Raw genomic sequence first — 135,341 nt, 5'->3', positions numbered from 1 at the left:
GGCCGTGAGCGCCATGTGCAACGACTACCGCGCGAGCGCGACGTTGGATTTAGAGGAAGCGGAGGCGGATTTGAGGGAGGGAAGGGTGTTGCAGACGCCGCTTGTTGTGCTCTGGGGGAAGCACGGGGTGATTGAGAAGTGTTTTGATGCGGTGGGTGAGTGGAGGAAGGTTGCTGGGGAGGGGGTTCAGGTTGAGGGGAGGAGTGTGGAGAGTGGGCATTATATTCCAGAGCAGGCGCCTGATGAGGTTGTTAAGACGATTGAGGAGTTTTTTGTGTGACTTCATACATGCCGTTGAGGTTTGGGAGAAAGGTTTTCGTGATGTGGGACTATGGGATGAGCTCTCTGGATTTAGGTAATGGAATTGCGTACATGTTTTGACCTTCACTCTGGCATTCACAGCAAAACATTACGTATAATGAACCCATGTCTTGATGTGGATGAGTTTGGGGTAATAAGGAAAGGTGCGTATTCATGTGAAGGCAGAGCCATGTAATAGTTGAGGTCATGCCGAAACAGGAGATGAAGAGGAGCAAAAAGGAAGGCAAAATTGCCTCGAGTACGATAATGACCAGAATTCCCGGCGACCAGTACGGCGTGCCTGGGCTTTGTGTCACAACTTATCGTGGCGACAGTGATAGTATTGATGGCGATGGTAGTAGGAGGCTTGGCAGGCAGTGGCACAAACTCCCATGTACATCAGCTAGACAGTCAAGTTAATCGTACTCAAAGCCTTCTTGTCTTTGGTTCAACAAAGCCTCGTTTCCAGAAGGAAGACATCTGCCAGTTCACAGCAACTTCACATACATCTAAGTAGATTATGAATGAGATCTGCTAGGGCCATTCCATGCCTTTATACCTCCACATGAGACTCGTGAGGAGGCGCCTGTTACCACCATCCATCCTACGAGACAACTCTTCAATGCTCATTCACGACTGAACCACATGGAACGTAAACAAGGTTCACAAGTGTGATTATTAGAATTGATCTGTATACGTTGGATGTAATGTAATAATCCCCTAGTACCTGATGTAGGTAAACCGAGAAAACCATATTTCCCCAAACCCCACCCCTATTGTATCCTAATGCTTCGCATCGCTTTGTGCTTCGCAAACCACCCAAAGGTTGTTAAACAAAAGAAAAATCAATCCAACTCCCCTCGCAATGCCATGGTTGTGTGTGGTTGTTATATACAGCTCCGGCAGACTGTGTCCGCCCGGAGATTAGTGTGTAGGTAGGTAGTTGATCGGTCGAGGTATTGTAGATTCGTGTGGCTGGCCCTAGTCTAATACATGACACTCTGCCGCCAGCGCTCGATAGACTGCATCTGCCCATTGTGGCCGGGTTGCATAGGCATCTGCATCTGCTGCATCGGCATAGGCGCCATACCTTGCTGCATACCCATGGGCTGCATCTGCATCGGCACACCCATGCCTCCGCCGTAGGGGTTCATGCCGTTTATGCCTCCCATGTTATTCATTCCGCCCACACCGCCAGCAGTGTAGCCACCGTATCCGCCCAGGTTCGGCTGGCTCATCTGAGCCATACCTGGATTTCCGTACACTGGATGCTGCTGCTGCATGGGCTGCTGGAAGGGCCCTCCGTAGTTGCTCAAGGCCATGCTGGAACGGTTCCATCCGCCAGGTCCCATATTGACACCTAGGCCGGCATTGACAGGTGGGAGTCCAGGCTGCGCAAGAAGCCCTCGAGCAGCTGGCCCGCTACCGGTCCCTCCGTTGGCGTCGTTGAAGGCGCCGTTCTTATAGCCGCCACTCCGCTGATTGTTCGGCCCGGTCAGGGTCTGCGGCATCTGGGCGCGGACTGCAGCCATCTTGGCCTCCTGTTCTCGAACCTTGCGCCTCTCCTGCTCGAGGCGGCGCTGCTCGTCCAGGGCAGGGTTGTAGGCAATCGGGTGGGAGTTGAGGACGTCAGCCAGACTGTGCTTCTTACGGAGCGTAGGTGCTTCAGCTTCAGCCTGGACCGGGCCGCCGCTGAGCATCATTTCCTGTTCGCGTGCCTCACGCTCGGCTTGCAGTCTCTTCCTACGCTGGCCAAGCGTCTCCTCTCCCTCCTCTGGCTGGGCCTCCTTCTCCTTGCCCTTGTCTCCAGGTTTCTTCTCATCATTATCGCCAAATTGTGCCAGGATCTCTGCAGAGAACGCTCTACTGACGGGACGGGCGTTGGGTAGGTTGTTGTGTTCGGCTTCGTCCTTGGCCCGGAGGCGTCGCATACGCTCACCTAGGGTCTCTCCCGCGGCAGCTTCGTCCTCTGACTCCTCCTCGGGCCTCAAGTGCTCGGCGGAAGGCATCTGGTTAAGACGCATCTGGCTCAGACCGGCGTTGAGGGTAAAGTTGCTCCTCTGCTTGGCCAATGTCCTCGGGGGCTCTTGGCCGTGGAGACGGGCACGACGGGCACTGAGAGGCTCATTCTCTTCCAGGTCACGACGCTCCATCAGACCCATAGGTCGATTCTTCTCGGCCACATGCGGGTTGCCGGCGTACAAGACGCCAAGCGGAACCTCGTCTTCGTCGGAGCTGTGGTCCTCCTCCTTGGCACCGTCGACTTCCCAAGCAAGGGCAATCTTCTTCTTCTCACGGTGCCTCTTCTGCGTCTCGGCAACTGCGTCCAGCTCAATGAGCGTAGCATGCATGCCGTTCTGCCCAACGTTCCGGTTCGGGTTCTGGGTGCGCATCTTGGCGTGGTACTTGCGCAACTGCAGCTCGGCGAGGAGGGTGGTGGGAGGCCCATCGAGAACTCCCGCAAACTCGTCAACTTCCTCTTCTTCCTCTTCCTCATCCGAGCCCTCGCCTTCGGCCTTTTCTCTATCCTCACCGTCGACGTGATCAGACAGAGCCTGGTTCTCTTCTCTGCTACCAGCCATTGAATTCTTCCTGGATCCATGGTCGGATTTCTTGCTGAATGGCATGAGGCCGCCCTTCTTCTTTTGCGAGGCAGCCCGAACGTGCTCTTCGGGAAGCAAGACGGTGGCGGTAGACTTGCGGTTCTTCTTCTTATCGGGGCCGTACGTCTCATTGCCCAGCTTTCCTGCAAAAGCATGGTCGGTGAAGGCACTGACAGGGGCATTGGCAGACGCATCAAGAATGCTGTCGAGCGTCGCCATCGCGGAGCCTCCCTTGACCTCGATCTGCGGTGTTGTGGACGGTAAATCGAAAAAGGCGCTCGCGCGGAGTTGTGGTGGCAGGTTGGAAGCCCTTGGCATTTTGGACTTGCGGCGTTGCGTTGGCGGGGGATCCTCTGGCATGTGTTCGGGTTCTTCACCACCACCGACAGCAGCAGCACCATCACTCGACAGTAAGGGGTCGCCCTGTTCGGATGGCACGTGGGAATCGACCGCGGCAGGTTCTTTGAGCGATGCGTCACCCGAGCGCTGTCCCTCGATGTCGTCTCCGAAAGATGACATGCCATGGCCGGCAAGCGGATCGGGCAGCCACATCTTGGACTCGCGAACCTGAGACGCTTCGGGGTCCTGGGGCAGATACTTTGCCTGGCCGAAGCCAGGGTGGCCCATGGCCTGCAGCACCTTGGAGTGCCTCGCGTTCCGGACCTCAGTCTTGGGCTTCCTAGACAGCTTGGGCGGCAAGTTGAGCATGGCGGGCACGCGAGCGGGATAGTAGAGCATTTCTTGACCGGTGAGCTCGTCAAAGTAGGACTGTGGCCGGATGGTATTCCTATTGTTTCGTGGCATACGCGGCGGCGGTGCTTCGTATTGAGGCTCTGGGATATCTGGCATCGGCATAGTGTGCGGGACGGGCATGGGCGCGTCGCCGTATTCGCTCTGCTCACGCGAGTCGTACTCGCTCCGCTCGAGATCTTCCGGCTGGCAGTGCACGCCGTCAAAGTCCCCAAAGGCATTGGTGTGGTCAAACGTCGAGGTCGATCTCGGCGTAGGCGGTCTATCATCAGAGTCTCGCCTGCCGCTGTCTCCGCCAAAGTCTAGACCAAGGCCTCCAGACTGCTGGTCCATCTCGCCAAGCAAGTTGAAGACACTGCCGCGGTTCTCTTCGTTGGTATTGGGACGACGGATAGTCGCGTCATCGTCGGCTGTCACGGGGATAGGGGCGTGATCGGCTTCGTCGAGAACACGTCCTGTAAGGGCAACGGGTTCCGACTCCGCAATCTCAGCAAGGGAAGGCTTTCCGGAGCGGGCACTCCTGGTAGACCCCTTGCCAGATCCGTGTCGCGACAAGATGGCATCCACATCGATTTCGGGGCGGCCGCGGGAGTTGTTGGAGCCGGAGCGCAGGCGGCCGGTCAAAGAGTGATTGGGAGACATGACGTAGCCGCTGGGAGAGTAGCCGCCGAGGCGGGCGTTGTTGTTGAGTTCGACGATGGAAGCGACGGGAGGGATGACGCGAAGGGGGCCGGGTTGGGCCGAGGATTCGTCGATGGGGGAGTGAGATGCGGCGAGATTGGCGGCAAGGATTGAAGAACGGCGAGAGTCGGAACGCTTCAACTCTCCATGCAAATCGCGGATGGCGTCCTCGATGGAGCTGGTCATGGACAGGCGCTCGGCCGACTTCTCGAGAGCAGCGACGTTTGTGGTGTAGGCGCCGGAGCGGCAGTTGAGGTCGGGAACGGGGTGTTTGAGGGTAAAGGTGCCCGAGTCGGATGTTGTACGAATGATTGGTTGGGCGACAGGTCGAACGAGTGTAGATGCCGAAGAGGCGTGGTTATGTTGCTGCTGTTGCAAACTGTCCTGGATCTGGGAGATGAGGCTGCTGTTGGATCGAAGGGACGAGGTGGAGATGTGACGAGCGAGAGCAGCAGGGGCGGAGAGGACAGTCGAGGAGGGTGAACAGGGGGCAAAGGAACTGGAGGTGGTGGTAGAAGTCGAGGTTGCCGGGCTCGTGATGGTGCCAGTTGCAGCAGCAAAGGATCTCGTATTGTGGTCGCTCGTATTCAGGTTGTCTGCGGTGGTGGTATTGATATTTTTCGTACGAAGGGCCAAGGGGGCAGACGCAGACGCAGAGGCCATGACTCTGCCCGTGGGCATTGGCTGCTTCTCCTGGATGGCTGCTGTTGGCGCAGCCGCTGGCGCTGGCTGGGGGCCCTGTAGCTGGAGGGACGTGCTGGCGCCATCCCTGACGCTACCGGCAGCCGTGTTCTTATCGGATCCCGTATTCTTATCGTTGCCGACCTTAGGTAAGACGTTCTTATCGGTGCCCGTATCGTTCTCGCTGCTCTCTTTTGGGCCGTCGTTGTCGGTGGTCCCTGTAATAGTCGCTATAGTGGCACCCGTAGCAGTATTCGTAGACGCTGCAGCAGTGGCAGCGGCAGCGGTAGTGCACCTGTCCTCCAGCTCCATTTCCATCTCTTCGTCTTCGTGCGCCATGCCCCGTCCCCGTCCCCTGTTCACCTGCAGCGGATCTAGCGACAGCGGCGTCGACCCGGCACGGCGCTGGCGCGGGCTCCTAGACGAAATTGCGAATGGCGGCACCTCGTCATTTTCGTACTTTTCGCACTCCTCATCTGGGTCTCCAACATTCCTTGATTCTGCTTCTATGCTGTGACCGTCACCGTCCTCCTTTTGACTTTTTCTCGAGTGCGACCCTGACCGCCATGGCCGAGACTCTATTTCCGTCGTGTCGCGTGCGCCCGAGACATTTCTCTCCTCGTCTGCGTCTGCCGCTGCCACCATTCCTGTCGTTGCCAAAGTCGTCCCCGTCGCTGCATGCGATAGTGGTGTCTCTTCGTGTAAGCTTAATCCTGAATATGCTTCTCTCGACCTCGATCTCGTCCTAGTCTTCTGTGTATGCGTTGCCATCGTCGTTGCTGTCGGTGGTGACGTTGACCTCTGCTGGTCGCGGAATTTCGAGCTACTCGTCGTCTTGGCCTCTCCTACCGCGCTACTACTACCGCCAAAGCTCAAGTCGAAATCGCGATCGGGAAACAGGTCGCTGTCCATGGACAGAGGCGTGAAGCTCTTGTCGGCAAGAGACAAAAAATTGGCGGGACTGGGCGTTGCTGTGGCGGATACGGACGGCTGCGATGACGAGGATGCGAGGTCTTTTGTGAAGTCTCGGTCTTGTGCTCTTGTTTTCGTTCTCGTTCCCATTCCCATACCGCCTGCTGCTGCATCTGCGTCGCTGTAGTCTGAGCCCATGGACGACGTCGAGGACCTGCGCACCGAGGCGTAGGCTGCGTGCGCCATTGCCGCGATGGAGACTCAAAACGAGTTTTGGGCGCAGCAAAAACAAAATTATAAGCACGGTAAAACGTCGTCAATGTCTGCTTGGTTTGCGACTTTCCCGGTTCCGTCGAGTCTGGGGTGCGTTTGTTTGGCGGGCGGTGATGATAGGATGGCGTTTCCGAGTCGCGGTCCCTGCGTAGGCGGTGCACCTTTGTCCAACTCTGTCGTCTGGAGTGAGAAGTGGTTGCTGACCTGTTGATCAACGGTGATCGAGAATTCACTTGGATGCGCCGACGATGGGATGAAATCGTGGCGCTTGGTGCTCTTGTTCACTCTTGTTGTTTGCTCTCTGCTGTAGGTATGTGGTCTGTGATATGGCCCTGCTATTGGTGGTTTTTGGTGATACAACAATTTAACTCTTTTGTTTCGTTGTGCAGCGGTGGAATTGCTGCTGCTGTCTTTGCTGTTGTGGCTACTGCTGGTATTGCCTTTCTTCTTCTCGTTGCTTCAATCTGCAAACCTGGTGACAGTGACGTAGCGCGCGAAACATGGAGGATCTGCTGCAAGTGTCGAGGGTTGCTTCGTCGTAGCATCCGGTGCCAAAGAAGGCGGTTCGTCGGGAATGCGCCGGTGCAAGGACCGCAAGTTTCCAAACCCGAGTGTTTCTTTCGTCGCAGAGTGCTGAGGTGCTGTGTTGATGGATGGTGGGTTGAAGGTAAGGTACCGGTGGCTGCGCCGAGGGGGTATAAGCCGAATAAGAGACGAATAGACAGAAACCAAAAAGGATTGTAGAAGACTCTGCTCCGTAGGCACAGACAAGTTATTGGAAGCCAAGATATCGTCCTGCTACAACCTGCGCCTCCTTTGCAAGAGAGAGAAAGATGGATAGAGTGTGAGAGTATGTAAGAGAGCGAGGATGAATGAGTGAGAGCAGAGTGAGAGAAAGATGAGTAAGTTGCGAGTGAGCTGCACTGCAATGTCCGAGGACGAGTGACGACGATGGGGGACGGATGAGATGGGACGGATTCGGAGAGGGTGGGAAAGGGTGTGTAGATATTGAGCCATGCTATGGATGGATAATGGAAACACTGCTGTGTAGTCCCACAAAGAGCGAATGCTGGCTGGGTGTGGATGAGATGGGCACCACACTTGTCACTCACTGGGCATATTCACCTGCTCACTCACTCACTCATTCACACCCACTGCGGTGGACTGGGGATGGGATGGGGAACTCTGAACGGGGACGGATACAGCAAGGCAAAAGATAGCGCACGCGCGCGCTCGCCGGGCAGGTTCAAGGGTGGATGGACTACGGAGTAAGGTACTGGGCAGCGAACAGGATGTTCCCAAGGTCTGGAACCACCCAATTCAAGGAACAAGGAACATGGCAGCACCAGGTCTAGCAGATCATGGTTCCTCTCTCTATCTCTCCTCCCGTCCCGTCTATGTTTCTCTGTACCTATCTGTCTCTCACTCTTTCATCTTCTCATTCTTCACCTGAGATCCTAAGTAGGAAAGATGAACAAGATAGACGCACACGCCCCTCCGTTCAAACTTCAACCCCATGCGTGGCCCCAAAAGATAAGGTCTAACTGCCTCTGACTTGGCTCTCTCTCTTTTTTTCAATAACAACCCCAGGCCACGCGGTGTGATACGGTGTACACGTGTAAAGCACTCCGTAAAAGTGAGATAGTTTCCGGGGTTGCAAAAAAAAAAAGAAGATGGTATCCGCAGAGAGACACGGACGGCCATCTCATCAAACGCACGCGCGCATGTCTGGGATCAAGCAAACAAATCGGCCGGGGTGGTTGGCCGACAGCTACTGCGTAGACACACTTTTGACAACGAGCCTTTCGAGGTTGAAGATACGTACTCATGATTGACAGCTGGTCAAACTACTGCGTAGAACAACAAAGCAACTCCGCCTCCAGGATTAAGGATCCCGCCTTTATTTTTCCCCCTCTATTCATCGTCTTCAGCTGGTCCGGTTTGAACAAGTCCCAGTTCCAGACCACGTCCAATCCGAATTCAGAAATTGTTTGTGAACACTCTAGAGTCTAGTGCCGTAGTATCTTACTGGATGCCGGTGTAGGGGGGTGTGAATTTGTCCCCATAAGGAAATACGAGAAACTCTTGTACTGCGTAATGAGTGAACCCCAACTTACAGTAGGTAAACTGAAAACCCGCAGCTGTATATCCCGGTGTAATTTTCCAACATGGTATTCCTTTTGGTGGTCCGCGGGGCCTTGGTTTTTCTCTGGTCAAATAGCGACGGGCTAGTATGTAAGCGGCCTGTTTTCGATGTGGAGGTCGCGGGATTGGATGAGAGAGGATGTGCCCGCCGCCGCCGCCGCCGCCTTTTACTGCAGTATCCGTACCTAGTAGGCACTGGGTTCTGCGCTTGTTCCCCAGAGGAAGCCGATTTTGAGATAGACGGCCCACGGACGGTATCAAACAGAGGAACAAAGATGAAGCCTGCGGGGATGAACAAAGCAATGGCAACATCGCCAACTGGACTGCGGCATCTTGCCTGCTAGACCTTTCCCAAATTCCTCCCCCAGGTCCCCTTCCCCCTGAAACTTTAAACAAAACCAAAAAGCTCGGGCTAAGAGACGTTGACAGGTGAGCTTCCGACAAGGCCACTCCCTGAAGAGATTCCCCCTCGTGGGCAATGAGAAAAAGCTTCGCGGTCTGCAGGTGAAAGCCGATGAGGAGAGCATATTAAAGCTGACGCATTCTCGTCATCAAAGTGACAAAGTCTCCGTGTCTCTAAACTCTGCGATCCTTCTGCTCAACTAGAACTTTCTATCCGTACATGCGCGGTTTTTCCCCCTTTGCTGGACAACGCTGCCATGGTGACTCCCTTCCTTTCGCCGCCGCTTCAGACAAACCCATCCTCCGTGTCTCTCGGCGTTGCTTGGGAGCAATCCGTAAAATCGGGTACTGCCCCTCGTCTTTCCCGGGCGACGAATAAAAATCACATCAGGGAAAAAAACGTCCGAGTCGCAGAAGAAGAAACGATAAGAGGGTTCTTCCCCGTCAGGGGCACGCAGCAACGAGGCACACGACACACAGCGCAAACAGGGATATTGCCCTGGGCAGAACGGCAGAGTACGAAAAAGGAAACAGTCCATAGAAAACCTTGGGTACGGAGGTACAGAGCAATTCGTACCTGCAAAACGTGGATCACTCTTGTTCACCCCCACCACCACTGACTGGCTCCGTAAGGATGACGATGATGTCGTTCCTGGATCTTTCTTTTCTTTTTCTTTTTTCCCGCCTTTTTTTGCGGTCCCGCTCGCGCTATTGAAGACCAAAGGTTCAGGGGTTGATGGACGGCCTTGACGGCTCATACTCTGCCCCATCGCGTTGCCTGGGCAGAAGAAGAAGGGCTGTGCCTGATCATCGGATTACCGAATGGGTTGCTAGACGCGCGGAAAATGAGGCGGCAACACATCACTGTGAGAAAAACTTATGAAAACAAACTTCGTGAGATGAGATGACAAGAGTCAAGTGAAATAGGTTTGGGGCCAATTTCGAATTGGTCCATATAGAGCAATCTTTCATTCTATTGGCTTGTGAAAAAGTCAAATGAGACGAAAACTACACCAATCCACATGGAAGGATGAGAGAGAGAAGAGTGGCTTTGCGTTATCTGTGCCCTCGATATCGTGGCTGATCATCGCGAATGTGAGAGATGAGCTAGCAGCAGCCAGGGGATGTGATTGAGTGAGTGAGTCTACATACTGTATCCGTAGTTCGCATGAGATGAGACGCAATGTGACGGACTTATCAGCGAGAAAGAAACACACCGAGACCTGCGTCAGTTCAGGGAAATTAACCCTCCAAAAGTTTGAAGCGATACAAAGCCCCTCGAGCAAATCATTAACCTTGGTCTCATCTTCCTTATCGCAAGGAAATAGCCCCCAATAGGCAATGGTCGGTCAGTGTCACAACGCAGCGGTAGCCCCCCGCGCTTGCGCTTACTTCCTTAGTCTCCGGCCTGCCATCGCATCCCAAGAGAGGCCGGCCGACGCCACATGCTGCTGTCCGGAAACTCCAAGGTTCAGACTTTGGAGCACTCCCCTCCAACATGAACGTCCACTGCTAACGGCGGTCTGGGGCTGAGAAGCATGGGCTGAACAACGCATGCGGACCCAAACCAAGTTCACGTTGACGACCAGGCTGTCAGTCTTCCTTTTCGTCTCTGGGCACTCGAATGTCTCGGCTGTTCAGTCTGGCGTGCGTGCGTGCGGCATCTACGTAAAGCAAAGAGGTCGCAGAATCGCAAGGAAAAGCCGAGCCGGCTGGTTCCTCCGGAGCATCATGTTTCCCAGGCCCCCGGAAAACCTTGGCCTACATCACGGCAACGGGCATGAAGAGTAGAGATGGGACTCGGAGGGCTCCAGACGAGTCCCCCGAGCTCCCCAAGCTTCCCAAGTCCCGGTAGCCGAGAGTTCTCCAAGGAATAGCGGATATCATACGCGCGTAATTGGGTCTCACTTACTCACATCTCTCTACTCGCCCGTCAAGACATCTCCATGATTCATCTAGAGCATCCGCATGATGCGTCTCTTCCTCCGCAGAATCCGAGAGAGGCCCTCAAACCCACATATCGACTTCCCGAAACCTCACAAGACACACCAAGGAGTGGGAAACATAGGGCCCCAGGCCCCCAATTCTATGCCTGTGAGAATCGTCCGCTTCCCACTTTCCCAGCTCCCAAGTTCCCAGCAAGTGCAGACAGAACCCGACATGAGGGAAAATATCCTCCGATGCGTGCCGAACGCCGAAAAAAAGGCATGGCAAGGGGGAGGGGGGAACTAAACATGCCAAACTAAGGCAACATATGCTCAAGTGGGCAAAAGGCACGTCCGAACCGCATACCCGCCCCCCGTTCCATCCGTCTGAGCGTATTTCTTAGTCCCATGCCCGTCTACAGATACGCTGGACAAATCGTCATCTTGCATTGAGGTCTCCAGATTATAGGGTAGCGTTTTTCGCTCTCCCATCCTGTTGGAGACTTGGAGTTGACAATAGCGACAGTTAGTCCCAAGAAACCATTTACAGTAGCGCCCATTCCGGCCCTCCCGTCTTGCCCGTCGTCTTTGCACAGGCGATATCTCGGCCGTGCTCACCTTGGACAGCTCACCGCAACATCGTGAACCGAGATCTCGATCTTCCCATGCTCGTATAGTCAACCAAAGACTCTCAAAACCTAGGGTGGGAATTCCCAATCGCAGAAAGTTTCGAACGCTGACACTCGGGTACTTTTTCTGAGCCCACCCATGTAAGCCGGACCTAAACATAAGGTCACCATTATGGCAAAAAAAAAAAACCTGGTCTCGTCTAGACTACCACCCCTCGTGATCCAACCATAACCCCCAATACTACCCCTCAGACTCGAGTCGAGAGAATTAAGCCAGCCAGCCAACACACCTCCCGGGCGCACCTCATGCAGCCACGCAGCCACGCAGCCACGATCACGCTGGCACCAGCAGTTTGCAGCCTGTAGGTTCGCAGCGGGGATGGCGTCGTGGCGACCACAACCAACCCAGACACACGCCGCGTGGCTTTGCGCCTCTCTCTCTCCGCATGTTCCCATCTCTTTCTGTGTCTCTACTCCACAAAGAAACGCTTCCACAAGGTGTAAAACCAATTGAGGAATGCAAAGAGTGAAGAACGCCCCCGGATCTACGCGCCTGCCTACCTTTCATTCTCTAAGCTCGCCTAGAAACATATCCAAGCCGTCAACAATTGTCTATCCAATTGGATGCACAGAGAGGCAAAGCCCCGAGACTCTGTCGATGCTCGGCTGTAGCCATACAAAAGCCCGTCATACGGTCGAGTAAGTACACTCACATCACCCGCGCCGCAAGTCGGAAACCACATCAATTTCGTCGGCCAAGGACACCATCACCCGCCGGTCCGCCTGCTTTCGGCAACGGCACGCTCTCAGCATTGGCAGCCAGAGAACCGACGAACCGCAAAGCGACAGTGACTCATGAGCTTGTCTGAATGCCGTTTGATGTTTTGAACCCATTCTTGTGTCTTCGGGACCGGTAATCCCACCCCGGGTCCCGGATCTTTTGACAAGATGGAATCCGTCCTTCTTTAGAGTGAACTTGCTCGGCACTTTATGAGGCGACACAGTTACGCTGTCTTGCTTCCCCGCGAACACGTTGAAAAATTTTCCATAATACACTTCGAAGCCTCCAGTCGACTACTGAATGGGGAGCACTCCGGATGCAATCGCTAGAGTCGGGAGGAAACACAAGCCTTGCTTTACCTACAGGGTTAAGGAGACCAACCTCTCACACCGCAAACCTTTGGCCTTCGCTCCGTGCCAAACCAACACCGGACCTGACCAACCGCTCCCACCAGTCCGTGCCCTCCGCCACGACGGCCCTCTCTTCGGAAGGGAAATTTCAATGCGGTTCCTCTTAGGCTCCTGACTTCTCTCAAACTCTCTTCACCTTTCTCTCACGAGCAGCCGCGGCCGTGAGCGGATCGGGATCGGTAGACATGTCATTGATTCAACTTCACTCATCCAAGTAGTAGCACTTACTAAACACCCCTGCCATCCCGTTCGTCCAAGAATGTACCGATGCTGCTTTCAGTAGAGCAGTTCGCAAGCAGCATGATAAGGCCCGTCGTCCAAACAATGTCCAATTTGATTACCTACTCCATACTGCGTACACCTTTGAGGTAATTAACCCACAAACTCTATTCCATCCAAATCCAGATGGGGGAGGGAACCCGGAGACCTGACTCGCAAACTGAAGAAAAAAAGATGAAAGTCCAACCGACCCGGCGTCCTGGAAACCTTGAACCCGGAACCATACCCATTGCCCCGGATTCTCCAAAGGTTGAACCATGTTTTTCCAACGGTCAGGTCTTTTTTGGTGAAACCCCCATCTCGCCGCATGAATCCGTCAAAATCCGGTACGAACAACTCTCTTGATCTTCTTTACAACAGCCCAAGTAGCTTCAAGGTCACAACACCTGATAAAATCACGCAACGATGGCGACTGTAAAAAAGAAGGTCCAAGTCCGTGCGCGCAAGAAAGGAGTCAATAGCGCGATGTGTGATCCCGTAGCCCGCAGGCCACGGAAGGCCGCCGCAAAGATAAGCGACGGGATCGTGGCGGCGACGGCCCATCAAGACCGAGACCAAGGAACCGGGGCGACTCTGCGATTCTCGCGCCCAGAGCCTTTGCAGGTTTTTCGCGTGCCCCAACTCGCGATGCCTCTAATCTGGTATTCGGACTTGGCTATCATGAGCTTGTGATAACGCCAGGTGGAGGGTGCAAGCCTTCCTACTTTCAATATCACGTTTTCTCATTTCTCTCGCTATCGCAATCCACGAGTGGTCGAATAAAATTAGGAGATTGGAATCCACCCGAGCCCAGAGGTGTGTCTAATTTCACAGTCTGATAACGTCTCTCTGATTGTCGTGACAGATAACCGACAGAACAAGGCCTTTCATGTACGTCCCGTACTTCGTAAATGAGTCCGTACATCGTCATGCAGGTCCCGCCCGTCTCATCACATTTGACAATCTCGGCAGGCAGTAATCCTACGGCACAGGAACCGTAAACGACCAAACGTCACCTCCGACGCATGGCCACGAAATGAGACGCGGCCGTATCAAGATATCAACTTCATCCGCGCTGAGCTCCCCCGTTCGGGGGATGACAAGATGTCTGGTTCTCTGGTCTTGTTTCGATTCGTCGTATCAGTATCCGTAGATCATGCCATATAGCGCCCGTTCAGAAAAGAAAGAAGGAGCGTGTCTCCTGTCTCGTGCTTATCTCCTTATGCATGCGTCGGGCCAAGATTTCCAACTCCTATTAGGTATAATACTAGAATACGCCGATGGCTGCAGGAACGCAATTTCCTCAACGTCTTTGCATGATGCTTGTCTCATCTGCACTGCTGCATCGCGTAAAGCGTTGGAAATGATGCAGTCTGTCAAGACCGAAGGGTAACGCCGGCCGCATATGTACGAAGCAGAAGCAACACCAGAAGCAGCAGCAGCAGTAGTAGCACATACGACCTAGCTTTCTTGCAGCCGCTCATCTCCCTGGTCTATCATCGTCATTCTCATGAAATATTCTCCCTGACTTGATCAAGTTACCGATAACGCCTCTCATCAACCCAGAGCATCGCTGGCCGGCCATTACGAGACGCTCGCCCGTGGTATTCTGGGTGCTTCTCAGGCTATGACGATGTTCTCATTGTGATGCTCCTATCCTGTTGCCTCTGTCCAAGCATTTGTAGCGTTAGAGTGGTTAGTCGTTGGCTTGCCAAGTCACTTTTGCTTTTGTTTCCCATCTTGTGTGTCCGGGGACCAGAGTCGCGGTGCCATGAAATGAGCCTGCTTTCTGGTTCAGAACGTCTTCAAAGCAACGTAGACTTGATAACGCCAGTAATAAAAACAAGTGATAGGAGCCTGTTGGCAAGATTGAGAAGCTGTACATCACAAACAATCGGTTTTCCTTTGTGGATTTCCTACTACAAACAAGGCCGAGAGATAGGCTCATAAGGTAGGAAGAACCCAAGGATGAGAGACTGGTGCTATGGGCCAAATCCGCCTTCCTCGAGAATCCTCTTGGGCTTTTCTGTAACCATAAGTAGTCTGCGTCCATACCATAGAGCTGTCTGACTGTGTACACGGCCAAGCAAGATTCCGGAGCAACCACTGTGACACATAGGAGGCTGTTAGCAATCTTCTAGTCTCGGGGTAGAATCTCCGTAAGCGTTATAAACCCGAAATCGGCGGCGTGATGGGTTGTGCACCCAAGGGAAGCCGGTTGGTTGAAGTGGTATCCTCCTCCCAGGCTACTACTGGATACGCATCAATATGCTGCTTGACGGTGCTAGCTCACTGGACATTGTTACTTCAAACACTACAAACCTCTGGTAACTTATCACACCTCGTACAAGGTAGGCCCTGACTTATTCCTTTGCCCGCTAAGTGTGGATGGCATGTAGCACTGCAGACCAGCAGTGGGGGAGTTGCGAGCACAACATACGAAGCCTCGCTACTGTTCATGGTAAGCGCCATTGAGGAATATATTGGGCTCGTGTTTTTGAATGCGACACTGACATGAAGATGGCCCTTAGATTGGCAGCGTGATGTGACAGCCGGTTGAGAAGTGGACAATGCAGAAGAAAGATTAGCATGTCTGAAAGACGACTGTGATATGCAAGATATCAGTGTCATAATTCATCATGACGAGTAGGGCGCCGGCTACAAGGCCTTTGTCCACGCGTGGACATGTATTGTCTATTGCAACTATCAGCTCTTGTCGATGTAGCAGGATGTGATTGACGATATAAAGCTGTCGTCTCGAGTACTTCAATGTAGCATTCTAATCTTCTCCACTCGTCCGTTTGGGAATACCTCAAACCGCCTGTCTGGCGACTTGTCTGAGGCGCACCATCAAGAGATACAAAGGCGTAAGAGCCCTTCTCCTTCTTCACTTATCTCGCTATATTAATTCGTGAGCTCTTCATCTCACAAGACTTTGCGTAGACGTCTTGGGTATGAGCCCTCGAGACGTTTCGCATAGTTGATCGCCTGGATCTTCCTAACATGACGGTAGAACTCGCGACCAGAAACGTTCCTTGCGACATCGTAAACCATGCGATGCTCTGGCCTATCACGGTGCTGTGAACAATGTTGCTCGAGCACTCAAATTACACTTCTGAAGACAAGTTGGCCCGATATCCAACTAAGACGGTAGATATAAGGCACTATCAACTCTACTCCCCTCTCCTTTCATCTTAAAATCCTCCAACCAAGGTTCGATAACTTTCATCCGAGATGATGGCGCTGGCAATATGATCCGACTTAATAGGTCCCTCAAACATCTCCAGTTGTGTCGGATAGAAACCCAAGTGCCGCTTCCTCGACGAGTCAGGACGGCCTGTACCCGTCGGCGGGCGGACCAAGTGGAGTCGTAAACGCGGAGACAAAGTCTATCCTAGCCGACCGGTCGGTCCCGGGTGCAGCCGGCAGCACATCCTATTGAGCCGTTCCGGCGTCACATGGGACTTCCGGGGCTGGGAAGAGGGGAGAGAGGTCGAACCCCCGGACGGAAGGCCAGGTCCCAGAGTAGGAATGCCCAGGCCCGCGACTCAGCGTGGAGCGGGCACCAAGCCGGTTGGCTGCACCACCCCTTCCGGATGGACACCGATTCTGACTAGTCTCAACAGAAAGGTCTCTGAGCGGTGTGTGTCAGATGCATCAGAGTCTTTTAGCGGCCGCATCGAAGCATCGAGTCGGCCAATAACGTCGGATTTGAGTCCCTGATTATCACGAGAACTGACTTCTCTGCATGTGGCTTGCAGCTGGAGGGTGGTATCATGGCGAGCGCGCGTGGCGGGAAAAAGCAGCAATCAGGCACGTGTGCAATTGCACCGCTCTAGGTGCTCGGGAAAGAAGCTGAAAGTGCGGGCAGCAATGAAGTCGTCGTGAGTTCTCACCGATCAAGACGGCCGGGGTTCATGCCTTGGCTCAGGTGAAGTTGGACTCGAGTGGAATCTCTGCGGCTGCCCTTTCTATAGCTTCATGCGTCGCAATGGGGTTCCTGCGGACGAACTCAGCTAACGGTGCGTTGTCTGTTACTGGGTTCATCCATTGCCCAGGTAGCGTTCTTTAGCGGCAAGATAGCCTCATGCCGCTATCGGTGAACTCTGGAATTCTTGTCATCATCGGAAAGACCAGACTGTCGTTTGCATGACGGTGGTAACACCAAAAAGTTTCACGTATGGGGGAGCAGAGATAACGAAACAAGGGCATTGCAAGTAGGTTGCCGTGGGGAGACTCCAAGGTCTAGACAGCGGTGTGGGGGTTCAGCCATTCATGGGGGCCGGCGATCGTCGGTGAGCATGCTTGCTTGCCCCGGATACTGGTACGGAGTACGGATATCTAGTGGTGGACTGTTGGTTTTGATTCAGATCATCAGATGAGGCGCGTGTCGAGTGCCGGCCGAGATATGTAGGTGAGAAGAAGCGACCCCCGTGGGCCGTGCGGAAACGGACAAGAAGTGACTGTTAGGAACGTGATGTGACGCTGACCGACGTTGAAGGTTGTCGTTGCCCAGCTCCTCGCTCAACGTCTTGGGCTCGCCTTCGTGGGTAGAATGTGGGATGCTTTCAGTCTTGGACCGATGAGCTGGCACAGCTGGCAAGCTCTGGACAATGCGTATCTTTGGACAATGGACGGGTCGATTGCGAACTTTGGTGGCTCAATAGGCCCAACTGCCTGATCCCGAAGCGGCAGTCGTCCGATGTTTCCAAGTTCCCAAGAAAACATGGCGTCAGTTGAGGTGTCGGGTAGTGCCTGGTAGTGCAGCGCGACGACAACGAGTGACGCTCAGCGGGAGGCTTCCCCGAAAGGAGCCATCCCTGGTGAGGTCCATAACATATTGAAATGGCATGCCCGGAAGCATCGTGAGTTGGGCTGCGGGCATTGCAAAATGCTTCGGTCAGGGTTTGTAGCTAATCTCAGGGCTTGACTCGCAAATAGAACCTCAGCCACGTCAGCGCCTCATTACCTCATCTTAACAATACGGTATCCCCGGGCTGCGAGATTACCCCAGGTCTTCAGAGAAATGACGTCCCCTACAGTGGACAGAGTGAGCATTCCTGGGGAGCTGCCCCGTACTCTGGCGATGAGGGCGTCGTGAGTGTGACAAGAGACAACATAAGCCTTGCCCTTCTGTTGTCTTTTCAAGGTGGGAGGCGGAAGACGGAGCGACAGTACGGATATAATTGTTGAATGGAACGCTGGGATGCTAGCGCCAGTGCAGGGGTACTTGATCGGTGAGAAGCTTCCGAGAGAACCAAGCCAAGAGGTACCTCACCCAACGCGATCCGATGCAAAGGTAAACAGAAGGGGCAGCTGGACGCTGCTGAGCCAGTGGTGAGTGGCCTTGTGACAGAGCTCTCGAATCCATCGTGTGCTATCGAGGGCTGGTAATGAGTCGCAGAGTCGCAGAGAAGAGGGCACGAAAGTCTAAGTTTTTAAAAGTTCGGCTGGCAGAAGCTTTAGCGGGCTGTGAAGCGGCCTAGTTTGATGGGCATGGCCGCATTGGGGACAGATCCGGGGGCGAACAGACGCCATTTCCGTCAAGTCTGACACGCTGTTGTCTCTAGGGGCTCCTCTCCTCTCCATGTTATTGTATTGGCTTTGATTGTGGTGAAGGTCGAGATCGCGGTCGAGGTCGAGGCCGTGAGACAGAAGGCGGCGAAAGTTTGAGGATGCTGGCGCTAATGACCAACGTCTTTTGTCGTTGACGGGCTCTCGCTGCGCAAGCCAAGCATTCCTCATGGCTCTGGTGTGGTTTGTGATGGTCTGGTGCCAGACAGTCGTCTGCTGTGCTCAGCGGTGCCCACTGCCCGCACCTATTAGTGCTCACCTAGTTCTGCATGATGCCGCTGTGTGTTTGCTGTCGGTGCTCGATAGTCGATAGTCGACACTTGAGTGCTCGTGGGTCCCCCAAGGGGAGAGCGAGGCTGGCCCGGGTTCCAGGCTAGGATAGCATGCACAATAACGGGTCATGGACATGGCTGTGATTCTCGGGTCGAGCTCGTCGTACTAAGCGGGACATCTATGGATACATATATCCGTACGGAGTAGAGTCAGACTCTGAGAGTCCGAATTAGCCAAGAGAGACAATGAATGATGTCAGGGACCTTGGTAGACCGGTAGGTACGGATACGGATATCTTGTGGCGTACGTACGGCGTACGGCGTAGGTACTGGATTGTGATACTCTGAACTGTACGAATATCCGTATTGGCGGTAGAGGAGACGCAGGAAGACGTAAAAACTGTGCGGTAAGTCAGCTGGAGCGTGGCTCGGGGCTCTGTTACCTGCCCTGCCCTGGAGCGATCGCCTCCCAAGTCAGATCAGGTGGCCTTGGTGCCCACCTTATTATGTTAAGGGTACGAGAGGAAATGCGGGCAAAGGGGGGAAACGAGAGAAATGGGTGCTCTGGAGGTGGTCTCTGGAGACTGGAGACGGACAGAAGACTGGAGATTTCGGGGAATGGGAAACACAATTGCGTACTGTGGCAAGTAGTATTAAAACACGCGACCAAAAAGGACCCTTGTGGGCATCCATCCGAGCAGATTTAGTTGAGCCGCCGATACGGTCAAGGTACAAAACGGTATGGGCAATCGAGAGAATAATGGTGAGGTGTCGTGGATATTCAGGGGCGCAAATGCTCAATGGGCGGAGGGAGCGGCGGGATCAGCATGTACCTGCAAGGTGTGGCTGGCTCCGGCTGTGACTGTGTTTGTCTCCGGTTGCTCACCTTTCTCCAGACTGGAGAGGCAGAAGTTGGAGAGAGACACTGGAGGTTGTGCGTGCACACTGCAACAGCGGGGAGAGCGGGCGGGGGCATTGTGCGACATCGGGCGTGTTTCTGACAAAGTCGAGTCTGGACTTTTTTTTTTTTTTTTTTTTGAATGTTTTAATGATTTACGCAGTTCAGAGTATTAGGTCAGAAAGTCTGACTCTTTCCTTCTTGATCGATTCTTGCCCTCTTGCTTCCTTCAATTTCGTATTTTCGAGAGAGGAAGGCATGTCCCAGCATGTCAAGACTCAGAAAGCAGGTGCGAAATAAGGTAGAGGAAAGAGCGGGAGGTGTAGGAAGGAACGACACCGACATCATTCATTCCATAGCATCGGTGACTGCCCTCGTTCCTGCCCCGCGAGAACACCCACAAATAAATACTCTTGGTAAGGTACTTCGTACAAAGTACATCACTCAGGTTCCTGGCACAGTGTCTGGGGCTATGGGGTACGTAGCTGTCATCCCACTCTGTAACCTGTCCCAACCCCACTACACCCTCGCATCCGCCCTGTCCGCGCCGTGGTCGTCAGTCTGCTGGGGGCGCTGGCCCTGCTTTAATCGCCATTAAAAGTACCTGCTTGGGTTCTGGAACGAGGTATCTTGGCCATTCGCTGGGTGGATGACAGGTAGTCGATACGAGTCGATACTTGTCAGACTCGATCTCCGACAGCCAAATATGCTCCCTCAAACACACAGCTTCGCACATGTTCGCATGACTACTCGGTATTCAGCAAGTATCGGAGACATGTCTATTCTTACTGTGTTACCTACACCTACCCAGTACACAGGAGTCACTCTATCCTGCTTTTGCGGCTTGCCCTCTTCCCCGTTCCCTGTCGTCGTTGCCGCTCCCGACTATCGCTGCCCTCCACTGCGTAGGTACGCAGTATTGTATTCGCTGCTTCCAGCCATATACGCCCTGTGACCGGTCACCGCCGCATGCCCCTTTGCATTCTCTCCGTCTTTTCCCACGATTGACATACAAGGGCTCAACCGAACAAGACGTGCCCGTACCTTACCTCGTCACCTCCAACTCTTGTCCTCTGACAAAACTCACGATCTACCCGTCTTACTACCTCCCTCCTCCTTTTCCCATCCCTCTCTTCTCTTCCCCTCCCCAACACCTACGCGCCGCACGGGCAGCGACAGCAACATCTCATCGCGGCATCGCCCAACCACAGACCAGCCTCTCCCACCACATCTACGGTCTACTGCGCTCAACCGACACCGGGGCCACCTCTGCGTCACTCTTTCGTCCCATCACTCTCACTCTGCCCCTCGTCTCACTGAAAAAGGGTTCTCCAACACAACCTCCCCAACCAAGTTTTTCCATCCGGCCTGTTGTTCACTGCCCTATCCAACTCCTCTCGTTCGGATCGACGCCTCGAAATTATCCTTTCGCCAATCCTTCCCCAACTATCCATCTACCGCCCTCCGCCATGGCTCAATCCACCGAGCCGCGGAGGCGGTTCGCCCCCGTTCCTATCGAGACCACCTTTGAGTCTGTACGTAAGACTTCCGAGCAACAACCGCAATCTCAGCAACACCAGCATCAAACAGGCCCAGCGCCTGAGCTGACCCCCGAACACACCCCGCGAACGCCCTCTCCCAACCCTTTTGAGCAGCGGATGCAGCAGCCGCCGCCGCCGCAATTGCATTCTCTGCAAAGCCAGCCGGCACCGAGACGCCGCTTCGCTCCCCAACTTATCGAGACCTCTAGGCGCGCCCGTAGGGAGGGCGACGCTGGTCCTGCCACTCGCCCGACCGACAAGACCGACATCACACCCTACACCAATCACATCTACCTCCAACGGAACAAGTCGAGACGCAAGTTGAATGATGGCGCCGCTTCGCCCGCTTCCCAGACTCAACAGATTCAGAGGCAACCTAAGGGCGCACGAAGAGAGTCGGAAGACGAGAATGCAGGCACCTACATGTTGGAATGGGCTGCCATGGAGGCTGAACGCCAGATGCAAGAGGCTGCTCTGGCAGCGTTCCCCAACAGTCGCCCGCGTGAGGGAGGCGCCGCTCATTTCTATTTCAGAGAGAGTTCGGGAGACGACAGCACACCGGAGAGCGTCTCCCCACAGCAGACCGGCACTCAGGCCAAGGCAAGGGGCCGCCATGGCCATGCTCCCCGCCGCAAGTCTTCAGAAGTTGGGTACTGGCAAAAGGAGATGCAGAAGCATGCCCAGGATTTAGCTGTTGCCAGAGGCGAGCACGCGCCTGTCTTTGACGATGACGACGACGAAAGCACCAAGAACGATTCTGAACTCGACAGGATGGAACTTGACACCCCGCCGGATCCCATGTGGTTGACTAACAAGAGAAACCACACAACCGACACCAGCTCCAAGGGACCATTGGAACCGATTGGCGAGAGTTTCATGCCGCTGATCGCGCCTGACCCGATCGCTACCCAAGATACGCGCCGTCCGGAGCTTCCTCCCCCAGAGCCGGTGAGTAAGCCAATTGGCGAAACTGGCATGCCATACATCCTGCCAGATGCGGCTAGCAAGCCTGGCCAAGTGCCTATCGCCGCACCTGCGCAGGTCGTCCCCGAGACTGGCTTCCGAAAGCCCCAAGGCGGATTTGGCCGCCCGTTCGGCAACTTCGGACTCCCTGCGGAGACAAGCGAGTTTCGCAAGATGCGCAAGGCGGCGTCCCCGCCGATGCTGGGCAAAGACTTGGTTTTCCGAAAATGCCCCTCGCCGAAGCAGACCAAACTTGAGCCGGACCACCCCTTCACCGAAGGCCCGACCGTCGAGGAGAGAAACAGGGATGCCACGGGCGAAGCCGGCTTGTGGAGGGGCTACTGCTTCCGGGGCAGCGAAAGCGATCAGGCCATTGTACCACCACATCTTCAGGGCCCCAGAATGCTGCATACACCGCTTCCAGCCGCCACCCCTGCAGACCCATTCGCTGCAGCCTTTAGCAAGAGCTCATTGACGGATGAGCCTGGATCGGACTATGCGTCTGCGACTCTGACACCAAACACAGCTGAGCACCGCGTTCGATCGGGCGAGGCCAAGGGTCTTCACATGCTCGCTGGCCTGGAGGACCGCCTCAAGCGCGAAAAAGCATTAGAGGAGAAGATTGCATCGGAATTCGACGACATTTTTGTCACGCAAGTCTACAACTACTTGTCTCTGGGATACCCCGCCATGGCAAGGTCCTTTGACGAGGAGCTCGCCAAGATTGCTCAAGTCAGTGTCGAAGAGCTTGAAGCTGATGACGCAAAGCAGATGGCAAGTGGCCATTTGATGGAACCGGCTGAAGCTGAGTTGGCAGAGGAGAAAAGATGCCCAAGATGGAAGGCGCTAAAATCCTACATCTACGAGTGGGCTAGACAACACCCGGATCTGGACAGCCTGGATTCCCTCGCATGGGGTGTACGAGAGAGACGAGGCAGTTGGGCCATTTAGACGGTCGACACAACAGTACGAGAGAAAAAAAGAAGCAAATGTGCAGTTTTTGACATTTCGACATTTCGACATTGGAGACGAGGAGTCAATGGGCAACACAGCATGGTCGAACCGAGCAGAAGAATAGCATACTGGGTGATTTGATAGAGGCAGTGCGATTTCAAAGAGGCGTTTCACATTGTCCCCCACCTTTCTCAACAGGGAGACTTTTTTGGTAGCAACCGGCATGATTTGGTGGTTTGGTACAGGACAAAACACGAGGTGTCGAGGGCCTAGAACCATAAGAGAGCTGCAAGCTCACATTCTAGATGTCGCCTGTGGGGCCAAAGCAGGTGGAGAGGAACAGCATTCGGACACAAACGGCAATGGGCCGCAGCAACGTTGTGGGTCACGTCGATGAGAGGATGCAGAGTGCGGATGCTCCCAACGCGGAGACTTTGAGGCATCAGTGAGGATGACAGAATGTACACGAACCCTGTCCTCAGGGACGCTGGTACAGCAGCAAGCAATGGGGTTTCGATAGGTACATTGGAATGTGAATCCGACGGCAAAAGCCGTTCAGTTTGACTCAGCATATTGATACTGGCCTCCAATGTGAATGATGATCCAAAGCGTGCCCGAGTAACTCTTTGCAAGCGCTCCATGGCAAAGTGAGGAGCTGATGAGTCTGCTGAAGGCCAAAAGGATGAGAAAGAAGAGCAGGGAAAAGGGACAAGAGACGGCATGGGAAACAATATCACAAAGTCAAGAAAGGCCTACCGGCTTGCCGGGGTCTTTTAGTCTCAAAGTACGGTTGATAAAGATTTGGGTGAAGTAGTCGATATAAGGGCAAGTAGAGAGAGTCTAGACGACTTTAACTTAAACAAATTGGTCTTGGTTGTTCGAAGTTTAGGACGCTTTTCTCGTTGCTTTTCAGTGCAAGGTGGGTTGATCATGCTATCGAACACTTCGTCTTTTGTCTTTCGTCGTTTTTTCGGGGGTTGCTCTCGGCGCCGGAGACATCACTCGGCCCCACATGCCGGCCACGGAAAGACCGCCCTCTCTCCTTGCCCACCGGAGACGTTTAGCACTACTACTAGGATTATGAGCGTGAGGTCACTCTCCAATTCAGGAGAATTAAACCTGAATCTCCCAAACTTTCAGACTTTAGCAGTCAATATCAACCAGGAAATGAAGTCGATAGTACTACATGCCTTTAGCCCTGCGCGACAAAAGCTACCAAGACCGCTGCGCAAGCCGCCGTTGCTAAAATAATATCCGTCCTCCGTCCGTCCGTCATGACGGCTAAGCTGGCCGCGAAGACGCTGGTGAAGGCGGCGACCATGCAGAGGCGCAGGACCTCGCTGTGGACGAGGTAGAGGGTGACGATGGCGGCTTGGATCACTAGAGAGGCGGTGAGGACGGTAATTATTGTGACGAGGCGGGATACGTGGCGGGCGGAGTAGTATTTTACTTCTGTTGTTTCCTTGTGTCGTTTCCCCTGGCTCAGAGTATCAAGAGCTATTCATTGTTGCTGTGGTAGGGAACGATTAACGTACCGCTAGGTATCTTCCTGCGAGATCTTCGAGATTCCGGGTGAGGAAGTCTGTACCTGCTGATGGAGCGAGGGCGATGAAGTCGTCTCGCTTGTTTGGTAGATCGTGGCCGTGGCCGAGGAAGGGTTGTTCGGAGTCGAACCAACCTTGGAAGACGCGGAAGACTCGATCGTTGGGGGTTGCGAACTTCATGACTTGGCTTCGCAGAACCAAAGCTTCATCTGTGTCCCGTCACAACGTTTGCACTTGTGGTCAACCTTCGAGGCACGTACGGTATTCTTCTATGGTTTCTTGTAGTCGATTCAAGAGATCCATCTTCCTGGCCTCTCTTGAATCCTTTTCTTGAGCTCTTAATGCAAGTACTTCCCAGCACTTGGTAGCGAGAGGGCTAGCCTCATCAACACCCGCAGCGTCATCCTCGTCGGACTTTTGTAGTTCGGCTTCAATCTCGAGCATTCTCGATTGCAGTTGAAGGAGGTTTCGGGCACTTAGAGCCTGGAAGCTCCTGAATACCGACAGCTCAGGATCAGAGGCAATAAATTCCGCGAAAGCTGCGTGGCTTAACAGATTGGGAGGTACGGCTGCCATTTGTGAGACGGAGGTATCTTGCTGGATCGATCTACCGACGTCGCTTGCATTCGAGGCAGCCACACTACCGAAGAGCCTGGGGAGATATATCGAAAATTCACCAGGGGGCGTAGAGAAGAAGGCAAAATCACATCTTGGCTAGGACACCCTCAGCCCAGACACCTTTGTCATGTGCGCGCCGAGGACTGTTTACCTCCAGTCACGATTGGACATGTCATAGTGGACTGTAAATCTGGGTGCCGATGCTACATGAGTACCCTTCAACTGGATGGCGAGAGAGGTTCGTGGTTGGATGCCTGATCTCAATGTGTAAATGTGCCTCGGAAATGAGCCAACCACGTTCGCTGCAAAGATGAGTTGTTAGTGTCACAGCCACCATTCAAGACAAATCCTCGAGAATATCATTGTCTGGTCTCCTCTCACCTCCAGTGGCGAGCTTACCGATTTCTCTTCAGCCTTGGCCCTCGAACGTCGCACACGTTGTCCAGAGCAGCTTTCCTTAGGTCGATTACAACATGCATTCTTTCCATGATTTTCATTATTACTTTAAGCTTCTGGACATACCAGAAACTGCTGAGCATAGCGACGTAAAGGCAGCGTACAGAAGAAGACTTCAGAAATACGTTTCCTGCCACGAGTATAGCCCAGAAAATGAATTGAGCAAAATACAAGAAGCATACAGGATACTTTTGAACCGAGATTTGCGATGCCGATACGCCAATTTCGTCGCGTCGGGGAGCAAGGGAGGTAAGAATGCACCCCAGTCCTTTTGTCACTATGCTCCAGATAGTGTTGCTGATACGGAGTCTCTTGTCGGGTCCAGTATCCATGTTCTTCGTCATGCCGAAAGTCGCACCGGGTGGCATCCTTACGGCAGAAGGAGCCGTGAACGGGTACTCGGTCAACGCAATTCCCGACACTGGTGCTAGCTGCAACTTGGTGTCTTCCTCGCTTGCCAGGCGACTCGGTTTTGAGCCGCCATCCGCCCTGTCAGAGAAACATACGGGCCTCCGCCTGGCCAACGGCAAGACCATCATGAGTGCTGGTGCCATTAATGCTCTATGGACATTTGCGCATGACCCTGAACGACACTGGACCATCACGTTCCAGGTCATCAGCGATTTCGCTCATGATATCGTCTTAGGAAGCGAGTTCCTTGCAGCTTCGGGCACAATGAACCAACACCGTGCGCGATTGAGTAAAACCCCTCGACCTTCTTGGGCAACCTCGCTTCTTTTTACAAGCAGTATCGGGTCTGTCAGTCAGCGGCTTCAAGGAACAATCGACGGTATTACGGTCCAGGCACTCGCCGACTCAGGTTCCGAGTCAAATCTCGTCTCGCTCAGTTTCGCGCGCAGTCATAGGCATTGGCATGGTACTATCAACTGGAGGGACCAGCGTCTTCTGCGATTTCCTGACGGCAAGTTCGAGAAGACAATGGGCTCCGCATGGGCACATTGGGCGCCCTTGAGCCAGTCAAATTCTCCTTCAAGCTGTGATGATGCGGCCTTCCAATTCCACATTCTTGAGAGTTGTATCCATGATGTAATCTTGGGTCAGGATGCGCTCGAAGAGATTGAAGCCTTCACCGAACATGCTGCTTCGTTCGTGGAGTCCGACCGAGGCCCAGAGCCAGCGGGGTTCAATCTGGTCATTTGGATCCCTACAAAGCGCCCGAAGATGGGCGAAGTCATGGACGTTGGCGCCACACCTCGGCAGAACCAGCAGGCCTCAAACGAGCATCGGAACCTTTTGCCCCAAAATCAGACATCGGGGAACCTCCGGGGCTTGAGATCTTCCAAGTCCATATGGGCTGAGATGAAGAAGAAGAGATGGATGAGTTTCGAAAGGGACAGAGAATGCAGGCGACGGACTGATATCGTGGCCATTCGGGCCATGGCTCTAGGCCCCGAGAGAGATGCCGCGGTAGCAGAGGAACAAGAGTTGCGCCGCGATTTCGATGCTAGAGATAGTACACACTCGGCCAGCGACGCCATGGAACAGACATACGAACCGCCTGGGGATCCCAGGACAACTATTTTATCCACATTCATGAAAGAAGAAATGGCATCCGAGGCTGGGTTTCACCAACGTACACGTGAGTCGCGGTTCTTCTCTCGCTGACTTAAGCCGCCGTCTTCTGGGCCAAAAAGAGGTAGGCCTTTGGATGTGACACAGATTGTGACTCGACTGCTCCTTTGAAAAGAGGCAAGTAATAAAGGACCAATCTGCGAGGTGCGGAGGAGATGGACCAGAGGCGTCAGCCTTGCGGCTTGGGAAAATGGTTGGATCAGCGGCCCTGCAGTTAAGATATCAATATCAGCCCTACGGAGAAAGACTGGATTATGATGCGCCCGTGCATGAAACATGCCATGGATGTTTCTGGCGCTGGACAAGTGTCCCGATCTTTTTTTGGAGGCAGCCCGAGTTCAGGGGGAGAATGCGCATGTGCAAGTACAGTCATCATTGTCAGAAGCACTGTACCATTTGCTACTAAATGGCTGTTTAAAGCCGTGCCAGTTCAAGTAACAAACGGTGCAGAATCCCTGAGCTGCAACGGGGACCTCTCCATCTTTTTTTTTTATCGGAACGCGTATCGCAACGGTTAGCTCGCGTGCTGCCGGACCGACGTCGTCAGCCCCCAAAACCAAACATTTACAGATTACCTGCCCTTCCCGCTGCCTCCGGCTCGAACATTTGGACCGTCAATTCCTCGTCCTCATTGCCACAGATTGCCACAGCTCGGGAATGGAAGCGTCACCGCTGACCCGTCAGGCCCCGCCCGAGGTCTTCAAACCCAAGATCGTACAGCTGTACGAGTCGCTGTTCAAGGTTCGACAGCTCCGCTTCTCCCTGCCTTTGTGACCCCTCGACCATGTCTTTGTGTGTCCAAGGTACTCTGTCGCCGAATTCATGTAGGATCTGTAGCTAAACTTTTCTCCCTAGGTGTGTGTTCTCCTCGATCTTTGTACCCACGAATCCTGATCTTCCCCCATTGCGCCTGACCGAGCCTTCCCCCTTGACGATCTTCAACTTCCGGACCGCATGGCCGTACCTTTCTAGACATTACTCCTACGCACAGAAGCACGACCTTGTACGCTGGCAACCTGCTGATACGAACTCCATGATTGAGTAGGACGCCGAAGATGACCCAGAACGCTCCGAGGGCTTCTGGCGCGAGTTCTTCCTCCTCCGGCCCGATCGCGCTGCCCTGAAGCGGATCCTCGATGGCCTCGGGCCGGCGGACATGCTTGCGTTGGAGGAGCATACTAGGGAGCTTTTCGCGCGCGCTGTCACTGCTATGAAGAGTGGACAGGGTGTCGCAGATCTGCATGCGCTTGACGTGAGTAAACCAGGGGCACCTCTTGCGTCGAGATGAGGGCTTAGAAGGTGCTGGTAGAGTTGCTGACTTGGATTGGGAGGTTGGTAGACTCTAAGCGTGTTCCTCTGCTCGGCTCTTTCGAAAAAGTATGCGCACCCTAGCTCGGATATCATCATCGTCTTGGCTGGGATCGATTATGTCGATACGATCTTTACAGACTTTGTGGGAGCTGTGGACCAGATCATCAGGAGCGGGAAGAGCTGTGAGTTTGGCACAAGGGAAAGCAATGATGTCCAAGCATGAGAAGGACTAATGTATTGCAGTGGAATTGCGACAAAAGGCTGTCGAGGTTGTCCTGGCTGTGACGGCCGGCGCATACCAGACAAGTCTCTTGACATACTTTATCCAGAGGGATCTCTTCCCCTCAGTAATGAAGGTCAGATCATTCTGCCCTTGCAACCTTTGCGAGCCTCAACTAACGACATCGCAGTTCATACAAGACACTGACACAACGGAGCGCGTCCTTAGCCCCTTTTCCCTCCTAGGCCTCTTGGCAAACTACAACAAATTCGAGTTCCAGAACCCGTATCAGATGCGACTGAACGACTTCGTCAACGAGGCGACAATCAAGAAGATTATCCGATGCATCGGCCAAACGTGCGAGAGCTTGACTACACAATTCGTGGATGTGCAGGATGACTTGCCCGAGGGGTGGACATTCAACGGCACCCTGCGCATGTTTGGTCTCGGCGCGGTTGCGAGGGGCCCCAAGCCGGAAAAGAAGCCCGTCTACGATGCCGAGACAATGAAGCAGATGTTTACAAAGCTGTGAGTATCCTCTGGCTGACTTTGAAGCGAGAAAATGTGGCAACTGACTAGCAGCAGACCCGGCGAGGAAGCGGCCGTGTTGCTAGCAACCTACGACTTTACCCACGCCAACAAACTGTTCTGCTTCAACCTCGCCACCCTGCCTGCCGAGAAGGGCGAAGAACAACCATTGGCAGCCTTCACATCACTCACCTCTTACCTACTCCAGCACGCCCATCTCTCCGAACGCACGACACACTACTCGCATCTCAACCTAATGGTGTTCCGCCTACTAATCGAAGACCCCGTGCTATGCAAGCGGATATGCAGCGAAGAGTCCAAGGGGCAGGTTCGTCTATGTCGCCAGAGGCAACCGTTCCTCCCGCTGGTCAGAGGGGACCGGATTCTGGCGACGGCCGTGCTGGATACCATGGTGGACGGCATCACACACAACCTGCGGAGGAGGCTGGACGTCGGGCTCTACACACTCTGCGTCGGAATCCTGCTGCGGGTGATTTCTTATCTCTCAAGGTCAAGGACGCGACTAACATATCACTGGGCGGATCTGTTCCGCGCGTTGCTGAACCTAATTCGGTTCCTGACACAATACGTCGCGGACCTGAAAGACCTCTCGCAAATCGACCTCCTGCTAGACAATGTCGTCAACCTGGTAGCGCTTTCGCTCTCGGCTGGCGAAGGATTCTTGCCGTCGCCGGCGGCATACGATGATCTATTCTACAAGGTTGTCGAGGCGGGCGACACGCTGACCAAGTTCAAGGAGAGCTATCAGCTCGGCAAGCGGCCGAGCAACTCGATCGACACGCTCATTAGCGTGAGCACGCATTACAAGGAGCTGCTGGCGGAGGGCGGCAAGAAGAAGGGAAACCTGACAAGCATGCAGGTGACGGAGGTCATTAAGCAAGGTTATGAGACGCTGAGTATACAAGCGAAAGAGGGGCTTGATACGTGGGATCGGTACCGGGAGGCGGATGAGAGGACGTTGTTGAAGAAGATGGCGAGGGCGGCTGTTGCTGATGTGAGAGGGTTAGTGGAGCGGTGAGAGTTGGTGAGCTGTGAGCTGTGAGGCGAGGAAGGATGGGTGATAGACTGTATGATATTAATGACACCCGAGATGATTCTCATGAAGCATTGTGTTGATGTCCCATTGATCGATGGTTGGCATGCTGAGTTGAGACTTGTTGACTCTGAGAATTCAGCCTCAGGAGATGGACTGGTATTAGCGGATGCCAGCCTCGGGTTCTCGACCTTCAAGGTTCCTATTCGGCATATCAAGACAGGTTCCACAGGCTGCTGATTGGATGTAGAGCTCTTCCTTGTCAAGTCCGGGCAAACCTAATCTCGAACCACGTCGATTCCCCGAGAGTCCAGGGAACTCGGCAATGTAGTGTGACACTGGACAAACAAAGTACCTGACTGCCTTAGACAGGTAGAGAAGGAATGATATGATGCCTTTGAGGCCCTCAAGGTATTTGTTGGTCATGAGAAATAGAGCAACATCAAAGGCCCAAAGGGCACTGAAAGGGAAAGAGGCTGCTTTGTCATCTGTCCCGACCGTTGACAAATTACAGGCTTCTGATTGGCTGCAGAGCACCCAGTACACTGGAGACCGCTCACCATGTCATAGCCGCGCCACGGCGAGAACCTGTCAAATGACCCCCCCCTTGGCCCCAGCTTCTTTTGCTTTGCTCCGAGTGCCAGCCACATTCCCATTGCCAATCCATCCCGACCGCAAAAACCTCCGACCTACAATTCCCGCCTGTTTCTTTCGTCACCGTCGGATGATTTCCAACCCTCTCAACCGCAACACCTGATCCTTCGACGACAAAAGCCACAAAAACAAAACGGGAAACGACCTCACCTTGCTGTGATTCCCTCTAATAAACTCGACTTCCATCACAAACACACACAACCTCTAGCACAAAGATGAATGCACCGAGGATACTCAGCAGAGTGGCGTTCCGCCGCTCCTGCACGGCATTGCAGTGCGCCTCTGCTCGTCGCGCCTACGGCAGCCCGTCTTTCCAGTCATACCCTCTCTACTCAAACAACACACCCCCTCCGGCGAGAGGCGATGGCATCCCCGAGAGCTCCATCGCATCGCCGGATGCGCTGCCGAAGGTCAACGAGACGAGACCCCCCAAGATCCCCTCGCAAATGGCGACAGCCCACCAACAATCCTCAACACCGAGCAGCCTTTCCTCTTCCTCCCCCGCCACACAATCCTCGACGACGAAGACAACAACAGCAGCGACCACATCCGCAACAGCCAAGGCCACGACGACGTCATCAGCAGCAACCGCCGCCGCCGCTACCACGGTGCCAAAGGTTTCCGAACAAGCAGCCCAGACCCCCAAACCAGCCGCCCGCCCGAAGCGCACGCTCCGTGCCCGCAAGGCAGCGATGAAGCTTAGCCCCGCGGCGGTAGAGCAGCTGCGCGCGATGCTGGACCAGCCGGAGCCAAAGCTGATCAAGGTCGGCGTGCGGAACAGGGGGTGCTCGGGCCTGGCGTACCATCTCGAGTACGTTGAGAAGCCGGGGAGCTTCGACGAGGAGGTGGTGCAGGACGGCGTCAAGGTGCTGATTGACAGCAAGGCGCTGTTCAGCATTATTGGCAGTGAGATGGATTGGGTTGAGGATAAGCTGAGCCAGCGGTTTGTGTTCAAGAACCCGAATATCAGTGAGTCTACGTCGCCTCTTGCCGCCTTGAGATATGACATGCTAACGATTTGAACAGAGGAGCAGTGTGGCTGCGGAGAGTCTTTCATGGTTTGAGGGGGTTTTCGTAATACAGTAAAGACTGAATGAGTCGCCAGCGAAAGAAGAGAGCATGAGCATGCTCTGCTTTAGTAAGCGGATCAATGGCTTCGATCTACCACTTCATACATGGTCGTCATCTCCAGTATAGAGAATGGAAGACGGCACCGGCACCAGCATCAACTCATGCCACGGCGTCTTTGTACATCACGGCTCCATTCCGAGCACTTTTGATATTTCGGGTCGCGGATAAAGGCATTGGGAGGCGTTTTATACAGGTGTAATGATACCTACGAGAAGACCCGGCTCATCATCCGGGCGCGAATCACTGAGATTATTAGTTTCGTTGTCAATTGGAACCTGAAGAGTGAATCAACCATTTTGTTTGTCTACGATGATATCATACGTAAGGTACTGTGTATCCGTATGCCGAGCAGGGCGGGCGGACGGAAACCACAGTGTATCTCCGACCGAATCCGAGTGCCGGGCGCCCCCACTGTTGAGAGAGCGCGGCTTCTCACCCGACGGCTGTGAATCGACCACCCCGGCACTGACAGTCGCCTCCAGACGGCAGTGGAAGCACCTATTCACTTGGGGTCAGGTACCTTACCTGAAGTGCGGAGCGAGGCGTCCCGTGCCCCACTAGAATTCCGAGCTCAATTGCCAGGCGCGTCATTGCACTCAAAAATTCCCCCAAAGGCGCGTCTCGTCCAGTCAGAGTTCAACCCCCAAATGTCCACGAATTCGCGATCGTTGCACCAACAACGTCGACTGGACACGAATTGACGAATCCGGACCAAGTCACGTACATAATAGTCAATCTTGAGCCAGAAAAAAGACCCCATCGCATGCGTCACAGCACCGCCTTCTCTTCAAAATGGCAGCTGTCGACTGCCCCATCTGCAACAAACCCGTCAAGGAGACGCTGATCAACTCCCACATCGACTCGGGCTGCCAAAACCACATCTTCAACCCCGAACGAACGTCCTCCCCGCCCACAGCGACACAGTCGAATGGCAATCCCAGCTCTACACTCACCTCATCACAAGCCAAACGGCCCGCATCCTCCTTTTTCTCGACACCCGCACCCAAGCGCCATGCCCCTCCCGCCAAAGTCCTCACGACCCCGTCCAACGGCACGACGACAACGACAGCAGCGACGACTACTCGGCCCATGGCGGGCATGAAACGAAGATTCGACGATGGGCCAGGCGAGCTGCCCTCTCCTATAGCGACGGCCACCAACACAGACAGCGAAGCAACCCAACAAACACCACAACCACCGGAAACCGGCCCCTCGGCAAAGCGCACAAAGACAGCCCGCGCGGCGCCCCTGGCAGAGCGTATGCGTCCCAGAACCCTAGACGAAGTCTGCGGGCAGGACCTCGTCGGCCCGCACGGCGTGCTGCGTAGCCTCATCGAGTCGGACCGGGTTCCCTCCATGATACTTTGGGGCGGCTCGGGAACGGGCAAGACGACGATTGCGCGGTGTATAGCTCACAGTGTTGGCTCACGCTTCATAGAGATGAATGCTACATCGTCCGGCGTTGCTGAGTGCAAGAAGCTCTTTGCGGAGGCGGCCAACGAGGGTGCTCTTACAGGCCGTAAGACAATCATCTTTTGCGACGAGATACATCGCTTCTCCAAGTCGCAGCAGGACGTCTTTCTGAAGCCCGTTGAGGCGGGTACGATTACACTCATTGGAGCCACGACGGAAAATCCATCGTTCAGGGTTCAGGGCGCGCTGCTCTCGCGGTGTAGGACGTTTACCCTCTCCAAGCTTTCCAGCGAAGACGTGGCAAGAATCTTACTCCGCGCCATTGACGAAGAGGCGCGAACGAATAACTTCCCTGGTAGCCCGCTCGTTGACGCGGAGCTGGTGACATACCTGGCCGCCTTCTCCGACGGTGATGCGCGCACGGCGCTGAACCTGCTCGAGCTCGCGCTTTCGCTCTCGACGCGCGCGGGGACGACGAAGGAGGACATCAAGGCTTCGCTGACCAAGACACTTGTGTACGATCGCGCGGGCGACCAGCACTACGATACCATCTCCGCCTTTCATAAGGCCGTTCGCGGATCAGACGCGGACGCGGCGCTGTATTACCTCGCACGCATGCTCCAGTCCGGCGAGGACCCCCTGTTCGTAGCACGACGGATGGTCGTCATCGCCTCTGAAGACGTCGGGCTGGCAGATAATACTTTACTCCCGCTCGCGACGGCAGCGTACACCGCCGCACAGCAGATCGGTATGCCCGAGGCTAGGATCCCACTCGCGCACTGCGCCGTAGCGCTGAGTCTCGCGCCGAAAAGCACGAGGGCGTATAGGGGTCTGAATAATGCCTACGCGGCGCTCAAGGAGCCGGGCGCGGCGGCGTTGCCTGTGCCGCTGCACTTGAGGAACGCGCCGACGAGGTTGATGAGGGAGATGGGGTACGGAGCGGAGTATAAGTATCCGCCAAATTATCGTGAGGGCAGGGTGAGGCAGGAGTATTTGCCTGATGAGCTTGTTGGGAGGCGGTTTTTGGAGGAGAGGGACTTGGGGACCGAGGTGGATCCGGATTTGGAGATGGAGGTTGAGTCCTGAAAGGAACATGGTCAACCCGTGAAGAGGGGTTGGTTGTTGATTTGAGCGTAGCATTATACCTTTCCGGTTAGAGGTATACGGCGTCGTCTTGGATGGCTTTGAGCTTCGGGGCAGAAGCTCATCTGGTCCTAGAGGAACAGAGAATACTGCATAGAGCGCATGGCATAGCATGGCATGGCGTCTAGGACAGGCATCATAACTCGTGCTCAGGCATGGTGATGGAATAAACATGTAATGATGATACATGTACTTGAAGACGTTCTCATGTCAACGCGGGGAGCATTGTGTTGAGAGGTAACACCCACCTGAGAATCGAGAATTGCTCGTACATGCCACGACGTCTAACAAGCAACAGACCAGCAGCTCGCAGCCAGTACAAAATCCCAGTTCGATTGTGGTGGCGTGGGATGTGAAGCCCGATTCAACGCATATGGAAGTCTCAGAAAGCTGACCATGTCATCCACACCCTGCGGCTCGTTGACCCAGTGACCTCCTGATTGATATTCATGCCATTCCACTGTACATGAACCGGCGAATGAATCAAGGGTCGTCCGCAACTGCCGACCAAGGTTGATATCAACGACCTCATCGTCCACATCGTGAGCGAGGAAAATTGGGGGTTTTGGCCGTTGGGTCTATCTGCGCCGCTTGCTCTGCGATAAAGTGAAGTCTCCTCCGCCAACTCATGCGATGACCTCAGCCGGTGGCAGACAGCTGCACAAACCGATCAGCCCACCTAAATTGGCTAGTCTCGGCGTGGTCAGAATAGCGGCGATTGAGGTTGCAAATCCTTGGATGATACCACCTAGGGATATCATATCCATCGGACCTAGGGCGGATTCGTTCTCGACGAGGGTGACGAGGTTTTCGATACTTTGTCTTAGGCCGGGTTATTGGATAAAGGCTTGTTCTTTTGGGTTCTCCAACGACCAGACGTCGAACCATTGTGATATTACGGTACCGAACCTCTTGGATGGAAGTAGCGCTGCCCCGGGGAAGACCTAGCGGTAAGACGGCAGTAGGTCTGGGAGAGTGCGTGGCTGGTTTGTTGGTTCTGATGCTTCGCTTTCGAAAAGCTCGTCTGCAAATTCGTTGCAGATGCTGTCTCTGCCGTGGAGGGAAATGATTGTATGGGTGTGTGTCGCCCGAGGCTCAACGTAGTGCGTCGTAAATCCCACGTTCATGTTGTGTTCGGAGCGGAGCTATTGGGGGTCAGCCAGGAACAGGCGGTAATCAGGTGTGGGAAGGGATGTCTTTGAGGCGGCATATATAAGAGTACCTATCAGAGTAATGGAGACCGGACCTTGACGGTGCCAGACCTAGATAGTTGGAGGCCATCGTCAGTATACCAAACAAAAAGCAAGAGTTAACTGTTTCGGAGGTTCTTCTATGAACATGCATAAGGAGGTACTTACTTCGTTCCTGAGACTTCCGGTCTGCTAAATCGGTAGATGAGTATGGCATCGACAGACAATATACTGCAGAAATTGTATGCGCAGCCGTCCGAGTGTAATGCTGAGATGGTGTCATAGAATGTCGTGGTCTGTTGATAGATAAAAAGCTTTGAGCTTAGTGATAGATAGTCTATCTATGTTATAAGCCTTGAGATGGGGTATTGATCTGATTAATGAAAGAGGTCGTATTCGCCGATGGTACTCTCTTGGACATGTGTGTCTTGCTGGCTGTCTGGCGCAGACTACGATTTCGGTGTATCGGCCTCCTCCTTAACATCCTCATTTTAGCTATTCTCCACGCTGCTTTCCTTATTATCATCGTCTTTATCAGTTATGCTTGGTAGTAAGGTACTTTGAGGGTATTCTCTTAAGAACAGCGTGGTGACAGGAGTAATATGAAGCGATCCATGAGCAATAGGTATACAACTACTGACTATATGGGCTCATAATGTTGACTTGTCAAAGTAAACTCCAATGTTCTAAGTCCTGACCTGTACCCGGGTGCTCACTACCAATTTGAAGTCCGCACCCCCTTGACAAACAATCAAGAGACTCATCACTCTACTGTGAAACAGTTTAGGCTGGGACACGTGACTCTTAGGAGGTGTTGTTTTCTGGTTTTTGTCTCAATCGGGAAGCCTATGAGAAAACCACATTAAGTATAGCTTTTTTTCTTTCTTAAGATACATGTATTGGGAAAATCAATTATCCCTTGACAAAAGGACGTTTTCCGTCCAGAGATGGATTTGCTCGGACTTGGAAGTGTATGGACTGTTTGCCTCGTACGCAAGACATGCGGCTGCTCCGATTCTTCTGCCTTTCCAGATTATCCAGATACTACCGATGATCGGAACGGCCATAGGGAGACTATAAGCGCCGTTCACTTCATAAAACTCGAATGGAACGGAAAGGGGGCCGAGCGAAATTGATAGTAAGATGTCCACCGCAAAGAGGAAGATGGAGGGGCCAACCCCAAACCAGCTTTCGATTTCCTTCAACTCCAAGAAGAATCTGTACAGTTCTTCTTGCATATCTTGAGGGATCGAGCGTGGGTCACTTGCCGTTGTAAACAAGTATTGCTTGATTTCGTCGAAGTGTGTGATATAGTTGCAAGGCTGTACTGAGCTTGACTCGACATCGTTGCCAGTTGTCTGGCACTGATGTCTCGGTATGTCGGCCTGAGCTGATACTCCTCTGGTCTTATAGTCTTTGATTTCCCAAATTGTATCAACAAATTGCCTTCACAAATCCTTCATCATTGTTGTTAAAGACTCACCTACGTATACCTCTCCAACAGTCATCATTGGTAGTATGAGTAAGAAAATAGAAACGATCTGACCGAAACCCATCTCGGTGGACTCTGGGGCCAGATCTGGGGATTAAATGAAGCGACGTAGAACGACCTGGCTTACCCCAAAACCGAAAGTGAAAATCAGTTTTGGCGATGTTGAAAGAAGCGAGGATGAATAACGAGTTCCTGCTACAGAACGCCGCGCGCCCATATCTCCTAGATGAAAGCCAGCCATAAATCTTGTAACATGTCCATCACCCAAGGTTCTGGCCACAAAATTGTACATTGGCCCTGGTTGATGTTTTTCGAGATGGGATTTGGCATGGAAAAGAGCCTCACTCTTGCGATGGCATGCGGCTTTCTCTTGCTCCATCTCGAAAGACAAAGTCTTTGTCCCGACCGGGTGGAGCTCGTTCATAGAAAGTGAGATCTGCCAGTAGTTGAGCAGTGGCGTAATACCTCGTTCTTTCATATAGATGTTTTGCAAGCGGAAAATATATCCAGTCCAGAGAAGCACGAGAGGGAAGCCTGGCTGCGAGAAGAGAATCCCGGTTCCGTGAGACGAAGCTAGACACGCTGCCGGCGCAATTGCCTCGCCTTTGTGGTTTACGTCCATGTCTGCGACCATAAACGGTTGTGTACGTCAAAAGAATGAGCACACACACCATGCCACATACTCGTAGATGGAGGACCCATTGATTCTGACACTTGAGCGTCTGTCTGAGGATGTCGAGGGTAGCCAGGTGAGTAGTGGAAGAGAACCAGGCGAGACTGTGCGCCACGGAGAACTCGAATTGGGACAAGGTCGCCCTACCCGAGATAGCGGCAACGAGCAATGCCAGGCCGGTGACGAGTTGCTGATCGCTGAGCGCGAGAATGAATTGCGAAAACGCCTTTGCACGTCTTTGTCGACGACACTGATGCTCGCGCTCGTCTTCGAATTTGTTGCGTCCAGGCTTGTTGCGTCTCTTATTCCAGCCTACATAATCAATCACTTTGTGGTCTAGTTCGTTGAGAGGATCTCCGTCGACGCCATCGAAGAAGTATGCTAGGATGACAGCGGCTATCGTTGTCATTGCTGTGCCCATGAATGCTGCAAGGATCTGTGGAGGTGCCGGCTGTTAGTCCCTGACACATACCGCCCTGTTGAAGTTACGGCCTTACCCCGTATCCAACGATATCCCCGGATGCATTGAGAGGGCCTTCGGGTCAAGTACAGTTTAGATCCATCTCTGTGTGTTGGATAGCTGATCTATGTCGCTTGCTAATAGGTAGATGAGGCTGGTTTGGGGCTGTGGGCCTGTGCGAGATGATGAGTGATGGATAATGAGATAGATAGCTATAAGGCAGCGAAGTTGAATCAGGGCTTACTCTAGTCGGGGGAGATCTCTAATGAGAACACATAATATATGGAACATTCGAGTAGTCACATAATTTTCTACTAATGGGTTTGGATGCCTTATTGGCTGGTGAGAAAGCGGAAGTACATTATCACTCTGTTGGAAGTCGGAAGGGAGGATGCAATTCAGAGACCCGTCGGCGGCTAGTAGTCCATTTTTAGTCACTTATGGATGGCTACAGAAGTCAGTTCGACCACAGTAACCAAGTAGGGTGTCTTATCGGTAACAATGTGGGATTGATACAGCCAAACTTTCCTTCTATTTGGTTTGTTTACTTAGCTCAACTTAAATCTAGCATAGTGCTTAGATTAGAAAGTAAAAGGGTACCTCATTACCCTGAAAGCTACCTCAATTGGTCGTGCCCAGGTAGCGAAATTTCATATAGCCGGCTGAAGAAAGGTAGCTGCGCCCTTGGATGCCTCTCGGGAGCAGGGCAGGCTGCAGAGGCAGATGGCGGAGCTCCATGCATGTTGGGACCTCATGTCCGCGTTTTCGCCGCTTTGGGTTACACTGCTTCAACTTTACGGCCAATGAGGTTACAGATGATAGAAAAATATGCATATCTTCGCGATCTGCCTGCTCGGACGTTTAAGCAGGTCGCCTCTTGAGTCTTCTCCAGTGGAGCGTGTGTTCAAGACGTTGGTGCGAAAGACCGTAGACACAGCGTGAGAGGTCATGCAGCGAGGCGGGAAATGCTGAGGTACAATTTGAACACGCAGAGTCACTGATCTAGTTTTCACTGTGACGAACTTCTTACCCTAAGACAAGATGTCAAGTCGCTTAAAGTCGCTGGGTTGCTCATATCACACCATACCTTTGGCTTTCATCAGAGCGAGATGTGGTGAACAGCCATAGTTGAGACAATTTCAATTGACACAACTTTGTTTTTATTTAGTCCCGAGCCCGGCCATTGGATCACTTTCAACTCCTCTCATGACCGAGAATGCCGGGCAGTCGTATTGATGTATCATGCTGAGATTGATTGGATGACCTAGAAAGAACCAAGCTGAACTTTGAGGGGCGAGTACCTTCGTGATCTACCAAGGTTGGGCCCTGACTCCGAGGCGTGTACTCTTTGTAAAGTCTCTAAACTGTGAAATTTCCCATAGAGGTTGGGCTAAGGTAATTGGTGTCTTTATGACAGAACTGCGAGCGGAGTATTCATCTTTGGAATACCCATAACACTAGCTACCTTGTGTTGATTTGAAGATGACCACCCTGTCTTTAGGGCTGATGTAGAAACGCGGAAGAGTCGTCAACTTTCCCGTGCCTAGTGACTAGTTCGGTAAGAAGAAGAGAAGGAAAGTGACAGAGGTTCAGGTAGCAACAAGACCGGTATTCCAAAGTCTGCATGTAAATAGACATAGAGAGGCATTCCACGATCATCTCATAAAACCGACAAAACCTTCCGAAAGCGAGATAGAGTGTGATCCGAGTGGACTTCGAGACGAGAGGCTGCTGGTTTCAACCCAAAGAGCGCCCCCTTGATGGCCATCATCCCCCCCTTCGATCCTCCCAAAAAGATGGGATCTTCGGTTCCAAGCGCAAATCTGGGTCATCTCCCGCCCTGCCAACCAAAGTCTGACACCGAGATATCCGAAATTACATAAGATGGCAGCCAGTCTAAAGTTATGCGGCTCCTTGACGAGGTGCCATGATGAAACCGTATTTCTGGCGTACTGGTAGGACTGTAGGCGTGGTTCCCCAGATTCGGCTGGGCGCAACCCTGCAACCGACCGATCTTGAGACGTTTCAGCGAATGGCTGTGGTGGTGGGGTTTTCCTCTTTTTGGTTGTTGGCGACGGCGTCAATGCACCCCTGCTTAGCCTTTGCTTGGGGGTTCGTCGTTTTGGGAGAGGGGTGCTGGACAAACTCGGCAAAAGCTGACACCAGGTCAAAACTCGTCTCTTCTTCTCCTGGCCTCCTTGTTTGGGCCGGGGCCGCCTTCACCTCATCTTTTTCGTATGGCTGATCGGTATAGCCCGTTTTAAGGTCGCAGGTGTGAGGGGTGGTTTGAAGGCGGTGCGACGTGTCGCATCAAGCTTAATTTCCCTTACCAGACTCAGTTTCTCCAGTCTGCAGCCTGGGTGCCGCAGTCTGGCGGTGTCGCTGGCTTGGATTTAAAGACGACTCGATGACCTCGACTTCTGTGTCTCACTTGTTTTGAGATTCATCCCATTCGCTCACTCGACTTTCCAACTTGCAAACCTTCTCTTCGTTCGGCTGGTCCCTTGTTTCGTTTTAACTGTTCATATAACTTAACTTTTCAATTCTTTTACCCAACCTTTTCGTCTTCTCAGCAAACATGAAGTTCACCGCGGCTCTTTCCCTGGCCCTTGCCACCTTCGTGGCCGCCATGCCCGCCGAAGATCTGTCTAAGCGCCAGGCCATCAAGAAGGGCGGTAGCACTCTCGTCTTCAAGGAGCAGGGTGGCGTACCCGGAAACGAGTGCCTCACTTTCCGCAACAACGGTATGACTCTCTGCGCTTCAGCGCTTCCAATATTACCCGAGGTGACCGTATACTAACCTGTTCTGCTAGGCGAGATCGTCAACGCTGCCTGTGTCAACACCGCTGCGGACAGACAGATCACCCCCTCGACTCAGGGCGGCAATAACGTTCTTCTCGTGCAGCGTTCTTTCACTGCTGGCTTCAGACCTGACTTGGTGAACAAGCAGGCTTGCGTCGGCTTTAACGGCACCGCTTTCCGGGCCGAGGATTGCGCTTCGAAGAACGTTGAGTTCGTAGCCCAGTCTGGCAACCAGCTTGTTGCCTCTGGCGGCGCCTGCTTGAACGGCCACGATAACAAGGCGCAGGTAACTGTGTCTGCGCAAGGACAGGGCTGTGCCGAGTTCACCACTACCTCTGTCAAGGCTACTGCCCCTTAAGAGGCGAAGTCCCACAGAGCGCAAGTGAGGGCTGACAGCTCATTTATGCTCCGAGTCTACTTGTATTTTTCACAAAGCACAGGAAAGGAGGGGGTAATCAAAATTGGAAAAGGATCAAATATCAAAATTAATAAACATCCAAAAATGACGTTGAACTTGGAGATCATGTGATTGGTCCAAGTTGCTTTGACTGGGGGCTACTACTAGGCAGTTATTTTGCAGATTGCGGAATCAGTTCGCGTATCGTTCAGGGCTGCTGTATGTAGGCAGACTATCAGGCGGAATTTGAAGTGGTGAATAAGCAGGCTCTGCACATTGTCCGCGTCATTGTACATGGTCAACGACCACAGCCTGCTTATTGCATAGAAGCTACCTGATGAACCGATAACTCGCCTTACGTGAGATCTAACCGTGAAATTTGCGGCTCTTGCGGGCTTCTTGCCAAGACAGAACTCATTCAAAGACAGCAATTCCTGACTGATAAGATCAGCAGCTTATCCAGGAAGGAGTACGCTTGAGTCCTTGGTTACTTGCAAGGAGTTACGAGCAACGCTCCTCCCGATATATGCTCTGGACTCGGCGTCTCTCAGAACATAAAGAAATGGCTTGAAGCAGAAGTATCAGCGTTCGAATGCGAATGATAAGGTTTCTCATCTGCCCTTGAGTAGAGCAACGGATTCTGTGGTTATACTGATGTCTTAACTGCTGAACTGACTGGTCCGCCCATAGTGCAGGCAATCTGCAAATTCGGAACCACACAATGCTAATTACCTAGGTGATGCACACTGAGATAGTCGACCGGCACAATCTCTTTTTCCGTTCAAGGGGTGACTCGTGGCTGACCAGTGCCAGAAGGAAAAACATTAAGTATTACGGAGGAATTTGTCTAAGCAATCCATGTTATTGGGTTCATTCTGTGCTGTTCAGAGCTTAAGGTAGTGTGATTGGGCTGCTCGATTGGACCGTGGAAACCACAAGTTCCGATGATCGAAATTAGCGCCCGCTGTTCTCACCCGTACAATCGGCGCGGAATAGACCAAAGTTCAACCAACCAACCCAACCAACAAAAACAGGGTCATGTCCGGACACTGACTGTTCTTTCAGGCTATTATTTGTAGTTACGCGAGCCCAATCCGCTCTGCAGTGTACAAACCCATACTTCCCATATACCTTATGATACGACAGTCACTGCGGGGCCGCCTACTAGTACCTGAACAACCACCCCGCACCAGGCAGTGATAAGAACTTTGAGTCTCGGAGAGAAAGGCTTTTATCCTTCCACAAACAAAGCTCAATCTGTCAAAGTTTCACAACATTGCGAATAACGTCCAACCTTGATTCTGAGCTGTCATGGAGGCTCAGTCTGTTCAGGTCTTCCGACTAGACGTCAGGTCGCAATTTGAAGGCTTGACCAAGTCGCAGCAGAGATATGCCCATCATTTGGCACAGTAGGTGATGAAATGAAATGCCAGAGAGACACGACTGCTGACACTCGCGCAGTGCAGCATGGCACGGGGCGAGAATAGTTCTGCGGCAAACCTCACCGGAATCGCTGTCAATATTTGACTTCATTCTCGAGCTTCACGCGGCCTGGAACGGCAATTGGGATCAACTTGCCGATGAGATCGGAATCGAAGAGACGCGTCAATTTCTCACTTACGCGGCAACCTTTTTATCGAACCTAGGAAACTACTTTGTTTGTCGTTGCAAAACTTAGTCAAGTCTATTCCACTAATTATGCTAGGGATCCGGCGACCAGAAGTTCATCCCGGCCATCCCCAAAGCCGTCTTTGCAAAAATTGCAACCAAGTCTGACAGACTTCAGGCTTTGTATGGCTCGTTTGCTGACGCTGTTTATTCATCACCGCCCTTCAGCCTTGGATATCCGGGAGAGACCACTCAAAGTACTTACTACCCGGGAAACCATATCAGCAAAGAGGAAATCGCAACGGTCTCTCAAGTCTTGGAGCAAAACTCTATTTTCCCAGAGAACACCAGATTGAGAAAGTTAGACGCGGATCTTGAATTTGAATTGAAAATCGCTTCTTCCAATGACGAAAGTCTTGGTGTCTTGCCGTTGCCTGACGGCAGAGGCAGCGTGAAGCTCGTGATGGGGGATCATGCAGTTGAGCTGCGGAAAATGTGCGTCGAGTTGACACAAGCGGCGGACTTCGCATCCAACGAGCTCCAGAGAGTCTTCATCGAAGAGTACGTAGAGAGCTTTAGGACCGGAAACCTCGCCAAGTATCGAGATTCACTACGAAACTGGGTGAAGGACAAGGCGCCGGAGATTGAAAACATTTTCGGCTTCGTTGAGCCATACAGAGATCCGCATGGAATACGAGCCGAGTTCGAGGGCCTTGTTGCGATTGCAGACGCCGCGGAAACAAGGAAGTTGACGAGATTGGTCGACAACTCGACACAATTCATCCGCAAGCTACCTTGGACCAGCCCTGAAAACGACGGAAAGGGGGTGTTTGAGAAGTCTTTGTTTGACCCACCTGATCTCTCAAGCATACACAGTAAGGTTCTCCGAGAATCAAAGAACCATCCACTTACTGACATCCCAAAGCACTGGCATATTGCTCCAGTATCATCTTTCCCGGAATTAATCTGCCCAACGTACTCTTTTCCAAAGCTTGCCTTGATTAGCGACTAGCCCGAGCTAACTCATCGGTAGTACAACGATATTAGGCAAGATACGGGATTCAAGAACGTCATCATTGCCAACCGTATGGTTGCGGAGAGCAAGGCTCAAGGTTACCCATTCATTGGCGATCACGAAGAAGCCGCATTCCGTAAAGCTAAGTTCCCAACCTACTACTGGTGGGTTGTTCTCCACGAGCTTCTAGGACATGGCACCGGCCGTATGATGGTTGAAAACACAGAAGGGGATTACAACTTCGACATCCGGAGTCCCCCTATCAATCCTCTTGATGGCAAACCTATCAGATCCTGGTACAAGCCAGGCCAGACTTGGACCGGTCAGTTTGGTGATCTTGCCACAACGGTCGATGAATGCAGAGCAGAGCTAGTTGGCGCCTATCTGATGGATGATAAAGATCTTTTAAGAGTTCTTGGGTTCACAGATGACACGGACGTGACAGCTGACGATAGTGAGTGGCACTTGGCGATGTTGGGCGACGATCGAGACATTGATACATTTGCATAGTTGCGTACAACATGTACCAGCAGCTGGGTGTGGATGGATTGCGTGGTCTTGCCAACTACAACGTCGATAGCAAGGTATGGTTGGAACAACACGTGTATGGCCGTTTAATTGGAATATTTGCTCACTTATTATTACAGCGTTGGGGCCAAGCCCACAGTCGAGTGAGCAGAATGAATACGGAACGCACAGACGACGTACTGACAACGTGGCAGGCTCACTTCGCAATTCTGAACTGGCTGCTTAAGGACGGCGGAGACTGCGTGATTATAGAGCATAACAAGACTGCAGGGACTTTGGCCGTAAAAGTCGACAGAGGAAAAGTTGCCAGTCACGGGAAACCGGCCCTCGGCAGAATGCTCCTACATCTGCACATGTACCGGTGCACAGCAGATGTACAGGCATGCCGGGAGTACTATGAAATGCTTTCCAGGCTGACTGATGAACATCTTGAATGGCGCAAAGTTGTGGTGACCAGTAAGCCACCACCACTTGTATTTGTTCATGCCAACACGTGTCTGAAGGGGGATGGGGTTATTTTGAGAGAGTACGAGCCTACGGTCGAAGGCTTGATTCAAAGCTGGGCTGAGCGCCGCATTTGAATTGCAAAATAGCACTGTTTTGTCGATAAATTCAATTAGAATGAATTGTGTCTAGAATGACTACTAGAGGCCCTGGGCCCACTGCATGATTTGAAAAATGGACTGGATAAAAGCCAACAAGAGTCCTATGCTTCCAAATAGAATAACAGCCCAGAACGTCAACCAGTTTGCAGAGTCGCGATGGTCTCGCCAAAGCTCCGCTAAAGATCGGGGTTTCTTACTTGATGCATAGTTGCACAGTCGAGCTAGTCTACCTCTCAAATGTGGGAAGTCTTTCGTTACATCATAATCCTGTCGACCTTGAGGTATCTCGGGAGACAAAAAAGCCTTGGCTCCACACAACTCAGACAGCAAAGGGTCATGTCCTTGGCGAGGAATGTCGAAGAACGGGCGAAGCTTGCGAAAGAGCTTTCTTGACCTGCGACTCTGGCCGAAAAGTAGCCTGTACGAAAGTAATATCTCTTCCATCAGTTGGACAACGTCTTGCTCTTTCGCCCATATTGTTGGTTGGCTAGCGTCTGAAGCGCAGCGATGTAACACGCTAGCTCCGCTTTCTTGTAGACTGGTAACGCAGAAAGACGGGTATCGGTAAAGAAACAAGGTGTTTGTGGTCTTGTCAAGCTCGAGGTGACAGCTCAAGCAGTCCACCCATTGGAATTTGATGCCACAAACCTTGGCCAGCAAATATGCCTCGACGTCCTCGGGTGACAACCTCCGTACTTGATCAAAAACTTTTCGATCCTCAACATCGTCAAAGGCGCAAAAGTTTCGTGGTGGCAGCATGATACCAAATCCCAGGAGAAAATCAGACAGATTTCTCTTTGCGGATGAGTGTACTTGAGCATGGCGCACATATCCTTCGCCATGATGACCTTGCATCTCGTCAACAACCACAAACTCCGATCTGGGGTAGGTGGTATCGAAGTCCGGTCTGTAGAGCATGGTGCTCCAGCCTAAAATAGCAAAAACCAGATCCCGGACCGACTGCTCTGCATGATATTCTTTGGGGACCACGACGAGTCCCAAGTCGAGTAGATAGTCTACTACATCATCGATACTCGTAGATCTGGGTTCAAGTAGGTAGTCCACTACTCTTTTCCATATGGGCATAAATGCTGTTTCGAAGGTTTTCAAATTGTCGCGATCGTAGTCTGGAAGGCTCTGAAATAAAGCCGGAGGTTGTTGCTGGACCTGTTGTAGTAGCCACCATCGACGCCATGAAGGCTCAGAATACTGCGCTCCTGCATGGTCGTCCATACTCATTCAGGTCTGTGGGGCGAGGCTCGGGGTTGCGGGGTTGTGGATGTACCTGCATTTGACCACGTTAGCCTAGGCAGCGCCAAGCATCACGATGCAAATCGAAAAGATGGCGTGATAGATGTCTTACCGAACCACTGGCCGCCAAGTCTATGCCCGTTTTTTAGGGCCTTCAATGCTCAGACCTGTCGAACAAGCTTGGCAATGCTATATCATTCGTTTGATTCGTGTAGAGGTCTCTAAGTAGTAGTATCTAAGATAAACGCAAAAGGTAGTCGCCTTTGGAAAGGCGCGAATGGAGCCAAACTTTCCAGTGCAGTCATGAGGCCAAAACGCTATTTTACATGAAGGGGCCACAAATTAATTATAAGGGTGAGAAAAGCCCGGTCCTTGGCATGTCATACGCCCTCAGCTGACATATTGGGACACCGAGTCCCAAGCTCATGGCCGTTTACATCGACTTGCAGGGGGCAGAAATCAGGCTGTGCCCCAAATCACTGTGATTGATGCTCTGTCTATCACCAACGCTTGCAGAACGGATAGCCAGACCTCAGGCTCGGAGCAGGTGAGCGTTATCGCCAACTAATCCCAGTGTCGGGTACATTAGCCGCATGTATCCAGGCGATGCACACACTGTTGAGTGTCTCAAGGGGCTAGACCTACACTGTGTATCAGGAGATTTAGTGCCAGAAGCCGAAGCTGAAGATGCACAACTTGAGTGCATATAGGAACAGAAGATTTCTATTGGTTCGTTGGTGCGTTCCCATGTTTGAAACGGGCGGGTGGCAGTCAATAAGTCATTCAGGATTCTAAACTGCAATGCCACTGACCGAACCAATGAGGTACGAAAGGCTTATCAGCGCATCCGTAATTGGAAGGAAAGAGGCGACAAATCATGAATGTCTTGGAGTTGTGTTCAACCAACAAAGTGCCAACTAAAACCAGCAACCAGGCGCACAATAAGCCCGCCAACCAGAGCGGTTGGCCAAGGTAAGTGCGGGGAGAATCAGCTCACGGAGCGAGGTTCGGCAAGCCTGTCTGTAGCTTTTGGTACCATTGATGTACATTGGAAACATTGCTTACCTGGTACGTCTGGCTCGTCGATGCACAAGTACAATCCTGATGTGAATAAAAATAGCCGCCCACCCCTCTTCCACCATTTGGTCTCCTGCCATACGGACCTCAACACGAATGACCCGAACTTTGGCTTACGCTATCTAACCTTGCCTTCCGCTCAATTTCAAGGTCGTCCAAGGTCGTCCCGAACATCCCTCAAAGTGGCTGATTTTCAAGTCCAATCCATCGTTCACATCGTTCTCGTTTAACTTGCTGAAGAGGAAGCATCGGCACAAATGGTCACCAAGTAAGCTCAATTTCGCGGCTGTTAACATCAGGCTTTGATGCCAGCATACCCTTGCAGCATCAACTATGTGCATAATGATGCGCCAGTGGCTCACATTGTCAGACACCCTTCGAGCCCTCTTTGGCACAAGGCTCTAGATCGGTACAAAGACGAGCTTGAAAGTATTGAGGAGTTCCAGTCCATCCAAGAAATCCAGTCTTTAAGAGACCTCATCAATTCGGTCGAAACTCTCCAGACTGTTGCCCCTCGAAACCATATTGGCCTCGTGCCTCTGAACAGATTGGCACCTCGGTTGAAATTCATCGATGATTTTTCCGCGGTTCTGGCCCTGTGCTTCGGGGCTGATGCGGCGTTGACGGCCGCTGTATGGGGAAGCATTCGGCTCATCCTCGGGCACGCCTCCTCAGCTGCTGAGACGTTCCAGGATGTTCTCGATATGCTCGAAGAACTCAGCTTAACATTGCCTCGCTTTCAGATGTATGAGAACACTCTTCCTCTGAACCAGTCTCTTCAAGCCGCTCTGGTCGATGTCTACTCCGAAGTCATTTGCTTTTACGCCCGTACTGTCCATTTTCTCCGTGATCATCCACACCTGGTTCTCAGAAAGACTGAATGGGCGGCTTTCAGGAAAGATTACACAAGAACAATCCTTCGCATCAAAAGAATATCATCCACTGTTGAAGCTCAAGCCGACTTAGCTCGCATGCGGAAAGATGATGCCAAGTACAAGGAAGTCTTAGAGCTGATGACTGGTCTCAATGTTGGCGAAAGAGCGCAGGAGAAGTCGACATCTTACAATAATATTCCATTTCTCATGAACAACAAGTTCTGTGGCAGAGATGAGATTTTATCGACTGTACACAACGAGCTTGGATGTCAAACTTCAGGGTCGAGGCTAAGATCCATGGCACTTTTTGGCATGGGCGGAGTTGGGAAATCACAGATTGCGATGCAGTATGCCTACCATGCTATGACCCAGTACGATGTCATTCTTTGGGTGGCGGCAGATAATTCGATTGCGATGGGGCAAAGCTTCCGGAACATCGCTGATGGCATTCACCTCTGGGATGATGGCGAGGAGACAAAGGATGCAACAGCCGCGATCTGGAAAGTCAAGAATTGGTTGAAGTCAACTGGTAAGCTAGCCGAGATCTTGCTTTCATCAAGCATAAGAAACCTTCGGGACTGACGGAGGAACATCTAGGCTCTACCTGGCTACTCATCTTTGATAATGCCGATGACCTTGCTACGTTGAAAACCGCGTGGCCTGGCCCCGATGAAGGATCGGTTCTCTTGACAACTCGGGATTTCGCTGTCGCGACCAGTATCACAGCACAATACATCCACGTACAACCGCTGGAAGATGCAGAAGGAAGCGGTCTTCTCTTGAGAGCAGCTGGAATGAAAAGGGACCAAACTGCATCATCGGACCTTGACTTAGCCTCTACTATTAGCCGGACACTTGGTGGATTGCCACTGGCATTAGCTCAGATCGGAGGTTTCATCAACCAACGAAAGCTCAGTCTTGCTGATTTCTTACGTCTTTACGAGAAGAACCCTGCTAGAATCGGATCGAGGAGGACACACGATGGGGACTACGAATACACGATGAGTACAGTCTGGGATGTGTCATTCGAGAAATTGACTGGGGATGCAACGTCGCTGCTAAACATTTTGGCTTTTTTCGACCCGGACAACATATCCGAGAGCATCCTTCTTCAGGGGTCTGATGGAATCGACGGTAAATTCAGCTTTTTAGCTGACGAATTAGAGTTGGTCTTCATGGCTTGCGCGGCCTGCAATCATCCCGCTGACTATCAGAAGCCTAGGTGACGCCTCTGAGGAGCTCTTGCGAGGCGCCCTCGTCAATCGTGCGGCTGAAGCTTCTGTATTGTCAGTCCATAGACTTGTTCAAACCGCAGCTATCAGAAGACTTCACGATAATGATCGTGTTGAATGCTTGGACAATGCTGTCCGAATTCTGTCTTGGGGGTTTCCAGATACATGGAGCAAGGACGTTGGGCACCAGATATCAGCCTGGGAAAAGTGCGAAATGTGCTTGCCTCATATTCATCACCTAGTCAAGCAAGCGAAATCAATCAAGGTTTGCCCCGGTGACAGACAAAGTCACGCTGAGCTACTCCTTAGATGTAGCTGGTAAGTACTTTAGCCAATATCTTTTGATGCCGCCTCTGATTTCATATTCAACTGCTCATCTGGGGTCTAGGTATCTGTACGAAAGAGAGATGTATACCATAGCCAGAGAATTTGTCGAGCAGGCTATCGAAAGCTTTGAAGACAAAACGACGCCCAGCTTTGCTAGTGCTATTGACCTCGGGGGTCTAATTGACATCGACCTTAGCCAGCCTGCTCGGTCTCTAGCCCCGTTCAACAGAGCGCTTGAAATCCGGCAGAAACACTTTGGCCCAGAAGACCCATTCATCGCGTTCAGTCTAAACAACATTGCTTTGGCATACACGGAGATGGGAGAGCTTGAAAAGGCCCACCGGACACACCAAGAGGCAATTAGACTCCGGCTCCAGGCAAACAGTGACAGGATTGGAAATTCTTACAGCAACATGTCCAGCTTGCTCTTGCGGATGGGCAAGCCAGACGAGGCTGAGGAAATGCTTGCAAGATGTCCATCGCTGAAGGACTTCACAGACGAGACCTTCCTTGCAACTGGAAACCCACGGTTTTCTGGGGACATGGTACTGCTATCTCGCATACGAAAAGCCCAGGGGCAAACAACCGAAGCTTTGCGACTGGCCTCCAAAGCCCTCGCATTCAGACAGAAGCTTCTAGGAAACCGACTGAAGACCTGTGACTCGATGTATGACGTAGCTTCCATGCTGTTGACAACAGGTCACGACAGTTCCGCTAGGTGCGTAGTAATATACGTGACTCGTTGGCAATCTGAATTCTAAAAGAAATACTAACTATATACCAAAATCCAAAGGCAACTTCTCGAAGAATTAGTCTCAATCTCGGAGACTTTTATCGAGGGCGAAGGACAGAGAGCTCGGGCCTTGTTTAAACTATCGGGCATCTACGAGAAAAAGGGGATGGTAAAAGAGAGCAACGACAGTAGAGCATTGGCTTTGGAGATTCGTCAGAAACTGAAACCGGAATTCAAGAATAACTTGTTTCAAGAGTCCGAGTTTGCGAAGCTCTGTGTGTGGATGCTATGGTAGTTCAGGTAGTGATCACGGAAATCAGACGAGTAGTTAGTTGTGCATCCGGTCGGGTGGTGTTAGAGCGAGGGAGGGATGCGTGGAAATAGGGTGAGTGATTAGACCAGTTCATGTAGTAGATACCAATGACTCGGAACGTGAAGCGCTAGGTCCTTGAATTAGGATAAACGGAAAAAGAAATGGAAAAAACACGTTTTGTGCCTAGAGATTGATGTTGGTTGGGGCTCCCAAAGCGTAACCACTTAGGATTAAGCGCATCGTACCGATCCCATTGTAGCTGCATAACATGATGGTCGCAACCTTCAAGGTCGCATTTGCTAGCAAAAGCTGAAGACGCAACGATCTGGAGGCGCAATTTTAGAAGTACAATGGGCACGCGCCGCCTTGTATGTAGCTGTCGACCCTGCGACGCGCGCTTCAATGGGGCCCTTATCCACGTTCACCAAAGAGACATTGATAAACTTCAGCCGATCCAGCGTGATGATGCAAATCTGTCTACACCGTCCACGTGTGAGCTTTTTGGGGGCATGATCGGGGACTATGATTGAATGTGATTGTGAACGTTGCAATAGGACATTTAAAGCCATTCATAAGCGTGACTGAGTCTTCAATATATTCATACTATTACCACATGAACCTTGATGAGATTAACCATTACGCCATTAATCGATTTAGATTGTAAAAGCCTTCAGCGCCGAATGCAAATATTTTGGTGACATGACCACTAACATAGACCGTAAAATGAAATGTTTGAGTTTGTCTGAGTGTTTCTTGCAATCATTCTCGAATCTTTCATGAATGCTGATGAGCCAAAAAATCACTGTCGATCCCATTTGTCTTCATCTCTGTATCGTAGAAGACCACAAATCAGGTCCTACAACTGCTAAGATAACTGCCGGAGATAGTACGCGTATCGATTTTATACCACAAGGCTGGTACAGACCGGGAGGAGATGCAGAAGGCCATCACAGATTTTGCCTGCACCTGCAGGACTGGACGATTGCGAGCGACCAGTTCATGACGATTTCGGAGAGGTAGACAACTCTAAGAAGCCTTGAAGGGAAGGACAGGGGGGCTTACGGCGAGGGCGACCAAGAGACGCGAGCCACCTCATTCAAAGATCACTCGGCTGCTTCAGATACAATCAGACTCCTGAGCAGTACATAACGAGATGAGGGAGACGAAAGCAACGCCAAATCAACCTGTAGTGCAAGAAGACTGTGGCCAATGAACGATCCCTTCCCTGCAGGGTCATGCTTCAAGATCAACTCAGAAATATGTCACACTAGATTTAGCTATCCTTAATAGTGGGGGAAGAAAGCGCAATTCCCCGAGTTCGGAATCGTGACTGTGTCCCATTCTTGTGGCCAGGCTTGCAGCTTCTTACTCTCGAGAGTTCAGGTCTCACACGTTATGGATGCTGTCAATCCACTGGAGTCACCTCTAAGGTGAAGCATGGACCAATGATCTTGACGCAGCTTAGCACTTGATATGCCGAGTGGAGGGTGAGGGATATTCCACACACACAGTCTTACATGCAGCTCTCGACGCACCCGAATGGGTTCTTCGTGCACATCTACCACAGACACAGTGAAGACTCAAAAACACATACAGTGACACTTATTTTACAATAAGTCATCAAAGAAGCGTTCAGCTTCGGATCCCCTCTTTCTGTGCCGTCTCGAATCGAATCGTAGCCAAGATAATGACGATGAACAATAACAAATCTCAGCGCAAGACATATTTCATTCTCCGTAGCACCGAGTACCAGCCTGACGACCTCATACAACTTGGCCAGCTCATCGAGGACCCTCGCGCTCCTTACGAGCCCTTAGCGCCTCCCATCAGGCCTTTCCCTACCAATGCCGTCCGTGTCAGCCACGAAAGCAACTGGTCCTTGACCAAATCCAAAGGAGCAGCGAGACATACTGGTGTCTTTGCACAGTTTGTTTCTTTGGTCACGGCCGAAACCTCGATCCATGAGTCGACCGAGACCACGCGCTCGTGGAGAGCGGCCCAGCTCGAGACAGCTTCCCTCGGACTGGGAACTAATAAAGAATCCGACTACGTCAGCGCTAGCGTGCAAGAGGCGGCGGTGCAGAAGCGTCTGACGCGCGAAGGGTTCTTCAAGAAAATGGTCGTCAGCAAGAAAGTGTTGTACATGATCACGGGGATCAAAATTGCGAGAAGGCCTGGCCAGGTCTCGTACGGAGTGATGAAGACGACGGGGATCGACGCGAAATTTGGCGCAGACCCTGGGACCGGGGGACTGGCCATGCCCGGCGTACAAGGTGGCGTGAACCGTTTCAAGAATGATGTTGAGAGCAGCATGCCGGAGGAGGATTTCGTATTTGCCTACAGACTGCGAAAGATCCACGTCAACTTCAGCAGCAACAGAGCCCTATTACTAGGGAGCGTAATGTCTGGGGCCGAGCTACATGGACATGGTGTTGGAGGAGGTAGCGAGGATACAAGCTCTGAAGAGGAGAGCGATGACGAGACACCCGACGAGGTTGTCGTTGATGTCGATGAGCTTGATACAGTCTTAGTTGAGAACGAAGACTTCGGACAGTCGTTACCCGCTCGGGACGCCAAGAATACCGGCTTTGATGAAGTCGATGGTGATGACTGCCTTGTCATAGTTGCAGATTAATCGAGAAAAGACCATCGTGTTCAACATGATTGCATTAGCGTTTATTTCGATCTAAGAAAAAACCGAGGACTATTTGTTCCAGGCGCCCAAACAATGCCGTAGCATCAGTGCAAAAAATGAAACAGAGCTGCTTTTTTCTTCCCCGCTGAAGTTGAAGTAGTTGTCCCGGCCCACCCAGGGATTGAGGTAGTTGTGCTGGTCCGCAGCGGGCGCCATGCACATCTTCAATAGTATGATCCGGATGGCTTCGACCGTCTTGAATTCCAAAGCCGGTCCGAAGTCTATCTCAGCTTTGTTTGCGTCGTAGAACTGGTATAGTATGGCAATGAGGGACGCAACTATCGGCGTCGCGAACGAGGTTCCCGACATGGCAACCCATAATCCTGGATGCTTCTTTGAGTTCTTCTTTTCTACCACCTTCAGAGCCGATTCCGTGTCCTTGTCTTTCAGAGCTTCCGGCCAGATCGACACGACATCGTGGCCTAGAATGCTGAAGCAAAAGTCACCGTCCAGGCCAGACCTTGGGCTGAAGGAGCACTTGCCGCCTTGATGGTCAGCTGCAAAGATTTTGAAAACATCGGTGAGCCGAGCAGGGAAGGGAACGTGGGGTTTTGTGTTCCCAGAGTTGCCTGCGGCCGCACATAAGATCTTATTCTTAAAAATGGCATTTCGAATGACCGTTCGAAATTCTGGCGTTTTAATACGTGGGAACCCAAAAGACATCGAAATAATGTCGGTGTCCCATACCTCGACGGCATGTTTGATTGCCTGATCACAAAATCGTGTTCGTTAGCTGATGTCCCCAGGTTTTATGATGGCTTGAAAAAGATAGGGTAACAGTCGTGTGTTACACGCACTTACCTTGGTGACCTTTTCCTCTGCGTCGGGATCTTTCAATAAGGAGGCTCGCGTTGTGGCCACCCGAGCTATAGAGAGCTCAACGAGTGGTGAGAGCTGAAGCATAATTCCGGCAATGAAAGTGCCATGCCCATCCTCATCGATCGCTTCCATGCTGGGGTTCTCTGTCACGAAGTCCTGGAAAAGCGCCACCTTCTTGTTCGCTGCTTGCCTGAAGTCTTGCAATTGCCGCTTGATGACAAAGGGGTGAGTTTTGTCGAGACCTGTATCAATAATGGTTACCCTGACACGCTCCATGTTCTTGTCCTGTCGAGTACTAAGGATCATATCGCGAGACCTGATGAAGTCCCTCATCCACTTTTCGCTGTTTCTGCAAGTCATCGTTATTTCCTGCGCAGTAGTAGTATTATAGTTAATGTGAGTGGGACTTACTGTATACTGCTGAGTTCAGTCTCTGAGTCGAAAAAGGCATGTTCTGAGTCGAGATGTAATGGTGTTTCTACCAACATTAGCTTTGGTTAGTTGAATCATCCAAACGCCACTCAAATTGCTGAATACTTACCGGGCTCCGACCACTCCGAAATTCCGGTGTCTCTTTTGCTGATTCCTTGCTGAATTTCAAGATCCTCAGATCTCTCTGCTTGTTCTTTCTGAGCCGCTTCTTCCTCCGATACCATGGCCCACACCGTTGCCTTCTCCTCCAGCTTTCGCTTATCCATCAAGTCTTTCTCTTTTCTCTTCTGCTCCCCCTCTTCATGCGACCTCTTAAGTCGAGTTTCTTCAGCCCTTTTATTTTCTTCTTCTTCCTCTTCTCTGAGTCTCTTCTGCTCTTCATTTCTCTTCCTTCTCTCCTCGTACCGCTTCCTCTTTTCCTCGATTTCTTTTTGTCTCTTTTTCCTCCGGTCTTCTTCCTTCTTCCTCTCTAGAACCTTTTGAATCACGGAGCTCCATTGACTAGCCAGCCTCCTGCGGTGAGCAATTCTTAGTTCTGCTTCTTTCCTGGCTTCTGCCAACGCCCTCTGCCATCTTTGTCTGGCCAATACTCTTCGACAAATGAGATACCAAGCTTCGCGCATCTCCTTCTTCCGCGGTATGACATTCTTTACCACATCGGCACGAATCCTTTTCAGGCACTTCTTCCATCTCTTACTCGCCAGAGTTCCTGTTGCCTTTCTCCACTCATCCCTGACTTCTTCCCCTATACTTGGTGCGATTCTGAGTTGACCGGATTCATGGGCACCATACCTCCGTATGCGGGACTCAATAATGTTGTATACTTCGTATCCGCGCTTTCGATCCTTTAGATCCAAGGTGAACAGTTTGAATGCCTCGATTCCATGTTTTTTTATGTCGTTCAGTTCGTCATCACTCATGTCGTCTCCGATCTTGACCAGCGCACGGACACGAGTCCTATTCAGCCTAGCAAGCTCCATAGGCTTTCGATTTCGGTTTTCCAGCAGAACTTCAGTACAATGAAGGACATTATCGATGTCATCATCCTGATCACTATTTGTCTTGTCGTTCATATTGTCCACGGCTAGCGCCAGTGCCTTAGAGTTGAGCTTCTCAGCTTTCGCAATATCTCCTCCTCCCTCTTGTCTGGCGAACTCGATGAGTGCGGCCACCAAATCCCTTCGAACCTCCAAAACTTTCAGAGGATCGGGAGGTTTCTGGGAGTTACGGGCCTTGAGAACTTCACGGTAAAGCTTCTCAGCCTCGCTATACTTTTCCATGTGGAAATAACACTCTCCCAGATGATGCCGCGCGACGACTATCTCCATGTTGTCGCGGGGGAGTTTCTGGATATTTTCCCACAACATCGCGTCTAGAATTAGTTTGGCAGCTTCTTCGGCTTTGTGTGGGTCAGTTTTCAACTTCGCAGCTTCTTCGATTGCTCTTCTGAAGTCCTGGAGGCTAAGATTTGTGCGATTTTCGATACTTGAATGTTTCGGAATATTTTCAACAGACTTGTGTTGAGGAAGCCCCGGTTTCTGATGTGCAGCTGAGTCTCCTACAATCAAGATATTGGCTTCTTCTCTCTTGATTCTTCCAAGTGGTTGAACATTTGTTGTCGCCTGTGGTGGTATGTTTAATGAGCGTGTGGGATGACCGATGGAAGGTCTTAACGTAGGCTCGGCACTTCGTCCTCTCGGCATTTGATCTCTTCCGATAGACAAGTCTGTTTGACTGCGTACTTCTGACCCAGTTTTTGAGCTGCTGAATCCTGGTCTAGGCTGGTTGAAGCTCGAAGATCGACTGTGATAGATATGATTTGTTTCGGACAGAGACCCTTTGCCCGTCACCGTTCCCCGCTAGGGTCGACCCGTTGCCGGGAATCGCTGGCAGCATCGAGACAGACGACACGATGACGGTAGTTCTCAGGATCCTCAAATGATTAGGCTGCCACTGTTGTGAGCTGTGCTGATGTCTCGATGTAAGGTATACGACAATGGGTAACGGAATTCGGGTAAAATTGCGGCGTGTTTGACGACACAGTACGTGGCTGCGATTATTTGAAGGGAAGGTGTCGAACGAATTACCTTAGCTAGAGGCTAGAGGCGGGGTGTTCCACCTAACCAACCGCAGCGCCTCCTGACCCTTGTCAGAGGTATTTGTTGCCGCTGGAGGCGAGCTGACATGCATCTGACAAGTTGTTGGAACGGAGGGCCACAGTTCCGGCACTGTTTCCAAAGGGTTTAGAAATATCTAGAAGACCTCTAACACAAGTAACTAGGGAGATAAACTATTTGCTTCAACTACCTACCGACCGGAGCTCGAAGTTCCCAATTCGACCGCTTTCAAGGCTTCACTGTAGTCGAAGCCATGATACCTGCTTTGCTTCAGTTGGGCGAATGCCTACATGAGGTGTCATGACTCCTTACTCCATGTGCGGGGTCTGCAACTCATGTATCCACAAAAGTAAAGGACTTGCATGGGTCTTCATAAAGTCTCTGTCCTCCTACCACATCCCGATATTCCTTCCACACATGTGCCGTTATTGCAACAGACATGCTCTCATGCGATTTTGTTTATGGAAGCGTCTTGACCTCCGTAACTGTCAGCCAACTTTCAAGACTCATAATGAAAAAAAAAAAAACCTTGCAACACACTTGTAGCATATTGACGGAAAGACTGCGACTGGATCTAAGCCTAGATAGCGAATATGCAAAATCAGGCTGAGCATCATGTGTTGCCATTACCAATCCTGCTCGCTAATGCAGTCATCTCATCGACCAAACCTATTCTGGAAGAATACCGATGCATCCACCTCTGGAAGCGCCAAACAACCGACATCTTCAACATGCACTATTGGTCGCCAACGTCAATCACCAGTAACATGGCCAAGGTGGGACGTGGAGTTGGAAAACTGGACGAGCTTTGTGAGGGGCTGGCCTCTAAACCACATCGCTTCCTGTGAGCGTTTTGAAGCACAGTGTGCAGCCTCAAGGCCGCTACCGTCGATCTGTTATTGAGTACCTCCCGGCCTCCGCTCGAAGACTGCGTGCTATGCACAGCCTTATCATCGGCTTCCCCGATATGCCGAGTTGCCGCGCAGAAGTCAGGAGAGGGCTGGCATTTAGCTTGCTAGGATGAGGGCCCATGTGGGTGACAAGGATGCTATCAAATCTCCCAGCCTCATCTTCGATTTCATTGTATCTGCGCAAATGAATCATTATGAGAGTTTCAAGGGCGAATAGACAAACCTCAAGGGAGGTAGGCAGTCAGAGAGCTTGAAGAGCCTCTCATGGTTCTCGAGCTTAATGACGGCTTGACCGTTCCTGGCTTCAGCCTAGAATGGTTGTTCGACCATCAAACACTGCCGCCGGGCCAAAGACAACTGAACAAAGTCCAGGTCCTACATCTACCACTCATATAGAATCCAAGGTTCTGCTCGATGAACGCGATGACACCACCCGTATTACCATTACACAGACACTTCCTCGAACTTTGAGCACCCGAACCGCAACTGTCACGCTTCACGGCGATGTTCCAACATCGCCACCTCCTCACTCGTCCAATGGCGTCAGCGACCAACAACTTGGGGCCATTATAGGGGCCACATGTGCAACGATAGTTACCCTCTTGATTCTCGGATGTTGCGTTCTCAGAAGACGGCGGCAGAAGAAGTCGTTTGGCAAGTCATCTGGCAAGGGCAATTCGCCTTTTTTATCACCGCCGCTTCGGTCACCTTCATGGTCTCCCCGATCATCAGCCGGACTTGGAGGTCGGCGAGCATCCAAACACCACAAAACAGCATCTTCATCGTCTACAACAGCAGAATCCGTGGACAGCCCACATCAACCGCCTCCTCGCGATTTTGGAGTTCCAAAGCCCCCGCCTTCTACTGATCGTGGGCCTCCAAGACCTGCTCCGACATTCACTTTTCCACCCACAGGTCCGACACATTTCACGACGGGACCTGGATCAAGTAGCTCCAAGCAGGTACCCAAATCGTTGGGTAAAGAATATCTGGACCGGCTGCCAAAGCCTCCAGTATCCACAAATGACTTTCCCGACTTGGGTCCCACGATGGACAGCCGGAAACGCCCGGAGATCAACCCCGAATCACAGATGCCACCGTTCGCTACTAGACCTATGGCCTCCTCAGCTCAATCGCAACCTCCATCGACGCTTTCCCAAAAGACAAAACTATCTCAGACGCCTCGATCGGGACCGATGACTGCGGGGATGACGGCGACTCTCCCGGTTGGACATCCGAGCGCAGGCACAACTTCCAAACCCAGGCCCAGCGGCAACATTCAAGACCCATATTATGATCCCAATATCGTAATCGCCGGTGTGGATAACATCCCGAACCCAAATATAAACAGCCATATGTCTCGATCTTCTGTTCAAGGACGCCCGAGAATGGTTTCATCCACCAACAAGATACCTCGAGCAACATCGTCGTTTCAAGAGCCACCGACACCTGTGTTGCCTGGGCCTTTCACTGGGAATTTAAGGAAGAAAAAGCAGGTTGAGTTTCAACCAATCGTTGAAGAATCGATCCCGAAAGTACCAACTGAGGGTGGCTCGCCATCAAATTCATTGAAACATGAAAAAGAAAGCTCTGTGAACGGCAGAAAAAAGTCCACAATTTCTGAGAACCGAGGCAAAAGTCACCCTAAGCCACCACTCGAGGTTCTGATTGAGCCCGAAGTGAAGTTTAAGGATGCAGATGAGACGTACAAGCAGGCAAATTCTCCCGTCAAGTCGACATCGGGGGTCAAGAGCCCTCTTTCCCGAACACAATCGAGAGTTCCATCGCCTGAAATCATTGGTATTGATGGAAGGCAACCACCATATGTGGTAAATGAGCCAGCGCCAAAGTCTGATCCAGCTGAGGAGGTCAATTATCACGGCCCCGCGGCTCCAGCGGAGGATGCGAAAAGCTCTCCCCCAAGTCCCGATCCGAAGGCTCCGTCACCTGCAGTCATTAACGTTAATCCCGGACCCCCACCGCCACGAGCATCGAGCACATTGGGCCACACTGGCAACCATATTAAGTCTAGAGACCATAGCAAGCTCAAAAGCTTTCTTGACGGTAGACCAGGAAGCAGAAGACCTAGCTTTAGTGTCCCAGGTCCCGCACATACCGGTACGTCTTGCTACCAGTGACATAAGTCGAAGTTCTTGCTGACAAAAAACTGACAAAAGCTCCTGTTTCCCATTCTTATACGACTTATACTCGGGTCCCCCCACCTATATTTCCGTCAACAACTTCACACCAGCATGCAGCAACCTATCCTGATAATGGATACTATCACAGTCAGGGCGACGCGTCAAATTATCGTCGCCCCCCTATTCATGCAACAGGGGAAATTGTGACTGAAACGACTGAGCTGCCGCAGGCGAGACGCGTTCAAGCCGCCGGTCGACGCGGGCGTCAGATTAACAGGAAGACCAAAGCCATGATTTACTTTTCTGGAAGGGAGGACAAGGGGGAGAAAAAAGACCGAAAGAAACGGTCACCCAGTCGACGGCGTCCATCTGAAAGGCACGGCTAGAGTGGTATTGTCCGAAAAAAGGATGTAACGATACCCTTGAATGTACAAACTGGGCTTCCGTTTATCATGTCATAAGCGATGGGTGGGCATTTCTTTGAAGATTTCTGATTCTTCTGCTAAGCTATACATAAAGTAAGACATCAATCATACTGTGCATACGTCAGAGTCTTGTATTGTTGGTGGCTTATTTGGAGTATGAAACGTTGGGTCACATGTTTTCTGGCCAAAGTATTCAATGCTGATAGAGAGTGCCAGTACGAGGCGAACAACATAAATGTACTTATGTACATGGAAGGAGGTACTCTCAGGTCGGCCCGGGCAGGTATGTTTTGATTCTTGCCTGGGGCTCGATGGCATTTATGAGCAACGTCAACCGCCCGAAAGCCCCTCTTTGCTCATCCAAGAAGCACAAGGCCAGGCGATAGTGCGGAGAAAAGTGATTGGAAAGTTTCACCTCCTCTTCATTGGAGCCAGAGAGGCTCTTATTTAACCGCTAATACTTAATGGACAGGTGGCTATGGAGAGACGTCAAATTATGGCATCCTACCACAAATGGGCAGAGTTGAAAGTGAATCCATAAACATTCCGTCGTAGATACATGTGACGAACTCAACTGGATGGGGCAGATATCACAGCTTTTTTCAATCAATTAGAAGTTCAAGTTGCTTACAATATGTACTTTGGACGTTGCTGAGCTTGTTCCCCCCTCATGTCTCCTTCGTTTCGACAGGCGCCTTGTACTCGCAGTAATAAGTCTCAAGAGGTAGCAGTCTGAGCCGCAATGGGTCCCTTGGCACTTCCTGAACGCCCAGAGCCACTGCTGAAATCCCAATCAAACTCTTGCGCACCAGTCACGGTGACTGGGTTTCCATCCAGCTCAACAGTCTGCGTCAAAGTCACAGTTGAGATGGTGTTGGCCATGCCTAGGAACACACTTGTCAGCAAAACATTAATTTCGCCATCTACTGGTAAAGATAACTTGAGGTCGTGGCTTACGGACGCCACCGAAATCATAGGTGAAGCTTGGGTCAGAGCATGACGCGGTCTCGGTCTTTGTCTGTGGGTTGTAGAGATAGCTGCAAGTCACCTCAATCGGCGCAGCGAGCTGGCTGTTTGTGTACGTTGCGTCGACGCCGTAGGAGAGGTAGCCGCTAGCGGGGAAGGAGACAAATCCAGAGAAATCCCAGGAACCGTAATCGGCCCGGCGGACGGCAGCAGTTGAGGCCGTGGCCGCAAGGGCGAGGATGGAGGCGGCGTTGAAGAGCATCGTGAGTGAAGGTATGTACAAGTGGATATCGGAGCTTTATCGAAACGTCCGAGAAAATGGCAAGAACCTAGGGCGTGTCTGTGGATAATAGACTTTTATTCTCGAAGGGACGTGGTTGATTCTAGCATTTATACATTTGAAAGTGATCGTCATAGCCGCATGGCGCCAATTGCCCACCTAAAGTTGAGGTGCCTTAGGGTATCCATACGCTATGAACAATGAGAACAAAGCCGCGCTATGTAACCTTCCCTTCATACGGTCGTAATCGTCAGGCGAATAGTCTAAAATACGAAGGATAGGCACGTCGTTTACCATTACAGGCACTAGGATGGCACGGTTTGACCTGATGGTGCAACACCTAATTCGCGGACCGGCCTTTCCCCAGAATGAGGCCATGCTGCCGTGCTGTCCCCCACCACAAGCTGCAAGGCACCTATGGACAAGTGCAAGCCAGGCCCTGTTCACGGCCCGCTTTCCGTCACACCCATAAAGAGGTTGTATTCTTGATTGGAGCGGTCGAGTGGGAGCCGCGTACAATGATCACTGTTATTAATGGGCGCAAGTACCCCTCACGCTAGTTATGTACGCTTTCTTACCTGCCACTATGTACCGGAAAAATTGTAGCGAGGTAGCAACAGTCTTCGGTATCGCATTCAGGGGACTCGTGCAATACGAGGTTGATGGGACTACACCGGTGGACGTGCTGCCTTGATTTGACTGAATAGCTGCAGACTGCTAATATGCGAGGAAGCAAAGGAAAATCCGCGCTGTACTCCACCAATTACTGTCTGACAAAACAGAAATCGATGCGGTCTTGGGACCTGTTAAGTTGTACTACCTTTGTGATGCGGTTTGCTGTTGGCTCGCATCTGCCCCACACACTGCAGTTCATGCTTCCAGTTCCAACTTGCGAAAAGCTCATCTTTTGTAGAGGACTTGACATTACATTACGAGGCTAATATGTAGGAAATATCTATAAGGCAATGTGAGAGCCATCATTACTGGATGTGCAATATGGATGATATTCTGTCAGCCTTTTTGCAAGCGTATGCAGGATGGCGTCGCTCGAAGAGCCCATTTTAAATATCAATCGAGACTGCACTGGTGAGCTTGGCGTTTTCGAAATTGACGAGCTTCAACAATGGAGCTGAGACGTTCCAGTGATTTCTATCCTTTATGAAAAGGCTGAAAGTTCTGTGAAATCGCCAATTGTTTGGACTTCGTACATAATCATGATGAATTGACAAAGCATACGACATCTTTAAATTCTCACAAGCCCTAGGACACCCCTTCCTCCGTTTGATACTTCTCCCGATAACTGCATGAACTAACCCAATACCCAGAAGAAACCCCGAAACAATCTTTGCATACTTAAAACAGGTTTTGAATGCTTATTTTCCACCTTAGTCAAGCAAAGGCTATAAGACATTCAGCCAACAATCTTCGAACTTGACTTGCATTCCGAATGTTTCATCAGTCTGGCCAGCTTAGTCAAGGCAATACCCTTCACCTTGAATCGCTCGCTGAAGATGTCCCGTTGTCCAGAATCCTGGCCTTCTCATGTTCAAGCCCCGATCATGAGTCTTCTCTTGTGGAATGGGTTCTCGGAGGTATTATCAGGAAGGGAACGGCGGGTTCCGGGAGGGGAAGGTGCCGGCTTGGACTGTCCTCCAACCTCAAGTTTGAATCCGCTTCCATCCCTCAAGAAAGAGACAGAGTACTCTGAGTTACAAGTTGCGGCACGGACGGTGACCTCTTGACGGGTGTTGGGATCGTTGTTGTTGGAGAGACGGACAGTGATGTCGTACTTGAAATCTTTGTTCGAGAGCCAGACCTTGCACAGGCCTGTGGCTTGGTCCCAGGCGACCTTGGCAGCCACGACATATGCTGTGACAGAAACGGGATTGGCTCTTCTGCAGTTGAAGACGCCAAAGTTGAACCAGCTGCCTTGACGGGCTGCCAAAGCGGAGGGGTGATCCGGAATGAGGCTAGGAGCTAAGGTCAGAAAAGTCCGAAAAGTGTGAAGTGAAGACAATCACTTACGCCAAGTCAGTGGATGCTTCGCGCTTGAATGTGTCCTCAATGTCGCGAACGGCCAAATTCTTGAGCTCGTTGTACAATTCCGAAGCGCCAGGAGAAGAAACCTCCCGGTCCACAACAACGGGGCTGGGCTCTCCGATGGCAATGGCTGAGGCAGTGGAGGCCAAGGCCCACATAACAAAAGAAGAGAGACGCATTTTGGAGAATGACCGTTGGGTAGTTTGAAAAACGAAGGTAGTGGTTTTGTTCAGAACGAAAGGAGTGTGATGATGGCGTTGGTAGAGATTAGCAAGTCTCGGAGGAAGCTTACGACTTATATGCCCCTGGCCAAAAGGGAGTATAAGCATATGTCAACTCACCCCTCTCGCGTCTTCTATACTTGCTGCCCACGTCCGGAACCTGCCCAGGTCGGTGATTCGGCGTATGAAAAGAAGCATATTAGATGAACTGGTTTGAACTAGTCGCGGATAGCTCGGAATTCAGGCGAACTTCTACCACATGTGTGGCTGTAGACTTTTTTGTGTATTCCGAGTCAGGATCGCGAGAGTTAGCTGACATTGAACTTCGTGTTTGAGGTGTCAAAGCTTTTTCCATCCGAAACGAGGCGGCGCAGAAGTTTGCTTGAGATTGTACCCGCCAATACCCCCTGCTAGCTGATGGTCGCTCATCAAAAAGTATTGAAGAGAGAAAAGTCTATGAAAGAATGAGACGAACACATAGGGTGCTTGCCGACTTGGCTTTGTGCGCAATTCTTGGCATCAGGCTTGTTTGCTAGGGATGACCAGCCTGTATTCGAGGTTGGGCTTCGGAAATCTTGATTCTTGGGACAAAGTGCTTCGCCCAATAGCAACAAGTAGCCGTTCCAACATACCGGAGGTACTGACCTGCCAGCACCACAGAGAGACTTCCGATTATAATGAGGGCATTTCAACCCTTACAGCAAATAGCAACGTGAAATATTCTATCTGACTTCATGCTTAGAGAAAAGACATCTCGTAATTGAGCCCTATAAGGAAAGGACCCTTAACTTAGCGCAAGGTACAACCATGACTACATGTCCGCTTATTCAATAGCCATTACCAGTAAAAGCCAATTTGCCCGATCTGGCCGAAACTGAGAGGGCGATAAGAACTCAAAGTTCGCGAACCTTTACGGATTGGGCCACTCGAGACTGGGCTGTGTTCGAGGACCACGAATACAGTGATCCCTGCGCTTTTGGGGTCCATAAGTCTAGGTAGGTTGCGGCTAGTGCAAATCACCCACTACAGGTCACGAACCATAAGGTTGACTGTGCTTCGAGTAAGTTCATCCATCTTGAATCATCCGATCAGGAGAAGAGTTCTCGGTCTCATTATTTCATGCTTTCCGTTCATCTAATTTACTTTTGGGGTACGATCGGTCGATGCCGAGCCCAGACTTGCAATGAGAACTCCGACGGATTCGGCAACATCACGGCGGGAAATACTCTTTGTCAGACTTGCCAGTTGAAAACGACTAGAACAAGAGTATATAAATCATGTCCTCCGTGTGAGTACTGGGCCTTCTAAACCACACCAGCTATCGACCACCATCTTTCCGCAGTCTTTACCATTTATCGAGCTTTCGTCTCACTTCACTCTTTCAACCAACAATCTTTTCTCACTCTTTCTCAAAATGCTTCTTAAGTCACTTGGGCTCCTGTTCCTTGCGTCTGTGTAAGTACTTGGCCTTACCAACACTAATCTACCCATAACTAACTTGAATACGATACAGAACAGTCGCTGATCTACACTCTTACTGCGCCTGCCAGTTTGGCAGAGACAAGGAACTTGACTTTGAGACTACCAAGAAAGTCGCCGAAGACCCTTGCAGCAACCCATTCACTTGGGGTGAGTTTGCTCTTTTCCACAACGTGATACTTCGGCAACATACTGACTGACGGCTACTAGCACCTATCGTCTATCAGCCCCACCAGGCACTTACCTGGGCTGCTACTGACAGAGTCAGGTGGCGTGGCTCATACGTAAGTCGCATCAAATCGTCTAAGAACTCGGAAACACAAATTGACATAAACGTTAGTTGCAATGCGCATCAGGAGAGAAGTGCATCGATGGTGATGACTTTGTCCGCCAGTGCCGCAAATTCAACCCCAATGCTGATGGGGCTTGTGTTGAGTGCCCCGGCTGGCCATCGCAGAGTGGCAATGGGGAGATCATTTGCAACTAGCTTGCCACCGCGATGGGAAAGGATATGGTTTTTGGCTACCCATGGGATTTGGATGTTTGTAAAGTGTTTGTTGATCGCCTGTTTCTAGTTACATGAGTGCAACTAAATCGAATTCTAAGATGCCCCTTGAGAAGACTCAACTTGAAGCAGAAAAAGTGCCTTCAATATCATGAACGCTTATCCAAGATTTAGGTGAGCCTTGAAGAATAGAAAGTCTGCCATTGGCATTGGAGTGCCTATCTCACTTGAGAGAAGTGGCTTTTTGCTTTAAACATGCAAATCATCAATTCTGCAGATCTGCGGAGTTGTCGTTAAGCTTAACTCAACGCTCGGAAGAGGCAGCAATTCTCTGCATATCAGATCGGCATCCGTTCCCCGAGCACGTTCATCTAGACCACGTTGGATTCATCTTTCTTTGGGTGGGGCCGGTGGCACGCCTCTACTCGGGATACCGGGAGTTTCCCGCGGCGAGGTTCCCCATCTTATCCCGCCGGCACCTTCTGGAGGAATGACGGCACCGTGCCCCTTGGCGGTTGACATCAAACTATCAGGCCGTACTTCACACCCGTTGAGGTAGATGATAAGTCATCGCATTTTCGTGTAGAAAGCCGTTGTATCTGATACACGTGAGTCGAATCATCAAGTTTAAGGACTTGAACGACTCATAATTTTTGTCAGATATTTGAGATGTCGAAGATGACGAACCAGGGTCACAACTGGCGACTGACCTTGGGTCTTCCGCTAGCCGTTGCCGGGATTTGCGCCTATCTTTGGACAGGACAGAATGGAGCTAGTCAGTCGACTCAATCAAAGTACAGCCCAACAGCTTCGGTCACGATCAATCAAGGCAACATTATTGGCAGACTTGTGACCGACGGCACATTCCCAGAACCGCTGGAGGGCTTCATGGGAATTCCATATGCACTTCCCCCAGTTGGACAATTAAGATTCAGACACGCTGTCCCGGTGCCGTCTGGGAATGGGACACTGGAGGCATTTAAGCTTGGTCCAAGGTGATTCTGAACCCAATCCTCCGGGAAGTCCCAATGCTTACAAACATATAGATGTCCAGGAAAGCAGCTTGTTCCTTTCACAGATGACGAGTGGCTTGGCCCTGATTGGGAAAGCGAAGACTGTCTGACGATCAACGTGTATCGACCCAAGGGGCACACGGCCGCTGCAAAAAAGCTGCCCGTTGCTGTGATGATTCCTGGCGGGGCCTTCAACCGTGGTGCTGCACGGATGCACAATACCCCGTCTATGCTGGCGTGGTCTGAAGAACCCTGGATCGGGGTGTCGATGCAATATCGAATTGGCGTTGCCGGTGGGATGAATAGTGCACTGACGAAGAAAGAGGGTCTGCTGAATCTCGGACTCAAAGACATGTATGTGGCGTTGGAATGGGTCCAAAAGAATATCGCGGCTTTTGGCGGTGATCCTGATGATGTGACTATCATGGGGCTGTCCGCCGCGGCGCATGGAGTATGTTCGAGTTAGTCGCTCAGTTGGCCGTTGCTGACATCATTCAGATCGGGCATCTCATCATGGATGTCAACCAGAAGAAAACCCTCTTCCACAAGGCCATCATGGACTCCGGAGGCCACACTGCTCGAGTTGTGCACCCGCCTGAGTCTAAGCTGAATGAAGCTCATTTCGAAGAGTTTCTTGGACTCACCGGCTGTGGTCACAGACCTGAGAACGAAATACTGCCCTGTCTCCGAGCATTACCATCCTCCACCATCATTGAGTCTGGCCAGAAGATCTATGAGCAATCTAACCCTTCTGTGCGATGGGCTTGGCAACCCGTACTAGACGGAGACATCATCTCCAGACGACCCATCGATGCATGGAAGTCGGGAAAATGGAATAAAGTCCCCATCTTCACAGGATCTGCTCATAACGAAGGAGCAATGTATGTTCCCAAGACGGCCTCAACCCCTGAAGATTTTGACACATTCTTCCGCACGCTCTTGCCCCAACTTTCGGACAAGGATGTAGCAGATTTGAACAAGCTCTATAAAGATCCGTCTAAGGACCCGGACTCGGAATACGTTGAGTCTCGACCTATTGATATTGGATCGCAGTTCAAGCGCGCTGAAGCTGCGTATGGTCATTATGCGTACACATGCCCCGTTCGTCAGACCGCGATCTGGGGAAGCAAGTCACCAAGTGACCCTCCCGTGTACCTCTACCACTGGGCTTTGAATAAGACGGCTCTTTACGGCGCCAATCACGGCGACCAAATGCGTTACCAGACTTACAATGCCGAGGTCAGGTCCATCTCACCAAAGCAAGATGAGATTGCCGGCTTCATGCACGCATACGCAACATCCTTCATTGTTCATGGCGACCCGAACAAAATCAAGGGCAAGTTTGATGGTCGACCTAAGTGGCTACCCTTTTCAGGCCAGGAAGGCAGAGAGGTAGGAAAGACAATGATCTTCGGTGAGGGCAACGACGAGCGTGCTGGTGGATCTGGACTGGGGACTTCGGCCGAGTTTCTGGACTACAAGTGGGCGGAGAAAGAGTGCAACTTTTGGTGGCAGCAGACGGAGAACTTCGAAGACTAGCTCAAACTGACTCGTACTCACCTCGAGTCCTTTCAGCGTCGTTGAGGCATGCTTCTTATCAGTTGCAGTCTCCAAGAGATGATTGATTACTTGGCGTGAAATAAAGGAAATAGCTCAGTCATTAGTCGTGGGTCTATCATCTATCATACATGGAAGCGTCAAATTGCTCATCATCCACATTAAAACATATCCCACAGATTAGGAAATAGCTCGTCAATCATGGGAACATCCGAAGACATCATCAGCTGCTGAAACTCTGGAACCGTCGCCGAAGGGCTATCGGCAGTCTGCAAACGCTCAACAATCTCGCCGTACTGAGCTAAGCAGAGATCACCTAGATCCCATCCCGAGTTCTGTTGATGAGATTGCAAAGAGTCGATCAAGTTCTTCGCCAGCTTTAAGGATGCACTCTGGGCCAAGCCCCCGGCAGTGTTCTCGGTTTCCAGAGCGCATCGCAAGAGAAATGTCATCGCTGACGTGAATGCGAAGGCACTGACTGGCAGCCAGAAGTCGCTCAGATGAATCTCTTCCAGTTCCTGCACGAGGAGAACAATCTCCTCCGCGGCGCGGCGAACTTGAATGTATCGGTTGGTTAGTGCGTCACCAGGGACTGCGTCTTCCTGCTTCTCGATATCGAGCTCGATTCTCCGGCGGAGTAGCACGGTTGAGAGATAAGCTAGTCTCAGGTTCGCCGCGCCGGGGATGTGTAGATTGTTTCCGCGGGTAATGATTCGCCTGACATCGTCGCTAAGGGAATCTTCCCACTGGCCGAGGCTCAGCTCCAAGTCAAGGGATGTCTGGCTGCTATCTTGGTCTCGGCCCTGGTTGAGGTCGTAGACATGCTCTAGATACTTATCGAGAACCCCAGTTAAAGTGACCAGGCCGATGAAAACCGAAGCGGCCGCAATTTGATCTTCGCTTGCGTCTTTCCCGGTGAGATATTCCAATGAGGGATCCGGCACGTCGTATTGATAGCGCTTGATTTGAGGTGGCGTACCATAGGCTAGACTCAGCCTGCATCATAGGTTAGTCAGTTCTAGGCTGTTATCGACGGTAGACTCGCCATTTGTCATGTACAACGAGTGCCCACCATATCTTCATTCGCAAACATTTCTCCGGCATGGAGATGTTCCAGTCCACAGGGTCTCTGTTGAGCCCTAATGACTGAGCGAGTGATACAGCGGCGCCGAGTTGGATCTCATTCATGATCATGGAAGTGGTTGGCCTCCCTCCCACATTGAGAATAATGGCAATAATGGTGGATATTCCGGGCGAAATATGGAGTTCAGAGAACAAGGTTTCTGTGGCTTGGTTCCAGATGAACCGAGAGTCAGGACAATACTGCGAGGGCAAGTCTGGGCTGGTTTTCCAAAAGATCATGGAGTGCGCGTAAAGAACGGACAAGAGCGCGGGCGATATCCTATCTCTTGCTGTGTTGAACTGGTGCTTGAATGAAACCTCGTCCAGAAGCGGAAAACATATGTTGACCTTTTGGAAGTAACTGCGCGGGTCAGGTCAGCAATGACTCTCGGCACCCACTCCTGCTTCTGCTAGCACGGCTTCACCATAGACATGGCAATGCCCCGAGGATGAAGGGCGTATCAGGAAAACCGCCGAAACTTACAGATCTATGAGTTTCGAAGTCCACGGCTCCAGCATCTTTTCGACAATCTGATATTTTTGCAACGGTGCCGTCTGCCTCGGTGATAGCCCATATGGACGCTTTCGAACTGCTGTAAAGATGACTGGCTTCCGAAGACCCCCGGCCATTGTAGGCCGGGGCATCTGGCCCACTTGAGCTCCTGGCCTAGGCTTCACCACACGGATCATCCGTTCGTGGATGCTTGGCTCAGAGCTCAAGTAGTCAGCCAACACTTGGGTGTCATTTGTAACAGCTGGACCAATAATGTGCGAGTTGTCCTCGTCTTCAGGACTGTCCAGTGCCAGCATCAAATGGGTGTTGTGCGGATCAAGCACAACTTTGGGCCCGGAGCTGGACGTTGTGCTTGTCGGTGGAGAACACGATGCCCCTATGCCACCACTCTGGCTCTGGGGTAGGGAGACATGCACCTTGGCTGATGCCAGAGGCTCCCGTCGACATGGCGTGTTGGACTGAGGGGTGCGATAGGATTTCTGGACTTTTCCGGGGTTGAGCGGTGCTCGACCTGCACTGCGAGGAGACGGTGGGAATTCGCAGTCCGTGCCATAGACGTGGCACATTTGACAGGTTGACGACGTGATTCCCTCTTGCTGCTGGCATCTCGACTTGCGCCGCCTGCACTGCAAACAGGCTGGGCGCAAATGGGACCGGTAAGGCCGGGGCGTAGGCTGATCTGTGACCGTGGACATGGTTGCGTGCTCACTGCTTGTGTCTGGCGTTCAATCGTGGTTTGCAAAGTCCGTTCATCGGCAGACCGCACTCGGGGAAGTTGAGTGGGAGTTGTGTCTTTGATATTTCCCCGCGGAAAGGTCCACAACCACTATCATGGCTAAGTTCCGATCAACCCACGCTAACAAAGATAAGTTGTTAGTCAACGCGCAAGCTGATAAGGCGGAGGTTCACCGAAATGTCTCCACTCGCTCTTCAGCCGTCGATTCAACCGCTTCGGCATCCAAATCTGCTCTCCGGTCTTCATTGGTTTTCCGACAATGGCAATGGCTGCACAGTGCCCACGGCGACTCCACTCCTTCATAATGCATCCATTTCAACGCGGGGAAATTCCTCCAGACTCGGGACCCTTATCAGCAACTGGGTCTTGCTAGTGAGGACTACTAGGATATGACGCTGGCTTGGGCAGATAATATCGCCTGACATCTTATCTGTAGCCTATGCTGTCGGGAGCAGGCCGCCGCCGAGAGATATGTTCGAATAGTCGCTATCGGTTAGTCTCTTATCGAGTTGGGGACCAGGTCTTGGGGTTGGTTGAGGAGTCGACAAAGCCAACGCCGGAAACCTTTTACCTCTGGTAATGACAATGAATAAAAGGAGACTCCCGACATTGGAGTTTGCCGATCCGGGAAAGTCCCGACATCTCGCAATTGTCTGAGCTCGCGACTCAACAATTTCGCTTGACATTGTAAAGCCTCACTCCATTATAGCAACTTGCGTTTGCTACATGTAACTCTTGTAAACTAGTTGTGCCCACATCGTCCATCGCGTGCTCGAACACAATAGCGACGACCCGCTCGCCCACTTCCCCAGACTCCACAATGGCGGTTGAAGCTTCCGTCAACGCTGAGCAACCCAGGTCCAAGGATCTGGAGATTGCGGAGAAGCAGCCTTCTCGGCCGGGCAGCATCGGTGAGGATCTCAAGGCTGGTCAAGTCGAACTTCTCGATGAAGCCGAGATCTTCTTACAGCAGAACGGTCTTTCTCAGGCGCATCTGCGAGAACTTATGGAAGATGAACAGGCCCAGAAAAAGCTTGTCCGCCGGGTAAGTTTTCCGGAATCGTTCCTACGGAGAACTCCAGCACCATCCCCTGTTTCCATGTTCTGAGTTTTAACGCAAGTGCCATTCTTAGATCGATCTCACATTGTTGCCCCTTCTTATGGGAACGTACCTTCTGCAGTATATCGACAAGCAGGCCCTGAGTTACGGCGCAGTTTTCGACCTCTTTGAAACAACCAATACTTCTCAAAGCCAGTATTCATGGCTGGCCAGTATCTTCTACTTTGCCTACCTTCTGGCAGAATGGCCGGCAAGTTATCTCGCTCAGCACTTCCCCACCGGCACAATTGTCAGCATTTTCGTCTTGTGCTGGGGAACAGTTCTCACCTGCACCGCCGCATCCCATAGCTTCGCTGGCCTCGCCGTCTGCCGCTTCCTCTTGGGTGCCTTCGAGGCTGTAATCACACCCTGCTTCATGATGATCGTCAGCATGTGGTATACCAGAGCGGAGGCGCCGATGCGCGCTGGATCTTTCTACTGTTTCAACGGATTCGGCTCCATGATCGGCGGTATTCTATTTTATGGTGTCGGCCAGGCAGACGGTTGGGATGTTTGGAGAATCATCTTCATCATCTGCGGAGGTCTGACTATTGTGTGGGGCATCGTCCTGTTCTTCTACTTGCCAAACAACATTATGACGGCCAAGCGATTCACTGTGGAAGAGAAGGCCCTGCTTATTGCTCGCAGCCAGAGCAACAAGACGGGTGTCTTTAGCCGAAAGATCAAGCCAGCTCAGATCAAGGAAGCGTTCAAGGACATTCAAGTGTGGCTTCTCTTCTTCTATACCCTCCTCAACGAGATTGTCAACGGCGGCATCGCCAACTTTGGTAAACTCATTGTCAAGGGCTTCACAAAGGATGCTCTCTTGACGACAGCCTACGGAATTCCGTATGGAGCCTGGGTTGCCTTCTTCATCTTCACTGGTCCCTTTTGCGCTTCGAAGTTCAAGAACTTCCGAACCATTGTCATGATGACGTGGGTTTTGCCGACACTCATTGCTGTTTCCCTGTTTTTGAAGCTGGACCGCGGCAACAAAAACGGGCTATTGATGGCATACTACATTGTAAGTGATGTTCCTTCCCTTCTCAAACATTGCTTCTAACAAGGTTTGCAGAGTCCTTCCTTCGTCGGTGCTCTTGTCGTTGCACTTCAAATGCCGGCTGCGAACGTTGCAGGTTATACCAAGCGTGTGACCTCAACAGCCTTCGTCTTTCTAGCGTATTGCGTGGGAAATATTATAGGCCCACAAGCCTTCCTTGCGTCAGAAGCGCCCATCTACGGCACTGGCTGTAAAGTTATCATGGGTTGCACTGCTGGTCAAGTCGTGTTGGCTATCGCAATTCGGCTGTTGTTAATCAAGAGGAATAAACAGAGAGACGCGGAGGCGGAGGCCAGCGGCCAGAATGCGGAAGATGTATCAGATGAGGTTCTTATGGACTTGACGGACTTTGAGAACAGGAAGTTCAGGTACTCTTATTAGTGTAAGATCTTCTATGCGGATCGGAGGAAATGTTAGTAGTATCGTTGAAACCCATTGAACAGCAGGTATGAAATAGAAAAATGCCTTGCTCTCCAGATTTCCGACGGTAGTCTTCCCTCCTCGTCTAAGGTAGTCGAGTCGAGGCAACTGTTGAGGGACTCAACAACATAACCTCCAATGCAATTATTTTACCCGCTCCATGCCGTATAGCCTATGTCAGTACTCCAAACTCCGCCCATTGGACGGAACTATTGCCTGCCAAATTCCACCTTGGAAAAGAAATCCGAAAAGAGCTGAGAGGCGTGAGCTCTTTTTTACTCGTGAAACCGTGGGCAGAAAACCTTTTATGTCATGATGCCAAGGCATCAAGACCGTTTCATCCCACAAAGCCCGAAGGTGTCCTGGTTGGATGAGGCTTTGCGTACAAGTAAGCAGAAGCGATCATAAGTAGACTAGTTCGTTTTTCGTCCCAACACCGTTGATTAATTGCTCAGCCTTGGGATGAATGACGAGCGAGTCAGCCCTACTTGTGATCGTAACTCCGACAGTCCAGGGTACTTCTTTATGTCGGCACATGTCACTGATATCTGTTGCACAGCCGATGTTCCTACTTCGTTTTACAGGGGCGAAGAGTCATGTCTCTAATCGCGAAGGCAACTCGACAAGAACCTGCCAAGATGCTGTGAAATTGGCGGCTCAGCGGCACCTAGCCCTATTGATAATTAGACGGTTGGGCTGTTTTTCAACCAGGGTTGACACTTTTAGGTTTTGTTCTCTTCCTTAAGAAGACTTCTAGAGCTGCAATGTAACCCTCCGAAACTCCGACGGGGTGGATCAACAGCTCCGTGTAATGGTTGCGCTCGGTTTTTTTTGGCGAAAACGAGTCGGCAACCGGCACTGTAACCAGTGACAACTGAGAAAGTCTTTGATGGCAATTGACAACTTGGTTCGCTGCCGATTTCAGCATGGTTGCCAACCAACTGTTCTGGGCACCTTAAATTGAAGTTTGTTAAAACAGTGGCTTGGCCCACACCACCACTAAGCATTCACGCACTAGACTTCTCCGTTCATGCCGCAGCTGCGCGTCACGTCTTAGCCGCGCGCAGCCGTCAAACTCTACATCATCACCAAAATCAGCTCATCCCTGTTGCGTAGAGGAGTCGAGCTCTGTGGGATTGAGGGCCCTACGAAGACTCATGTCCCTAGGTTTCCTGTGAGATTTCGAACCTCGTGATTTCTCGGCGATGCCCTGCGACGCTGTTGGGCATGTCGTGAACGTCAAGAACAAGTCTATCTGAGCAGTCCGTGAGGCGTGGGGGGAGGGAGTGGCGGTTTAGTCTCACACGAACCGCACTAAATATCCCGAAAACTTTTGATCTTCAAAAGGAATCGAAGTGATGCTCGCCGTAACAGTAATCTTGAGCTTGTTTGCACAGAAGGGATGAACTTATCAACAAAGACGGGATGAAGTCGTCCTCGCGACATTGTGGACCACAACAAGCCACCACTGAGGGTGATTCTAGACTGTTTGAGGCGGAGTGCCTAAATCATTCAATGTGCCTTATCTAAGCGATCGAATGCTCATAGGTTATTACCGGGGCATATAGCTCATGTCATCGTGTCTAATCCAAGGGTGGCAATATGTGGGCGTTTCATGTGGTCCCGTGTCTGTGGCCCGCTGCTTGGCTTGGTGCTATTGATAGTAATGTGCTCTTCTAAGAGCTACTTGGCGAAGAGGCGCTATGCGTAGTAAGTAAATTGCGAGCTGGTCTTGATACCGCATCATAATTAATTACATTTTCTCTGACAGATGATGGCTTCGAGAATGCGCCGGTCTCACCGGCTGTATAAGTCCATAAATGCGCAGCATGTTTTCCGCTTCTATCGGCGCACGTTGTATTTGCGCCAGGCTGACCAGCTCCTCCGTCACTCTTTATTTGTTCTGTCCACTCATTACGAAATGTCATTTAACTTACGTTCATTACTGCTTTCCGGCTCTCTGCTGGCGTTGTTGCCAGTAGTTACGTCACATGCATCGCATCAAAACATTAGCAAGCGCGATCTTTTCGATGGTGAAGCCGTCATCATCAAGGGGCAATGGTCATGTAGCTCTCAACAAATCCTCGACATAGATCAGGGCGTTGTCGAAGCACACGAACTCGCAAATGCAGCTCTTACTGCTCTTGGAAAGTCCAATGTTGCGAGGACCCCAGCCTACTTCTCTTGGTTCGGACCTGGTAAGCCAACACACCTGCCGTCTCTTTCAATAATAACACAAAGCGCTTACTTTCTCATCACTGCATAGAAAGTGGAGGTCCTTCAGCTTCGAACCTTATTGAAAAGCACTACCGTCCTGTAATCGACTCCCTCAAGCCCCCGAGTGTCGAAACAGCATTTCGATTTTCTCCTGAGCCTTTGTTCCCCCCGAATACTGTCACAGATAAGAGTCTTGTCTTCGGCTGTTCCGGAAACAATGGACCCTGCGCAGACGGCCAAATGGTTGCGGGCGTACAGAGTGCGACAGATACCGAGGCCGCAGTCTTTGGTACCACTCTACTGCTTCTATGCGAGACCTTCTTCGATAAGACCCGGCCTACCAACCAGGGAATGGTGAAGCAATGGCAGGCTGAAAGTGCCATCGGTGAGATGTCGAAAGGCTTCGTCTTGGTCCATGAGACCCAGCATATGCTTATTGCCACGGGAGCGGGAGAACGTGCGGATGATCTCAAGAACCCGTTCTTCGGATTCCTTGATGATAGGTCTGAGGACTGCTACTCCGCCACATGGTAAGCCATTGCCGGACTCGAAACGACTCACATGAGAGATCGACCTGTTAATTTTGATGATGTACAGCTGCTCCCGCTTGTCAGCAGCAGAGAAGGTGAAGAATGCGCAGAACTATGCCATCTTTGCACTCGATTCGATGGCATTCCCCAACGCGGAGGAACAGCCCGCTTGCCCGGCATCACCTGCATCCTCGACTTTGCTGCGCCAGAAGCGCCAAGTACGGTTTGACAACTCGACCACTTCGTCGGCGCCGCCTTCTTTGTCTCGTACTCCCCTGCCACCCACTATGATCACTTCAACTAGCAAGCGTAAGTCATTATCCACTCCTCTGATGACAGCACAGTTGCTATTTATGTCATAATGCTAACGAAAGCGGCTTGATGTAGCTCCCTCAAGAGTTGCGACTCCGACACCCTCTCGTAGCGCAGAGCCCGAAGTCATCACGGTATCAGGCACTGTTGCAGTCGTCATCCCTGCGGGAGCAGTCGCCTTCGGCGGACCTGGTGGTGGCCTTGCCTCGTTCGGAGGCGTCGTTATCCCCGTTCCCGAAGGACAGACAGTCAGCGACCCCTCAAAGGATCCCCAACAATCAGGACCCGATGAACCCACCAACACCCCCCGCCAAACCCAGTCCCCGACGACGAGCTCGAAACCTGTCAGCAGTTCTGCGCCCTGCAGTAAGCCTGCAGAGAAGACCTACAAGCCAGCCGTCGAGAACGTCTGCGAAGATTGGTCTGGTATGAACCAGACAGCCTTCAAGCCCCTCATCGCAGGCATTCCTCTCGTAGATTGGGAGGGTGCTCCTGTTGTGTCGACTACGTCTGTCTTGGAGACTGTGGAGGTGACCACTATGCTGGTGACAAGCACCGCCGCCCCGGCGCCATCAGCTACGCCATCAGCGGAGCCAAAGGTCGACCCTGTCGCTTGCTACAACTTTGACATCAACGCGTACGGATACTGCTGCCCTGGTGAGGGCAACCCTTGCCAGAATGATATTGGAAAGTGTTACTTCAATGGAGAGGGTGTTTCAGGCGGCGCGAGTGGTGTCGTGCCCGATGGTGCGCGATGCCCGCCTCCTCCGGGTGCCGAGTACTGCAGAGGTGCTTGCGAGGAGTAGAAGTAAGAGTATTGAGAGCTTACAGCGGCTTGATTTGGAATTTGAAGATACAAACTCGCACATGGCGAGTGCTCTCGATAGAGATACCCTGGGAATGCTCTTGTAGACGGGAAAAGATTCGAGCTATAGAGATTGAAATATTTCTTAGTAACTTCTTTAAATCCGCTTGACAGGTGAAGAAAAGAACTTCGGAAAGTCCCCACTTGCGGTGAAGCCTTCAAAAGTGAACAGCCTATCTAACCAGTTTTGTATTCAGTGTCATAAAAGTTTTACGCATTTGCAACTTCTGACACTGTTTATTGCCTTGTGTGTACTATAGTCGAAGGACTAATTTACTTAATTCGGCTGGATTTGGCTTCCGCTTCGGGGCCTGGACCAGACTCATGGGTAATGGCTTGTCTATTTGTCATTGGGAGGCTGGTTCTAGAGTATTGAACCTTGCCTTTGCCTTTCGGAGGACTACGGTCCCAAAGTTAAGGGTAAGGCCGAGTCCAAAATCGATAGAACTCGTGCTTTCGCCATTCTGCTATCAATGATAGGCCCCTGTGAATACTTGCGCTGTACCATACACACTTAGCTTCTTGTGGTATTAATGTGCAGTAAGTTTGAAAGTATATGTTGAGGCGAAGTCGATACTGGTGGCACGGATTGATGATTAATCAATCATTGTTCAAATGCATTCGGTCAGAAATAATAAATTCAGCATTGATCTATCGTCTAATACATTGAGGCTTGGCTGGAAGGCAAACAAAATCCGATCTAAGATTATCTTGCCTGGGTCATGACCACTTCATGAAAGGATGAAACGCCAATATCTATAGCTTCGCAACACCGAACCCATTCTGCCTGGCCCGTCCAAGCAGACCTCTTGAGATGTCCTTGAGCTTTGCCGTTCCCATCAGTGCCATAGCTCTTGTCAACTCTCTCTCGAGGATGTTGAGAACTCCCTCAACTCCCTTCTGACCATCCCAAGCCAATCCCCACAGTGCCGTCCTGCCAATGAGAACCAGATCGGCGCCGAGGGCGAGGGCCTTGAACACATCGGTTCCCCTTGTGATACCACCGTCGACGATGACTGGGATTCTGCCTCTCACAACGTCCGTGATCTCAGGTAACGCCTCAATCGTTGACACCACACCGTCAAGTTGACGCCCACCGTGGTTTGACACAACGATAGCATCTACGCCAGCCTCTACTGATCTCTGCGCATCTTCCGCAGTCAATATTCCCTTGAGAACGATCTTCATCTTGGTTTGGGACCTCAGCCAAGGAATGACCTCGTTCCACTCCAAGCTGGCATCAACGAGATGGTCATGGTTCTCTTCTTGGATTTTCTTGTGCTCCGCCATTGTCTTGGCGCGCAGGAGCAACCCGGCTGTGGAAATGGCCCCGGACTTGCGCGACTCAACATTGGCCATAGCAATTCCTGGAGGGAGCTCCAGAGGGGTTCTCCGTTCTTGCAGGCGGTTGCCCAAGATGACAGTATCGACAGTCAGTACCAAGGCCTCGTAGCCCGCGTTCTCGGCTCTCTTGATGAGCTTCGCCGTGAGATCTCGGCTGCCGAGGAAGTAGAGCTGGAACCAGGGGCGGGGGTAATCTGGGCCGCGCTGAGGGATTGCTGCTGAGACATCCTCGAGAGAAGTCGTGGCGTTGCTTGATAGCGTGAGGTTGGTTCCGAGGTTGAATGCGGCGCGAGCGACGTCGAGCTCGCCCTCTCCACCGACGAGTTTTTGATAGGCGCTTGGTGCGATTGCGATCGGGATATCGTAGCGTTTGCCGAAGATTGTGGTTGAGGTATCAATGTCGCTCACATTGCGAAGCATTTGAGGCCGGAGGAGGATGCTGCACGGCAGTCAATGGTTAGAACGCTGATCAGCCATGGGGATTATGGGGGGATTGCGCCTCACTCGTTATAGGCTTCATGATTGCGCGCAAGAGTGTACTCGTCATCAGCGCCAGTCACGTAGTAATCCCACACTGGCTTGGCGAGCTTCTGTTGCGCGATCTTATGGACGTCGGCGATGTTCACCGGCTCCGGGACTGGCTCTTTGATAAGTGTCATCTTGCCTCGATCGTACGTCCGCGTTGTGTCGCTCGGTAGTGGAGGCCCAGGTTCAAGCGAGAAGCTATCGTCGTCAAAGATCGGGTAATAGACAGCCTTATCAGTGCGAGAGGACGGGACTCGGAGCTTTATTTACTCGACCGAGTGATGGTCCGATCTCGGGGCCACGATGGATCGCGTCACTCGGTGCATGCTCGGTATCCGCCCGGCGGTCTCGTGAACCGCTGCAAGTTACCCAATTCATTCGAGAGCGGATGAACTACCGTCAAACCGTGACCCGTCAGACTGGATCGGTCCCAAACAGAAGGAAGCTTCGCTGCTTCAGCGTTCGTGTTGGAGCTTTATTTAACGTCATACTCCCAAAGCATTGGCGAATTAACCCTTGCCTGACATGGAGCTTTCCCTGCTAGAGCATTAGCTGCTTGTGGGGTTATGGCTCTGGTCGGGATTTTTTGCCTCTCTGAGAATCTGGAGCTGAGAGTTCTGGGGAATGACTAAGGTGACCCCCAACAATCCACAGATACTCCAGAGCTCCGGGTCATGTCCCCAACATCTCAAGCTCAGGATCATGGGACCCGTGGGGGCAGTCAGTGGTCGTCTTTCAGGCCAAATCGTAGTCTTGAGTAAGGTTATCGTTCGAAGCTTGACTGAGGATCTACGTGACAGTACGGGCAACCTACCCTGGACACACTCATCTGGTAAGTATGTGGAGTAGCAGTGCTGCTCAGGTCACAACGGCGACCGTACCGCCATGCTTTCAACTTTGATCTGTATTAGGACGTTGCTAGCCAAGGCTGGAAATGAAGCTGTTGCTTGATGCTTTCATGATGTTGTGGTTATTTTAGTACATCAAGTGCAAACCGGTCACCGAAGTCAAACCCTGGAATCGTCAACAGGCTTAGAGCAGTTTCCTCCGTACGGATGTCAGAAAATCAATGAATTACAAATGGCTGCACAGTCACACAACGCATCCGAACAGTTCGATTCGTCTCGGTGAGAGTCGGTGAGACTGAGGGTCACAAGCTCTACGCCGAGGTGTTCTGTCACGGCGTCTTCGCTGACCTGCATGCATGGACCACTAAGCCTGGTTGTCGAATGCCCAATGATCTTCAAATCCAGTACATCCAGGCATCGGATTTCAAAGCACCTCACTTCGAGTCGTATGTGAGTCCTGAGCAATCGCACGAAATACCTCGGGACAAGTACGTTGTGCAAGCCTCAAATTCGAGCTTAATCGATTGTCACAATACATGGGAAAGCTCTCAACTCCTCCGTACCGGACAAGCTGCTCGTTGTCAGCTAGCGCGCGGGAATAGGCTCTCGTCGCGTGGTAAGCGGCCTGAGTCGCGACTTTTCCGGAACCGAAGAAGCGCTAAACTCCAGAGAGCCGTCCCTGTCGTCATGGAACACAGTGGAGAAGCATTTGTCAGCTCGAACCGCATTAGCAATCCGCTTCACATTCCAGCTAGCTTAGCTGGACAACTGCAGCATCTTGCAACATATATATGTACAATTGCAACATCCTACGGTAACCTAGCTTTAATCATATAAACTTACCATCATAAGGTAGTCCAAGTAGTCTCCATCTGAATCCATTGTCTACCTCAATCTCATCTCATCTCACCACACATCCCATCACAATGGCTGCAGCACGTCCCACTGGTCTTATCGCCAAGAAGGGCATTGAGCTCTTGACCTTTGGTAGGTTCTATAAGACAATACACCTTAAGCTATGAACTCCTGCTAAACGACTTACTCAGGCACTCCAAATGGCTACAAGGCTAGCATTATCTTGGAGGAATTGAAGGAGGCTTACGGCCTCCCATTCGTCGTTCAGAGCATCAACATCATGCAGAACATCCAGAAGGAGCCATGGTTCACTTCGCTCAACCCCAACGGCCGCATCCCTGTCATCGTAGATCATGACAACGAGCAGCTTGCCGTTTTCGAGGGCAGCGCCATTCTCAGCTATCTGACGCGCAAGTACGACACTGAGCACAAGTTCTCGTTCGCCCTGTCGGATAATGACTACACCCGAGCTGAGTCTTGGATCGGCTGGCAACACGGTGGATTGGGACCCATGTGAGTTGAACTATCTGACGATTCTGAGAAGAGTCGCTAATTCTTTCATCAGGCAAGGTCAAGCGAACCACTTTGTCAGGTTTTCCAAGGAGAGAATCCCCTATCCCACCCAGCGCTACGTCGGTGAGACGGAGAGACTGTTTGGCGTTCTGAACACGCACCTCGCGAAGCGGGACTTTGCCGTCGGCCCAGATCGCGGACGCTACAGCATCGCTGATATCTCAATGATTGGGTGGGTGCAAGGCGCTCCCATGGCCGGCGTGGATATCTACCAGTTCCCGAACGTCAAGGCCTGGCTGGACAGGTGCTATGAGAGACCTGCTGTTCAGCGGGGTATTCAGATCCCCAGCTCTCCATACATGTCCGTTGCCAGTATGGAGCAGAGACTGAAGGAAGAGAAGGACCTTGTTGAGAGTGAAGCTGAGGTCAAGAAGCAAGTCGACGAGGCGAAGAAGGCTTACGGCTACGTCTACTCGTCACCTTAGATTATAACTGGGGAGATTAAAGGTCGCCTTTGACCTTTGTATGGTAGTGTCAGATAGGGATTTTGTGATAGGGAAGACGTTGTACAGCAGACTTCACTTTGGATGAAAATAAGGTCCAAGTGTTCTCGATTTTCAATCTATTCTAATCCTTACTTTACTCAGTACTTTAGGTCCTCAATACAAGTGCAATGCGCCAGTCTATCCCTGAAAGTAGCAAAAAGACCTTTACCAATGTTCAAGTCAAAGCTAGAGCCTCGACAGAAATAGCCTCCTTAGGAGTCTATTCCTCCTCAACCCGGACGGAGAGATCAATCTCCTCCTTGCGTCGACGGACCGAAATCTTGACGTCCGAGTCTGATTCGCGCGTGAACCCAAACTCTGCAAACTTCGGCTTCTCGCCCTTGACAAACTTCATGTCGTACTTGAGAAGCATATGAGCAAGCAGCACCTTGGCTTCATTCCCCGCAAAGAACCGGCCTGGGCAGGAGTGCATGCCATGACCGAAACCCATGTGGTTCACGCTGGTGCTAACAAACTGGCTAACTGCGTCGTTGGGGCCGCCGCGCTCGCGGTAGAATCGATAGCCATCGAAGACGTGCGGGTTCTCGTAAATTTTGTCATCCCACATGCGCTCGGCTGAGACGACAGTCGCGCTGCCGCGGCTGATGACCGTTCCATCGGATAACTGGACGTCTGCTGTGGCGCGACGGGCCATTCCGACTTGCGATGTCTATGAGCAAAGTTTCCTTTGGTCTGCAACTCGTGCAGGTGGTATTGAAAAAACTTACCAATTTGATTCGGCTTCAGCCGCTGACTCTCCTTGAGAACACTGTCCATGAGTTTCATGTTGTAGAGCGACGTCTTCTTCCATCCTCCTTCGCCAATGACTTGAATTGCCTCTTCACGGAGGGGTTGGATAAGCTCAGGGTGCTGAAGAATATCGTAGAGAGTCTGGGTGACTAAGTCCGCCGTGGTGTGAATTGCCACGCCAGCCAGAATCAACTGTGCGACCGCTGGGTTGAACTTCTGCCCCTTGGCCATCTCCTTGAACCATTCGATGGCGTCGTTGTATTCCCCAACGGAGTCCCCTTCCTGTTGACGGTGCTTGATCTCCGCAAAGACTTGCGTCTCGGCGTCTCTGATGTACGCGCGCAGCTTCGTGGGTCCTGGGAGAAAGTACACCACGATGCCTCGAAGGAACTTGGGCCAGAAGCGGAGGTTCTGCATGGCGTGAACGCTGAGCTCGACATACCCGACAATAGTGCTGAGCCATTTCTCATTGCGTCCTAGCCGTTTTCCGACAAAGATTCGGGATGACATTCTGGACACAATCTTGAGGATTACATGTTTGGCCACCGTGTCATGCCATTCTACACCATCCGTCAGCATTGAGCCAAAGTCCAAGATATTGACATTGTGGGATTGACTGTACCATTCGAGTCACCTAGTGTGTCTTGTAGACTTTCTTCAGCTTCTTGCGAAAGAATAGTCGATATCTTGCCTGCAAGAGGTCATTCAGGGTTAGCAATTATCAAGACGGAGATGTGGCTACAAGATTGCTGCTAGATGTACCAAGGGTCTTGGTCAGCCTCAGCTTGACCACATTCTGAATACGTTCGGAAGGATGGCAGGCTTCCTTGTAAGCCTCAAAGCCCGCATATTGTCCTTGGAAGTCCTTTGTCATGCATGTTAGTATAAGTTTGCTGGCCGCTCAATCAATTCCCTTGTTATTCCCCTTGGAAGACGCACCTCGAACAGGCCTTGAACGAAGCTGAAGCGCTTGTCATTTCGGATCTCCTGGCCAACATCAGGTGGTAGGATAATGACATCTCCAACATCACACAGCACGCGGAAAGGCTTGCCGAGGAAGTCTTTCGCAGACTGGTACAGCATTCGGTAGGAGTTGAACACGAACTCCCGAACAACCCTGTCCGTGGACCACTCGAAGCGTCCCTTGGGGTTGAGATACGGGAGCTTGGTGCCATGGTCTCTCATCCAGAATAGGACGAGAATGGCAAGTGGTACGCATGTTCCGAGCACATAGTACCAAGGGGTTTGGTCGACTTCTTGGCGGTCCGTAGCCGCGGTAATGAGCGATTCGTTGGAGAAGGTAATTGTCTCCATATTGGTCGTGTAGGAATTGATTTATTGTATGGAGCTTGATTGGTGCAATGATGTTCAGACAAATCTGAGAGCTTCAATCGCAATGTGGCCGCACGACATATACTCATCATCATGGCGGACTATCGGACTGACGACAATTCGGTGGGACGCACCAGCCATCCGGACGTTGAACCTCCGCGAGTCCGCGATCCGTAGTTTTCGGACGAATACATGTTCAAGCCGGCCCGCGTCCGCACCGACTGAACACAATCCGAACGGCATCCTCTCAGATCAAGCCAATCAAAAGGCTCATTGATGGGCGTTCGGACAAATGCCGATCGGAGGACGGTGCTCATCCCACCGGTCTCGATGTCGCAAGTCAGTTTGTCTCCAGTCTCAACTGCCAGCCAAGACGCGGCTCGTACCGAACGTGAAGGCTGGCGCCAATCAGTTTCTCTGCTTATCCAATACGGATGGGGTTCATCTCCCTCTGCCGGTGGGATGAATAAATCGTGTCCAGGAAAGTTACGTCATGACTAAATGATCGACTCAAAATCAAATCCCGTCAGGAAGTCTAATTCTGTCGTTTCAAATTGCAATCACCTACTGTCACTAGAGATCTTGGCTTAAATGCACATAGTTTGTTTAAAGTTCATCGGGGTAGGTAGGTAAGAGACGGTTCCGAACTAATAGAGGAAATCTAGCCATCTCAAAGCGAATATGTCGGTGTACTTCGCAAGCACTTTTGCCCGGCATCAACAACTTGGTTCAGTTCTTCCCGATGTTATTCTTCGAGCAATGTCCATCTTTTTTGGTTGTGGACAGCGTCCGAAGCAAAGAGTCAGCAGCGCTATTACAAACAACTCAGGGTGACGTGTTTCCCGATCACAAAAGGAGAGGGAAAGGTGCAAAAAAAGTGCAAAAAAAGGGCCGCAGCAAGGAGTCGAACTCAAGGGGTCGAGGTCCGTCTCAACAGAGACATGTGGAAACCACGCGACACCAGCTGAGTGTTCCGCTGGGCCAAGGCGCCCAAGCAGGCGCCTTCTACTTGTGTGACTGGGGAGGTTGAGTTGATGGTAAAGGCTTTGGCTGTTGGTGGGCGATGAGAGTGGCTGACCCGGATGGGACGAGGCTGGAATAGAGTGTAAGGTAATACAAAGAGGGCGTCAGGTGATCGCGGGCCATCATGTCCCGTAGGTTTCTAAGTGATCCATCCAGGTTCCGACACAGAGCGAGTGCCACATGCAACCAGGCCCGGTTGGGCTGGCTGCACAACTTCGAGGGCTGATCCTCACACGGAATCCGATCACAGGCAAAAGAGGCTTCGAGGAGCAGGCTTATTTCCTACAGGTGAGATGTTCATGAGATGATATTCCCGCTGCGTTGAGAATGAGGCGTCGGCGATGAAGATGCGTACCTATCAACCCCGACGTCGGTTGCTGCTTACTCAAGGCACCTAGAGCTCAATTGATTGGGTCGGACGAAGAATTACATCTCCTTTCAGTTGAAGAGATCCCTCCACATTTCCTTGAAGCCATAGTGAGGAGCCCTAGAATCGTAAATCTTGGCCGATGTTCCCTCCTTACTAAAGCGATCAAAAACCGTGACTTGGCCGCCCCCTGCTGCATCGAACAACGTCTTTGTCGGCCGAGTGGCTCTCTCACGGATAGTTTCTGCCACAAGGGGCGCGACATCGGCGTAACAAGCCTTGAGCTCGCGCTCAAGCGAGAAATACGGCTTCTTCGCCAGTTCTGGCGCCATAAGGTTGTAAGATCGCGTGATTGCGTTGAGATTGTTGACGGCAAGGTTCATATACGAGCTCTCAGTTGCAAGCCAATCAGAGTCGCGGAAGGGTTGAACCAGTGGCCGAGCAGACTTCATCGATGTTACCTCTGGTCCGGCTTCGCTTGTGCTGTTGCCCTCGACCGCCTGTTGACGCACCTTCGCCATGACAGGATCATCCGTCACATTGGTGGGAACCGAAATACTGTCGCTGTTTCTCTTGCGCGGATTATGGCGTTCCTCTGCACGGGCATAGTCCTCGGCCAGAAGCATCTTCTCTTCCAAGCTTCCACCTTTCGACGATATCATCCTGGCCACATGCCTCCTCCAGTCGTTGCGTAACCTCGCTCTGAAGACGCCAGCTGTTTTGGCCAACTCTTGCTGCTTCTCTATCCATGGTGGTACAATCTCCTGCCTCTTGATCATCTTGTTCATTATATACTCGGTGGTATCGATGAAAGGATTATCAGCTCTTGCGTCTCTTTCTACCCCCTTGCCGCGAGGGATGTTCTTGAATTGCCCACGAGCAATAGCGTCCTCTATTCTCTCGTTGGCCAGTGACTCGAGGCCAGATATAGTGTTTGGTACAGCTCGAGCTGCTGCTCCAAATCGGTCGCGGAGCTCTTTCCTAAACTCTTCGCGTTCCTTGGCGCTTTGCCCGCTCTCCTCCTTGAATCCTAGTGCAGTGTATGTCGAAGCCTTCTCGCGAGCATTCGCGGCCCGCTGGCTAGGATTTGTCTTTGACTCTTTTCGCATCCGCATATCGACGGGCGGGATCTGGAACTGTCCCCTCAGCTCGGGCTTCAGGGGCTTCTTCGCATCGTTGAGCATTCGCAGAACCGTATCGGACTGTGACTCGTCGCCGGTCCAAGCCTGCGCCGTGGCTATTGAACGTGTCCCCTCTCCTGCTGAAGTGGGCATTTGCGCCTCTGCAAAAGCGGATGCGTACTGGGATCGGAATTTGGCGGTCTCGACCTTATCGAGAAGCTGCTGCTTCAGCTCTTCAGAAAACCCAGCATCCTCGATAGCTTGACGCCCGCGCCGGCCGCCGGTCAAAAGGGCTTCTTCTGTAGCTTCCTCCAGCTTCCGCGACATGGCTCCCTTTTCTTTCTCCGGGCCATTGTGACTGCGATCGGGTGTTGGAGCTTCGGAAGCTTCGCGGGATCGGTCGGATGTGTAAAGTCGACATCTCGCTGCAAGTGATTCGGTGCGCCAATGTGATGGTAGACGGCGTCCCCAGGCCAGCGGTGTTTGTGAAAGCCTAGTCGCCATATTCAAGATCCCAGTCCTCTGTAGACGTCAGGGGAGAGAACATGATTGGGAGGGTCGGGCTATGATGGCGAGGTTGTGAAGAATTAGCCTTGCTTCGTGATGTCAACGAAAGGAAGAAAGTGGCAAGTGACGGAGTTAAGCACGGACCAGCGGTCGACCAGCCGAGGAATCCACCTTTTAACGGAGCGCGACCGGGTAGACCCATATTTCTTTCGGTAAGACGGCGCTGCCAAACCCGGCATATTTCGGCGATCCAATGTCTCCCCGCCATTGCGATTGCCGGCATCTAATTGCGACTACGTTGGCAAGTGAAAACCGACTTCATTCGCTGCTTAATAAGAGTTCTTACTCATCCTTTTTTTCTTTACGATCACTATCGTCATCATGACTTTACTTCATTTTTACTCGCCCAACACTACCTCAAGCAAGCACAGAACTAAAACAAAGTAATATCGTAAAGATATCAAGAAAACGGTCATACCTTAGGGAACGATAGGGATACTAATACATTGACCGGAAGTCTGTTAATCGATCACTTGCTTATGTAGCACACCATATAGAACACTAAAACAGAACTTGAGTTCTTGATAGAGTCATTGCCCATCCTGGTAACCCCAGACCACACATAATACCGCAAGCACTTACTCCCAGAGTGAGGAAGCCATATTCAGTAGATCATTGGAAATCTTGATAATAAGTGCGGTTTCTATTGGACTCGAAGAGAATTGCGACACACCCAGTTATTTCTTTTTTCCATCGAATACTTTCATAAGTACCTTACCTTACTTCCTTTCCCAAGATACCTATCGGTAAACACGCTCAAACGGTAAAGTCTACCAAAACCTTGTCCATCTCGTCATTAAAGCTCTCGTAATAATCTTGTCTCTTGTTCTCAAATGCATCAAACATGGGCTTCGCGGTTCCAACCGGGATCTGATCATCTCCATTGACCCATCTATGGTAGACCTCGTTGGCGAATTCGTCCACCGGCATGCCGATAGCATGGCCGTTCTTCAAGTCAGGCTGGTTCTTGGCATCGTGCAGTTCAGTCTGCACTGCAGGCGGGTAAACTTCGACAATCTTGACATTTGAAGATGCGTCTTTGAGCTGGGATCTGAGTGCGAGGATGAAGCCGTGCATGGCAGCCTTGGAGCCGCTGTAGTTGGGGCACCGCTTCATCGGGATGAGGCCGAGCTGAGATGTTGTGTAAAGCAGGCTGGTCTGCTTGTCTTGCTTTGAGAGATGAGGAAGAAAGGCTTTGGTTAAGTAGACGTGGGAGAGGTAATTTGCGAGAAGCTCATCGTAGACAGTGTCCAGGCTAACGTTTTCAGGCTTGGTGAAATCGATACCTCGCTGAACTCCGGCGTTTAGGAAGACACAATCGAGGTCAGGGTGCTCATTTATTATGGAAGCAGCAAACTCCGGGATCTTCGGACATGTTGTTAGTCGCATCCTTGAAGATATCATCATCGTGAACGGCAAGAGCCTCAACGTACCGACTCCAACTTGAGAATATCCACAACAGTTGCTGCGGCCTTAGTTGCGCCGTGCTTGGCGACGAACCTGTCGAGGTTCTCCTTTCTTCTACCGGCAGCGATGACGAAAGTGCCATTCTCGACAAGTTTGTCCGCCAAAGCTGCACCGATTCCTGAGGTCGCTCCGACCAACAAGACTTTTTGATAGGGCAGAGACATGATGGCTGCAGGTGGGATGGTCAAATCCAATATGATATTTGGGATAGGATGAGAGATAATTAGAGACAGAGTAGCGCTATCGATAATTGAAATGCCATTATTCTCCAAATTGGTTTGGGGTCTTAACCCAATAGTGCTTTATATTCAAACATCCGGGTTCTCTAGTAGCTAGTCTAGCGGCTAGGAATCTCTAATCAATCCATGATATCTGTAAGCTTGTATTGGATTTATCAGCGTAAGACCAGTACAGAATTTGAAGACTCGATCAAGCCCCAGCTTAGAAGATTCTGGGCTGATCGTGGAGATGGATCGGTCCGCTTGTTGTGGTACGGACTGTTCCGGTTCGCCTCCTGGTCCAACGTGTCGGCCAATGAGGGGTCTACGTTGATTCAGCTCGCATTACCCCCACACCACGCTGTAGGCCAACAACCACTAGTCTCATCACAACAAAAACATACGTCATCTCGTGATTCGTTTTCCTATCGTAATGAATGTAGCAAGTCAGTCCATGGTGAGCTTCTAGTTAAGTTAGGTACTTACTTGAGTGTATCTCTCTACGGCATTCAAGGCTACATGCAGGCTCGACTTAGTGAATCACGGCTTGACTGTACACCTCCAGTTTTCGAATAGTGCTTAACGACCAATTTGAGCAATAGCATGAGTGTCATATCTAGGTTCTAGCAACCCTCATATGCTTTACGTCTTTAAAGTGGCAGGTTTCAAGTAAAGTTCCAAAGATGGGCAACGCCCTATCACATCTACGCGCGCATTCTCATACACAAGTTGGCGGTGACAATTTCTGGCCGTCGACTTCAGTCAATGCCAACTCTTATCTTCACATTGGCTAAAGACTAGGTGAGTTTGTTGACACCGAAGAATATGTATATGTAACTTTCAGGTTTGGCTAGTGCTACTAGTTCTATGCGAGCTCGAACTGTAGCTCGGGGCTCTTCTGTGTTAGGTTGTTCAGATGATGAGATGATTTTTATGTCTTCATTCTATACCCCCTCAAACTTAAAGCTTATTAAATCATACTATACAAAACCTTGGGACTCATAACTTGTTCTTGATTGAGATGTACAAGACTTCCGCTGTTGCAAGCACTTCGCCATTCTCGTCCTCTACTTGCGCCGCAACGAAATGCTTCCGACCCTCAACCCTGGCTATTCTCGATCTCACTAGCACTGTTCCCGGCGCAGGAACGGGCTTCCGAAATGATGTGTTCAAATAGCCCGTTCTGAAATCTTTGTTGGGCTCTGCCCCTGTCGGCCTTTGAGCCACAATGTGAATGCCCGTAACTTCATCCATCACCAAGGCAACAACGCCTCCGTGAGCCGTCTCGGGAAATCCAATCATGCCATGGTCGAACGTGATGAAAGAACACAACTCATCGACCTTCCAATCGGGACCTTGCGGCTTGGGGTGTATGATCAACCAAGCTTTGATGGTGTCTGGTGTGTTGAGAGTCCCGCCGACGTATGTATTCTCTCTTGTAGGGAGGACAGTTCTGTTTTGAGAGACTTGCACCACGTGGGACGAAGTGTCGGATTGGCTAAGAAGTTTGGCACACCATGGGATGGATGCGAAGTGTTTGTAGTCAGGGTGTGACTTGATATCGTTGTCAGTCATGGTCGGCGAGTTGATAAACTGGGCCAATAAGCTGAACTCAAGACGTTGATGACAGGATTGCAAGTGACAAGTGAGTGTGAGGGGTCCGGTCCCGGGACCTCGGGTTCGGACTGTCGCGGTGGGTCTCACGAGACACCCGAGGTAGTGTAACTTGGAGGGGAAACTAGCGCAGGGGTTGGAGGACCCTATCGAGTCCTTGCGGTGAAGCTGAATGCACGTCGAGGCTTGTCTGGAACTAGCTAGCGCTTGAGGCGAACAACCTTGAGCATTTTTTCTGCACTTCCACAACGGGCACTTGTCGATATATCGGACGACACGTGGGCGTTCTGGCTTTAGTCTCATTCTTGAACACTTCGTATCATGGTCCAAGTAGCGGTTTAAGCGTCCATGACTCGTGGCGCAATCATGCCACACTAAGGTACCACGTAATGAACCTTCACGGATCGCGGAAGTAGGAGAGTATGAACAAAGTCGTGTATGGACAACCACATCAGCCATACACATCATGCAACGAAGACGGTTCATGGCTACAGAAATTGTGTCTTAAGCTTGTAATAATCTGATTTCCAAGCCATCGAAAGTTTATTAGAGTTTCGCGCCTCGATCGGAAGCTCGTTTGTGTTCCTCACGCCATGCGAGGTCACTCAGAATTTCCTCACTCCCACCACCAATAACTTTCAAACGGAGGTCCCGAGAGATCTGCTCCGTCATGGTCACCCCCTTTTCGTAGCCCATTCCGCCGTGTATCTGCTGGCTCTCCCTGACGGCTTGCTCTACGATCCTGCCGCCTTGAATCTTTGCCAACGCAATCCTGCTTGCAACGTCTTTTGTCTGCCAGCCGTGAATGTGGACGTGGTAGGCAATTTGCTCCAACCATGCCCAGTGGCCCTCAACCTCACGGGCAAGTTTCGTCAGCTTATGCCGGATGATCTGGTTCGAGGCGAGAGGTTTTCCAAATGTCTCTCGATCATGTGCGTGCTGCAGTGCTTCCGAAAGACATATCCGCGCTTGTCTGTTGCAGTCCACTGTGAGGATGAAGCGCTCTTTGTTGAAGTTTCGCATGATGATAGGAAACGCCCCGTTCTCCTTGCCCAGCAAATGATCAATTGGCACCTTCACGTCTTCCAACACAACCCACGAGGAACCACCGGCGTTGTGCCCGGAATTGTGAATCTTCCTGATCGTGACACTGGGAGAGTTCAAAGGTACAACCAGCAGCGAGATACCGCTTCGCCCTGGCTCCCCCATTCGTACAGCGGTGGTCATGTGAGTTGCCCACGGTGCTCCCGTGACCCACTTCTTGCGGCCGTTGACGACGTAGTGTCTGCCATCGGGAGTTTTCTCCGCAGTAGTCCGGATGGCGCTCACATCACTGCCGGCCGTCGGCTCCGTGATGGCAAGACAAAAGCTAGTCTCCCAGGTAAAGAGCCCAGGAAGCCATCGTCTCTTCTGCTCCTCGGTACCCGCAGCAAAGATGGGTGGCGCGCCCACATTCGACGCCCCCGCAAGAGCGAGGGGGACCCCACTGGGGATGCGGGCCATCTCGTCCATGAGAATAAGCTCGTGAAAGACATCCAGCTTGTCAAACGGGATACCCGCGACAGCCATGAGCTCCTTGGGTCGATACTCCTTTGGCACGTCGAGGAAAGCAAGACCGGACTTGGCAAACTTCAGCCTCGCTGATAGAGGGGCTTCCCCGGCTGCCTCCCATTCCTGCGCGTAGGGAAGCAAGTTGGTGTCGATGAAGTCTCGTACGTACGTCTGGAACCGCCGGTGAGAGTCATTGTAGTAGGGACTCTCCAGAGCATGGAACCACGCCGGTTCGCCCCACCTGAAGCCCGTGTTAGATGGCAGCTCGACCGGAGGAGGAAAAAGAAGGGATCGGGGTAGTACGGAGCGAGGACGCCTTTCGCCTTGTGTTCCTGGCCGGGGCTGGCCTGCCTTGATCCTTTGGCGGTTATCTCGGCCATGTTGCGATTTCGTTGCCCGTTCTGTCACACATTCGATATGTGGAGATTGTTGCTGATGAATGCAGATTCGTGTGCGAGGGGCATGAGTCTCGTAATCGAGTTGGAGCTGGTCCTTGAGAGCACTTGGGAACACTGGTTTTTGATGAAATAGCAGGCGATATACATCGCGCGGGGAAGAGGAAGTTGCAACCAAAGCATTGTTACGCTATAAACTTTGCGTTTGCAGGGAAGCACTTTCAAGTGAAGTTTGTATCAAACGTGACTAGTTCAATGCGATGCGATCAAGTTGGCGCGAGTCACGAGAGCAGAGACCAACGGCGATTGCTCAATCTGGCCGGTTCCGCCTGGTCTACGCTTTAGCTCAAGAGGTGTTGGTCAGTTCGTCCGGGGGAGACAACAAGGGGCATCGGTCTTGGCCTCCGAGAGACAACCCACGGGGTCCTTACAAAAGTCCGAGAACCTGGATCCGGCTCCGTACCAGGCGTACCAGGCATCTATCAGCCCCAATCAAGAGAGCTTGCCTAACGTGATTTACGACCAGTGCATCGTAGCGAGAACGAAAGCTTGTTTCATTGACAATCCCAGCTGTTCGGTTGTGGAGAACGAGCGACTCGTTTAATTCGTGGTCTTTCAAATCCCCTCACGTGGCAAGGGGGAGCCTACAACTTCTTTCGGGCTCTGATGCAACAATGGCAAGGACGCTACACGACTTCACAAGTCGTACGATTGTACTACACTCAATTTACTAAACATACGCTAAACAGTGGTCGACCGAAGATCCTGTACTTCGACAATCTTTCCACTTCTTGGGTTGACAGCGAGTTCCTGCATGGTGATAAACTTAACTCTCAACGGGTTGATAAGGTCCTTCTCGACGTGTTCCCGAAACATAGGACGCACCACACCCAGCTCCTCTCTCAGCTCCGCCTGCAGCTGTAAACTCTCCTCATCTGTAGCCGGTGTACATGCGATGTTCAAAGTCAAGAGGTCTTTTCTGTCTTCTCGTGTGACAATGGCCTGCAAGCGCCCGACTGGCCGGTCTCCAAGGACCGTGGACACTATCCGTCGGAGGTCTACGAAGTCGACGGAAACGGGGCCGAGGCGGATGGCCGTGCGGTCCCTGTCGAGGACACGGAAAAGGCCTAGAGCTGGGTCAACCCACGCGGCTCGATCTCCAGACGGGTAGCGAACAATGGGCATGAGCAGGCGCTCCAGGTTCGTCACGGTCAGGCTGCCCGCCTCTCCTGGGGTGGTTGTGACCTCGCCGTCTTCATTGATGATCTCCACGATAATGTTTGGGTCGTTGACTTGGTGAAGCCTGGGGTCGTTTGTGTAGTGCTCTTGCTTCGGTGGTAAGCCGATGATTCCGCAGTCCATAGATCCGTAGACGACGGATCTGATAGTTGCATTCGGGAAGGCAGCTTTGAGCAGCCCAGCCTGATCATCGTAGAATGCTTCCCCTGAGAAAAGCAGCAGGCGGACGTATGGGTGGGTCTTACCACTGCTGAGGATGCGTTCTGAGAGCTGTGACATGGTAGTCACCGTGGCGAGAACGACGGTTGCCTCGAACTCGACGATCTGTCTTTCCATAGATTCCAAGGAAACATGTCCAGCTACAGGAAGCTGGATTGCACCGCTCGGAAGATGATAGACAGAGAGGATGTGCAACAAGAAGCTCCCGTAGAGGTCGCCGGCGTAGAATAGATTGGCGACCATGTCTCCCTCGCCGACTCCGCAGCGTCCCAAGCTCTCTGCTAGTTGTGTCGAGAGGCCATGAAGTTCCTTCTGGTTGTAGAACGACACTTTGGGGTGTGTGGTTGTTCCTAGATGGAGCAATGTCAGTATGCGTGTAATCCAACTTGGTCATACCTTCACGAGGCCTGAATAGCAGCGTATGAGAGCTGAGATGAGAAGTGGGATCAACTTGCCTCCAGTTTTGAAAACAATGCCATCTTTTTGTTTTGATGTCACAACCTTACTGTTCCGACATGTGTTTGATGCCCAGAAAGACTCATGGTCTACGACGGGCAACTCCCTCAAAGACACTGACGTATCTTCAAGAGTCTTACACAACTTCCAGGACTGGGCGTAATAAGGAGAATTCAGTCTTACAAATCTGATGAAGTCTGTGAGACTCCTGGACTTATTCCTGTTGTCCTTGGAGACCGTCATGTTGTCGATGTAGTCAGTGCATCTAGAATCTGGTATGTCGCGGGTTCGACTTCAACTCGGGCTTCGAATAAGTACTCAAAGATGAAGTATGGTCTTAGGTCATGCCACGACAATGATCAAATGCCCCCTCATAACTGCAACGTACGCAGTAGACACGAATTTCACTGGCAAGCGGATAACGGCACACATAAACCGTCGAGGTAGCTTACTTCCTAGATCCTCGCCGTCAGAACTCACTCTTACGCAACTCACAAGAGTCCTGCATTGTATGCGTACAACGAATAAAGTTTTGACTTGCAGGGAGGGAGTTGCGACGGCTTTGAACGAGGCCAGAGTTGCCAGACTGACAATTGTCAATAGGTACTTGCACCAATGACAAGACAGCTGAAGGGAAAGGGTTGCCCCGGATCCCGATTCTCGTAACCTCTGCTCATTTCTAGAATCCACAACGAAGCCAATTAAGCTTTTGACTGCTTCCGTCCAACGGTGCGAAGTCTCGCAATCTGGACAGGACGTGCGCCGAGGCTCCCGCTAACCCTAACCTTGCGCTCAGGCCCGGCCTCGTCAGATTGACAAAGATAGCAGATGGTGGCTGGCAATGCGAGAGAGGTCAGAGATGGTTCAGCCACGGAACCGGTCGAACTCGTTCGGGAAGCTCGAAAGGGGGCGCATTGGCACATGTCAAAGATCAAAGGGAAATGAATGACTTGTGCGTCCCTTTCTCCCGCAATCCTCCCCCCCTCTTTCCGTAAAGCCCCGAGTGGGACGCGACGTTACCGCACGGTCCCATGTTTTGAACAGCTTGGGGGCGGCCTCTGAATCTGGGCAATGAGGGGAGAGGGATTGGAGAAGATGGAGAGGGTTCCTGAAGCCAAAGACACTACCGTTTAGCCAATGGAGTTTGTCGAAATGCCACTCTGTCAACAAATGGAGTTCCCAGGGTCCTGTTTGGAGCTACCACCGTCTTTCTCTGCCTTGGTACTCCACGTTAAACGAGATTCAAGCTCAAACACACACAGTGGATGTCATTTCCCACTCCAAAGCAGAGAGCAAGGGGTGCAAAAGTGTTGGGGTTGAGGACCTTTGTGTGGGCCTTTTCCAAGACTTCTGTTATCCGCACGTGGAATAGGACCCTTGGAAATCTTCCATGACTAGGCCGGATTGCGTTTAGTTCCGTTTAAGCGACGAAGCCTCTTCTTGAACGTGCTAGGATCTTGCAGCAGATTAGATCCGCGTTTCTCAACACCTACCTCCCGAGTCCCCAGATACGCGTTCACCGCCCGGGACTGCTGGCTGCCTCTTTGATTGTTTCACCTTATGGTACCGAGGAAGGTCTCCTAGAACTGGCACTTAGGCCGCGAGGCCACGTTTGCGAAGGGAGACACCGAGACATTCTTCAACACCTACGGTACTGGTTTTTTGCTTTGTGCACAACGTGTGGCTGTCATCATCGAGTCATGGAATATGCTGCGGAATACGCCCAGCCCGAGGCTCTGCGATGCTTTGGGGCAAGCCACAAGGTTAGACCCAGCGGCGAGTCACGTCTCGAGGCGGTCTCGAGCAATTCCAAACACTCGACTTTTGGCAGCAGTAAGATGAAATTTTCTGCCGCCGAGCCTAACCCCCCCAATGCATGTGGGCAAGGCAAGGCAAAGACAACTTGGCAAGGGAAGGGGGGGAAACCGAGAAAGAAAAAAGTAGTCCAGACTGTTTGGACCCCTATTCCATGGATCGTCTCTCACCGTGGGTAACGGCCCACCTTTAATGCTGCCGCTCCTAAAAAAAGGGTCAAGGAGACACGTCTCTCTCGTTGGCGGTCTGCTATCCGTCCCTTGTGAAGTCTGACTGGAAACCTTTTTGCCTTTTCCCTAACCTCGGGCACCTGAGAAAATTTCACCCTTTTCCCCAGACCTCTTAGCTTCAGCTTCCCTCTGGTTCCTTCCTTTACTCATCCATAATACGGTGCGGTCCTCAGAGCGTATCCTTCTTTCCCTTTCGTTCATCTCATATTATATCCATTGAGCAATAGTGAGGTGATCCCAAACAAACCTGGTTTGCACCTTATCACACACAATGGCGACCCAACGTACCTCGTCTACCGTGGTAGTCGAGAAGCCCCAGAAGGTTAGTCGGCAAACATCTTCCGATGCGCCGCCATCGATCTCGATGACCGATCATTGATCACTGACCCTCCTCATAGAAGACCAACGAGCCTGTCTTCCCTGATATCCAGACCATCAGAGATGCCATCCCGGCTCACTGCTTCGAGCCTTCGCTCGTGACTTCCTACTACTATGTCGTCCGCGACCTCACCATGGTCGCTGGCCTCGTCTGGGCTGCTCTCACCTACATCCCCGGCATCCAGGACCCCATCCTGCGCGCCACCGCCTGGATGGTCTACGGCTTCGTCCAGGGTCTCATCTGCACCGGTGTCTGGATTCTCGGCCATGAGTGCGGCCACGGCGCCTTCTCCAAGAGCGACAAGGTGAACAACATCACCGGATGGGCCCTTCACTCCTTCCTTCTCGTCCCCTACTTCTCATGGAAGTTCTCTCACCACCGCCACCACCGCTTCACCGGTCACATGAAGAAGGACATGGCCTTCGTTCCTGCCACTGCTCCCAAGCCCTCCAAGAAGCCCTTGTTCGGTAGCATCGACCTTCACGAGCTCTTCGAGGACACCCCCATTGCCCAGGCCATCAACCTGCTCACCCACCAGCTCTTCGGATGGCAGGCGTACCTCTTCTTCAATGCCACCGCCGGCAAGGGTAGCTTGCAGCGTGAGGTTAACGGTCTCGGACGTTGGTTGGGCGTCAGCCACTTCGGCCCCACCAGTGCCGTCTTCCGTCCTAATGAGGCCATCTTCATTGCCATCTCTGATATTGGCCTGGCCATCACCTTCTCCGCCCTGTACTATGCTTCCACCATCCTCGACGTCTCCACTGTCGCTCTCCTCTACGCGGTCCCCTACTTCTGGGTCCACCACTGGCTCGGTACGCAACCCCTTCCCCCCCCTCTCACCTGTGATCCATGAAGCTTGACCTTTGAGTTTTACAAGCAAATGAGTTTATCATAGTGCTAATTGACCCTCTCAGTTGCCATCACTTACCTCCACCACAACCACCCTGAGGTCCACCACTACACCGAGGAGGGCTGGACTTTCGTCAAGGGTGCCATTGCCACCGTCGACCGTGAGTTCGGCTTCATCGGCAAGCACCTCTTCCACGGCATCATTGAGAAGCACGTTGTTCACCACTTGTTCCCGTAAGCTTTGCCTTTCATCATGAAAAATCTCCCGAGCCGAGCGCTGACAGATCCTAGTCGCATTCCTTTCTACAAGGCTGACGAGGCTACTGAGGCCATCAAGCCTGTCCTTGGTGACCTGTACAACCACGATGGCCGCAGCTTCCTGGGCCAGCTCTGGTCCGTTTTCGGCACGCTCAAGTACGTCGAGAACGACCCCAACTGCCCCGGCGCCATGAGATGGGCCAAATAGAGGGTGGTTGCTGTACAAAATACAACACGGTTTTCTTTAGACGGACATAAAGAGACATAGAGGATATAGACATTTTTAGACTCAAAGGCCGCAGAGTCAAAGCTTGATAGAGCGGAAGCACGTACGGAGTTTAGAGGCAAAGGGAAATAGATCAAAAGTTCTAGACCAAATGGCAGGGCCAAGGCTCAGAATTCTTTGAAACTCTGCATCTCCACTGTGAACAAGGCACAGTCTTGTCGTTCACCAAAATGTGAGGTATTCATATTTAAGGTTCTCGTGATGACAAACGCGTTAAAGTTGATAAGTACCTTTGGAAATAGGCGACCTTGCCAAATAGTTTCCTAAATAGGAAAAGTAGTATTATCGCAAGATAGCTGAAAAGGAGTAGTGTGGAATTACACTCGAACAGAGTTTACACCAAGCACATCAGATTTGGGGATCGAGTGCAACCTATTTCCATGTTCCCGCTTAGCTCGCATGACACGCGGTTTCCAGCCAAGGAGTAGCCCAGTCAATGGGTGCATATCATTCTGGGCCATCCGATTCGCACTTGCGTCGTCTCTTGGGTGCCACGCTGGTGAACTTGCTTGTTCCCAGACAGGAGGAAAAGTGCAGCAAGCCCAGCTTCCTGGGCTCCCATCGTCCGAGCTAATATAACAGAGTTTACACAGCTTGAAACAGTGCGCGCAGCATATTCACGACACCTTCGCAGGCTGGCGATGGCTACATGTACATTTGAACTGAGTCGTGTGATTCAAAGGAGCTTCTGACCATTCTGCATGTCCAGCCACGTACCGTAGCCTCCGGTCTGGGTTGGCTTGCGCAACTTCTCAATAGGAAGCACCAGGACGAGTGGGGGGTCTAGATCACGAAATAGCTCCTGCAAACTTGTGTGTGTTCGTCTTATATCATCCCGAGGAGATGGCTCCGGGTCTCATGTCATAGAAGATGATCGTCCGCTTCCTGTAAAAAGCCCTGATTTCCTACTGTTCTCTTGCTGTCTCCGACCTGCCATCTCATCATCCATCAATCATTTGATTATTGACCACGTATCGCTGGCATCTTGCCCTGATCAAGACGATCAACAACGGCCACACAATGGCGTCGGCTTACATACTCGTCGTCTACTTCCTAGTAGTTCTCCTCGCCGGTATTCAACTCAAACAGAAGATCAAGGCTCTCAAGTCTCCTCTGAGGAAACTGCCTGGGCCATGGTATGCTCCTCTCACAACATTGCATCTACGTTATCTCTTTTCGACAGGCAATATCTGGAAGTTGGTAGAGAGAAGCCATAATAAATATGGGTCAATTGTCCGACTCGGTCCTCGACAGGTCTGGATCTCCGATAAGGAGGCCATGAAGCAGATCTTGGTCAAGACGGACCTTCCCAAAGTTGCCATGTATGCCGAAATCTCCAGAGACAAGTTCAGTCCCGGGCTCTTTGGCGAGATGTAAGTCTTGCCCTATTTTTCTTCTGCCCGCAATTTGCAACTGCAACGTGAGCCTAACCCAACGTCTTTGGAAACAGTCGCCAAGAGCCGCACAGGCGCCTCAAGCGTTTCTTGTCTCCGGCGTTCACGGTCAACTATATTGACAACCTTGAGATATTCTTTAAGAGCACTGTTCGCGACGTCCTCAACAAGTACCAGACGCAGATCAACGAGGATCCGGTATACCATGCAAAGAAGGGTATCGAGGTTGATTTGATGGACGATCTTCACAACGTGGCCCTTGACATGTAAGCCAATAATTCCACAAATGTCTCTGGTTCTCTTGCGCGGCTTCTTACTTGAGTTGCAGCATGGGAGAGTGTTCATTCGGCAAGGGGTTTGGACAGACCAATCCCGATAGCTTGATCGAAGATGGAGTCGATGAGAAAATTTGGAAGTCAATCCCTCGGTCCATTTTCGATGGCCTTAGCAAGCGACATCAAGCAAGTTCATCCTCCATTGCAGACGGAATGTCCTGCTGCCCCAGATACTAACTTGTGCAAAGACTGTATACGTCAAGAAATTCTTCCGCGCCCTGGGAATCGACTTGCAATTCGACTGGCCTGCCGAGATGATCACTGCAATCGATGCCGTAGTGCAACGACGTAAGCGCACCTCGGACGTCGAGCGCCGAGACCTGCTCCAGCACCTCATCGAAGAGGGTAAAAAGCCTGACACTGGCACCAGCATGTCTGCCCGCGATATTGTCGACCAGATGGCAGAGATCCTCCTCGCCGGTTCCGAGACAACATCTGGTACCATCGGCTGCCTCTTCCTCGAGCTCGCCCATAACCCCGAAGTCCGCGCCAAGCTTTTGGCCTCCCTTCCGTCCAAGGGCTTCGGCGACGAAATTGTGACTAGCAAATCAGTCCGCAACGAGGAGGAATACGAGTATCTCGAGGCCTGCATCAAGGAGAATCTTCGCTTGCACCCCATTGCATCCGAGATGGGCCGCCGCACCGGCAACCAGTGGATCAACCTCTGTGGCTATGATCTGCCGCCTCACACCGTAGTTTCGGCTTCGTACCGCGATCTTCACCGCAATGAGGCTTTCTGGCCCCAGGCAGAACGGTTCTGGCCCGAGAGGTGGCTATCAGATGACAAGAGAGACGGGGCACCCGCACCTGAGTAAGTCTTATTGTCCCCTTTCGATAGTATTATGGGATCTAACAATGTCTCTAGTATGGACGCGTACTATCCCTTTTCTGGAGGCAAGCATTCGTGCATTGGCATCAAGTAAGTCATGGTGCAAATCTTCTCATTACTTTGCAGCGACCATGCTAATAGAATTGATGAAGCTTTGCGTGGGCCGAGATGAGAATGGTTGCCGCCAACCTGCTACAAAGATTTGATGTGCTCGAAGTTCCGGGTCAAGAAATAGACTTCCGCCAGTACATCACCATGCAGTTTGCAACTGGTCACTGGAAAGTTGTTCTCAAGCCGAGAAACTGAGTACGAGTAACAAAAATCTAACGACGAAACGTTCACAAAGCATGACTGTTGGCATTGAGATTGAAAAGCATTTCACAGTTTGTCTCCCTAGTACGGACTTGCGGAGTTGGATTAACGAGAGTTGCGTTGAAGCGATTACAATTTGAGACAAGTAAGTCCAAGGCATCGATCTACGGGAAAAGTATGATCTAGACATAAGCGAGATTGAATAAAACTGAGTGATCGCATTAAACCTGCGCAAGAGCTGAAGAATCAACTTGTCTACGCCTTGCAGGACTTGGCTAAAGCCCCCTCCTTGAGTCCTTGGTAGCGGTTATCACGGATAAGAGACTTTACCTGAGATACTGCAATAGCCAACGCTCCCACCGGCTATGTTGCATTCAACAGCTCGGAGGGACTGGAACAGAAAGCAATTGCAAAGTACCCCAGCCCCAGCAATGACCACCAGCTTGACGACGTGAGAGAGTTCCTGGGACACTACGTGGCGGGAAAACTCCGCTCATAAGACAGTAACCATGTTCCTCATTGCAACGAAATGCATGTGAAAAGCTTATTCGCGAAGGAGTTTACAAAGTGCGAGCGGTTTATCTGCCCTTGCTAGACCCCCATCATAGGTCTGTTGCATGCTATACCGACGGACCGACGTTGGTGTCTCAGTAGCATGGACCCGGTTGATTCGGCGTGGAGCAAGCAAACGGCACCAGAAAGCCTATTACATGGCTACAGTGGGGTAGTTAACACGAGACATATTGATCGAGCCAAAGGTCGCGCGGGGGTAGGGGGTTGGAGAAGGAGACCGTCGGCATAGCCCGCTCGATATTTTCTAGGCACAGAATTTCTCCACTCAGTGGGGGAGACGGATTCGAAGGACTCGGAAGTTGGGAAGGGGCTTCGGCATCGAAATCGGGCCCGAGGAGACATTTTACCCTGAGGTAGGGGAGCCGGGATTGAGACAGGACAGCTGGGCATTGGGATCCTAGTTTATCCTAGCTGATCAATGATGACCGAGTCATTTGCTTTCACGGCCGGCTTTGGTCACTAATAGCAGGAGAGAATCTTTCTAAGGGCCGAAGAAAGAATTATAAGGACAGGAGGAACAATAATGACAAGATAATCTGTTTATACAATGAATCTTAGTCCAAGATTGAGATCAGCCCTATTGACTAACTTCAGCCTGTCTACAAGCATCGCGGCTGCGTGTCTTTAACACAAATATGGAATCAAGCCCCTGGATCTGGAAGGGCCAGACTAATTACCCCACGCAAGAATCGCTGGTTGAAGATCTCAAGGTTTAGTCTTGCATGAATTGTGCTGAGATCAGCTTGACCCAGGATAGTATAGAACAAGTTATGAGGAACTTTCGGCAGAGCTTTTGTTTTGGGAAGGTCCAGTGCTTTGGCCTGATTTTGCAGCCAATAGGTCACCTTACATCTTGAACCTTGGATCAGCTAATAGAGTTACTGCGTCGACGGCGGGATAGTTGTCAATGATGCAGCCCGGAACTGTAGAATCAGCAGAGAAGGCAGACCTAGCACAATTCTCAGATCTAAACCGTCTACTTCGTCTGATTCTTTTCTAAGTTTCAAAATCCCGATGGAAGCCTCGGATCGAAAGAAGGAGAATAGATGAAATACTGCAAGCACTGGACGCTCATTTGGGTAGAAGATATCGGCAAAATTGCCGTTGGCTACAAGCTCATTCACACATTACCTTGCAACCTAAACTTACGAACACGGAGGTGAATTGATCAAGCTTATCTTGGCCACATCTTGTGCGGCAATTAAGCAGAATGTGGCCCGTAGAAACAGAAGGAAAAGCTGTACATAGACCAATTTATTCATCAGTCGTAGGCTAACATCGTTTAATAATAATCTATCTCATCTGAGCTATGAGGTTGTGTACCCATAAGTACCCCTTAGGCTAGCGAGCACTCCACCATGGTAGTGATTGTGCGGAACTGGAAGAACCGGCTTATTCTCAGACCTGCCTTCCCAAGGATGGACTCGAGCTCTGGCACTGATCTCTCCTTCCCGCCGAAAAAGAGCAAAGTGTTCCATGTCATCAAGTTGGCAAGATCCGGAAGCCTCGACTGGTTGCGAGGTGTCAGAGTAGACGGGGCCGCATCATGATTGCTGACGATGAATGGACTCGAGTTCCAGATCTCGTTGATCACCATCCGTGAGTCCGGAGTCTTTCTCATGGAGTTCGCAACTTTGGTAAGTATCTTGATAGCGTCTTCGTCATCATACTCGCGTCTAATAGCTGTCAATATGCGATAGCAGAACGGCTCATTCAGATTCCAGAAACTACTCACAGAACTCCTCTGAGGTACCATACGTCGCCCTCTGCTGCGTTGTCTTCGAAGTAATCCTGTACAACACATTCGACTTTCCCTTCGGCAGCTCTTGATGCAATATCCTCGGGCAGGTTCTGCTTGGGACGTCAGTATCGGCTAACGATTCTAAGTCACGCGCAACTCACGGTCTTCAAGCTCTCGATGGCGGGCTGAAGGTCCTGAAAGGTCCAATGAAGCTCCGGATTATGCCTAATTATGTCAAATCCGCTGTCACCTGGGCCGCATCCGACATCAACAACTCGAGCTTTGGGCCTCTCATGCCAGGGGTAGTCATTAAGGAGCGCTGGCCTCGTTGTTCTCTATAACAGACATATTGATAAGTCAGAGTCAGATGTAATGGCTTGCATACCGGGACACACTTACGTTGAGCCATGGTACAACACCCTTGATCACCTTAAGTGCAACCCCGGAGTTCTCGGGATGACCAATGTGTTCGAAGAATGTTTCGCCATTCTGTGCTACTGTAGAACAGAATGGAGCATCTGTGGCCAGATAAGAGTCTTTGGTCTTGGTGTCTGTCATATGAGACAGCAGACCTGCAGAGCTCCTTAGGCCCTCGTGCGCTCTTCGCTTGTTAGACCACTGACGATGGACACCCAGGACAGTGATTGGAGCTTACAAGAGGGACAAGAATTGAGCAGCACTGCCTTCCTTTTCGAGAGTCCTACTATGTCGGGTATTGCTGAAAACACCTGGCTGCTTTTCTTGGTAGATATACTCAGTAGCCAATGTCTTCAAGACCCTTCCTGGAATGATAGTTAGTGGACTTTGGACTTTAGAGGCGGCGTAGGACCGGCTGCTTATCTACCTAGTTTCTGCTCATTGACATTCAGCCGGCTAGCTAAATCTGCAAGCTTCGCATTGCCTCCAAGATCTTTGATTGCATCTGTAATACCAAGGGACACTGCTACATTAAGTGCACTCGTCCGTGCTGGCTGCAGGCCCATCTCAAGCAGCTTGATGTGGTTTGGTGTAACTGCTGCATCGAGAGCGCGAACGTCTACGCGGATCTTCTCAATGGCCTCAAATGCTTGCCAAGAGATTAGATGTTCAGGGTCGTCGAGCTTTGCAGAAGTTTCTGAGTCCCATACTTGGGGCTTTCCTAGGTCATGTTGTTGGACTTCATGTTCAAGAACGGCAATGTTGTCCCGCAAAGACTGGAGGAGGGTTTGGAGGAAGGACATGGTGAAGGTATGGGTCTTTCGACACCAGGTGAATCGATATATTTGAGATAGCAAGGGAAATCGAACGCACCTTCAACAGGCCGACGAGACCATCTGTTCATGTACCCAAAGCCCTCTTGCGCATGTGGAGGGGGCGATCCGATGCCTTGTGGGGTAGCCGGCCTACCCCACAAGGCATGTAAGTCAACGAGTTTGGATGGCTTGTTTGAAGATGGTTTAAAGCAACATCGAAAGACCACTCTGAAACTAGACTTGATGTTAGATTCCATCCCTTCTTTGCTTTGAAAACCTTTTGATCAATATCAAATTTTCCCAAAATCCTTCTTCATGTCTCAACCCCTGAAAGTCACGATAGTCGGCGCAGGCCTTGGAGGTCTGGCATGCGGCATCGCGTGCCGTCGTCAAGGCTATGATGTCTTGATAGTCGATCAACTGAAAGAATTCCTACGCCTTGGTGATAGTATCGGATTTGGTTCAAATTCGGCAAGGCTTCTTTACCGTTGGGGGGTCGGGTCCAGGATGGAACCAATTGCAAGTCAGAGTACTGAGATACGCATCTACAACTTCGATTCTTCCGACAAAGTCCTTGGTATCGACGACCAGATTAGCAAAGCCGTAGATAACTACGGATGCCGCCAAATCATAGGTCACAGAGGCGACTTCCACCTCATCATGAAGGACTTCGCTCTCGAACAGGGCGTCAAAATCCGGCTTGGCGAGCGAGTCGAAGTCTACGATCCCAGCAAACCCAGCATAACCCTATTGTCAGGGGAAGAAATCGAGTCTGATGTAGTCATCATCGCGGACGGCGTCAGAAGCAAAGGACGCACGACTGTGCTAGGTTATGAAGATAAACCTCAAGTAAGCGGATACGCCATCTACCGATCATTCATGAGCGGTGATCTCCTTCGCGATGACCCTTTGACCAGCAAATTCCTCAGCGACGGCGATACAATCCGATTGTTCCTGGCCAAGGACTCACATGGGTTCATTAGCACTCTGCAGGGTGGGAAAGAGATCAATGCGGTCTTGACTCACAAAGACGTTGGCGACGTCGCGGAGAGTTGGACTAAAGAGGCTAGTAAAGAGGATGTACTAGCATGTCTAGAAGGGTGGGATCCTGCTGTCAAAAGAGTGTGGGAGAAGATGGCTTCGGTCATTGACTGGAAGCTCGTCTACCGCCCTTGTCTCGACAAATGGGTCTCGGACTCCGGGTTGGTTACGTTGATGGGCGATGCTGCACACCCTTTTCTACCCACTTCGACTCAAGGTGCTAGCCAGGCAATCGAAGACGGAGCTACCATAGCCAAATGTCTCTCGAAATGTGCGGGCAATATTCCCCTGGCCTTGCATACCTACTTCGAAATCCGACACGACTACGTTGCTGAAGCACAGGCGACTGGGATCAAGCAGAGAGAAATATGGCACAACTTGCACGACGAGGACAGCAAAGCTTTCAAGGAGGAATTCGACATCAACTCAACCATGCAGCAGAATCTCTATCTTTGGAAGAATGATGCTGAAAAATTGGTCGATGAGAAGTGGGATGAGGTGTCGGAGATTGTCAAGCAGAGGCTTAGTGCTAGTAGTTGTTGACAGAGCGGACCAGGAATTACACGTACTTCTAAATAGTCGCCGCGAACAAGGCATTGCATCAATTATTTGAATCATACTAACTCGTGCTCTGATTATCCCATTCAAATATTAGTCGCGTCAAGATTGACTACTAAAAATGAGTAAAGATGGAGAAGAATCACTGTCAAACTCCTTGTCAACAGTCTCAAATTTCGACTTGACTCAGGTTGACTAGAGGAATTAGCGGTGACTGACTTCCGGCCAAACCGCGCAAACACAGTGCTGCAAAGCCAAGACATTAGCGACAAGTGCTTTCTTATGCATCGTGCAGTGCAAGAACAGCGGTCCTCAAGAAAGCGCCCCATCTACGGATACACCTGTTGAGTCAGGCCTGAATCAGCACCGCGTACCCCGGGTCCTAGCGTCACGGATCCCCGCAAACTCCATGTCCGTTCCTTCAATTGCCGAAGGCGACGAAGACACCTTCCATCTTTCCTGATTCGCCAGTATTATCCCTACTTACTTTTGCATCTCGGAGAAGGGATGACGACGACAGAAGAGACGGCACAGAAGCTGGTTTAGCGGATATGAGTCGACAACGAGACAGTACCCAGGCGTCTCCACGAGAGACGAAGAAGTCGGCCTTTAGGCGGACAGTAAGAAGCTGTGAGCACCCGTCCTCCTGTCATGGTGGTGACGTAAGAGCAATCTTCTGACACACTATGAAGCAAGCGAAGATGGCCAGGCACAGCCAGAGCGTCCACGTCCACATACTTGCACATACTGCCAGAAAACATTTATCAGGACTGAGCATCTGATACGGCACGTTGCATCACGTAAGATTCACTGGTCAACTCATCCATCGCGTCTTTCAGCTAATGAAAGAGACTAGATGAAAATCGAAAGCCATTCAAATGTCCGCCATGCGGTGCTAGTTTCGGCAGGACAGATGTCCTGCGTCGACATCAAAAGAAATGTCCAGGGAAACCTCCTCAAGGTTCACCGAGATTGCAACATGAAGAGAACGGCATTCGGGCCGCTGCAGAGCATGATTCTCAAAAGTCAGTAGATGATATCTTGATGTAAGTCAGGAAGTTGATTGAACTTTGAAGTCCTGGTCAAGAACACTTACATCGAACTCTCAGGTTGGAGGTCAACTGTCAGCCAGTTGATCAGGCTGAACAACAAAGAGAAGGTCTTAATGATGTGCAGAATTCTGGTGTCACTCAAAGTCAAACGGACGAGGTCAATACTATGAATCTGGCTGTTCCTCAGTCCGGTGGATCTAGTGATGATGCCGTTGTAGTTCGCCAATCAGGAGATGAAGATACCGCCGAATCCCAGTTGAGCTCGCCTCAATCGAACGCAGATCAGAGTGCTACGATAAGCAAGGCACATCTTGCTTCGGATCCCACCATCTCCGCTCAGCAAGCTAACGGAACAGGTCAACTCAACCAAACAACGGCGCTAGAGATCACCGAATCCACGACATCTGAGAACAATCCTGACTCAGGGGCACAGCATGTCAATATCCACGACTTTCTGATGCTCGGAGACTCTTTCATACCTGATATCAACCCTGCAGATTTCGACTTGAGGGGCGTCACAGACTTGCTGTTTGACTTCAATACCAACAGCATCATCTCACCCCCTTCTGGGGACACATGCATCCTCCTAGATCCAGGTCGACATGTAGCTCCAGTCTCATTATTCTTCGACGCTCCCGAAAGCCTACCTCAGTACCAACCTTCCTATGACACGCCTCATCTTTTCAGGTGCTCCGACGACGATGCCATTGCAGTCAACAACGCTTTCGCCAAAGCAAAGAGCACTACAGCGAAGAATTCAGACTCAGTCCATCTTAGTTGCAGTCAGATTTCACGTTGGATCAATGCGTATTTCGAACACTTTGACATACATACGCCCATAGTGCATCGACCGACGTTCATTCTTCCAGCTACTCCAGGTAAGCAACATACCCAGCAGACAGGATAGAGGCCTAGCTAACTGGTTATAACACTTCCTTGCAGCATCTTTACTTTTGGGTATGCTGGCCATCGGCGGCTGCATTGTATCAGAGCATGATACTGCCTCAAAGGCCTATGAAGCTTCCTGTCATCTCCTAGCCCAGGTGCGTAGCTTCAACAAACCTTTGCGTCTTTTTTCCCTCTATCTAAGGTACTGATTCTGCTTCCAGTACGAACAAGATCTCTTGCAAAGCTCTATCTCAGAGTTGTGGCCAATACAGACCGCCTTATTATGTATTCAATTTGGAGCATTCTCGGCCAACTCGAGGTATGTGAGACAGGCACAAAGGCAATTTTCGCTCGTGACAGATGTAAGTTAAGCATCTTGGATTCACTGGCTTGCAATACTCCCTCGGTCACTTTATACTGATACTTTTAAGTTACTCCGCGCAGTGGAAGTTCAAGTTCGCGGGGTCCAGTCAGCTCAGGACTCGGACTGGAAAGACTGGATTTTCATAGAGACGCTAAGTAGGTCAGTCAAAATCTGGTCCTACACTGAGGCAATAACGTATCTAACATACCTGCCTTTTCAAATGCAGGCTTGCAAGCTGGACCTGCATTTTGAACGCAGCAATATCGCTCCTCGACCCTGAATCAACATGCGTCGCTGCGCCCCAGGTCACAGCGGAAATGATAGTCCCCTCAAACAACAGCCTTTGGCGAGCACCGTCAGCCGAAGAATGGGCCCACAACAAGGAATGGCAGGCGTACAAGCCAGTCAATCTTGTCGAAACCTCGAGACGAGTCTTCACTGGCGAGTTCCCCGCGGTTAGCATAAGCTCATTCGGACTTCTCACGTTGATCGGGGCTCTCGTGGCGAATATTTGTGCTAGAGAACGGTACTCTCCTGAAATGGCCCCCATCCTTGATAATGAGTACTGTGCAAGGATGGAGAGGAGCCTTCACGCATGGGAAACTCTATGGCGTAGTCACCCTCATGCTGAAGGCACACAAGGCATGAGAAGCGATCCCTTGATGACGGAATGTCTATGCCTGCTCAGCTCTGCGTACCACCATCTCTATATGGGACAGGAGCTCCAGATCTTGAAGAGAATCGCGAAAGAACCTGAATGCCATCTGTCAATCCCCAATCTCCCAACTAACAAGAAGGTTCTATCTGTCATCAAGTACGCTGCGACTTCTTGGTTGGCGGATACCATGACAGGCATCGGCCATAGGCAGCGGAAGGCGGCATGCGAATTTGGTGGGCTTGGTCCGATGTCGGCATACGAGGCTGGTAAGCAATCACGTTCCAAACAGTCGTATCAAGAGTTAAATAGCTAACGGGTGACATGTTCGTCCCTTTCTGCTTAGCGCTGATTATTTCGTGGTGGCTGAGTCTTCGCCAAAGTCTCACATCACCACCTTCTGCCTCTGTCCTAGAGGGGGAGAAAGAAAGCTTGGAAGTCATCAACCACTTGTTTCAAGACATTTTGAAGGAACTAGATGAGCAGTGTATCTCGTTCGATGGAGATCATTCGGACCTAGCTTCCCGAGCCCTGTTCCACTACCAAGTGTTGTTGGGGCAGTGGGTGTGGCCTTGTGAGTACTTTTGTTTCCCCTGCTTTTTTCGCTTATCTGTTTGCTAAGCCACGCTCGACGCGTAGACACGAATGCCATGAACCACGCCCTGCAAGCCTTTGCATCTCGATTGTACCAGGGAGAAGTCCGCACTGACATCCCGCGTCACGACGGCACGGCTCTCACAAAAAGCTTGGCAATGGGGTAGCAGTCCAATTCGTGGAGTCGTGGAAAGACTATGATGTGGGGTGACGGATGCATCCGTAGTGAAAGGCACCTTGGACTGCGGATTGGCCCGCCCGACTGGTTCCTGAGCAAAAGTTCCCAACGCTTCCCACAACCATCAGAAACACCCTTGCTGAAACATGGCATAGAGTTCATGAAATAACATATCCGGCTCACAAGTAATTTGGATGGATCAAAAAACGGAAACAATGAACGAATCAGCATCTTTGCTAGTTTCTCCATTCACCTGAGTTAGTCCGTAAGCGCACCGTCGAACGAACCCTGGGTGGTGGAACACAAGGATCAAGCAACGGCTTCAGCTTGTCAGGGTGCGCTAAGGATTGAGTTCCCAGAACAAGCTTATTTCCGCAAAGGAAGTCATCACTCTTCGTATCTAGAAGGCTGAGTTGAGTGACGGAGAAGGCTGCCGAACAAAACATTCAGCTGGTCATGGGGAAACAATCGGATGATGTTGATCTCAACACGCCAGATTATCTCGTGGGCTGTGCTTCCGGCTTTCAAGATGTCAAATTTGGGGTTTGTCCAGCATTAAGCTCTTGCCTGTATTGTCCAATCTGTGTCTATATGAATTCTACGACTTCGAGTGTTCAAGTGTCCGATCTTCAAACGGACGAGTCTTGTATTCATATCAATATAGTATCGCATCTGTAATTTGATCCTCATACTTTGAACATCTCCATTATTCTACATCTTTACTCTCTGTTTGGAAGCAGCGACCCTCTGCATTCGCGATGGCATACCCTAAGAATGTTGGCATCAAAGCCATGGAAATCTACGTTCCTGCACAGGTCAGCATCTCTCTTCACAAGTTCTGTATCATCTGTCAGAGCTAATGCCGGTCATTTCAGTGCTTGGATCAGTCTCTCTTTGAACAGCACCAAGGCGTCTCAGCGGGTAAATACACCATTGGCCTGGGCCTCAAATACATGAACTTCTGCAACGACCGTGAGGGTAAGTCATCGCCCGTCCAGCGTATTCTCATTCTGGCCGGGGTTCTGGGTCTGGTTTCCACATCAGCGATGGCTACTGACCAGCTTAGATGCATCTTCCATGGCTCTCACTGCCATATCCTCGCTCATGCGAAAGTACAATATCGACCCCAACTCCATCGGCCGCCTCGAGGTTGGCACCGAGTCCTTGGTTGATAAAGCCAAGTCTGTCAAGACAGTGCTGACCCAGCTCTTCGAGCCTGCCGGGAACACTAGCCTGGAAGGTATCGACACCATCAACGCATGCTACGGCGGCACGAGCGCCTTGTTCAACGCCGTCAATTGGGTCGAATCTCGATCGTGGGATGGCCGAAACGCTATCGTTGTTGCGTCAGACATTGCCTTATATAACGAGCCCGCCTCTCGTCCCACGGGCGGAGCTGGTTGTGTTGTCATGCTCGTTGGTCCCAATGCGCTGCTTTCGATGGAGCCAGCGCTCAAGGGAACTTTCATGACCCATGCTTACGACTTCTACAAGCCTGATCTCAAGGCAGAGTTCCCTCTGGTAAATGGACACGAGTCGCTTCGGTCGTACATGTCGGCACTAGACGGTTGCTACCAACGTCTTCGCGAGAAGGTGGATGCAGCTAACCAACGGGCCAACGGACATGAGCAGAAGACTGACACCAACAATTTGCTGAACATATTTGACTACATGGCATTCCACACCCCCAATTGCAAGATTGTGAGCAAGTCGTATGGGCGACTGCTGTACAACGACTTCCGTATGGACAGCGACAAGAGCCGATGGGAGGCGGCGTTGACGGAAGAGCTCCGCGGTCTCAGTTACGAGGAGTCTCTGAAGAGCAAGGAACTTGAAAGGATATTTGTCGGCCAATCCAAAGATCTCTTCAAAGCGAGAGTTGAGCCATGCATTGCCGCTCCTACCTTATGCGGCAATATGTACACGGCGAGTCTCTATTGCTCTCTCATCAGCTTGATCAGCAACATCGATCTAAGAAACAGTGTCGGGAAGACTATCGGCATGTTCAGCGTAAGTCTTGTAATATTCATGTGCGAACAGTCTACTAATATGAGGCGCGGAATCAGTACGGCAGCGGTATTGCCAGCACTCTCTATGGGCTCAAGATTACTGGAGATCTCAGCGACATGGTCCAGGAAATTGACCTCATGAAGCGTCTCGAGCAACGTGAGATTTGCACACCCAAGCAGTATGAAGAAGTGAGAAAGATTTTCATCTAGGTCTTTTGCAAATTGTCACTGACCACCGATTCGCAGGCCTGTTCTCTCAGATTGAAGGCATATGGCGCCAAGGGTTATGAGCCTGCTGGAAGCATTGAAGCCATGGCTCCTGGAACGTACTACCTGGAGAGAATTGATGATGCTTACCGCAGGTTCTACGCTGTGAAGCCATGAACTCCCGTTCATATTGCCCTCAGCCCGGTTCCCAGAGCGTTCCCGATATGACATTAGCAGTACTTTCGTGTGTAAGAGGAGGTTTCTGCAGAGAACATCAATGCAGATAGAAATCCAATCATTTCATAAGGCCTTGATTTCTATCTTTTCTTCCTCGCCCGCTGCGACGTCATCGCCTTTCTTCCAACGATACTCCTTCTCAATGCCTAGTTCCCTCTGCGCTGTATCGCAGAGTTTTGCGTTCCCGCAGCCGCACACGGCCGGCTCCCTGATCCACCGATACGTGATACTCCACCGATCTCCCCTCTTCCGCACCGTTCCATCGGGTAATGTGTCCGTCTTCCGCTTCCTGATTCCGTGCTTCCAATGCAGTCTCGAGTCTCCCGACATCTGCAGCATGCTCCTCGGCGTAAGGTCTACTTCCACCATCGTTCCTTCCTCGCCTTCGTCTGGAGGTAAGGCGAACTGCATCATGACCGGCGATCCCAGAGATAGCGCATATAACTGATCATATGCGGAATGAGTATCGACATGGGGCGGGATACCGGCGCCGGGTGGGTAGTGTTGTAGGCAAACTTGGTCCGGTGGTCTGCCTTCGCGTATAGGAATTAACGGCTCCAGCCAGTCCGGAAAGGGGTTGAAAGGAATGTTGGGGTCCACGCCGAATGTTTTGTAGTCAAAGGTGTAGCCGTAGTGGAGAGACAGTCGCCCAGATCGATCTGGCCACGAGAGCTCGTTGCGAAAAATGTGTATTAGCTTTTCCTCATGCTCGGCTGTTATGAAGTCGTCCTGCCAGAAGATACCCGAGGGCTGAGTTGGTAGTTCATTCATTGCAAAGGTTTCAGCGCCATGCAGATTCGATCGTCGTGCCAGTGGTGATGAGTATAAGTCGTTGAATAATAATACTACTTTATGAGATGATGTTGAATCCAAATTTGACTCAGCGGCAAAAGTCGTTTGGTGTGGCACCACCACGGAAACAAAGTGGGGCACGTGCGGGAAACCGTAGCGGCTACGGATGGGAAAGAGAAGACTCATTCTAAGATCGTCCGCCATGGGGATCGCACTCATATTACTTAGAACAGCCCTGAGAAAAGTCTTAGAAGTGAGCTATATGCGAAATGGAGACTCGGGACCAATAAGATACTTCTCATAGAGTCTGTCAATGACACCGTGATGGAGGGGGTTACTACAGTCTGTGTCGCTTATCACTACCTCAGAATATGGAAGGAAGCTTTCATGGTCACAGCCCCTCCAGCCACCGTCGATAAGAGCTTCGACGTACGCAGCTGGATTCATTGGTAAGGAACGTGTTTTTTTCGATGTGCTGAAAGCTGCATGTGACTGCGATTATCATTGAAATTGAAAGGTGGGGTTGTTTTCTTCACTGCTGCGGACGGCGGGGTAGAGAGAATGGAATGTAAAGCACTCAAGAAGCATGCCGAATGTCGTGTAAATGTCAACATTGGGTCCATGGACTTGAGAGCTCTACTGGTATGAAAGGCTGCTTCCGGCTTGTCATTAGATGTGAATAACTCCCAGATAATTCCTCAGGCGATGATAACAGTGAATCAATCGGGTCGTACAGGCATTGCCGACGTCCCATGTCGTGGATGAAACGGTTCTGAAGCTTGATTCCCAGCTGTGCCTCGCTAGACACGGCAAGCCCACTGCTAATCAAATTTGAGACGAATGACGGGATGAACAATACACAAACGCAGAGCACGAATGGGGAGGCAAGCTTAAGTAGGTTTAAAGGATGAGTTTTTTGATGTCGCATTAAGCAGCAGACACTAGGTATATGTGTGGGTAGGTAGGGGGACTAGATTTATGTAACCGTTCTGTTGAACAAGGCGTCCCTTTAAACCAACCGTCTTGTTCGTTAACGCTTTTTCCCATATCCCGAGAAATCTGCACAAATGTCCAAAGCAGAAAAAACTGGAGGTGGGCACAAGAGGCAATGGCAAATTGGCCGCACCATCCAAAATATGTGCCCGAAAGAAAAGAGGTATCCCATGCGCCGTCAAGAAGCTCTGAAGATTAAGGAAAACATCCATTACTGGGCTTCGTCATCGTGGCGAGGTTTTTTGCGTGGGTTTGGTGCGAGATGACCCCCTTTCCCCGACGAAAAACTCACCCCAGGCAAGGGAAGAAGACTGGAACCAAACGGAAGAAAAGGATGAACCTTTCTTACGCGGAGAACTTGTCGCCGAGGGTGACGTCCAGGTGGCCCTTGTAGTAGCCCTTGCAGCCGACGCCATCCTCAGCCTCCATGCCGGGCATGTAGGCGCCCTCGTTGGTGCCGTCAGACTTGACCCAGGAGCAGGTCTTGCCGTTGGCGGCAACCTTCATGCCGAAGTAAGCCATGCTCTGGGAGCCGGCGACGAGGACGGAGGCGTCAGCGCCGGAGTTGCCGCCGTTGGGGGTGGAGCCCCAGTCGAACTCGAGCCAGGTACCGGCGAACTGGCCGATGGGGGTCTTGGGGACCGTGGCGCCGGAGCCGCAGGCACAGGAGCCCTGAGAGTCGGCGTCGAAGGCGACGTTCTTGGACTGACCCTCCTTGACAGTGAAGGTAATTGCGGCGAACCAGCAGCCGTCAATCAGGCCCTTGGGGCCGATCTTGTTGAAGCACGAGCAAGAGTAGTCGGCATCGCTCGCGGTGAAGGTGGTGGTGTAGTTGTAGAGGGAGACGCTGGCGTCGTTGATGATCTGCATGTTGCAGCCCCAGTCGTCCTCGCTGCCGGTGTTGCCAGAGTAGGCGATCTCGGCGATGGTAGCGCGCTTGCTCTTGGAGCCGCTGCAGAAGGGAGTGTAGACACCGCCGGTGGAACCAGCAGAGGTAGCGGCGGGCGCGGCAGAGGTGGAAGAGGGAGTCGTGGAGGGAAGGATGTTCTTGATGAAGGTCAGGTCGCGCTCCTCGACGGCGTCAGCGCTGCGGCGCTCGTGGAACTTCTGGTGGTTGTGGGCAGAAGGGTGGGCAGACACGCCGGCGAAGGCGGCCGCAAGGACGACGGCAGAGGTGAAGTGCATCTTGAACTATCGGAGATCGTGGAGAGATTCGTAAAACTCGTTGGTGGTTAAGAATGCTAAAAGTTCTGTTTATTTGCTAGACCCGTCCGGAAAAGAGTGACAGCGGGTTATCAAGATAACTCGCGGATTTGGACGATGGTTTGAAGAGAGAGTGATGGTGTCAAAAAAACCAGGAACCGGGATGTGCCAGAAAAGGGAGGGAGATGAGAGCCATTTTGAAGGGATGGAAATAATCTCATTCGAAGCGCCCTTCTGCGAGGCGTGTTAGCAAGAGACATGGTCAAGCTAGGGGAACTTGGTGTGGTGACAGGGGCGTCGTCACCACGACGTCGCGTTCTGCTCTATCTTCCACCATCAACAGCCCATCACAACCCGTCAACAACCCTGCTTAGCCAGGAACAGACTCCCAATTGGGTAAAGACCCAGAAGTGATGACCGAGAGGGCTAGGCGATGTGGAGAGGGGCATCGTTGGCTTCAGAGCCAGACAGGCCGGGCCAGGAACAATCTCTGTTTCTCTCGCTGCTTGCCAGCTTGGCTCTGCCAACTCAGGCACAGGCCACAGCTGGCACACACACACACACCTCCCTTTTGACGTGTGGGAGCCATGAACCAGTAGGGAGACATGGGTGAGTCGGATGGTGGAGGGAAATGGATCATGGATGGACCATGGTGCACCGCCGGCGCCAGAGCAGGATTGGACGGTGATGCGGGAAAAGGGGGTGGGGAAGGTAATTTCACCGCACGCCAATTCCAAAAGGGCCACGGCCAGCCAAAGCTTGGTCCCAGGTTCGAGTCCAAGCCAATCCCTCCTCAAGGTCGCAGTAACATTCCATTCACAAGCCAACCAGAAGCCAAGCATCACTAGACCGTTACACGGCGGACCTGCCAATGGGTGATTATCGACTGGGAAGATGAGATACTAAAGCTTGGGTTTGTTTGGTTTGATGGATCATCATCAAAAGTATTTCCATCTCATCTTGGGATGATGCGGATAATCAGCGCCAAAAAGCCACATCACACACACATTAGGATGAAAACATCCCGTTGCTGTTGGACAACGCATCAGTGTCTTTCTCGAGTCGAGTGAAAGTTCCCTCCCCTTCCGTACGCCCCATGGATCCCACACCAACAAATGCCGGCAGGAAAAGCGCGCCGGCCAGGCACACCCACACGTTAGGTTTCTGGCTGCGTGAGAGAGGGGAAGAGGCTTGCCGCAATGCCAGGAACAGTGAACTTAGCTCCAGCGCCTGGGCCTGGAACCTGGACCTCGACCTGGAACCGGAACACGAAATCTTGGACTTGGTCGGTGGTCCACAAACATGGCACCCACAAAGTGCCACCACACTCCAACTTTGCACGACGGAACACTCAAGAGAAGCACAAGCTATGACGGGAAGATCGACGCTGCCCGTCCACATGTCCACAACCGACCTGCAGAATCACACAAAGTTTTGCCTTGCTGACCTGCAGTATTTCATTGTCCGCAGGACCGGATTCAGGTTTCTCGAACACTTCCTGACTTGACAAGAAGTCTAGAACGGTACACCCTCCATGTCTTGTAATCTTGCTTTTCTCAATTTCTCTCCATGACTCCGACCAAAACAGAGACTGCCCCTGGTGGAGATCCGGTGGAGGCGCTCGAGTGCATAAAGTTAAATCTCTCACCCAAATGCTCGTGAACAGTCGAGTTGACGCCCCCGAACATCAAAGATAGTCGTCACTGCTTGCCTTCCATGACGTTGCATATCCAAGCCCTATAGTCGCAAGACCCCTTCATCGACGTCCTATTCGTCCTTCAACATGCTGTCAGCATGCAAAGTTCGGCAACCGAAAACCTCTCAGTTCCTGTTGTCTTCTGGTCTTATCTTCAAGCCTCTCGGAAGAGGGTTGACGATTCGATGACCGGGAGCATCGAAATGCAGCATAGACGCATTCGATCGTCAATATCATCCGATAGAGACAGGCTAGTGGAAACAACATCACAGCATCTGTGAAGTGAGGGATTAGAGATTGCCCGTATCGTTCAGGTCCAGGAAGAGCAACATTAGGATAATAGGCAAGTATACTGAGGCGCCTGGTGGGTTTTCCACTAATATGCATTGTCCCAATGAAGCATCATCCCATCTCTCCTTCCCCTTCGCCTCCCTTCGGTTACCTTATTGCTCTTCCAATATTCGCAGGATGTTTCCTCGGCAGTGCAACACAGCTCATTAAAGACTTCGTACTCACAGCGTCCCATCTTTCCTTCTCCCATGTTCCGATCCCAGTGCCGCTGCCGCACAACGGCCCGTACGCCGCCGGGGGGGTTGAAAGTGGGAGTGCCAGGAACCGATGGGGTCTGGATCTTCCCAGCTAAACCCAGCGGATGCCCGTTCAAGCCGCTCAGCGTAACGGATACGGCGACCCGGCCCACCAAGTGGGAACATAATCACCATTCGACCTGGTCGCTGTCCAAAATCCCTCCCCCCTTCTCCCTCCCCTCTTGGACTGATTCCAAGGAACAGCCTTTTTCTGCGCAGTGCGAATCTTTGATTCCCTCTGTCCCGTTTCTCCACCGGGGCAGTGCTGGCAGCAGAGGCCAGTGGGCAAGTGGCAATTCCGAACGCGTCATAGGCCTCGTCAGGACTGAGGGAAGATGGAGCTGCCGTCAGTCCAGCGATGACCTGCAGGCCGGCTGCTTCTGCTACTGCAGGACCAGTTGTTAACCAGGCACTCAGGGCACTGAGAGCGTATAGACATGTGCGGGAGGGTGCCCGTGAAGACGGTGTTTCTTGGACGGCTCTGGGGGGTCGGAGCTTATTGCTGTTTACCGCGAAAGACAATAACAAGTTCGGACGAGTCGATCTTCCTCCTGGGAGCTTGGCTTGCGGCTGTGTACGGAGTAGAGTCCAGGCGGCGCCAGAGAAGGGGAGCCGCACCCGGACCAAATGCGCGCCCATGTGGCATTACCTGGAGGGACCCAGGCTGTTTGCCTCTAAGAATAGTCTTCCCTTTTTATTGTTTCCCTTTGGTGCTTGGCCCGGGTGGTTGCCCAGGGAGGTAGGTGGAATGTGCCTGCAACAATTGTTCCTGAAGATCATTCACTCTTTGGGATAACTTTGGGCATGCCGTCAAGGCCTCGACTGAGATTCGATCTGACTTGTCGACTGATCTGCCAGATCAGCAAAAGAGCATTCAACATTGTCTTCCCCTGGCAAAGGGGGCGAGGCGGCGCCCAATGCATTTGACGTGCACACGAATCTGGTGTTACCGCTGTCAAGCACGGGACAACGCTTTAATGAAGCGCGAATTGGCAGTTAATGCTGCCACGGCATCCATGGGTCCTGAAGCAATACAGCGCTGCTTTCACGAGAGCAGCCGTCTACCTTGACCAGAGAGAGTCAGATGCACCGGGCCTCTGGACGCGCACAAAGTCCACCTGCCCTCACGCATCAGCCACCACCGCCACAGCACCACTGTTGCGATCGCCAATTTTCCCACCAGAGCAGCTGCTTCCATTCTTAGGATCCCGCCCCGGACTCCTGAACATCACACCACGAGTCTTCAATGACTCAGCAGCCCTGATGGTCTAGCGGTATGATTCTCCCTTAGGGTACATCTTCGGATTCACCTATCTGGGAGAGGTCCCAGGTTCGAATCCTGGTTAGGGCCCAATCTTTTGTATTTTTACTCTTCTGAGTCGACAGTTCCGTAGTTCGAGGCCACAAGCTGCTCCTGAGGAGCCGACAAGCGTTGCAGACGTGTCTGCGCAAAGAAAACGTGATATAGATGAGGTGAGTAAATCTTCTCGTTGCTACACTGGGGCCTTAAGTTTCAGTATACCACGGGCAATGGTGGAGAATTAAGTAGAACGATAGATTTCATGTTTGTTTCCAAAATCTAGTATAGGTGTGTAATTGAGAGGTCTTCCTTGTATCCGCAATGAATCTTGAAATATCATTAGACCTTATATGTCAAAGGATCTTGGGCTGAACGCCGTCTTACACTCGGTGATCATGGGGGCAAATTAGGCAAACTCTAGGCGCAGACAAGAACGCCGAGATGAATTTATGTCACGAAAAGAAACGAGATGCGCCATCAAGGTCAGTCCAGGGATGGAGGTGAGTCAATTCACAAGGTTTGTGGTGAAGGGTTTTCTTTGGTTGACCCAAGATCCGGAGAAAGCCTGCCGCGGTCCACACTCGATGTTAGAAGTAGTCGGTGATACCTCTCTGGATAGACTTAATGACACAGTTAGCAGAACAGCGGTCAGCTTTCCATCTTCTCTTTCTTATACCATCCAAGAAAGAAAAATCAAACACCACATTTCAGACACAGCCAACTGAAGACGACACACCACATCCATTCACAAGACCTACGACAACACCATCAAACATGAAATTCTCCGCAACAGCCGCCCTCGCCCTAGCCCTCTCCATCGCCAGCGTGCTGGGGCAAGAGGTGCAGGTCTTAAAGCAAGGTTCACCCACCTGCACGGGCAACTACTTCAAGATGATGAACCTCAACCGCAAGTGGATGATCCACGCCATGGTCCCCGACGTCGACGCGATCCCTGACATCTGTGGCGGTCTCTGGGACAACCTCAAGAAATTCCCGATATGCACCCCGAATATGGACGCCGGATGCGAGAACAAATGGGAGGGCATCATGACTTGGCGCTTCGCGACGTTGGGGGCTTGCAACGAAGGCATGGTCCATGCCGCGTGGTGGGAGGCCACGAGGAACAAGTTCGGCCCACTCAAGTGTACAAGCAAGAAGAGGATGTGAACCTGGAGAAAAGTGTCTTTCTTCACACGAAACGGGAATTTTCTCCATCATTTGCGAATACCTAGATGGAAACGGCTTGTAACGGTATCATCGCGGATATTCGTGTTGAAGAACGGTATGTGATGGTCGCGGTACAGAGATATAAGTCTGCTAAACATCTACTATCTTAGGAACCATATACATTCCTCCATTCCCCTCGACCATCGAGCCAATACCTACTTGCGTCAACGATAAGTGTGAAGAGGGGATTTTCGCTCTTGGAGAATGGGAGGATTAGAGAGGGCAGGATATCGATCAGCCTTGATTGGGCACCAGGCCACAAGTATTCTTTGGCTCAGGATCATACAGCTTCGTTAGTCTAAGCCGGTGTCAGAACCAGTTAATCAAAGGGCCCAGTAGTTTGACATTCAGAAATGAGTGATTTATTGAATCATACAGTAATTCTAGTCCAGCTGGTGAAATCAGTGACCTTCCCCATGTAAATGTTGTCCTTGACACCTGTGCCTTTGCATTTCATACTCCACACATATAAGTAAGCGGTCTCCAATCACCTATCTATCGGGATGGGGGATCAAAGATATCAGTATCGTCCTCATCAGGGCCGGAAATCCATAACTGATTCAGAGCATAGGTAGGGCGACGCAAATTGGAGGTGTCGTCTCTTGATATATCAGCCGCAGCAGCCGCAGCAGCTGCGGCTCTTCTGGCGTTATATACTTGCCCAAAGACAGAAGCACCCCCAGTCTGCGGGATCTGCTGTCGATTGGCCTCAGAACGAACACGGGGTGGCGGCGATCCATTGCTTTCGGAGGGTGGGTTAGATTCGTAGTTTGGGGGTTGAACTCTACCCGCTCTACCCTTGTACTCCATCATCATATCGCCTCTTACCTTGAGTGGTGTGTCCATGAGAGGTTCGAACCAGTCAGGCGTTGTGAGGGGGCCCTCCTCCTCATCTGGCATTGCTGTCTGAAGACTGCTCGGATGAGGCGTCACATCCCTACGGGACCAAGTCGATTCAGTAATATCTGCTGCACCAGTGAATCTCACTTCCTTGGTCTTTGTCAAATCTAGCGGGGCCGGTCGACGGCGGGAGAGCACCCCATCAGCAGCAGACGATCGTCCACGAACAGGGGACGGAGACGAATGCTGTCGAGGACTCGGGGTCGGCGTCGCAGAGGCAGAAATACTAGCCCGCGACCTCCAATTCTTACGCATCCGGTATCCCCTTTCCAAGCCAGCAAGCAAGCTCTCGCCGTTCGAAGGCCACGGCTGATGCTGGTCCTGCTTGTGAGAGAGCGGACAGCTCGCAACTCTACATGGGGAGAAGATGCAGGAGAGTCCCGCCTTTTCCATGTGCTTCTGCTCCTTTTTGGAGATGTGTTGGTACCGAGCGCGATCAATCATGCGGATGCCTGCTAGGCTTACGCCCTGCTGGTACACGTCCCCAGTCACGATGCGGGCTCTCGTTCCTCCAGGCGTCACGATGATGACGGTGAGGCTCTCGTCCCAGGTACCCGTATCGTTTTCGTTTCGAGAGACGTGAACGTTGTGGCCGTGGAAGGTGCTGACAAGCTCAGCCTTGCTGAGATATTCGACAAGGTCGTCCGTGAGGTCCTGTACGGCACCCCAGATCTCGGGTAGCCACCAGGGGTCTTCTTCGGGGTTGTTAACGACCCTCGCGCCCCAGGATGATACGATGCGGAGTTGCTTGGCGGACTTGGGGGTCTCCGGAAGGTTTTGGGTCTGATCGACCAGCATATTCAGGGGTGGTGGCTGTTGTTTGCTGTTCATAAGGTCTACCGAATTGGCCCACCGAAGGCATCGGCTGTCGTTCTGGTTTTCGTCCCGGCTGTCTACTTCGGTTGACTCACTAGCACATGAATACACACTTGATGAAGAGTGGAACTCATACTTGGATCTCGCCGGCGGGTCCAGAGTTGAGCGGTGGTTCAAGTGCGTCGTGGCAACTGACGTCTCAGACGATGCCTTGGACTGGGGCGAACCCGACTCGGCTGGGATCGAGAATCTAGGAAATGCGGTCATGGCCAAAAGAGGCAAGCTGTAAGACTTACGCCTGTTGTTTCGAACAAACGGACGTTGCTTACCGGGAGGAGGCGCACTCGAACGGCTTAAGAACTCTTCAGCGAAGCCGTGGGCCGAGTCTTCAAAATACTTGTGCGGTGACGGATAGAGAAACTCGTAAAAGTCCTTGGCCGCCTGCTCTGCCGACCAGCGGCAGTCTTCGCAGACGAACTCAGCAAGGCGTTGAACCCTCGTCAACTTGAGGGTGCCGCAGGAGCCTAGGATGGAAGGTGAGATGTTAGCCCAGTTGGTGCCGCTGGCGATGTTGACGGTGTTGGCGCAGAGTTGATTTACGTCTTCGAATCGGGTGAGTTGAAGACACACCTTGCATTGGGAGGTAGGCTGAAGGATAAGACACATGATGATTGGAAGTCTTGCAAGGATGATAGAGATGACAATCGCAATGTTCAGCTTTGTGCTGCAGCTTAGATGGTTAGATGATGCCTAGAGATAATAGTAAAGTAAACCGTGCTGGAAAGCTGGAGGTTGAAAATCGGATGGTAATAGTGATATTGAGAATTGTTATGTTGATGAGATGGATTGGATTAGAGAGCTCTAGACTAAGGGCGAAATGAGTTGCATTTATACGTAAAAAAAATGATGTAGATCTTTGGAACTCGCTTCATTGTCTCCTTCTTATGCAGCACAAAGATCCTTGCAGTCGTTAACAATGTGTAGGTACTACGTCTCCGAAGTCAAAGGGTGAAAGAATGTCAAAGAGAGACAGCTCATGTGGAATCAAAAGCCTTTGCTGTCTAACAATAAGACAAAAATGTCTTTGACACATATGTTCGGCTGCATTGGCATCGACATTGCCGGATTTCTCACTCGATCTTTCGTCTACTTTTAGACAGCAGATCACAAGACGATTGGGCAAATACTGGGATTAACGCGTAAGGCAGCAACTCATATCGGAACGATAGGTGCTTCAATGATCTCTGAATTGCATACTACCTAAGTATGATAGTGCTAGTCTTGTGGTATCGAACACCCTCTCCGATCCGCATCGAGACCAAGAAATGCCCTTGCCTTTAATGAATTACATCAGGGTACCCTTTCGCGTCGACGCAACACCTCTCTCATGCCACGGACTGCCTCAGTCGGTGTAAGTTACCAGTGCCCTGACAAGCGAAGCCATTGACATTCTCTGCAAACCTATTGAGGTTCATATCTTCAACCTTCTACTCCACCAGAAGCCATAATCTCGCATTGCCCAGCCAACTAACGGGTTTCTGCAAGAACGTTTCGTCGTGTCGCTTCCCTTTAGTAATTCGGGCAATCGAGCCCACCAGATCATATCGTGTAGGGGTTGAAGTCCTTCGGCGTCGACATCTGTTGTCGTACAATGTCCAAGACGCTCTCCCGGTTATCTTCCTCGCTGACCTCATCGAGGCAAAGGTCGACGACTGCCCGCGCCACGTTTAAGAAAGGCGTTTCCGGTTTTGGCGGACATTCGAAAGGCGTGCTTCGCCACCCACGTTTCTCGCACCTTCCGTAGCGACGATTCCACTCGGCGGTGCTGTGATGCTCTCGATCGGCCCCCCGGATCAGGTCGGACCAATTTGTGGCCGCCTTCCAACCCTGTTGATCTTGTGCGTCTTGAATATCCTGCGGCGCAATTCTCTTCACGTCATATTTGGCGCATAGTGCTGGCAGGTGTTTGGCGCTACAGTGGAGGTCCTCTATCAGGTCGTGATCTCTAAGGATCTGCCTGAGCTCCATGATGAGACCGCCATACAGCGCCTCCTCTTGCGTAAACTGTTCGAAGGCTCTCATTCCGTACCGCATATGGTTACAACAGATGCGCGCTTTCTCCAAGTCGCTGTCGTATATGGCTTCGATTGCTTCCGGGAGTTGGGTTTCGATCCAACTTGTGACGGCTGCGATTGCCGGAGGGACATCTTTGCCAGAGATTCTGTACTCTTTTCTGGTGTTCTCCCAAGCAATTAAGTCATTACGGAAATTAATGAGGTCGTTGGTCTGACGCTCAGTCATCGTCGCTCCAATAGTACTCAGGACCATGTTGAGTGACATGTTGGTAATTATGAGATGTGAGTGAGTACGGAAGAGATGTCTGTAGTTTGGGCTTTGATAGTTGCTTGTTGGTGGTATCTTATGGGAGGATGCTCGATTCAGCCAGACATAGATGGAGGTTTATTGAGACTTATATCAATGTCCAGACCTGTTGGAGATGGCTTTTGTCTTGTAGACGTCCGACCTGGCTAGGCTTAAGCAACCTGGACTGCCCAAGGTTCACGACAGACCCGGGAAATAGCAAGAACGAGCCATGGCATGACAACTTTGTGTGCGGAACATGGGAAGCCACACCATCAAGTGCCGCCCAACCCGAGCATACCTTAAATTAGCTCATCCAGCATGGCCCGTATCTTGAGGTGTTCTACACAGTAGCCCGCCTCTTTGGACTAAGGTTCATGGTACGGGTTAAGGCAAGCCAGCAAGGTGCCTATCTACCGCCACCTGAGGCACCGCATGTTTCTCAAGGTCAAGGCACAACTGCCATGATTCTCCGGTAGTCACTTCACTGGTATACTTCCAATCATAGCATCAAAAGAGTGACTGTATTCAGATCCTACTTGAGTGGTTGTATCTTGTATACTTGATCTCAAACCATGACAAAGTATCCAATCTCGTGTCATTTGATCTCAACCCAAACCTACCTGATCTGGAAAGCAGCGAGCGACTGTTATCCCAACCTTCGGATGAAAGAAAGTAGGCATCCTCCATATCAGACTGCCCCAACCTAGAGCTCGTTTTGCTTCTTGCGGGCGTCGATGATGGCAAGAGCCTCCTCAGCAGCCTTGACTCCAGAGAGAGCCATGGCACCGAAAGTTGGACCTAAAAAACCACCCAAAGATTTAGCAAAATGCAACACATTTCTCATCGAACCAAGTATATGAAAGGAGATGACTCACCCATGCGGTTGGCACCATCAACCTCACTCAACTCCATCCCGCCCACAATCAAACCCGGCACAATCTCCCTCGTCCCTTTGACAATCGCGTCCTCGGCACTCTGCATATCCAGCCCGCGCATGCCGCCAAGCTGCTCAATCTGCTTCATGCTCACAAGCCTCTTGACGCAGAACGCACCGAACGGGCCGTCGTGGCCGGTGGTCGACACCACGAGCGGCGCGTTGATGGTGTTGGGGTCCATGCAGGACTGGTCGTCGTGGTGCATCGAGACAAGCGTCCAGTTGGTGACGACACCCGCAACCCGCAGACTGCCATCTTCGTTCTTGCGGGTAATCAGATCCTCAACCGTGGTGGCGTTGAACAGCTTCACGTTGGAAAACTGGAGCACCTTGCTCATGACGGTAGACGTGAACAGGGCAGCGTGCTTGACCACAACAAAGTCACCTTCATCCTCGTACGGAACACCGATCTCGTCCAGAAAGACTTCAGCGGGCTTGCGCATCACCATCGCGGAGAACAGCTGCCCTCCAAGCCACGCACCACCACCGGGTGCGACGCCGGCCTCGACGATGGCGATCTTGAGGTCCGGGCGGGTTTTGGCGAGGACGTAGGCCGTGGACAGACCGCAGGACCCGGCGCCGACGATGACGACGTCGGATTCGGCGTAGGTGTCGAGGTCGGAGAAGTAGCGGCGCGTCATGGCGCGCGAGACCTGGGACTCGCGGATGGGAGCGAACTTGAAGGAATCCCATTTGCCAAACATGTCCTCCACCTTGGTAGAAGGGTTGGCAGCGGCAGTAGGGACGGGAGTAGAGGGCTTGGACTTGTTGGCCATCACGGGGACGGCGTAGTCGCGGACGGGAGAGATTGCAGCGGGAGGAGCCATCTTGTCGTTATTGTCGTTGGATTCGAAAGAACTTCTCGAGTTTGTTGTTCTTGGTGTGATCTGCTCGTGTTAGGGTGCATGATCCTTTCGCTGGTATTATCCAGATCAAGTTCAAGGCCGTATATTCTCAGCCACACCGTCGGCATCGGTCGCTAGCTCATCATGGGAAAGGGTGATGGCAGCGGCGTCTGCGCTCGGGTGGGCACCGGCTCATGCATTTGCGCTCAAGAGTGTTCACATACTCGTGAAAGTATTGGTATGGCGAAGTGCCTCCTGTGAGGGTGTCAGTCTGTATGCGTCCGGTCACACGGAATTGGGCCTACTGTTTGTGTGTGCGTATTGAAGCTGGTCGATGAAATTTGGTAACAACAGTAAGAAGGATCAAAAAGAGGAGGATAATCGAGACATGGGCATATTATATAGACAATTGATAAGGAACTGCAGAGCACAAACTTTGGACTATCGCCTGCGGGGTAACAGACATCATACATGCGCAATCCTGAGCTCTTTTCCCCCTCCAGTCTTGCGTCCGCTTGCTCGGCATGCGTCTCTAGGTGTAGGGGCGGGATCGACCAATGTTCCCAACAGGATTCATGCAGTAAACGGACCAGGCCCTAGATGTACCTCGCGTCTCGCCTCGACAATTACCGCGAGTACAGTTTCTTGGTACACTTTCACTCTCTACACTCCTACGTCCTACCTATGAGAAGTGAAGTAATGGGCAGCAGGTGGGGTTCCACGGGGTCCTGAACTATGTGTCGTTAAACCCCACCGGCGGAGTCGTTCCCGAAAGCCGATGACACCCGCCTCCGGGATCGGTTCCTTACCCCTCCCTCCCATCCGAGAATTTCATCCCCTCCCGTGCCGTTAACTCTCGCCGACCGATTCAAACATCGCCAGGGAATTCGGCCGCGAGGGACACGGTTGACCGTATTTGAGGCCAGTACCCTAAAGCCACAGTTGTGTAACGCTGGTCTACATTCACAGCAGTATCAAGAAGAAATCATCAGGCAAAAACCAAGGTTTTCAAGCACCGCCCGCCGAGCCCGGACGAAACCTCCCGCCTGCATGCCGTCACCCCACACCTCCTAGCGAGCCCAGTCCAACGGCAAGACACGGGCGGGCGGGGCGGGCGTTCCTTACTTCACGCGGAGTTGCTGTTAGAGGCATTGGCGCGCCCGCGTACCTTACACCTCAAGGTAATGGCAAACGTAAAAGGTACTCTGTACAGAGCGTGCGGAAATTCGCGCACCAAGAAATATAGCACTGGTGCGTAGTAACGTGATGAAAGGAACATGTGAAAGAAACTTGCTCAAATGGGCCGTCTCTGAGTGGTTGCTGAGCTTAACCGCCGATGTAGGATTGGTTCTCACACCAGACAGCGAGTCCTTCCTTGGGTCAGGCATGTTGAATAGGTGGTGTACCTGCGATTAACATGGAGATGTACGTGCTTAGCAGGCACCATGTTACTACCGTTAACGAGAGACACCTGCGTACACCAGTGTAGGGCATTGAAGTGATGACAGTCAGTTAAACAATAATATTTAGTATATGGTTTGTCTTGGCTTGATAGCTAGAGCAGAGCAGGCTTGACATGCTTTGTGTTGATGAGTGTGCGACCGCCTCGTCCGTCATGCGTCCTCATCGATCACCGATGAGACACTGGCCCAAACGTAGCTGGGTAGAAAACGGTCGGTACGGTCAGACCGGTACCCCGGCCAGGTTGTGATAACAAATATCGCGACTTTTCGCAGCTTGAGGGCAGTGTCGCCATCTCTTAGGCCACAAATATAGGCCACACCCGACATGTCGTCGTGGTCATGAAATGTTCCCCAAGCCTGGTCTCGTCTCGAGACAAGAATATGTTTTCTTTTCTTCCGCTGGAGAACCTGTCAGGCACCTGGCAATTTGGGAACCTGAAGACCCTTGCTGTAATGCCATCGATGGAAAGTGCGCGAGGTGCCTAGTTCCGACGATAGACGCGATGACATTTGCCATCATCAGCTTGCCTTTTGCGCCAATGCCGGAATGCTCATATACCCGCTGCTACCACCGCCACACCCTCTATCCTGTCCAACATACTCCTCTCCGGTCGACAGCAAGACAATCCCGCCTCTTCGACCCCCAACGTCGTCGCTCCTGGCAATGGACGGACTACTCGCCCACCCCACGCTACCCTCGGAATCCTCGCCAGTGGTATCAGACTGGCTATCCTCCGACTGTAGCACATCCCAGAACCGGCGGGCGGGTGTATCACCCTGCTTGCTGAGCTCCGCTATCGCGCTGGCGTGCCCGCGATCGTACCAGGGCATCAGGTACCATCGCCGCGGCGCGAGGAACATGACTTCGATCCAGAGGACAAAAATCATGAGCGCCACGGGTTCCTTCAGCCTCAGAAGCGAGAGGTATTGCTCCGACACCAGCGACGGCCAGATGATGAAGTGCTTCCATATCCTCGGCCGTCCAGGGAGAGACATAATCCAGGACTTGAGTGCGCCGAGGGCACCGAGGTATATCTTGATGTCTTCGACTTGTATCCCCGTCGATTCGGGGCCTAGGCATAGAAACTCAACGAACTTGGCTTTCTTCTGTATAGTTGGTCGTAGCAGTATGTCGCTGCTTTCGCGCCATACTTTTACATCGACTTGTGCTAGCTTGTCCCGTATAGGACTCTTGAAGACGTGCGGCGTGACCGTGTCTGAGAATCTGGCCGCTACTCGCATTACTGTGAGAGCTTTGCAAGGCTCAAACGTGCTGACCTGACCCATCACCTTTTCGTCGGCAAACGGTCGGTAGTACCCAAAGATACCGTTGCACATGGAAAACACAAAGGTGGCCAGCCAGTTCTCCTCCGTGACCTGAGGAACAGCGAGCCGGAAATAGTTGCTCGCCTGTATAGCGTGTTGGCAGGCCATTGAATAGTATCGCTTTGCGTTTGGCGGTTCGAGGGAGCATAGGTGTAGAGCCGCAATAGAGAGCATGCTCTGGTGGATGAAGACGTTACGTGACGCCAGCTGGGGCACCCACCGCGACCACACGTCGCACTTCCGAGGGTCGGTCTGTAATGAAAAGGTAAACCAGGCCTCGTTCAGGAAGTGGTGTTTAAGCTCGGCCTCGTCGGCGCGAAGCTTCTCGGCAGGTAATGAAGCGCTGAGAGCATCACGAGAAGATGCGTGTGCCGCGACCGTGGCTGCACGGCGCACCATACTCAGGGTATCGCTAGCCTTCTCTCCATTTTCGCGGTTGAGGGCGTCGGCGAGCAGCCCGAGATAGCTGCAGTGTTCTTGGCGACGGCGACAGTTGGCGCATACGGGACCGACGCAGTCGCACTAGAACCCATGCCAAGTCAGCAAAAGAACAGCTCCCGCGATATAGCAGTGTAGTATTGGGTAACCTAGACGGCGATCATGTCTTGCTCGGCTACCCAACATCGTGACTGGCTGAAGGAAGAACCCAATAAACCGGGACTCCGACATGCACGTCACCAGCCTGTCCCGATATTGGCGGGCCACGTCTTGCCCATATTTACCCGCCTCTTCGCAGATAGGATCATTTCGTACCTTGACACGACGCTTCTTGCACTGTCGGCACCCGTTCTTCGTCTTTCCGTGATACTGCCTTGAGCCCTTCGGCATTCTATCGGTACACAAGCTCGTTTGCAGACGTTCTGCCCTTTGCAACTCTTCTTGTTCGGATCGGACGCTGGGGAATTTTGTCCCGGTGAATAGGCGGGCGGAGGAGGTGGCGCGGGAGATCAACCCTCGACGGGCTGACTACTTGTTTTTAAAACAATCCGTTTAGTTCGATATACGAAACGTCAGAACTTGGGGAGATGCTTGACCTTGTCAGGGATGCATGGCTGTCCTGACGCAAACTCAACTCCAACGCCGCACGTCCCCCGCTGTGACAACGGGGTGACAGAAACCCGAGTAGCGATGCGTGAGAGGCTGGAGCTGACCGAACAGCGGGCAGTGTAAGCATCAGAAGGCTGTTGCTATGCAGGGATCCGATACTGACATGCGGTTTGCCGCACTGAATTGGCAATCCGTTCGCCCCAGGTGGGAAAAGACAGCTGCCAGTGCGAGGTTTCTTGGACTTCACGATAGTGCGTAGTCAGCTCGGTGCGATGACTCTTGCTCAGCACTACCGCATATTTGCTCTGTATTCACGTGCCATAGCACCTCGACAATTTTGAAAGGTTGGTCGGTTGGTTCTTGAGCCGAGTTCCAAGGTTCTAGGGTCCTTGGGCAACCAGGCTGCAGAGAAGACGTAGAAAGGCGAAGCTACACTTGTCTCGAGAGCCCATAGGGATATCTCTTGGAAGATAATCTCATGTTGTGGCGGGGGGAGACATCCGCTTCTACTCAGAGACGAACATTCCTCGAATTGACGTTGGCCGTTGTGAACAACGGAGCTTAATCCACGCCTGCTTCTTGAGGATCGATCGTCATAGACGAGGTTGACAGTGCCATCTAGGTTTGAAACAAATCCAAAGACGTTTCGCACTATAGTCATAAGCTAAGATGGTATGCATTGACGTGAAATGTAGCACTTGGGTACCCCGTTGGCTTTGCAACGCTGATACCGCGGCCATACATTGGCTGGATCTGAGCTGGCTGGTGCGTTGAAGGCAAAGTTACAGGTGTAGCCTTGAACTCTCGCGCGTTGCGTTTGGATGCATCCACCCGCCATAGTAGCCAATTGACGGGCTAGGAAACATCCCGGCCGTTTGCCTGGGATATACCTTACGGACCATACTTGCTGTAGCTGGGATGGCCGTAAGGCGTTGGTGTTGCGTGATCTCGAACAAGAGAAAGTTCTCAATGACAAATGTGCGCGCTTCAAAGCCGCCTATATAAAGTAGCCGGCTCATCATTGGCGTAAAGCATGGGTAAAGGATTGCTAGGGGTTCGGATGGCGTTTGGGATAGCTCGATCTGGATGTCGTATGCTGTCAGTGATATCAAACTGGCGTGAAATGAGCAGGTCAGACAATGACTGGAATGTAGGCCCACAGGGGCGCAAACAGTTCGGCAGAAAACTCACCTCAAGGCACCATGCGTCGATCACAGACCCAAGCCTAGGTCGTGTCAAAGAGGGAGGGAGCTGTCACGGTTGAGCGTAGACGTAGATCATCGCCTGTCACCATCAGAATAGGCTAGACTGGAGAATTCCGTCGCTAGGGCCTTTCTTTTCAGCCGCATGTCTTCTGCTTTCAGGCGGAAGACTTTCCTCGTCGATTGCTGTAGAATCAGGCACTGATTGGAACCTCGTCACGCCAGTGCAGAAGTTTGCCATCCTAGGTAGCTGATGCGATCAAGTGTCTGCTGACAGCGTGACATACGAAGATCCATAAGCTGGTGGGGTTCGAGATATCAAGAGGGACAAATGGATGGAAAAATGATCGTTCATCGGTCAAAGCATAAAGAAACACTTCTTGCATAACGCAGCCCATCTTTCATAGCTTTCCTCGAGATCCAACACGATATCAGCTCTCATTCGGTGGCTGGAATAAGAAACTTCACTGGCGATGTGATAGGCGAGTAGGACCCTTGTCTTGAGGGCGTTCTCGTGCTGATTGCATATGGCCGGTGTGTGTAACGAAGGTCCAACAGCCTTGGCAACAGGAGAGGAGGGTAGAATGTTGGGTCATATAATGGGGCTGCGCGCCCTGATCAAAGCCTCCTAGTAGTTCTCTAGTCATATCTTCGATATTGCGCGTTGTGCTGCTCTCATTGATCTTGGCGAAGATGGCAGACCTCAGCGCTCAACGTATGGAGTCGGCCGGTGGGGGGTATTCGATGACTGTGGCCGCAGCGACAATGCTGCTGGTACCGCTGGTGTTCATGCTGAAGAAACTTCTCTTTCCGAACTTTGATCCTCGTGAGCCTCCGGTGCTCCGTCCAAGACTGCCAGTGTTCGGCCACATCATCTCTCTCGTCAGAGAATCGGGCAGCTTTCATGCCAGATTATAGTACGTATTCGGTCGTCTAAACAAGCGCGCACTCTTGCTGACTGGAGCGCGAAGCAAGGAGAAAAGAATGCTGATCTGCACACTGCCGATGTTGCATGGCAAGATGTATGTGGCAAACTCGCCCTCTCTGATCGCAGCGGCTATGCGCCACGGAGACATCTCCTCGATGCCTTTCCAGATAGAGGCCTCGTCAGCCGTGCTGGATCTTCCGAAGCATCACATAGACACTATTATGCAGCCAGCAATCTTGCACCACCTCGAGCAAACGATGGCGGCAAATCTACGTCAGGACGCGCTGTACAAGATGACTCGTGCTTCTCTAAAATACTTGGCGGGGGTGTTGAACACAATTAATCCCATAAGCCCACTCGAAGAGTCTGATGGATTTGAATGGATCAAGGGCGTCTTGACCATGGCCACTGCGACTGCCCTGTACGGAAAAGACAATATGTGGACCGCCGAGATGCTTGACGACCTTTGGTGCGAAGAGCATGCACCCTGAGTGGTATGGCATTCGCTAACGTCAAGCAGGACATTTGAGAAAGGTGTAGCGCTGTTGGCGATGAAGGTTGCACCGAATCTCGTTGCACCTAAAGCTATCGCTGCCCGACAGAAGATGAGTGACCTCATCCGACCTTTCTACCAGGCACGAAAGGATGAGAACTCAGATGTGGCGAAGATTCTTCAAGACCGAGCTAGGTATCTACGCGAGCTGGGGATGCCATCTGAAGACCTCTCTCAGACTGAGTTTGTGATTTTCGTTGCTGCGACGTTGAACACGGCATCGAGTCTGTTCTGGACATTTGCCGAAGTTTTCTCTAGGCCAGAGTACATTGAGCGTATCCGGCAGGAAGTTCTGCGGGTGGTCGTGGAAACCAAGAACGAGACGGGACGAAATGTGACAATTAACGCCAAAACCCTGGAAGCAGACTGTCCTTTTCTAGGCGCTTGCTTCCGCGAGGTTTTGAGGCTCCACAGTGCGCAAGTAGGATATCGACGTGTTATGAAAGATACGACACTGGAAGATACGGATGGCCGTCGATATCTGTTGAAGGAGGGCACCAATATGCAGTGGTCAGCCAGCGTCACGCATTTCATGCCGGAGATTTGGGGCGATGATGCCGCCTCTTTCAAACCGGAGCGGTTCCTTGACGTTGATCCCTGGGATGAGAAACGGAGACGTGGGGCATTGATCCCGTTCGGCGGCGGCCGGTATCTGTGCCCCGGCCGTCACTTTGCCCGAACGGAGACCCTCGGGTTTGTTAGCGCGTTGGCTCTTGGTTTCGACGTGGACGGCGTTAAGGTTCCTGCGGCGGAAGCTCCGCCTCTAGGTGGAGCTACGAGGCGACCTGCGGGTAATCGAGCGGTCGGAAATATCAGAGTTTCGCGGCGAGAGGGTTGGGAAGACGTGACGTGGAGATTCATATGTTAGGTCGTTCATTAGAACCTACAGCTTCTCTGCTCAAGATCTGTCCCGTCTGGCGTGGAGATATAGTTCGAAGCATGTCAAATTGGTGAAATGTGGTGACATTGGCCTTATCCCATGTCGACGAAGCAGGATCTTAGCAGAGGTGCTTGGAGGGTTGAAGGTTGCGAATGCAGACCACTTAGTGCCTTTACCTGGGTAAACCAAGCGGAAGCAACCGATGCGAAGTAGTCCCGCCGTATGATTGGTGATATCGTTCAGCAGCGACATACAATGGCGGAAGTGGTTGCAGCCGGCAGGTGGCCCCCCTGTCAATTCCGGCGTCATGCGTTGAGTTGTCAGTCTGCAGGTTGAAGAGTCTCTGATACCGCAATTGGCAGAAAGCGGGAGGATACGGTGTTGCGTGACGAACCAGATGGAGTGTCGTGCCGCACATAAGACGAGGGGACTCCAGCCATACACGGCCGACGGAACAGCGGGCGATAGTCGACGTGGTCGATCTTATGGGATGATTCGGCGAACCGCTATCAGCCAGGCACCTTTTGGCCTCCCGAGTTGGTGATGTGATGCAAGGATGAGATATGGGGGCGGGAGCGATAGCGAATGGCGTATTGAGTAAGACGTCGATGGGCGAGTGACTGACGGAGGGTGAGAGACACGCTGACAATGTGCAATTGCAAATCCGGTGTCGACTATCGTAACGTTTGACCGCAAGGTAGCCGGACATCCCATCCTTTCCATAATTGTAGTTTGGCGTTGGCCCAGGGCCTCCAAGCACGTTGGCTTGTCTTGCTTGCTCTCAAGGGTCTAGATGAAGTTGTGGATAGAGTACTCGGGGTCTATGCATTCATGGCGGGTAGGCGTCGGGATGAGCCATCGGTGAAGGGCGTTGGGCGAAGCTATGGTCGTCTTTGCCTCTTCACCGCCCTCTGGCGTCCGGGAGGGAAGGGGGGTCTGTTCAAATCCCTGCATCTTTGTTGCGGTCAGGGTTTGCAAGATGTTGACCTACTTTTCTTGGGTTGTTCTTTTGCAAGGAGCGCGGATAGCTGCCAGTGGGCCCTGTGGGATCTCGCGAAAAAATGCAGTGATCTTTTTTTTCCTGTCTTCAGCTCTCGCCGGACTTTGTTGCCCCGAGCAGTGGGATATGCCTGATGTCCGACGAATACGCACAGGAAGAAGACAAACTGCCGCGGTTCGAGCAAAGACACGCCGATTGTCGGCAGAAGTAGATTGCCAGAGTGGAGTTGATCGAGAAGCTTTCAGCAACTTTTTGGAATGGTCAATGGATGAGGTAATATGGTCAGGTCGCAAAAAAGAGCTTTCCTCGAATTTGTCTTCGGCGCACTCGCGGAAAGTACGTGCCTTGGGCGGGTCGCTGTCGCAGGGCAGGCACGGGATCTTGGGAGCAAGTTTGGGGAAGGAGCTGTTTGTGGGGACCTTCCAATGGAAGGAGAAGGGTGACGGAAAGAGCTGCCACGGCCCACGCCGTTCCTTCTGTTTTGCTGTGCTTGCCCAAGCTTCCTCACAGGATACACCTGCAATTTCGAGACGAGGAAGGCGCAGTCTTGCGCGGCAATTCACACTCTCAACCTCTTCCTCGGCTTTTTGCATTCGAGATAATAATACCCCGTACACAATGTAGCCTCTTCTCTTCTTGGTGCATCTCT

At 51.7% G+C, this 135,341-nt stretch overlaps 38 protein-coding genes and 1 non-coding gene across 39 annotated transcripts in view; 20 read left to right on the top strand and 19 right to left on the bottom strand.

Annotated features, from left to right (window-relative positions):
- The window catches only part of N0V96_010630 (uncharacterized protein), a gene marked incomplete at both ends in the record, with an annotated part of 918 nt that extends 638 nt beyond the window's left edge, over positions 1-280 (top strand). Inside the window, one exon of the mRNA XM_053189322.2 lies at positions 1-280. This exon is cut by the window's left edge and continues 638 nt beyond it. Within this exon, the coding sequence (XP_053053310.2) occupies positions 1-280 (280 nt within the window).
- Positions 281-1,286: 1,006 nt separating this feature from the next.
- Positions 1,287-6,173, bottom strand: N0V96_010629 (uncharacterized protein; the record flags this gene model as incomplete). Its single annotated transcript, XM_065759012.1, has 2 exons — positions 1,287-6,028; positions 6,086-6,173. 2 exons carry the CDS (start codon positions 6,171-6,173, stop codon positions 1,287-1,289), a joined length of 4,830 nt encoding a protein of 1,609 aa, XP_065612322.1.
- A 14,790-nt stretch (positions 6,174-20,963) lies between these two features.
- On the top strand, positions 20,964-22,949 carry N0V96_010628 (uncharacterized protein; the record flags this gene model as incomplete). Its single annotated transcript, XM_053189324.2, has 1 exon — positions 20,964-22,949. One exon carries the CDS (start codon positions 20,964-20,966, stop codon positions 22,947-22,949), a length of 1,986 nt encoding a protein of 661 aa, XP_053053312.2.
- Positions 22,950-24,144: 1,195 nt separating this feature from the next.
- Positions 24,145-24,940, bottom strand: N0V96_010627 (uncharacterized protein; the record flags this gene model as incomplete). Its single annotated transcript, XM_065759011.1, has 3 exons — positions 24,145-24,429; positions 24,488-24,683; positions 24,858-24,940. 3 exons carry the CDS (start codon positions 24,938-24,940, stop codon positions 24,145-24,147), a joined length of 564 nt encoding a protein of 187 aa, XP_065612321.1.
- Positions 24,941-25,900: 960 nt separating this feature from the next.
- On the top strand, positions 25,901-30,261 carry N0V96_010626 (uncharacterized protein; the record flags this gene model as incomplete). The annotated part of the gene is made up of 7 exons (XM_053189327.2): positions 25,901-27,153; positions 27,814-27,904; positions 28,209-28,415; positions 28,503-28,656; positions 28,718-28,830; positions 28,885-29,222; positions 29,280-30,261. 7 exons carry the CDS (start codon positions 25,901-25,903, stop codon positions 30,259-30,261), a joined length of 3,138 nt encoding a protein of 1,045 aa, XP_053053315.2.
- Positions 30,262-31,145: 884 nt separating this feature from the next.
- ISA1 (Iron-sulfur assembly protein 1) lies at positions 31,146-31,952 on the top strand (the record flags this gene model as incomplete). Its single annotated transcript, XM_053189328.2, has 1 exon — positions 31,146-31,952. One exon carries the CDS (start codon positions 31,146-31,148, stop codon positions 31,950-31,952), a length of 807 nt encoding a protein of 268 aa, XP_053053316.2.
- Positions 31,953-32,853: 901 nt separating this feature from the next.
- Positions 32,854-34,560, top strand: MGS1 (DNA-dependent ATPase mgs1; the record flags this gene model as incomplete). The annotated part of the gene is made up of 1 exon (XM_053189329.1): positions 32,854-34,560. One exon carries the CDS (start codon positions 32,854-32,856, stop codon positions 34,558-34,560), a length of 1,707 nt encoding a protein of 568 aa, XP_053053317.1.
- Positions 34,561-37,911: 3,351 nt separating this feature from the next.
- Positions 37,912-38,393, bottom strand: N0V96_010623 (uncharacterized protein; the record flags this gene model as incomplete). Its single annotated transcript, XM_053189330.2, has 2 exons — positions 37,912-37,923; positions 37,983-38,393. 2 exons carry the CDS (start codon positions 38,391-38,393, stop codon positions 37,912-37,914), a joined length of 423 nt encoding a protein of 140 aa, XP_053053318.2.
- Positions 38,394-41,010: 2,617 nt separating this feature from the next.
- On the top strand, positions 41,011-41,592 carry N0V96_010622 (uncharacterized protein; the record flags this gene model as incomplete). The annotated part of the gene is made up of 2 exons (XM_053189331.1): positions 41,011-41,176; positions 41,246-41,592. 2 exons carry the CDS (start codon positions 41,011-41,013, stop codon positions 41,590-41,592), a joined length of 513 nt encoding a protein of 170 aa, XP_053053319.1.
- Positions 41,593-43,732: 2,140 nt separating this feature from the next.
- N0V96_010621 (uncharacterized protein) lies at positions 43,733-44,764 on the top strand (the record flags this gene model as incomplete). Its single annotated transcript, XM_065759010.1, has 2 exons — positions 43,733-44,065; positions 44,273-44,764. The coding sequence occupies 2 exons, from the start codon at positions 43,733-43,735 to the stop codon at positions 44,762-44,764; spliced, it is 825 nt and encodes a 274-aa protein (XP_065612320.1).
- Positions 44,765-47,972: 3,208 nt separating this feature from the next.
- N0V96_010620 (uncharacterized protein) lies at positions 47,973-49,172 on the top strand (the record flags this gene model as incomplete). The annotated part of the gene is made up of 2 exons (XM_053189333.1): positions 47,973-47,983; positions 48,041-49,172. 2 exons carry the CDS (start codon positions 47,973-47,975, stop codon positions 49,170-49,172), a joined length of 1,143 nt encoding a protein of 380 aa, XP_053053321.1.
- A 3,710-nt stretch (positions 49,173-52,882) lies between these two features.
- Positions 52,883-53,830, top strand: N0V96_010619 (uncharacterized protein; the record flags this gene model as incomplete). Its single annotated transcript, XM_053189334.1, has 1 exon — positions 52,883-53,830. The coding sequence occupies one exon, from the start codon at positions 52,883-52,885 to the stop codon at positions 53,828-53,830; it is 948 nt and encodes a 315-aa protein (XP_053053322.1).
- Positions 53,831-53,899: 69 nt separating this feature from the next.
- On the bottom strand, positions 53,900-56,508 carry N0V96_010618 (uncharacterized protein; the record flags this gene model as incomplete). The annotated part of the gene is made up of 5 exons (XM_065759009.1): positions 53,900-54,312; positions 54,351-54,459; positions 54,692-55,058; positions 55,121-55,142; positions 55,251-56,508. The coding sequence occupies 5 exons, from the start codon at positions 56,506-56,508 to the stop codon at positions 53,900-53,902; spliced, it is 2,169 nt and encodes a 722-aa protein (XP_065612319.1).
- A 4,944-nt stretch (positions 56,509-61,452) lies between these two features.
- Positions 61,453-61,963, bottom strand: N0V96_010617 (uncharacterized protein; the record flags this gene model as incomplete). The annotated part of the gene is made up of 2 exons (XM_053189336.1): positions 61,453-61,619; positions 61,693-61,963. The coding sequence occupies 2 exons, from the start codon at positions 61,961-61,963 to the stop codon at positions 61,453-61,455; spliced, it is 438 nt and encodes a 145-aa protein (XP_053053324.1).
- Positions 61,964-63,527: 1,564 nt separating this feature from the next.
- Positions 63,528-64,200, bottom strand: N0V96_010616 (uncharacterized protein; the record flags this gene model as incomplete). The annotated part of the gene is made up of 2 exons (XM_053189337.1): positions 63,528-63,951; positions 64,007-64,200. 2 exons carry the CDS (start codon positions 64,198-64,200, stop codon positions 63,528-63,530), a joined length of 618 nt encoding a protein of 205 aa, XP_053053325.1.
- A 3,485-nt stretch (positions 64,201-67,685) lies between these two features.
- On the top strand, positions 67,686-68,778 carry N0V96_010615 (uncharacterized protein; the record flags this gene model as incomplete). The annotated part of the gene is made up of 2 exons (XM_065759008.1): positions 67,686-67,694; positions 67,738-68,778. The coding sequence occupies 2 exons, from the start codon at positions 67,686-67,688 to the stop codon at positions 68,776-68,778; spliced, it is 1,050 nt and encodes a 349-aa protein (XP_065612318.1).
- A 179-nt stretch (positions 68,779-68,957) lies between these two features.
- Positions 68,958-70,548, bottom strand: N0V96_010614 (uncharacterized protein; the record flags this gene model as incomplete). Its single annotated transcript, XM_065759007.1, has 3 exons — positions 68,958-69,792; positions 69,842-70,279; positions 70,403-70,548. 3 exons carry the CDS (start codon positions 70,546-70,548, stop codon positions 68,958-68,960), a joined length of 1,419 nt encoding a protein of 472 aa, XP_065612317.1.
- Positions 70,549-71,988: 1,440 nt separating this feature from the next.
- On the top strand, positions 71,989-73,330 carry N0V96_010613 (uncharacterized protein; the record flags this gene model as incomplete). The annotated part of the gene is made up of 2 exons (XM_053189341.2): positions 71,989-72,213; positions 72,302-73,330. 2 exons carry the CDS (start codon positions 71,989-71,991, stop codon positions 73,328-73,330), a joined length of 1,254 nt encoding a protein of 417 aa, XP_053053329.2.
- A 2,874-nt stretch (positions 73,331-76,204) lies between these two features.
- N0V96_010612 (uncharacterized protein) lies at positions 76,205-77,612 on the top strand (the record flags this gene model as incomplete). The annotated part of the gene is made up of 3 exons (XM_053189342.1): positions 76,205-76,494; positions 76,562-76,803; positions 76,882-77,612. The coding sequence occupies 3 exons, from the start codon at positions 76,205-76,207 to the stop codon at positions 77,610-77,612; spliced, it is 1,263 nt and encodes a 420-aa protein (XP_053053330.1).
- Positions 77,613-78,427: 815 nt separating this feature from the next.
- Positions 78,428-79,674, bottom strand: N0V96_010611 (uncharacterized protein; the record flags this gene model as incomplete). Its single annotated transcript, XM_053189343.1, has 2 exons — positions 78,428-79,454; positions 79,520-79,674. The coding sequence occupies 2 exons, from the start codon at positions 79,672-79,674 to the stop codon at positions 78,428-78,430; spliced, it is 1,182 nt and encodes a 393-aa protein (XP_053053331.1).
- Positions 79,675-81,314: 1,640 nt separating this feature from the next.
- N0V96_010610 (uncharacterized protein) lies at positions 81,315-82,241 on the top strand (the record flags this gene model as incomplete). The annotated part of the gene is made up of 3 exons (XM_053189344.2): positions 81,315-81,375; positions 81,435-81,756; positions 81,809-82,241. 3 exons carry the CDS (start codon positions 81,315-81,317, stop codon positions 82,239-82,241), a joined length of 816 nt encoding a protein of 271 aa, XP_053053332.2.
- A 280-nt stretch (positions 82,242-82,521) lies between these two features.
- On the bottom strand, positions 82,522-84,365 carry N0V96_010609 (uncharacterized protein; the record flags this gene model as incomplete). Its single annotated transcript, XM_053189345.1, has 4 exons — positions 82,522-82,961; positions 83,030-83,611; positions 83,814-83,916; positions 83,991-84,365. The coding sequence occupies 4 exons, from the start codon at positions 84,363-84,365 to the stop codon at positions 82,522-82,524; spliced, it is 1,500 nt and encodes a 499-aa protein (XP_053053333.1).
- Positions 84,366-85,844: 1,479 nt separating this feature from the next.
- Positions 85,845-87,603, bottom strand: N0V96_010608 (uncharacterized protein; the record flags this gene model as incomplete). Its single annotated transcript, XM_053189346.2, has 2 exons — positions 85,845-87,280; positions 87,573-87,603. The coding sequence occupies 2 exons, from the start codon at positions 87,601-87,603 to the stop codon at positions 85,845-85,847; spliced, it is 1,467 nt and encodes a 488-aa protein (XP_053053334.2).
- A 614-nt stretch (positions 87,604-88,217) lies between these two features.
- On the bottom strand, positions 88,218-89,092 carry N0V96_010607 (uncharacterized protein; the record flags this gene model as incomplete). Its single annotated transcript, XM_053189347.1, has 2 exons — positions 88,218-88,826; positions 88,895-89,092. The coding sequence occupies 2 exons, from the start codon at positions 89,090-89,092 to the stop codon at positions 88,218-88,220; spliced, it is 807 nt and encodes a 268-aa protein (XP_053053335.1).
- A 2,214-nt stretch (positions 89,093-91,306) lies between these two features.
- Positions 91,307-92,691, bottom strand: N0V96_010606 (uncharacterized protein; the record flags this gene model as incomplete). Its single annotated transcript, XM_065759006.1, has 2 exons — positions 91,307-92,552; positions 92,582-92,691. 2 exons carry the CDS (start codon positions 92,689-92,691, stop codon positions 91,307-91,309), a joined length of 1,356 nt encoding a protein of 451 aa, XP_065612316.1.
- A 756-nt stretch (positions 92,692-93,447) lies between these two features.
- On the bottom strand, positions 93,448-94,681 carry N0V96_010605 (uncharacterized protein; the record flags this gene model as incomplete). Its single annotated transcript, XM_065759005.1, has 3 exons — positions 93,448-94,514; positions 94,561-94,571; positions 94,671-94,681. The coding sequence occupies 3 exons, from the start codon at positions 94,679-94,681 to the stop codon at positions 93,448-93,450; spliced, it is 1,089 nt and encodes a 362-aa protein (XP_065612315.1).
- Positions 94,682-96,936: 2,255 nt separating this feature from the next.
- N0V96_010604 (uncharacterized protein) lies at positions 96,937-98,359 on the top strand (the record flags this gene model as incomplete). The annotated part of the gene is made up of 4 exons (XM_053189350.1): positions 96,937-96,987; positions 97,064-97,856; positions 97,959-98,127; positions 98,185-98,359. The coding sequence occupies 4 exons, from the start codon at positions 96,937-96,939 to the stop codon at positions 98,357-98,359; spliced, it is 1,188 nt and encodes a 395-aa protein (XP_053053338.1).
- Positions 98,360-99,457: 1,098 nt separating this feature from the next.
- N0V96_010603 (uncharacterized protein) lies at positions 99,458-101,301 on the top strand (the record flags this gene model as incomplete). The annotated part of the gene is made up of 6 exons (XM_065759004.1): positions 99,458-99,810; positions 99,888-100,097; positions 100,160-100,292; positions 100,355-100,977; positions 101,032-101,085; positions 101,148-101,301. The coding sequence occupies 6 exons, from the start codon at positions 99,458-99,460 to the stop codon at positions 101,299-101,301; spliced, it is 1,527 nt and encodes a 508-aa protein (XP_065612314.1).
- Positions 101,302-103,216: 1,915 nt separating this feature from the next.
- Positions 103,217-104,841, bottom strand: N0V96_010602 (uncharacterized protein; the record flags this gene model as incomplete). The annotated part of the gene is made up of 5 exons (XM_053189352.1): positions 103,217-103,556; positions 103,616-103,731; positions 103,783-103,846; positions 104,277-104,403; positions 104,466-104,841. 5 exons carry the CDS (start codon positions 104,839-104,841, stop codon positions 103,217-103,219), a joined length of 1,023 nt encoding a protein of 340 aa, XP_053053340.1.
- A 327-nt stretch (positions 104,842-105,168) lies between these two features.
- On the top strand, positions 105,169-106,437 carry N0V96_010601 (uncharacterized protein; the record flags this gene model as incomplete). Its single annotated transcript, XM_053189353.2, has 1 exon — positions 105,169-106,437. The coding sequence occupies one exon, from the start codon at positions 105,169-105,171 to the stop codon at positions 106,435-106,437; it is 1,269 nt and encodes a 422-aa protein (XP_053053341.2).
- A 4,504-nt stretch (positions 106,438-110,941) lies between these two features.
- Positions 110,942-112,402, top strand: N0V96_010600 (uncharacterized protein; the record flags this gene model as incomplete). Its single annotated transcript, XM_065759003.1, has 4 exons — positions 110,942-110,998; positions 111,059-111,161; positions 111,250-112,193; positions 112,238-112,402. The coding sequence occupies 4 exons, from the start codon at positions 110,942-110,944 to the stop codon at positions 112,400-112,402; spliced, it is 1,269 nt and encodes a 422-aa protein (XP_065612313.1).
- A 2,364-nt stretch (positions 112,403-114,766) lies between these two features.
- On the bottom strand, positions 114,767-115,606 carry N0V96_010599 (uncharacterized protein; the record flags this gene model as incomplete). The annotated part of the gene is made up of 1 exon (XM_053189356.1): positions 114,767-115,606. The coding sequence occupies one exon, from the start codon at positions 115,604-115,606 to the stop codon at positions 114,767-114,769; it is 840 nt and encodes a 279-aa protein (XP_053053344.1).
- A 3,558-nt stretch (positions 115,607-119,164) lies between these two features.
- N0V96_010598 lies at positions 119,165-119,258 on the top strand. Its single transcript has one exon. It is a non-coding gene; the product is annotated as a tRNA-Pro (tRNA).
- Positions 119,259-119,981: 723 nt separating this feature from the next.
- On the top strand, positions 119,982-120,374 carry N0V96_010597 (uncharacterized protein; the record flags this gene model as incomplete). The annotated part of the gene is made up of 1 exon (XM_053189357.1): positions 119,982-120,374. The coding sequence occupies one exon, from the start codon at positions 119,982-119,984 to the stop codon at positions 120,372-120,374; it is 393 nt and encodes a 130-aa protein (XP_053053345.1).
- A 555-nt stretch (positions 120,375-120,929) lies between these two features.
- On the bottom strand, positions 120,930-122,816 carry N0V96_010596 (uncharacterized protein; the record flags this gene model as incomplete). The annotated part of the gene is made up of 1 exon (XM_053189358.2): positions 120,930-122,816. One exon carries the CDS (start codon positions 122,814-122,816, stop codon positions 120,930-120,932), a length of 1,887 nt encoding a protein of 628 aa, XP_053053346.2.
- A 933-nt stretch (positions 122,817-123,749) lies between these two features.
- On the bottom strand, positions 123,750-124,490 carry N0V96_010595 (uncharacterized protein; the record flags this gene model as incomplete). Its single annotated transcript, XM_053189359.1, has 1 exon — positions 123,750-124,490. The coding sequence occupies one exon, from the start codon at positions 124,488-124,490 to the stop codon at positions 123,750-123,752; it is 741 nt and encodes a 246-aa protein (XP_053053347.1).
- Positions 124,491-125,217: 727 nt separating this feature from the next.
- THI4 (thiamine metabolism- protein) lies at positions 125,218-126,275 on the bottom strand (the record flags this gene model as incomplete). Its single annotated transcript, XM_053189360.2, has 2 exons — positions 125,218-125,312; positions 125,390-126,275. 2 exons carry the CDS (start codon positions 126,273-126,275, stop codon positions 125,218-125,220), a joined length of 981 nt encoding a protein of 326 aa, XP_053053348.1.
- A 2,000-nt stretch (positions 126,276-128,275) lies between these two features.
- N0V96_010593 (uncharacterized protein) lies at positions 128,276-129,910 on the bottom strand (the record flags this gene model as incomplete). Its single annotated transcript, XM_053189361.1, has 2 exons — positions 128,276-129,604; positions 129,836-129,910. The coding sequence occupies 2 exons, from the start codon at positions 129,908-129,910 to the stop codon at positions 128,276-128,278; spliced, it is 1,404 nt and encodes a 467-aa protein (XP_053053349.1).
- Positions 129,911-132,864: 2,954 nt separating this feature from the next.
- On the top strand, positions 132,865-133,680 carry N0V96_010592 (uncharacterized protein; the record flags this gene model as incomplete). Its single annotated transcript, XM_053189362.2, has 1 exon — positions 132,865-133,680. One exon carries the CDS (start codon positions 132,865-132,867, stop codon positions 133,678-133,680), a length of 816 nt encoding a protein of 271 aa, XP_053053350.2.
- Between the last annotated feature and the right edge of the window lie 1,661 nt (positions 133,681-135,341).

Source organism: Colletotrichum fioriniae, assembly GCF_027942845.1.
Source record: "Colletotrichum fioriniae strain IMI 355084 chromosome Unknown scaffold_15, whole genome shotgun sequence".
NCBI lineage: Eukaryota > Fungi > Ascomycota > Sordariomycetes > Glomerellales > Glomerellaceae > Colletotrichum > Colletotrichum fioriniae.
Note: the sequence above shows the minus strand (reverse complement) of the source record. Positions and strands in the feature narration are given on the sequence as shown.